The following is a 144,179-nucleotide window of genomic DNA, read 5'->3' as shown; positions in this document are numbered from 1 at the left end:
AGCTTTCTCCTGTTCATCCATATTCCCATGCTGATCTAGGCTCACATATGCAACAGATGCTATGTGTATGGATCCTGTGGCTGGATGTTTTAGGGCAGCAACAGTGGTTGCATGTGTGATTCCCAGCCATGGGTACCAAATGCAGGGTTCTCAATAACCAGCATAGATAAAATATGGATGCCAAATGTAGATGGGTATGCATCTTCCATATTGTCTGTTGATGTATGCAAATCAGGATACAAAATATACACATATCTAGCCTCACATAAACACACACATAACATGCATATGGGTAGCTAAAAATGTACTTCTATATGCAAAAGTCCTTGTAAAGAAAGGCAAAGAATGCAGTCCGTATTCTAATTAATATATTTGCTCTAAGCATATAGAACTAATGCAAATAAGGGGTGGATACTTTTAAAACTATTATAAGAAACACAATCTTCTGGTGCATTAGATGAACATGCCTACAGATCCATCTCTGCTCATATTTTATAGCTTATAGTAACATACTTATCTTGATACTTATTCTTGGGTATCCTTCATAAGATATCCCATTAGATTATTTAAAAGTGTTGTAGATCTAGTGAACTCAAGTGGTTAGTGAAGAACGTTTCTACAATCTCAGCCAGAAACCAATTCAACTTGAACTTAAATTAAATCACTGAAATTAAAGAGCCCACATGGCTTGTGAATTCAGCTGCTACTGAACACCTAGTTCAAATATGAGGAATGGAACTTGTGTGTAAGTCTGAAGGTAAATGTGTATATCTGAGAAAAACACAATGACACCATTCTCTAAATGTTTTCTTTGAAATGTTTCACCTATGATTTCGGTGCAAATCTCAAGTGTGCTTAGGATGAGGTACTATAAGAACCATGAAAGTCGTGTCATTCACATTGTCTTAAACACAAGTTTTGCACAACTTGTTTATGGATCAGGGTATTAATTAGACCGCTAGCTCCAGAAATAAGATATACGTTTGTAGCTTTATTTTTTCTTTCGTGCCTATGCTCACATAGCAGGCCTCCCGAACTAGATGAGTCTAGATGCTTAAGAAAAATTATTATAAAATCTAAACATTACAAAAATAGTAACAGCTGTAGCAAACTCACAATAGTAAAATAACAGATTATTGGTACCAGAGTAACAACTTTATTTTCTACTGTTTTCCGTGGGTTCTATCAGGGGGAAAGGCAGGGTATAAATAAAGATATAATACTATTTCAAAGGGCTAAAATCTAAGGATTGTAAATACAGTATGCCAGCTCTTTTATTTTATCCCTCAAGCCATCTGTGTCCAGTGGGGAAATGTTCCTCCTCTTCCTCCTACACCACCTTTAAAACAGTATTCTCCCTTTTGTCCCCAATGGAAATACAATAGTTGCCCTTATTTTCTCCCTTCACTTATGCCCCTTATTTGTCAATGGAATATATTAGGAGTCGGTTTCGGAGGAACCGTGGCCAGGCTGAAGGAAACAAGGCAGCGAAACTCCTTTGCGTTAAGAGCAATAATAAAATACCAGTGCGTAAAAACCAGTATTTTAGCCGGACAGCAGGGCAGACACGAGAGACGTCTGTATCCACACACAGACGCCTTCTTCCCCCCTCCTGGCAACTCCATCTTCGCCTTTAGGGCCTCCAGCCAGAGGCGTGGGCCCTCAGGCGGGTGGCGGAAGGACGCGGGGCCTGTTCAAGCGCTTTGCCCGGAGAACCACGCATCCTTCCCTCGGCGCTAACCGGCCTCTCTTTTCTCTGTCCTCCCCCCCTTCCCTCCTCGTGTCCTTTTCTTCCCCGCTGGCGACGACGGGCGACCAGGTGTGGTTCCAGAACCGGCGGGCCAAGTGGAAGAAGCGCAAGAAGACGACCAACGTGTTCCGCGCCCCCGGCACGCTGCTCCCCACGCCGGGCCTGCCCCAGTTCCCCTCTGCAGCCGCTGCTGCCGCCGCCGCCATGGGCGACAGCCTCTGCTCTTTCCACGCCAACGACACGCGCTGGGCCGCGGCAGGCATGCCGGGCGTGTCGCAGCTGCCCCTGCCGCCGGCGCTGGGCCGGCAGCAGGCCATGGCGCAGTCGCTGTCGCAGTGCAGCCTGGCGGGGGGGCCCCCGCCCAACTCCATGGGCCTGTCCAACAGCCTGGCGGGCTCCAACGGCGCCGGCCTGCAATCGCACCTCTACCAGCCCGCCTTCCCCGGGATGGTCCCCGCCTCCCTGCCCGGCCCCAGCAACGTGACGGGCTCGCCGCAGCTCTGCAGCTCCCCGGACAGCAGCGACGTGTGGCGGGGAACCAGCATCGCCTCCCTCCGCCGAAAGGCGCTAGAGCACACAGTCTCCATGAGCTTCACCTAATGGCGTCTCCTTCCCGCCTTCCCAGCCAGCCAGCAGCCTGCCCCCAGCCGCGCCTCCCGCTTTCCCGCCCTTTTTGCTTCTTCTAATTCCTCCTCCTCTTCTTCACCTCAGCCCTGCCCTCACTCCCCGCTCCCGTCATGTTTTTGTACTTAAAAGAGGGAGGGGAAAAAAAAAACAAAACACTTACCAGGGAGTCGACTCAGGATCAGAAGTGAGTGGACTGGTTTGCGGGCAGAGTTTAAGAGTCGGTCGTCCAAATAACACGACCAAGCAAGCGCACGCACACATAAAAACATACAGACAAGGAACACGCTCACCCCAACCGCCGCCTACTGTGCTCCAAGGGCGGAAACACAATCGACGTGTGTCTTAATAAGGATCTGAGAAATACCCAACCTGACAAAAGGACTCGTTGGATCTCCTTTAATTTACCCCCCGCCCCCAAGTTCCAAGCCCGCACAGCCAAATTCAGATCCAGGCATCTGTTGGGCTTTTATTTTTTATACAAAACACCAAAACAAAAACCCACCTCATGTAGAAAGACAGTATACAATGTGTGCATGTGCGTGTACAAATAAAGATGAAAGTTGGTTGCAGGGGTTTTGATAGAAAGGTTTTCTTAACGGGCAAGTTTGGCCTTTGGGTATCTGCGAGGCAAGAATAGTGGTCAGGACGTGAAGCGTGAAGGGGAAATTGAACCGATTTTGATAAAAAACATTTTTAAGCGATTTTTTTTGGGGGGGGGAGGGAGTCAAACATTATTATTTTTTGAAAGAACCCACTCCAAACACTTCCTATTACTCTCTTTTTGTGGGCGTTTTGATTTCTTTGTTTCGGTTGTTGCTGTCCCTCCAGTTTCTCTTGCTGCCCTCCCTCTCCGAGCAGCAGGCTGATAGATAGATGCCTGGCGCACGTGGACTTGAGACATCTCCAACCTGGCAAAGACTTTGTACAGATAAAGCAATCAGCTATTTTTTTCTCCCTTTCTGCATGTGCTGGTCCAATCCCAGAGAACAGAAGCTATTTCGAAGAATGAACAAACAACGTGAAATAGGATGTTTTGTGTAGATAAAGCATTCTTGTTACATACTGGTCGATTTGTGATATGTTAAAAGAAAAAAAGAAAAGAAAAGAAAACTTACTGTCTGTGCTTATTTATTATGGAATTTTGGGTTTCTTAATAAATGTTTGAGGCTATTATAAAGCATATGATTTGACTTTTGCCAACAAGTTTATATATCAAGTTAATGTAAATGGATAAATAAAATCATTTTCAATATGTGATAATGATTGAGAACGATGGTGTGGCTTGAGATAAGAGGTGTTTTAAACGAGAGAAGAAATAAGATACTTGCTACCTTATTTTTAAATTTAGGATCCAGCGAGGTGGGGGGGGAGGGTTGTTATACATTTGGAAATAGTTTGCTTGCCTGAACTTTGCGATGAAGCACTTCATTTATTACAATTTGGATACTTTATGTGAATAAACTTTTTAATTTCTCTGCGTAAATGACCTTTTAACTCTCACGAGCAAGGTTATGATGACAATAATAGCAGCAGCAGCAGCAGCAGCACGATGTGCGCGCGCACGCGCCTGTGCTCGTGCCCGCACATCGAAGGACAGGAGAGAGTTACAGAGAAGGAGCAAAAGTCTAGGGCCCTTTGTGTTGGCAACGTTTTGTAAGAAGTGACATCATTTAGTTGTTAAGCCAAAAGCAAAAAATTATTTGGCTAATTTCAAAGAAGCACTTTCAGTTTCACAGAGAGAAGAGGCATGCACGACTGACTGCAAGGAAAGTCCGCAGATTTCTGACGGTAAAAATCCTAGCATTTTTATTTTTTTTGCCGAATACGAAGGCTGTGAGCTCCAAAAAGAAAAGAAAGAAAAACACAGAAGCCCCAGTGTCGAACTGTATGAAGTCAAAAAGAATTTCTAACAAAAATCTGAAAGGGAGGGTTAAGATTAAAGCAGCGTCCGGGTGTTTTCTTTCATCTCAGTTGACTAAAGGTTGTAGGCAGGGCGAAATGAAATTGACATGTATTTGGAGAAAGCAGAAGGTGCATTTTGCAATCTATCTTTTCGCCGGCTTTCAAATGAGCCGCTGTTATTGTTGCTGTGACTCACTAGACATGATCTTAGGGCAGAGAAGACATTCGCTTCCCTTCCCTTCACTGTTTGCAAACTTGGGCTCTGCTAAAGGGCAGAAGGTTGTCAAGCACCAGGTAGAAAAGGATGCTTCGTTTTTTAATGCTTCACTCAGATCGTTTTTGTCTGCACATCAATTATAGATCTCTTAATTACACACAAGAGGGTGCCCAAGTCTGGAGTCTTTCACAAAAGGGCCCTTGGTTGCTCCCCAGTGAATTCTGCAGATGCTTCTTTAATTTAAAAAAATATATATAAAAAGAAGTCAATGATTACAGGTCCAGGATGAGAAGGAAATCACTTTGGTGTCCTGAAGAAGGAGCCCTTTGGATAACTTAGGCACCCCAAATGCCATTTAAATGAAGCTCTAATTTAAAAGTGGTCACTCTCCAGGGTTACACCACAATGGCAAGAGAAAGGTATAATTCTTTAATACCAGTTTTGAGATTCAGCATTCACACAGGAGGTAAACATAATCAAATATCATATACAGATTAACAGATGATAATGTGCAATCATATGGAGCCATTTTGAAAATAATTTTTGAAAGCTCCCTCTTCTTCAAGCAAAAATATTAATCCTTCCTCCTGATGACACTAGAGCTCCACTGGCCCAGGAAATGAATACTCTTGAAATTTTTATTATGCCCTTTTGTTTGCGTTTTTGTTAAACTAGACTAGAATCTAATTTTCCCCCAGACAGTGAGCTGAATGTATATTCAGTGACTTTAATTAAACATGCTGCATCACACCTATTTTGGTCTTGGGGATACATTTAGAGGCAAATTTTGATTCTCTCATTGACTTCTAAGGTCTGTAGAGTCAGTCCCCATCCACTGATGCACATGACCTCTTTTGTGTGTCTTCTATAATCTCAGTTGATATTAGAGATCTCAGATGGATCTATTTGATCCTTAATCTTAACATCCTTAATACCAGGGGCTTCAGAGAACATAACAGAGAGCCCTTATTTTAATACCCCCCAATTCGGTATCACTTTACATAGATGTCATCCTTCCATTCTGCCTTTTGTCTTTCAATTTATATCATAGTTTCCTTATGATGTGCTTCATGCCTTTAATTGAAATAGGTCTTTTATCTGCTTTATAATGTATTTTTCAAATAAAATACAATTCCCTCCCTCTCCATTTCTTTGTTTAATGTTACTGAGAGCAAGGAAGGCCCTACTTCTGAGAATTTTTCTTCTCTTACAGAACTTTGATTAATACTATTTTTTTAAAAAAAGAGGACACAGGGTGTATGTGTGTGGGGGGGGAGGGGAATGCTATGATCAGTTAGTTGCTGCAGAGCTGGCCTCACATAGTGGTTAAGAGCAAGGTAGGCTATGCCAACTCTAACCTCTGTCATAACTGCACCAGGGCTGACCTTAGGCACATTACTGTTCTATTTGGGCCCCTTCACACAGAGGCAGAATGGATCAATTCAACTGGGAACTGCAGCCAGCTACAGCTTTCTGACTAGCATATTTGTAAGAGTTCCCAAATGCAGCTGTGTGTTGTATTTTTAAGTGAGCAAATAAAACATTAGAGTACAGTATACCCAAAAAGTGACCCAAATCTGCAATATATATGGGGATAATAATGACATTAACATATATCTAATGTTTGGACAGCCCAACTTGAAAACCAGTTAAGTCACATGTGTTGGGTTGAGCTTTAGGCAAAGCAAATTGTCTTCATAAGCCAATAGCAGTAAGATGCATGTATTTCCATCCTAAGTACATTTGTTTAGGATTGAAATTTTTGTCCCACTGAAGTAAAAAGGTAAAGGGACCGACTCTGGGGTTGCGGTGCTCATCTCACGTTATTGGCTGAGGGAGCCGGCGTACAGCTTCTAGGTCATGTGGCCAGCATGACAAAGCTGCTTCTGGCGAACCAGAGCAGCACACGGAAATGCCGTTTACCTTCCTGCTGTAGCGGTACCTTTTTATCTACTTGCACTTTGACGTGCTTTTGAACTGCTAGGTTTGCAGGAGCTGGGACCGAGCAACGGGAGCTCACCCCGTCGCGGGGATTCGAACTGCCGACCTTCTGATCGGCAAGCCCTAGGCTCTGTGGTTTAACCCACAGTGCCACCCGCGTCCCCTGAAGTAAACACATCCAATATTGGTTTAATTTCTAATGCTCCAATGCATCTAGGTTTTTGATGGACTTATTGAACCCACAGGTGGCTTGCTCTAGTTGTAAAAGAGTACATGGACTGCCATCCTTAACTCGGGGGGTAGGTAGCATGGGGGTAGGAGGGTCATGGCCCCAGGTGCACAATTTGGAGGAGGTGTGTGAACCAGGTGCCCCCATGCAGGTGCAGGCTTTTGCAGGGATCCCTGTTCCACCCAAGCATATCCTGGCGGCCCCTGTCCCTGGCTTCGCATCCTTCCCTGCCTGTTGCTGGGGGTCTCAGGGTCCCGGAGCCCAGTCTGGCCTCACCACTGCATCCTCAACCCCCTTGTTGAATGGCCACCTGGCTCAGTGCACTCCTCGGACAGTGAGTGGGTGCAGACAGAGGGAGACAAGCAAGGGGCAACCCCAGTGTAGCCTAGCCTGGTGCTCCTCTACATGGGTGTCAGGGGGATTTGCCCACCAAGGGACTGGCTGGGCTCCCCCTGCTGCAAGCAGGCAGGCTCTGGTGTGTGTGTGTGTTACTCTGGCAGCATTGGCATCGAGGGCTGGGCTGGTGTGGTGGGCTCAGTTCACCCTCCGGACCCTGCCTGGCATGCCTGTGCACACCCCAGGCGCCAGCAAACCACGCTATGCCAATGCCTTAACCTGCTGGTTCAAGAGTGTGTCCTATTATCATCAACAGATACAATGTTAAGTAAGCTTAAAACTTAAGTGCTGGTCTTTTCATTCTTCTGAAATAAATCTGACTCCTCCATATCCTAAACCTTTCAAGGGTTGAGCCAATGGTCTCCTAGCACTGATAGTGTAGTAGAGAATGATAGAGAACTGAGCCACAGCAGAATACTGTAGAGGGTTCTTACGTAAACCGCTTTTGTCCTTCCATTTGTGCATAAGAGGCATGACTCACTTCACATTTAGGTGATCTCTGCAAATCTCCCACTGCTCCTTACCAAAGTGCAGCAAAGGTTGTTTACAAGCATGCTAATTTTACAGCCCTTTTATATAGCTTTAAGTGAGACAGGTTTATGATGTAGGCATGTAATAAAATATAGTCTACAAGAGGATTTTTTTAAAATAAAAAAACACAACAACTCCAACATTAACCATGTGTTTTAAAGTGTTAGGTGGAAATGGGCTCTTAGGCTGGGGGGGGGGGTTACCAATCCAAAAGGTCCAACTCCATTCACTAATGGAAATGTGGTAAAGCATTGCAAAGACTTCCACTTAATTATTCTTCCCAAAATATGCATCATGTTCTCGAGGGTTTAATGAAAAATGTCCTGGTTCTGAACAAAGCTGCTTGGCTTCACTTATCCTCAATGTAACATTTGTTTCCATGGCAATAGATGTTTGCCTTATATGAAGGCCTGGAAATTTGTGGAACCAGGTGGATCGGGGGTACCTGGAAAAAGCTCTGCATTTGCCTAGCATAGGGGAAGCGATGCACTTAGAACTGGAATGTGGTGAAAGAAAATAAGGTGAGTGCAACTTATGAGTAATAATTCCCAGAACAATTTTCCTTTGCAAAGTGTTTACAAACTACATCGTATATATTCACAACAACCTTGTAAGTCTCTTGTCTGACTGGTCATTAACTTCACTTTGCAGAGGAAAACTGAGGTTGCAATTCTCAACATGCTTACTAGGGTGTTGTTGGCATCTGTCTGTCTCAAGGGACAACTGAGTGAGCCTGCGGGGGTGAAGTCAAACCTCTGGAGATGCATTAGCAGTACTAAAGTGACTTCTCTGGGACGCAAGCCTGGGCAGTGTGTATGGAGGCACTGGGCTGTCGAGACAACAAGACCCCGTCTTAGTCTCAATGATGAAGTCCAAAGGCAAGCAGAGCAATACAAATGGCACCAGCCTGGTTGCTGGAACTGCCAGAAGTAGATGTACAAGATGCCATCCAACCATCTTAGCGACTCCACTCTGGATTTGTCTAGAGTTTACTCCTTAGTCTTTTCTTCTCCTGAATATATCCTGCAATGTAGTGGGTACAGATTTTTCCTCAGGGTTTACTCCCAAAGCCGTATTTCAAGAATGAGTATTGCCGCAAGGCAGAGGAGGTTTAGGATCAGAGTTTTCCTTCTTCTAGACGGGCTACTTTCCCATGTTAAAGAGCCCCATCTGTGCGTACTAGGGTATATGCCCTATTGATCATAATGAGGCTTGCTTCTGAGTAAACAGAAATGGACTAGAACTGCATATCACAGAATCTGAATCCAGATCAAACTTCAGCAGTACAAACATTGGACTATATGAAAGGTTACTTCACACTTGATAAAATCTTCACTCATAGTAAATTTGAATTCATTTAACTACTTGTGCTGTTTATTGTGATCGTTTTTCTTTTTTATTCATCTTGTTGGTTTTATGGTTGTAAAGGTAAAGGGACCCCTGACCATTAGGTCCAGTCGTGACCGACTCTGGGGTTGCGCGCTCATCTCGCATTATTGGCCAAGGGAGCCGGCGTATAGCTTCCAGGTCATGTGGCCAGCATAACAAAGCTGCTTCTGGCAAACCAGAGCAGCACATGGAAACGCCGTTTACCTTCCCGCTGTAGCAGTTCCTATTTATCTACTTGCATTTTGACGTGCTTTCGAACTGCTAGGTTGGCAGGAGCTGTGACCAAGCAACGGGAGCTCACCCCGTCACAGGAATTCGAACCGCCGACCTTCTGATCAGCAAGCCCTAGGTTCAGTGGTTTAACCACAGCGCCACCTGGGTCCATTTTTATGGTTGTATCACATGTTAATTAACCACTCTGAAAGGAAGGATGTAGATCATAGCTGCCAAGTTATCCCTTTTTTACAGGGATTTTCCCTTATGCTGAATAGGCTTCCTCGCGAGAAAAGTGAAAACTTGGCAGCTATGATGTAGATATTTTAAAAACACGGATAAAGGCATTTTCATGTTGGAATATCTGCAAAACATATGTGTAGGAGATCATTCTGTGTGATTACCTCACCTGTGGGTTTGTTTTGTTTTGCTTTTGTTTTGTTTATGATTAATTTCAGTAGTCCTGAGGTTAAAGGCCTCAAGCATATTTCCATAGGGTGATTTGCTCACAAATGAGTGTCCTTTTCAAATGGCTAACCATAAAAAAACATTCTGACAATTATCAAATCACCAAAATAAATATCAATAAGAGCCCACATATTAAGTGGAATCTTGGGAAGAACCCCGTGGGCTTACTGAGTAAAAATGGGCAGGCTGCTTTCAGAGCTGGCAGAACACATTTTGATGTCTGAAATGATGGGCAACATGATGTCCCCTGCTAGAAACTAACCATACTGCCTGGTGTATCTTCCTTCAGCATTGGTGATGGGGGATAGCATCTTCCATCATGCCTGAGGGCAGGAAGGAAAAAGGAACATGAAGCCCTGTTGTCCAACAGAAGAGCATCACTGGCTTCCAGTGCAATTCAGTTTCAAGGTGCTGGTTATTATCTATAAAGCCAAAAACAGTTTGGGACCAAGCTATTTAAAGGGAATCTCTTACGTGAATCCCCTTGCTTATGTTGTGCTTCTCTTGACCTGGTCCATTGGCCTTTTGAGACAAAGTTGGTGACAACACATGAGAAGGCATTTCCTGTGGTGGCATGCATCCCGCAGAAGCTCCACCTCCGTACCCCAAGAGCATGGGTAGGCAAACTAAGGCCTGAAGGCTGGATCCGGCACAATCGCCTTCTAAATCCGGCCCACGGACAGTGATAGGGACAGAGATAGGGACCGTGACAGGGAGCACAAGCGGGAGCAGGGAGGGGATAAACGGGAAGAGAGGGGGGCAGGACAATGGCATGGGAGAGGCAATCAGGACAATGGCATGGGAGAGGCAATCAGGACAATCAGCATGTTTTTACATGAGTAGAATGTGCCCTTTTATTTAAAATGCATCTCTGGTTTATTTGTGGGGCATAGGAATTCGTTAATTTTTTCTTCTTCAAAAAATAGTCAGGTCCCCCACAAGGTCTGAGAGACAGTGGACCAGCCCCCTGCTGAAAAAGTTTGCTGACCCCTGTCTCATTGGGTCTTTATTTTTGTTCTGTTGACATTTTAAAACTTTTCTTTTTAAGAAAGATTTTGATTCTGTTGCTAATTAGTGTATTGATGGTAATGCTCCTGGTGGGCTTTTCTGTGGGGGCTGTTGTTTTAATGGTTATTATTGTTTTCATGTTTACTACCTATGTGTATGCCACACACAATGTATTTGCATCAGCATACATGTGGCTCCCCCCGTTGGACTGGGCTGAAAGATTATAATGCAATAGATGATGATGATTACTTACTGTTATTATTACTGATTTCTATCCCGCTTTTTTGGATGGGGTATCTAACCTCACAAGACAACAAGAAGCCATTAACATTAAAAAAATATTGGGTGATATCTCCTTATTTCAAGAAGTCTATTCTAAGTATGACTAACACTGAATATCACTCATTAGCATCAGCAAATGAATATTTGATAAAACAGAGCTCCATTAAATACAGACTGGAATGAAAACATTTTTAAAGGATCTCCTAATAACAAGAAAGGAGACTATTCATAACTCCTTGGTAAAGGCTTGCCAAAGATGAATTCCTTCTATAAAACTGGAAAAATGCTATCAATTTCTATACATCAGCAAAAGTATTTTTTAAGCAAGGATCAGTTATTAGATTCCAGCCCTGTACAATACTTTATTTATAAATTTTTCAGGTGACAGTAGGCCAGTGTCACATTTCTGGCTACGTGCACAACTAAGGTGCCTGGGATATAGCCAACCTTGTTCATCTAATATTTTTCTGAAAGGCAGGAAAATGGAATAAACCGAATATGATTTCAACAACTGCAACAAATACTGAATTGAAACAGGAAAGAGGAAACATTTCTCTCTCTCTCTCTCTCTCTCTCTCTCTCTCTCTCTCTCTCACACACACACACACACACACACACACACACACACACACACACACACACACACAGAGGAAATTTATATTTAGCCTACATTAAGCTTTCTCAAAGCTTTCAGCATTAATATAATATTTTACTGTTTGTCAGGACTTGCATATGCTGGACATATTTGCCTTCCTTAGTTTTAATATTTATAGAGCTTTAATAAGATTCAGTTATTAGCAAGTAGATATTGATTTATTTCCATGCCAACAGGCTTGCGAACATGTTTATTCCCCTTTAAATATTTCTGCCCCTTATACCTACAGATGGCTGCGTAATTAGGAAGAAGCTTTTATTTACTTCTATTAAAATGGTTTATCACTTCCCTCTCATCTTCTTCCTCATGGGAATGCAAAATTCCATCACTTTGTAGACTGTAGCATTGGGCATGATTCATGTATAGCACTAGTATAATGCCTTGTGGATGAATCTTTTGCTCTCTACTTGGTGAATGGCAATCCAGAGAATCTGAACTAACTTGGTAAGGCAGGGAAGGATTACACTAGAAGATGAACTTTCATGCCACTTCCTGCTTTATGGTTCTGTAACTGCCTCTGGTGAGCAATAATTAACAGTTGCAGAAACTTTGGGAAAGGGATGCTACAGAATAGATTATGCTATTTTAGTATCACCAGCAATCATCCTTGCCACTGGCAACAAAAATGTGTATTAATTTGTGTTGTGCACTTTAAATTTTCATGTTCAGAATAAAAACCTCAGAACATGAAAATGTCTCTTGCGGTAATGGAGTGATGGCAGTTAACCTGTCAGATGAAAGTGCGTAACCTTCCTTTTCTCCTTTTCATGACAAAGATAATCTTATCTGAGGACATTTATGTGAAGAAATAGAACCATGGCATGGGGAGACCCCTGGATCATTAATCCTGGCATCTACTTCCTTCGCAGTTCTTTGATTAGTTAGATTCATTCATTCATTGGAGATTTCAGAGCAGGTTTTTCTTCCATTTGTCACTATTGGCTAGGTTCACTGAGTTCAGGCTGAGCTGAGGCAGAAGCAATGTTTACTAGTAATTTGGTAATACAGACTACCCTAATAATTCAGCATAAATATATCTTCCTGGGGGGTGGAAAGTAGCAGCCATTTGCTCCTACATACTAATACAGGTTGCACTCATGTTCAGAGAGAAATGAAGGAACACAACTTACTCGGAATGTGTTTTGTATTTTATATGAGGATTAATAACTAGGCCATCTTTGTATCTAAGAAAGAATATATGTAATTAATGGGCTGCCATAAAATAGTTGCCTTCAGTCTGGTATTAACACAGATCATGCCCATGTGGACCACTGCAGGAAATTATGCCTTTTTAGCATTTCATTATAAAAAAAACCCATAGAGGACAAAAGGCATAAGTCATTGAGCAGTTCCCTTGCACCAACCCATTCAAATGGGCCATGCAAGGAGACTTTAAATGGGGCTTCACAGGAGAACACCAATACTCTCTGAAAATCGTTCCAATCGGTATCAGGATGTAAGAGCAAATAGCTGGTGCTTTTTCAGATGAGATATTTGTGCAGAATAATTATTAGGATAGTCTATATTACCAAATTGCTAATAAAATTTTATTCTGACTCAGTTCAGCCCGAACCTAGCTAATAGTGACAAACAGAGAAGCAGGAAATTCTCTGCAATAGCCAATGAGTGAATCTAACTACCGGTAATTAAAAACAACCCTCTGTGAATTGTGCCCACAAAGAGGATTTTGGTTTTTTTCTAACAGAGAGTGAAAAATGTAAAACACATATGTCATTATATAGCAAATAATTACAGCACACCCATCTATACTTATTCACAGTCAACATTCTCTCACAGTATTGGATTTAGGGCCTATAATTCATACATTAGGCAGCTGACACATGCTGAGAATAATATTAAGTTCCAATTCTGCATTGCTCACACAATGTTTAATATATTCTCTGTTTCTTTTCATTTAAATAGCTAGCCTGGTACAATCAAGCAGTATATAAACTTTATTAAATAAATAAATAAGGTAGGAAACAATATAAACACACCCTTCCTTAACTTCCCTTACTCCATTCCCTGTCAACTTGTTTCAAATTCGCTGCTATCATTTCCCCACTTTACAAGTTGTTAAAGTTAAAGTTGTTATAGAGAGCTGTGATGTAAGGAAAGGACCTAACACATATTTTGTCTAGACCATGTGTCTAAATGCCCAGGGATGCCTCAGAGATCTGAACAAGTTTTAGATCAGGTTGGAAGTCAATGTTATTGTTATGGATTTTCCTGAAGGACTGTACAAATGACAGTTTTGTAGAGGTGCTGAGAATGTATGCCATGGCAGTCAAACAGGTTCATACTGATTCAAATTTGTATTGTAAATGTAGCCCTAGAATGTTCCAGGGGATATGAGTGATATCAGGCCTTTGACACAAATCATGTTGCAGGAATTTCATTCTGGTATCATGGACTTCATAGTGTGCCAAAGCTGCCACTAGTCTCTTGAGTGAAAATATAACATAAAGCTATATTGTACCGCCTCCTTTAGTATTTTTAAGGACCAAGTGAAAAATGGACTCCCAATATTTTTCATGTTATTTGTGGTTTGGTGGTGGGTTCACCAAATATTATTGGGGTCGAGGTAAAATTCTTCAACAGTCGTTATCAGAAAACACTTCTGATAAATTTCTGCTGACTTAATATTGAAGTAAACTTTATTGTTAGACCATATTGGTGGATAAAGGAAGCAACAGCCTAAGAGAAGAGGAAGTTAATTGAAGGAGTAGGGCTAGACCCATTACTTCCCTCCAGAATATTCATATAATATTGAAAGAATAATGATGCTGGATCTACGAATTCATAGATAACGAATGTGGGGATGCCATTTTCTAAATATTCTCCAGAGAAGGAACAAAATTTCCCCAACAGGTCAAAATAGAAAATGTTCAACAAAATTTCATAATGTTGTTTTCTGAGAAATTTCAGCTCAATATTTTCCCACACCATACAATGCTGCTGAATATTACCCTCATATTCACGATAGCAAAAGCTTCCAAGCTATTTGCTCCACAGCCATGTCCTCTCCTCACAAGGATCACAAATGACAACTAATCTATCGAGGAGAGGGCAAGAAAGAATGGAAGCATCTATCAAATATAGGAGGAGATAGCAGTGATTCAAATGAGACCCTTTCAGGTACTTTGCAGGTTTCAAGTTCCACCCAGGCCCCCTGTGAAACAGAAAACACTTAATGGTTGATCCAAGATCTCTTCAAACACAAAAAGCAACCATTGCCTCCATCCTCTGGTAAAAACTGATTTATGCTTTAGGTATTGTGCAACACCTAAAATTAATCTATGCCTCTGTTTCTATAAGGACTGCCTAGTACTCCACCTGCCAAAGGAACCTGTGTGTTTTGCATGAAACAGCAACACAGTTCTTTGGATTTTGGGCTATGGTTGGATGCAACCTGTATGTTTTGTTGGGGTGATATTTTTCCTTTGCTTATGGTGAAGCTTAAACATTTTAATTTTTTCCATGTTAAGAATTATTAACAAATAAGCAGTTCATCATCTTCACCTGAATTAGTCCTTTATTGTATTTGGAATAAGACTAAGGTTACAAATGCAGCTTGTTTGGGGGAGGCATTAAACTACAGGTGGATATTAAAGTTACAAAGTTCAGAAGCTGTTCTCTTACCCAGTGTTTGGTATGGTAATTGCACATTCTGAACAATCATACAACTTCTTTAATAAAATGAGGTAATATGAAATTGGCTAGTTTCCCCCCCTCTCTCCATACTTTCAAGTTCAGTGAAAATACAATAATTAAACTCTCGGTACAATGATTTTCAAGCCTCCATGTACCTTTGCACCCACACACCCTCCCTTCGCCTCTGCTCTTTGGATAATAAATCCTTATGAAAGCTGCCACCACAACTAAGATGGGTTGTGAAATTGTTTAATAATGTTGGCTCAGGTGGTGACATCACTTTGGAGTTCCTATTTATTTATTATCATGCGATGCTTAAAATATGTTGGTAGAAGCAAACCACGAGAGCAAAAAGGTACGATGTGGGGATCAGGAAGGGATCTTTATCCATGAGAAACTAACATCAGGGAGCAAACTAGCTGCATCTTATTCATCTCTAGGATAAAAAACCCATCCAAACTATAGTAGCTTTGTAAGTATCCATCTTTATGCCTCATGTCTACATGCCCGAACACACTAGCACCATTGATGCCTCAGAGATCTGAAGAAAATACAGTGGACGCTTGGGTTGTGAACGTGATCCGTGTGGGAGGCACGTTCGCAACACGCAGCGTTCGCAATCCGCGCCTGCGCAAGCGCGGGTCGCAATTCGGTGCTTCTGCGCATGTGCAAAGTGCGATTTAGTGCTTTTGCGCATGCGCACACGCCAAAACCCGGAAATAACCCATTCCGGTATTTGCGGGTTCGGCGCGGAGCACAACCCGAAAAGACGCAACCTGAAGCGGCTGTAACCCAAGGTATGACTGTAAAAAAATTCTTTCCAGTAGCACCTTAGAGACCAACTAAGTTTGTTATTGGTATGAGCTTTCGTGTGCATGCAAACTTAGTTGGTCTCTAAGGTGCTACTGGAAGGAATTTTTTTATTTTGTTTTGACTACGGCAGACCAGCCTACCTGTAATCAGATAATGTATCTGAGTTTAAGAACATGGGAATGTAAGTTGCCTCACCTCAAAAAGGATATTGGAGAGTTAGAAAAGGTTCAGAAAAGGGCAACCCAAGTGATCCAGGGGTTGAAGAAACTCGCCTATGAGGAAAGGTTGAAGCTTTTGGGGCTTTATAGTTTAGAGAAAAGCTGATTGAGATGTGACATCATAGAAGTTTATGGCATGGAGAAAGTAGATAGAGAAAAGTTTTTCTCCCTCTCTCGTAAGACTTGAACTTGTGGACAACCAATGAAGTTGAATGTTGGAAGATTCAGGTCAGATAAAGTACTTCTTCACACAATGCATAGTTAAACCATAGAGGTAGTGATAACCAAAAACCCAGGCTATGTACTATCAGACCTACTGAAATGAATGGACTTAAATCTAGTCATGTTAATTGCACTGTTCCTACTCTGAGTAAAACAGCTGAATACCACCCATGGTATCTAATATACAATAATTCTGAACACATTTGCTTGAAAGTAAGAGCTAAGTCATACATTACTTAGTGTGTGAAAACTGCTTCCCTTTGATTTCTTCCCATGCTGCTTTGCAGTAAACCTGTGGGCAGAATGGCATTTTAAATTCATTATTGTTTCCTGGCTGGGGTAGAGAACAGGTTTTCAGGGAACTTGTCTGGTTTGGGCACACTGGGTGCAGAGTCTTGACACAGCAACTATGAAGTAGAATGGAAAGTGAGAGGCGGGGGAGGTGAATTTTGGAATTGCACAGGGTGCCACTGAAATCTGAGACCCTTGTTGAAGATTCATTCCCCGTGTCTGCTGTCATGGGATTGTTGTTTATTACATGATGGTGTATGTTTTCATTCCACAGTGGGAAGTGACGAAGACAGGATGTTTGTGTTGCTGTGTTCCGTGAAGTGGGACTATTGTCCTTTGTCATTTCTCTTTGCTGTCTGATGCTAGAGAGAGAGGGAGCCTTGTTGCAGTACTCTGTGTGTGTTTATATGTAAATAAAAGTAGATTAGCCAAAATGCTGAGTTGCTGAGATCTGTTACACAACTGCGCAAACTCTGTGGATCCGTAAGTGTGCTGATGTTTCTTGGCATCAGTCGCTGTGATGTTTGGGCTGAAGAAAGCTTTTGAAGCTCCCGAACGATCGACCAGGAGGGAGCATAGCTGCCAAGTTTTCCCTTTTCTCGCGAGGAAGCCTATTCAGCATAAGGGAAAATCCCTGTAAAAAAGAGATAAATAGGCAGCTATGGGAGGGAGGGAACATGCCAGTCAGGCATGTGTCTCTGCCAGGGTCCTATTCGTGAGTAGGAGATCCTAACAACCCCAAGGTCTGCTATTGTTGTCATTTTAAAACTGATCACGCAAATCATTTTAAATCCATTGTTCCATTTGAGCTAAAGCGCTTTTAAATTTTGCAGTTACTGCACAATTGCATTTACAGTTTTTTAAAAAATGCAGTCTAAAATGTGTTTTAGAATAATAGAACGGTAGAGGTGGTAGGGGTTCCAAGGGTCATCTAGTCTAACCCCCTGAAATTCAGGAATCACAGCTAAAGAATCCCTGACAGATGGCCATCCATCCATTGTTTAGAAACCTCCAAAGATGGTCCACCACCTTCTGAGGAAGTCCATTCCACTGTCAAACAGCCCTTACCATCAGAAAGTTCTTCCTCATGCTTAGCATTAATAAAAATATTTGGCAGTCTGACAGTGCTAGAATGGCACCAACTGGAATGGTAGGAGATTTTAAAAATCAGTTTTGCAATTTACCGTACATGATAACACTTCGATGGAAGCACAGCTCAGAAGGTGCTGGGAAGGAGCTGTGCTTGAGACATGGACAGATGTTGCCAGTCAAAGTGGAAAATACAGGGCAAGATAGACCACAGTAGTATAAGGCAACATTGTCTGATTCTATGAATTATATTTGCTGTGGGTGTGTATAGACTTTTGAATTACACCTCTCTATCAAGCAGAATTCAAATAATTAAAGTGACACTATTGTTGAGAAGAAATCAAGATGTATGTTAAAAATTCTGCAAAGGAAGCTACTTTACAAAGGAACTCTTGTAATATACCAGGACCTAACACAGCATTATACCATTTCCTTAGGATAAAATTGTATTAAAAATAAATAAAGTATGAAACAAAAGTGGCACATGCCCTAGTTAAAACCTCATATTGAAGCCATATCACAAAAATTTACTCCTAATTCTGAGAACACTAGAAGGGGGGGGGGAGAGAATTACTACCACTAGTAACAGATGTGAAATTACATTAGATAAATATAATCATTAGTTTCAGTCTCACCCTGGTTAATTTGTTTGTGGAAATGTGCAACCCATTATTCATTAGGTAATTTTTCACACATTGATTAGAAAGCCATGTCGAATTGTGAACCCAGCACATTTGGGCCTACCTATCTCACAGTGAACTGTAGCGCTTACAATAGTCGAAATGGGGGACAAAATGTTTATCTCAGGCTGATTTTGTGCCAATAAATAAAGTAAATCAATAGCCAGTGAAGTGTGAACGACATTTCTCTGCTGTATAATATGGTTTTGGGGGCAATTTGACATGCTACAAGGGGAAACAAGGGTCTTGAACGGAAAGGTAATAAAAGCAAATCATGCTGGTAACTGTTATTGAAGTCCTGTGTTTTTCTATACTTGGACAGCTTTAGGATGTGAAAAATAATGCACATAAAATTATGAAAACAATGAGACAGTCCCAAAATTTATAAGCTTATTGGATCTTATTCAGACATTCCATATGCAGGTGCAATGAAGGGGATTTATGTCCACTGGGACCAATGTAGAATTCTTTTTTCAATGAATCTATTTCTTAAAAGAGTTATACTAAACCAATGATTTTTATCTCCATAAGGTTTCACTTACCATATCGCATAATTTTAAATCAGGTCCGAAAACAAATGCTTGCTAGTTTGATCTTCTATAAATTCTGAGAAGAGGCTGTTTTGACTTTTGAAATGTACCATGTACAAAACCAAAAAGACCTCCACCATCTATGCTCTATTGTCCATTCCATAGATGCAAACAAAGAACACTCCTACAACTTCATCCTAGAAGAGATTTGTGCTATTGATGAAACAATGAACTAATATTGACAAAGGGAGTGGTTCATGGTAGAATTTTTTGCCATGTTTCTTTTATGTGTTACATGCCAGGGACAAAAAGACACTGAAATATATTGTTAGGAAACTTATTTCTTCATAATCCCTAGAAAAGCTTTTCTGGATCAGACCAAAGGTCCATCTAGTCCAGAGTCCAGTGACAAACCAGATGCCAACGGGAAGCAAGATATGAACCACAACAGCACTCTCCCCACTTGTGATTCCTATCAACTAGTCTTCAGAGGCATCTTGCCTCCAGCAGAAGTTGAGCACCGCTAACATAGCTAGTAACCATTGCCCATCAAATGTTTTTCTCCACAGATAAGTTGCTCACATGCCGCTGCCAAAAGTAATTCCTACAGTACAGACCTCTCAAGTTTCCTCTTTGTGGTAATCTAGATGATGATGTGAATCCAGCCAAAAACAGAGTTTTTGTGTCAAAAATACAGAATTCTTTATTATAATAAAATAATTGTATGATCTATGATATAGAACTGGTATTCAGAGGAATACTGCTTCCCACTGTGGAAAGAGAACATAACCACCATGGCTAGTAGTCAAAGATAGCCAAGAAGAGCTCTACTGGATCAGGCCAGGCCAAAGGACCATCTAGTGCAGCATCCTGTTTTATCTATGAGAAACCTATAAGGAGGTCCATGGAGAATCCTGTCTGAATGCTGTTCCTCATAGCTCCACAAACAAAAGAGACTTAAATTTTTAAGTGTTGAAAATTCAGGGAAGTGGCCTGGAGCATCCTAGCTCTTTGGTTATAGCCCTGGACAAAGTAAATCCAAGTTGGGGTGGTGGTGGTCTAAAATCCCACTGAGAACGCTCAATCCTTGGATGTGCTTAAAGGAACCCCTTGGTATCCATCCCTTATGAACTGCTCTCAGTTGTTGCCTGAGGCCTCAGATGTTTTCTTTTTAATCCAGATTAAAATAATTCGAGCTTTCCACATAATGCAAGCTGCATTAAAGCAATTAACATTTAATTAAAAACAGGTTTTCCTCAGCAGGTCAGATTGTGAAGGGCTCAGAGCTTGTTGCTATAGAAAGGGGAAAGGAGGGGAGGGCCGAGCTGTTTGGTTTCCAGAGATGGAGCAGCTGCATTGTGGTTTTGACAGGTTGAAATCACTGTTGGAGGGACCTGTGGATGAGAGGTTGTCTGTGTCACAGAGACCATTTAATGCTGCAGAAGAATGTCATATTTTTCACAAATGCATTGTTGTTAGAGGGCTTTTAATTGGCCTGTAACTGTGTATATTTAAAATTCATTCGAACACACAGAGAATTAATTTAACTCATTGTTCTCTGCTGTCCCTTGAGATCTTAGATACCAAGGTGGTTTGGGGTTTGTTTGTTTTTAGGGTTGTGTGTGTGTGTTTTAGAGAATCTTCTTTTCATATTTTACTAGGTTTAAAAAGGACAATAACCAACCATACATTTTCTGTCCTTTCCTTGTCTCACAAGCTATGAATATGATGAAGAAAGGAGCGTCACCTTCAGTTGCTTATGCTACACACATTCATTCATTCATTATTATTATCTAGGCTGTTTTTTCTTCAAATTGCGCAGAATAGTATTATTTTACCTCACGAGAACCTCTGCTAGGGATAGGACATCAGGGCTTGCACTTGGAACCTCAGGAACTGTGGCTTTGTCAGAGGGGAGCCAGGGGTTGTAGCAGGAATCTGGAATGGAGATTTGAAGCATAGGGCTATAGGAAAGCCTTATACTGAGTCAGACCATTGGTCCATCTAACTTTGTAATGCCTTCAGTGACTGGCAGCAGGTCTCCAGTGTTTCAGGCAGGGGACTTTTCCAGCTCTACCTGGAAATGCCGGGGATTATTGAACCTGGGACCTTCTGCATGCAAAGCAGATGCTCTCACACAAAGCTACGTCTGGAGTCAGAGCTGAAGAACAAACCACAACATGTTAGAGGACTTCTGGAACGGATTCTGTTCAACTTCCAAGGTGAGACTTTAATACAAAAAAAATAAGCACAACCAGTAATACAGGTGAAACTCGGAAAATTAGAATATCGTCGAAAAGTGCATTTATTTCAGTAATGCAACTTATTATTTTTAATTTTTCTTTTAATTTTTACAAATGCTTTCTTTTGGAAATTCCACAGTAATCAAACAAATAGTTACAATAATACAAAAATAAACATTGCTATTACGTTTCATTAATTACATTCCATTTATAATTGATCCGCCTAACGACAAATAATTACAATTACAACAAACAAAGGCTTGACATATCTTGCTTTGCATGTCATGCATCTATCTCATATATTGGTTTCACCTTTTAAGTTGCGTTACTGAAATAATTGCACTTTTCGATGATATTCTGATTTTCCGGGTTTCACCTGTAAAACAGTATTCTTAAAAATCCAAGAAACTCTCGTTGATGCTAATAGCAGCAAGATAATACATGCTATAATCTGTTCAGCATAGCAGGGTGTCAAAGATCTCCTTAGAACAACATCAGTAGGATTTAATGAAGAGGTGTGTCCCAAGTAATCGACAAACCTCCTAAGACAGGGAGCTCCATAAAAAGGATTGTCCACAATGTCCAGGGAGATTCTCAGTACATCAGGTCTAGTAGCTTACCACCTAGACTGAGGAGTGTTAGCTCATGGATCTTGACAGGCATCATAAGCTACCATGAACTATGCATGCTCAGCCTTTAGTGTCCACTTCAGCAAGGAGAAAAGGAAGGCGTATGCAATACCATCTTCTGAGGTTGGCAGATAGTATGAAGCTGCTGGATTTGCCAGAACCAGTAGGAATATATTACAGGACTAACTTGGGTCCATTAATTTCAGTGGGTCTACTCTGAGTAGAACTTGGTTGGATACAACCCTAGAAATCTACTGGCTTTTGTGGCATGATGCTTCATGAGTTAAAGAGAGAATAGGAAGGAGAGGTGGAGTTCAAGAAAGGAGGGGCTATCTCCTCTGGGAGAGGCACTTCACAAAGTTTCTGTTTCAACACAATTGCAGACCCTCCAAGTGTCCTTATTTTCCAGGGAAATCCCTGGTTTAGAGAAGTTGCCCTCATTTCTGATTTGATCCCGGAATGTCCCACTTTTCCTTAGGGTGTCCCTATTTTCACTGGAGAAATGTTGGAGGGTATGGAGTTATCTGACCCCGAGCTGTCTGAAGACAATCCTGTATAGGGAAGTTTTTTTAAAAAAAACGTTTCATGTTTTTATATATGCGGGAAGCTGCCCAGAATGGCTGGGGCAACCCAGTAAAATGTGTAGGGTATAAATAGTAAAATTATCATTATGGAATGGGACGTCCCTATTTTCATCAGAGAAATGTTGGAGGGTATGCAATTGTTGGTCTTTCATACACACTAAAGCCTTTTTTGTACTTGCCTGTTGATCAGCAGAGCAGTACATCCTGCTTACTGTCCTTTAGGCCCCAGCTGCTCCTAATTCAAGTCAGAACATTGAGCTGGAAAGCCACCAAGCTTGACTCTGCTTACAGCTGCCCAGCGCCCTGTGGTCTTGCTCTGGCCTTGAAAAGCTGAGAGACAAGACTCACTCCAGCCCCGCCCCCGCCTCCCAAGGACTCTGAGCCAATTAATAAGTTGCATTTTGAATGGCAAAAGGGTAGACCAAAGAGTCTGTCAATTGTGAATGGTGTAATTGCATTTAAATGGTTGTGTTTCCTTGCAATGAACACGGAAACAAGGGTACAATTTCTATATGAGCTACATGGCTATTGGTCCTCAGGAATTCTTTAATCGCTGCTTCTTGTCAGCCCTGCTCAGGGAGACTTCAAACGTCTAGGACCAATTGACAGCCATCCATTAGATCGGAAGATGCTCAACTGCCACAACTCTTCTTTCACCACAAGGACAAGGAGATTAAAAGAAATATCATTGATGAGAGCTGATGAGTGAGGAGTCATTTGATGTCCTGCTTGTCAAGTGATGCCTGTGATCATCATGTGAAAAAACCATACCTGTGTGAATTTACCCACTGGCATAGAACAACATGTACAGTACTATATATTTGTCCTAGTGAGATCTATTTCAAAGACGTCAAGAGCGCCAGTACATTTAATGTTGCTTGTAAACTGACTATGCAAGGCCCATATGCTGTAAATTGGCTACCATAGCTTCCCATCCACACTTCCATTTTTCTTTTGTTTCAGCATTATTATAAAAAATTGGTAGACTGATAAGATTACAAGTCCAGGGCAAAACTAATCATACGTTTAGTGTAAGGACATTTAAATATTTAAACAGATGGTTCCCTGTGACCTTACACGTCTCCTTTATAAATGTATGTACTGCCTTATAGAACCATCTGCATCCTAATATGCGGGTCATATGTTTCCAAGTGTTTCCTCGTTAGCCAGCGGAAAACTCCAACTCCATCTCCTGCCTGCCACAGGTTTAAATATTACTCTCCATTATTTTGGTGTGACTTCGATTGACACCATGTGGAAATGGACACTGTAAATTATCGCAAAGTGTCATATAGCTCACACGTTTTATAGTGCTACTTACCCTTTATTTACCTGTGAGCTGGTGACTGGTAGACTTTCATGTGCATGGCTTTCTGAATTAAAGAGGGGGAAAGATTTAGCATGAGAATAGTTTTGAGAATTCTCATCCTGAATCTGAGGAGAAAAGACACATAATGCTGAGATATGCCTTGTTGCCCAAAAAATATTAAATTACATCAAACGCATGCGTATGCCTCTGTGTGCATGTGCATAAATGTATGTGGATGTTCCTGTGTGAATCTTATGCGGGGGGGGGGGAGGTAAAAGAGAAGAAAGAGAATGTGTCTGATGTGGTCCTGTCCACTTTTACATTGCCCTCACCTACTACTGGTATATGGGCTCCACATGATTAGCTATGAGGGAATGCAGCTTTCAGACTACCGGGTATCCCTGGTTTCTGTCAAAAGGCAGCACAGTCCCAACTCTTGGCTGAAAGGAAATATCCATCGGTAGTTCAGAACTTGCCTTTGCTAGTTTTCTGCTACTTCACATAATTCAGGGTCTTCTCTCTTAGAGTTCTTTCAACATATCAGTGATGTTGAGGGTGAATGACAATATGAAATTGCCATGAAGAACTGTCTATAAAATACATGCACCCTCTGCTCCCAGTAAGGAGCGGAGACTAGGTTGTATGGAAATTGGCACACCACTAATTTATATTTCAATTAGAAACAAAATGCCAGAAATGTTTCAGATGAGAAACTGCCAAGAGTGGTACAGAATATTGTGCTTTAAGAGTGACTGTAGATCTTTGCTGGTGTCTATGAGAGAGAGCATAATTAGCACCCATATTCTCAGTCATATCAGACTAAAGGTAATGGGGTGTAAGAAATGGTTCATTAGGCTTCCTCAAGTACTTTTACTGTGTCCATACTATTTATACCAGCAAAAGGGGGGGGGGTCAGTGCCTTTAAATATCAAGTCAAAGCATTTGCTTCTGGTTTCTTTTGGTCCAAGACATAGCACTGAGTAATGATCTCTTAAAGACAAATAAGAGAAAATGCACTGTTGAAAACTTAAAAGTGTTTTTTTAAAATAAATAAAAAATAGCACTACACACATAGCAAATATAAGCTTATGTCAGATTTCTCTTCTGTCTGTACGTTTCATATGCACACATGAATTGGTGGACATTATAGATAACCTGGTACATCAACAGTGCAACACTATTATTGTTGTTACTTCATTTTTTGGTGGGTTGTCTTTTATAGACAGCGATTCGGGGCGGGGGAGGGAATAAGAAAGTAAACTCTAGGTCTCTGTTGTACCACCTCATATGGTGGTGGGGTAGAGGAGGCAGGCTTGGGCACTTAAATAACTCAGAGCATAGTAGGCCTACCATGGCACATATGTGTATAAATTTACATATGTTGATGAATATGCATAGCTACCCCTGGCAAGTTAAGATGGCAGGTTAAAAATTGCAGGTGGGTAAGCTCTCACCAGCATTGGGTTTTGCAGGGTGCCCAGCTGCCCTATAATCCAGGGATGAGGAACTCACGGTGCTCCAGATGTTGCTAGACTCCAACTCTCATCATCTCTAGCCAGCATGACCAATGGTCAGGGATGATGGGACTTGTAGTCCAACAACTTGTGGAGCATCACAGGTTCCCCAGCGCAGGTATAAGCAAAGTTAAAAAAAACCTGGGGACATGGCACAAAATGCTCATGGTTTGGGTCTCTCCCATCAACAATACCCCTGGGGGCAGGGCTGCCCCTCACATTAGGTAGCATGAGATATTTGCAGGGATGGACCTGGGTAGTATGGCATCCTGTTGAAGGCCAACCATTGACACCCCCATCCCGCCTTCTCAAAGCTGGGTAACGGAGGTACTGGACTTTGGGAAGGAGGCAGAAGGCTCTGGTTTCCCATTTCCCCCCTGGTGCTCTGGTGTGAACCAACTGACTCGTGTCATAGGATGGGACGAAAACACACCCATCTTTTGGTCCCATGCAGAAGCTGGGGCTTCTGTCAATCTGGGATGTCTCGCTTGAAACAGGACAGTTGTGTGGTATGGTAACAGAGGAAGCAGTTTTGTGCCAGAGGAGCAGTATCAGGAAAGCACCATGTTGGCCACCCTTAGTCTAGGAGTGAGAATGTATTGCATCCGTGCACAAGATCTGGATTTTGCCACCTCTATTCTTCTTGGTAGTTTCTTATGCCACAGAAGTTTCCTGAATCCTGTGTGCAGCTTGCCATGCACTGGTTCTTGCCATTCTGTGGATTGGGCCCAACATGACTAGGGTTGAGATAAAGAACCATAGAATTGTAGAGCTGGAAATAACAATATAGGATGGACTATGATCTAAAGCTGAGTTAGGTCAAAATATTTGGATTTAATATGAATGATATGAATGGCATTTATTTAATTTCTAACACATTACTTGGGTGTAAGTTCTATGGGACCGAGGTTCCAGTAAAAATGTTTAGGACTTCAGCATGAACCAGTTTAAAAGAAGGTGGTGTGGAGGACTGAGGTATTTGAACATAGAATAGTTGTGGATCAAAGTGTACTCCTGGGGAAAAAAGGTCTAAGTAGGAGTAATGGCATAAAATTAAGAAAAGGAAAATTTAGGTTAAACATCATGAAAAGCTTCCTGACAGTCAAATCTATACAACTGTGGAGCCATCTCTCAAGGGAAGGTGTGAAGCCTCATCACATAAGACGTTTAAAATGAGACTGGACAAAGCAGCTGAGGAAAAAAGAAGAAAGAAGGGGGAAATACAGTGCAGGCATTAGCAGAAACTAGATGGCTTTGTGCAGTTTAATATGTTTGCCTTAGCTTTTTGAGATTCTGCTTCAGCGATGATTTCTGGACAAGTAAACAGTCAGGACAAGTAAGCAAAATAAAGAACCACAGCATAAGGTAATGGAGGCACAAAAATAGTGCATAATAATACCAGGCTTAATTTGAGACAGGGCTTAGCCCTCAAACTACCGTAACTGGCTTTCAGTGCTAGGGTTCAGCCTGGAAATTATGCAAAGTTATAATTATTTAAGGATTTATTTTAATATGTGAAGAGAATGTACGAACACTGAGAAAGCAAATAATTCTAGTGACCCAAACTCTCTGATGTATAATGCAGTAAAAACTCAGATTTCACAGTCAAAATGCCCAATTCTAAAAATAAAATAAAATATTTTTAAAAATTGAGAATCCTGTGATATATATTGGACACGCACTGACTGACAAAGAAAGAAAGAAAGAAAGAAAGAAAGAAAGAAAAGAAAGAAAGAAAGATATGTGTGTATGCTTCTGTAGCTATATGATCCCATATTTGCAGAAGTACTTTTGTGAAGCTCCATCACCTGAGACTTCAATTTCCACCTATGAACATTTTTACCCTGATATAGGTCTCTCAGGAGAAAGCAAAAAAGGATACACCTGCCATTCATTATGTGATGTACCAAGTCAAGTGTACAAGGACAGGGAATATAGTACTGTACAGTACAATGTTATGCTATGAAAGGCAGAACTTCAGAAGTGTGATTTTTTGGGGTCAAGGGAGGGACCTACATAAATAATTCAAATCTCCTCTAGGATAACCTGTTTTTCAATTGATCTGTCAAAGAGATTGGCCTGGTGGCCATACTCTATAAGGACAGGTAGGACAACTGGTTATTTAGCATACCGACAATGAATATCCGCAAGCAAAATGAATACACAATTAAGGCATCCTGATTAATTTTATATTTCAGGTAATTGAAAATATGCATCTTCTAAAAGAAGCATGGTATGATTATCTAGTGAGACACAATATCTAAATCAAGTACGTCGCAATGCTCTTTTCAAAGTTACTCAGCAATTAGCTATTAAAATGATCTTTAGGGTGCCCAGGGTTGCCAACTTTTAACTGATTCCTACTCACTTGCCTTTTACAGCAGATTCATCTGCAAACATTAGCAAAGGGAAATACTAATATCTGTACCATTTGCCCCACTGAGCTTCAAGTCTCTTGTTATGTTGCTTTTAGCTGTACACACCAGAGTGGGGATGTCTTCACCCAAATCCAAACTCTTCTACCTGATTTGTTTCTCTGTGCCAAATTCCTATTCAATGAAGCTGCCAACTGTGCATGCACTGTCATCTGCACATGTGCAATGGCTGTTTAAAATGTACACACCTCAGCTTAACTGTGGCTTATGTTTTCAAATGGGATGTAAGCTGGTTTGAAAGAAAATGCATCTAGCAGCAGATACATATGGATTGTGGCTAACATTATGTAGAGTCGGAATGAAGGGTAATGTGTACTCAGCCATGTTCTTGCACCAGAATGTATAATACGATTGCTGGACTGTCCCAATAGGAAAAGTGTGCAATTGTACTAACACTGTAAACCAAAAGCTATGTGTGTCAGGCACACTGGTGTGCTGTGCACATGTGCATTATGTAACACAGAAATGGAGTAATGGGACGTACGACAGGAGTAGACCTTCTACTGAGGCAGACTTTTGGTCCATCAAGCTCCTTATTGCTGAGCTCTGACTGGCAGCATCTCTCCAGGATATCAAATGGATTTTCTCTCAGTCCAACCTGGAGATGACATGGATTGAACTGAGGACCTTCTTCATATAAATTGGATGCTCCACTATGGAGCTACAACCCTTTGCTTTAAGGTAAACTGGTGCTGGAAAGAGGAAATATCACTCCAGTACTTGCCTGATAGTAAGGTACCAGAAAGAAAATACTCCTGGAAGCGACTGAGCATGTTGGAGTTGGGAGCCAGACCCTGTTTTCACAACAACTGCACATGCTATTGTTTGTAGGTTAATAGGCTTGTCCTGTCAAATGGCTAGGATTTTCAGGGTGGGGAAATCTGGGGTACCTTCTGGCTTACGTCCTATGATTTCTGGGTGCAGTCCTACTCACTGACTGATGCCTAATTCTATTTCAGATTATACCCCTTGCCTGCTTTTCAATGAGTACATTGCTATAGAGGAGCTATTCCAATTGCAAACCTTCTGATCACTTGACAAAACATCCTAACAATTTTATGCAGTGCAGCTTGTGAATAAAGATCAATTTTACAAACTACTTCATAGCTGTCTCTAGCTATACTTTCATCTCTCTTTTCATTCAAAATTCAGGGGAATTCCAACACATTTTGCAATTAGTTAAGGATTATATTTCCTTATTTTTATTAATTTTATGTAAAGTGGGATTTATCAGTGGAGCATTCATTGACACTGACTTCAATTTATTCTGATGAAACTGACTGACATCTGTGTGTGCTGTTCATCAGTCATAATTTAAACCATTCTTAATTGCATTAAATGTAAATTAAGACATTCAATTTCAGCCATTATTTTTCATAAAACACTGTGAACTGAATTTTAGTGGGTCATGAGATCTTGCGTTCAAGATAAATAGGGTAAATTCAAAACTTACCATTGATGTTCATATTTCACCCTTTGTCGACTGTATTTCTTTCGTAGCTTACTAGATTGGAACAATTAATTTTAGCTGTGATGGGAACATTATTGGATGAGAATGATGTAGCTGATTTTTTAAAAAAACAACAACAAATGACTTTCTCATTCTTAGACAGTGCTTGTTACTGAATGGTATTAAATATTTTAAGAGCCAACAAAAGTATTCTTTAGTTTAAAGAAAATATAGATTGAGTAGAAAGCAAGAATCTTGTTTGGAAAGCCTAAAAACAGACTTTCCAGGTATAAACCTGTGTTACTGGGATAACTTGGTCAGGATAATGTTATATTTTAAAGTAACGGGTAAATATGGGTAGGATCCAGAGAGGCTCAGATGATTTTCTCCTCTTTTTTTTTTGAACGATGAGAGCAAAGCAAGTTTATGTGCTGCATAGATATCTTCTCTACTCCTGCAGAAGAGTTCTGTGTAATCTGTAAGCCCTTTCCCACACTTTAACATCAGTTCACTAAGCATGCTGTGGCTTGTGGCCATTTCTAGTATCACTGATGAATTGGGCAGGATGGGGAGAAACGCTTCCAAAATCATATGGGAAGATGGATTTCTCCAGGACTCCAAAATTCAATTTTCTTGAACAGAAGCATGGGTGTAGCAATCAAGTCTCCTGAAAATGCAAAGGAAGAACTAGGTGCACAGAAGAGTGGTCTCAAGTAAAATGGAAGAACAATTTTAAAAGCTATGCAAAATGGGTTATTAAAATAGGAGACTGCGGATGAATATTAGTTCAGCATTTACAGTAATTTAGCCTGGCTGTGGGCCAAATATTCTAATGCGTCATTCACCAGGTCAATTTTTTTCACAGAAAATTTGACCTGAGAAAGGACCCACAGTCCAATGTTCCATACCATAAAGAAAGTAAGCAGTATGCATAAGAACCGAGTCTTTCATGAAAACCCATGTTTGACATGTTCATACCTATAACATGTAGAATCATAGAATCATAGAGTTGGAAAGGACCACAAGGGCCATCCAGTCCAACCCCATGCCAAGCTATAATGTAGTTCATTATAGTACAGCTATTAGAGCAGATTGCAATGAAAGCCAGGGAAAAGCCACAAACTATAATACAAACAGGAACAGAAATTTATAGAACAACGTGGTACCCGAGCTTTCACCATTATTTCTCATCATAAGCTCAAAGGGAGGTGTACAAAACGAAAGACCAACATAGATTTCATAACCTGCTGGTAGGCTACGGTATAGCGATACAAAAGTATTTGAGGACACTAGTCAAATATTATACAGTACTAGGGAAATCTCTCTCACCCCCTTAATCAAGCTAAAACATGGTACTGTTTCTCACCGCAGGTACCAGCTACCCCTTCCCCCAGCTACCTTCTTCCCCCAGCCAATTTCACCTATTATACCATCTCTTGTCTCTCTGCAAGAGTTGCTAGATAATAACTACAAGATTTCCATAGGTTGGCTAGCTTTTTAACATTTGTTTATTTATCATATACATTGCCATTCTGTTGTCCCTTTGTGTCTCATCTTCTTGATAACATCCTTCTTGACTCTGGTTTTGGAGCTTTGTTCCTAGACCAGGCACGTCCAACAGATCAATGGACGTCTGTGATAGACCACTGGCTCCCCTCAAAGAAGCTCAACAAGTTTGGCTCCCCTAAAAGAAGCTCATCAATTTTTCCCTGCACCCCTAAAAAACGTGGGTTTTCCCCTCCCTAAAAAAAGTTCAACAACTTTGACCTGAACCCCTAAAAAGAGGGAAGATCACTGCCAGTTTTTAACTCTGTGAGTAGATCGCAGTCTCTTGGGAGTTGGACACCCCTGTCCTAGACTAACTGGTTTCATAATAACTAAGTGTGCCTAGGATGAAAGCAAGTCCCCTGGTGACAACAAGGGGCCAGCTAGACGCAGTTAGTGGCTCATAGCTCTGGAATTCTTACCTGGCCAGAGCTAGAGGAAATATGGGGAGGTGGTGGCACACCTCAGAACTCTGCTGATTCAACTGGCCTCTGCTGGTACAAGTGGTGGTGTGGGTCAGGCAGGTATTACAACACCAACTAAGGGTAGTTAAGCAGATTCAACCCCTACACAGACTCTAAATAAGCCCTCGGAGACAGATAATTGTTGGATGCCAATTAACTCTTCGTTTTCATAGTATATTTTCTGTGCATTCCATGCAGGGGCATCCAAGGACACTCTGGGTGGCAACCCCTGTCACGTACTTGGAAGTGAGTTCCATAGAACGCAATAGAGCTTACTTCTGAGTAATCACGAGACACGTCACACATCACAAAATTCCATTGCAGAAGGTAGATGGCTCTATTTAACGATCACACACCATATATTAGCTCCACATTTGCACCGCGTACATACAGTCTTCATGTGCTGGGAAGAGCCACAGAAAATCACCATGCATGGGAAGAAAAGCCATATACTCCCTGTTTTCATGTGTAAATGTTGTATATGCAGGCATTTTGAAATGTGTGAAGCGGCCCTTATTCCCGTATAAGTGTGTGCAAGACGTGAGGGAGCCTTTGGGCTGAGATTAAATTGGGCCCCAAAGTGATGGAAATGGTGCTTCTTGGCTCCTTTCCTCTCTGTAGTAAAATTTTTATCTGACTATTATATACGACATTTACATTCCCATGTCAGTTGAACTGATGGAGAATGAAGTGTTGCAATAAGTCTGGAGATGGGTAGTGATGCAATCATCCTCCCCGTTTCTTGCTATTAATATATGTCTCTTACTCATTTTTAAAGATAGCCTAAATGAGAGTACTGAATATAAATGGCTTTTGTAAGTCATTCAGGTCAGTGAAGCATGTCATTGTTTGCATCTAGAGTTCCACGAAGGCCTCGGCTGGATGATAGGCACACTATATATTTTTCTCATAGATAAAAAAAACCAACATAAACAATATTCAGTGTACTTAATGAAAATTAGAAGAGAATATTGTCTACAGTGAGTTTCCAAAGACAGAACTAGTTGCAAATGTTTTCATGGTGTGACCTTACTAGATCATCTTTTGAAGAGGACGTGATGCCTATATGCCAGCAACGTATAAATTATTTCTCTGCCTATGCATTAGCAAATGTTTGATTATGATTTATTTTGGGGTTCCCTGAAAGATGAAGGAAGTTCTTTCTGATATTAGTATTACTAATGATTTTAATGAGCCATTAAAATGTTGCAGGATTCCAGGAACATTTTTCTTTTTAAATATTATTTCATTAATAGTTTACACGATCGTTTGTGCAGAATTGATTAAGAAACCTGAAAGAACGATCCACAAATTGCCAGTGCCCTTAATATAGTAGTCATCAAAATAGTAGTTGCATTATTATTATTATTATTATTATTATTATTATTATTATTAATATTTATAGAGGGATAGGTGCCTCAGTCTGTTACAGAAAGAGCAAAGGGTTCTGCCCATGGCATATTATAGACTTAACAGTCCAATCTTGTGCCTTTCTGTCATGCTAAATTCAAGGAAGCTGACTCAGTGTGGACAGGATTACAGGGCTTGTGAGGAATGTGGCCTATGGAGGACATAGGGAGAATACCAAGGTCCTGATAGCAGCCTGGGAGGCCTTACCCCCAGCTCCCATCCAACTTCATGGGCTAGAGGTTTCCATACCTTGTCAGCTATGGTAGTTACAACATGCAGCCCCAACCTCTGTATGTTTATTGAGAAGTAGGTCTTACTGAGTTCAATGGGAATTACTCCCAAGTAAGTATACCTAGGCTTGTGCCTTGCATAAAGGCCTGGCTGCTCATGCAAATACAGTCATCCTCGGGTTACGAACGCTGCAGGTTGCGCATTTTCGGGTTGCAGACTGCGCCAAACCCGGAAGTACCGGAACGGGTTACTTCTGGGTTTCGGCTCTCGTGCATGCGCAGAACCACAAAATGACATCACGCGCATGCGCCGAAGCGCCAAATCGCATCACACACGTGCACAGACGCAGCACTTCATGCTGCGAACACTGCGGGTTGTGAACGTGCCTCCCGCACGGATCACGTTCGCAACCCAAGGTATGACTGTAGTGGATTCCTGTGAACAGTGCCAGCAAGATGCGACAAGTTCCTCTGTGGGACATACATACATACATACATACATACATACATACATACATACATACATACATGTGTGTGTGTGTGTGTGTGTGTGTGTGTGTGTGTATATATATATATATATATATATATATATATATATATATATATATATATATATATATACCCAGAGAAGGAGATGGTTATGCAAAAATGAGTTGGCTTTTGAGATATCACTGAATCTGAAGAGTGGAAATTTGCACCACTGCAGAAATTATACACTGTCCCACACTGTTCCAAGGGGATTTATTCATTCATTGTAAGTACTTTCCATGTTTCATGGGGAATTGTTATTATTATTATTATTATTATTATTATTATTATTATTAGCAGCAGCGGGGTGTAGGTGTAACCAACTACCACCACCTCTAAAAGGCTGATTGAAACATTTCCCCTTTACTGATGTTAAATGGGTATTTTAAGCTATCAGGTTGCATTATTGCATGTAGGACTGCGGAGGGAAGCCACAGGGAGATATGCAATGTGGAAAGTTTGAAAGAGGAGTGCAATGACAGACAGGCGGAAGAGGAGCTGACACAAATTTGCCCCGAGGTTCTACACCAATTCACAAATTTGAAAGGTGGAAATGTTTTCAGATACTTTGTCCCACAGCAGCTTTAACTTAAGCAACCGGCACTTATGTAGCAGATGAACCAAGGTCTGCCTGACCTTGGTGGCATTATGGAGGAGAAGTTAATGGGGAATAAATGAAATGCTCCTGAACACTTTCACCAACGTGCGTGAGGCAAGACAAGTCTTGCGCTGTAAGCTTTGTGCATTCCTCACTTTTCTAATGAGAGCCCTTGGTAGGTAATGTTAGTAATCAAGCCCCCATTCTGCTGCCACCTCTCCATATGCTATTAGATGCTTAGGGACATTGGGAGCTGCCTTATACTGAATCAGGCCATTCAGCACTAGCTCAGTACTGTCTACAGGCAGCAACTCTTCAGGGTTTCAAACAGTGGTCTCTTCCACCATCCCTGACTGCGGGGGCTGATGGGAGATGGTTTAGAGGGCCACAGCTTCCCCACCCCCAAATTAAATGGATGTCTGTACTAGCCAAGCATAGCCCAAATCTCGTTGCTTAAAGGGGGGGTTGGTTTTTCACCTATTGCTAAAGCTACTGTGGTGTATAAATACTGTTATGAGGGCTGAAAAGCAGAGATTTACTCCTCACGGTGATTCTTTCCTGACTGAACTCTCCAGCCAAATTCTGAAATGGAACCTATAGTCTTAATTTATTCCCTTTGAAGCCAGGAAGGAGTCCAAGCCAACTTTTGTTGATGTTAGGGGTCAAGCACAAGCTACACTTCCGGGTTCCCTCTCTTGACTTCACATAAGTCAAACTAGATTGATTTATCCAACAATGAAATCATATACAGTAAATGTCGAGTTAGAAGTAGCTCCCATTGAGTTAAATATCAATACCCTGAGCCAGTATCAAACATTAGGTTTTGTTATTTTATTTTTTAAATGAAGTTTCTATACCTTGATTCATCCGAGGATCACAGGGCGCTTTGCAACATAAAACCACAAAAATATATAATATAGTAACAAACAAAAACAATAAACAGACTGTTTAAAATGCCATAGATGGTTTAATTAGCCAAAGTCCTATGTATAAATCTATAGAACATATTCAAATTCTTTTAAATGGTGCAAATTAAACAAAAAAAATGGTGGGTTTTTTTTTTGCATATTATTCTTTCTCTCTGCAATTGGGTTAAAAATGCTGCATTTATGGGAAAGTATCCATTGACTGCCATGGGAATAGAATCTTTGTAAATAGCAATGCATTGATCATATTGCACATGAAATTTCACAGCTAAGGAAAGACAAGAAACATACTACCCTTCCTAATTTTGGCTTGGGGCAGCATGCAAAATATTCTGATGATTTCTTACAAGGCAAAATTTCTGGCTGAATTCATTCCCACCCCCAGCTGAATATATCATTAAGGAACAAAATTTATTAGCAACTTTAGATGCATCGCTGGACACATAAGCACAAACCCATCCCCAGTGAGATTCCCTTCACTTGAATGGTGTTTAATACAGCGTCTTGAATGTACACTGTTATCCCTCTTGTATTAAATGAAGATATATTATCAGTATTTGTCTTAAGCATTCGGTTTTAACACTCTGCATATATATTCATTAGCACCTGGAACAAGAGCAGGTTTGCACTTTTACAATTGCAGTTATTTATTTTCCAGCAGCGATCTGGGTGCAAGAGCTCTGTGTTCCTTTCCATATGCAATTTCAGTGTCTGTCATTCACATGTAGAAAACTCAGCTCTCTATTTAACACATTGCTGGTGTGAGATAGACATTTACAGGGCCCCTCTGCCCTTGAGCTGTTCCATTAGTGCATGGAAAGCACCTTGCAGCCTGTGACAAGCGCAGCAGATCGGCACTAAATCAAAAATCAGTGCCAGCCAGGGATCTAAGCCACCATGAAGGTCACAGCCATCAACTGCATGCCATCTCAATCCAAACAAAACACATTGGATACAGGGGGATTTTCGCAACTCACAATAGGAGGCAAACATGTCATGTTAGAATAATCCCTGATAGCGGCAAAAGGGGTAAACTGACCCCTTTTTAAAGCACTTTGGAGTATTTAATCAAACTTTGAAGAAGGGTAGTTTGTAATTTTGGGGTAATTTTTATACTGCAGCTGAAGCTCCGACTTTCAGCTACTCCAAGCCACACTTTGAACAAAGGATTTCCATTTTTATAATAATTGAGAGCTAATGTTATTGTTGATGTATAGAACTCCAACTAAAACCACAAGTATAGCAGGGTAGAAAAATAATAATGCACGCATATTCTGTTCTTTATTAAGTAACAAAGCTAAGCATTACAATGATTTTTTTAAAAGGGGGTATGCCTTGATTGTGTTAAGATATGCAGCCTAATCCATAATCCATTTAGGCGAGGTTATTTAGGCATACGTTTATTTACTATTGCATGGCTGTGGTGGAGGTATATGTGCATTGTGGAGGTAGGTACACATTGTTCAAGCACAGGATATTTTGCTTGAAGGCAGGGGATTGAACTACATGACCCCACTGGCTTTCTTTCAGTTGTATGATTTTACACACCTGTCTCCAAATCTGTAAGCCTGGAAACCTTAGATATGTCCTAGGGATTGCTCTGCAGCTCCTTTGTAAAAATGGGTATACACTTCCCCCATGAAACAAGCAGAGCCTGCATTGCCATGCAGCACAGTGAAGCAATTGGCTTCAGTCATGGGGTGGGAGGAAGTGCTGAAGGTGCAGAAAAGTCACCCAGCCCCCAACAGGCCCACAAGTGTCGGTAGGGATGGGGAGAATTTTTGTTCACTTTGCATTTTAATGAGAACCTATTTAATTTGCACCAAATGAAACAACATGCATCCTGAAACGATGCTCTGCTTTGCAATTCACACTTCTCTCCAAAGTCTGCAGTTCCAGGGAAAATTGCTTGCAAAAATGTGTATGTTAGGGAAAACTGCATACCTAAATATCTGTATTCGGAGAATTGTGAAAGAAAATGGGCCTGATGGGCAGCTGGGGCAGCCTTGTGCAGACACAACGTGTGGAATTCAAAAACATTTCTGAGATGGAAATGAGAAACGGAGAGAACCCAAAACTGACATATTTGTCCATTCCTAAGTGTTACCTGCTAGCAGGAGTGACATATTGGGACTCCGCTACGGACAGTAAGATGTCTTGGGCTGGTACTGCAAATACCAGCATAGACCTATAGGTTGTGGACGGCTAGGGTAAAGGAGAGCACTTTGGATCCAGCATCCTCAAAGTGATGGTTGTCTCTGCCTCATCATAATCTCTGACCAAGAGGGCTCTTCTAACTAGAGCTGCAGTGCCACATGTCTGGCTAACCAGGAGGTACACAAAGACATGATTGCATCACCATAATGGTGATGCTCATCTTTAATTGGAGACCTATCAAAGCTCCAGCCTGAGAAAGTTTTAGAAATGTAGTTAAGCATATCTGTTTGGGCTGCTGTTGTAGGTATAAATAGTACCACCTAGGGGTATATTCACAGGATTTCTGAACAATGGGATGCTGCACGTGCTTCTGATGCTGTTCTAATTGAGATAGGTACCATAATCTCAATTGGCAGCTGATAATTGGGGCTTCTCTTAAATAGTTCTGACATTCTGGAGGTGGACTGAGGAACCTGTGGATCGCTTGCTGTTGCCAGATTAAAACTTCCTGGCCACTTGCCAAGCTTGATGGGGCTAAGGAAAGTTGCAGTTCAGTAACATCTAGAATAGGACTGGGGGACCTTTTCTGGTTGGTGGGCCAGGTAAACAACCTCCTCACCCCCGGTGGGCCAAATTTAACAGGTGGGTAGGGGGTCATCCACCTGTTAGTCACAGAACGTCATAGCGACACCAGGTGATGCTGCCCTTCTAACCCCCAGTTGCTTAGAAAGTCTTGCACTGTAAGCTTTGTGCATTCCTCACTTTTCTAACGAAAGCCCTTGGTAGGTAATGTTAGTACAGTAATAAAGCCCCCATTCTGCTGCCACCTCTCCATATACTATTAGCTGCTCAGGGACACTGGGAGCTGCCTTATACTGAATCAGGCCATTGGCGAATCCAGCTCAGTACTGTCTACAGGCAGCAACTCTTCGGAGTTTCAAACAGTGGTCTCCTTCATCTTCATCATCCATGACTGCAGGGGCTGATGGGATAGGTGTGCAGTGCAGGGATGCTTTAAAGCTCTTTGCAGTCTTGCTGCTCCTTTAGAAACATTTTCATTTGTGCAGGATTTTTAAAAGTGCAGGATTCCCACCAGTGGCAGTGGGGAGGAAATAAGCCAGCCTGAGATCATCCGGATCCCAAGTTAGACCTGCTGCCATTGCTCACCAGCATCAGGCCTGATTCTTGCTACACCAGCACCAGGGGGGTGTAGCTCAAAGCAGTTTTACCTGTCTTCTGCCTGACCATTAACATTGCCGTGTCATTCCTAGTCCTGAGATTTTGAGATGGAATAAGCTACACCTGTGGCCCTCCAGTTGTTGTTGGACTCCATCCCCCACCATCCCAGATCATTGGCCATGCTGCTGCAGCTGATGAGAGGGCTGCAACATCTGGAGGGCCACAATTTCCCCATCCTTCCATAGTGCCTGGATAGTGCATAAATGGATCCACTCTGGCCCTGCCTACCCACATCGGGTGCCATGACATGGGTTTGCTCAGAGTTGGCTGTTAGGCGTGTGGTAATATCAATGATCCACAGAATCGCCATAATGATATGACTGGTTGCAATGGCAACAAAGCACAAATTACGATGCTGTAATGGCATGGTGACTGGCTCATGCCCCATTCTGACCAGTAATTTTCTCAAGGAATTACTTAGAGGATAAATCTAATTAAATCCAAGCACACCAGATTAATTAGTTTGTGGGTCTCTGTGTAGTTCAGCTGTTCTGCAAAAGTATAAGCCTGTTGGTTTGTACTCTTGTGTGTTTTACACACAGCTTCAATGTGATGAATGGCTGTCTCTCATATCGGTATATACAAGTGCAATAAAGAGCAACAGCATTAAAATGGAAAAATGGCAGAGGGATGATGTGATAAAGGTGTTCAGGAGAGCAATTTTTTAACCGAAGTTTAAAATGAGATGGGCGAGAGATAAAAATAGAAGCCTTTAATTTCATAGAGATGCATGGTTGTTGGCTTTTGGTAGATATGTTGAGGAAGACTGTATATATTACTCTGCTATTGTATAGTTAATATTCTGAAAGGGTAGGCCTAAATTTGGTGGGAGAGAACAGAGTCCTGTTTAGGAAGATCCCCCTTTAGCAGACGACTCCGACCTATGCAGTCTTCTTGAGCTCTCTGAGCAAAGAAGACTATGACCAACTAGCAAAAATAAAACATGTCTTGTTCTTCTTAGATGCCAGCAGTAAATCTGCCAATAAATTCAACTTTTATATTAATTTGGCTAAATGTCTGCTAGACCTGTTGTTGGAACAAGTGGTGTACTGTACTTGCTTAATAAAAAAATTCCTTCAGTAGCACCTTAAAGACCAACTAAGTTTTTATTTTGGTATGAGCTTTCGTGTGCATGCACACTTCTTCAGATATCTGAAGAAGAAGATATCTGAAGATATCTGAAGAAGTGTGCATGCACACGAAAGCTCATACCAAAATAAAAACTTAGTTGGTCTTTAAGGTGCTACTGAAGGAATTTTTTTATTTTACTTCGACCCAGACCAACATGGCTACCTACCTGTAACCTGTACTTGCTTAGTTACTCCATTTCCTCAACCCTTTTGGGCTCAGGCACACATTGGGAAATCTAAGATACTTGTGGCCGCTGCCAAACACCCATTTCACAGAAGGAAAACGTGATAATGCTAGGAATTCAGAACAATCCAAACACCTACATGTCCACAAATAAAACACAGACAAAAAGAAGAAGCAGGCAACCCCCCCCAAAAGCAACCCCCCCAAACTGGTTTTACAAAAGTTCATCATTTTACTACCGTACATATATACCGGTAAATGGAAGGTGCAATGCAGTGCTGTTTTTCTAGAAAAAGAGGGGAGGGGAGGGTCTGAGATTCCCCACCTCTGCGCTAAGGCTTGACAACATAGTCATAATTCAGTAGGAGAGCACATGAGGAATCAGATTCTGTTTACCCATACCATCAATTGGGGTGTACCAGGGGATGGTAGTACCTCTGGTGGGAAACATTTCATGCTTCTTCTGGTAGTTTGTCCACCTTTGGTCCCCACCCTGCACTCAGCTCTCACCTGTGGCTCCTAGAAGCTGTCAGCATATGACTGCAGCCACACCCTGAGAGATTGAGCGGATGAGACCAATAGTGGATCCAATGCTCAAGAAGGTGGTTCCTGCATGTGCTGTAGAGGGAAATAATGGGCTCATCAACCTGGCACCTGGAACGATAGCCCATCGAAAAGAAGGAAAACTCTGATCCTAAACCACTGCTGCCTTGCAGGATATCTTTTCTTTGGGAGAAGAAAAGGCCACTTAGGAGTCCCTAAGACGCCTGGATGGCGGCTTGTATGGATCCTTTCAACAACTCCTGCAGCCAAGCTGGTGCCAAGCATATAGCTCTGCTTTACTTTGGACCACATCAGCAAGGCTGAGAGGGGGGTCTTGTCAGCTGGGCAGCTCAGGATCCCCATAGACACTCGAGGAGGTCACTTTGGTGCTGCAAACACAGAGGTTTGACTTTACCACTGGAGATGCACTCATAGAATCATAGATTCATAGAGTTGGAAGAGACCACAAGGGCCATCCAGTCCAACCCCCTGCCAAGCAGGAAACACCATCAAAGCATTCTTGACATATGCCTGTCAAGCCTCCGCTTAAAGACCTCCAAAGAAGGAGACTCCACCACACTCCTTGGTAACAAATTCCACTGCCGAACAGCTCTTACTGTCAGGAAGTTCTTCCTAACGTTTAGGTGGAATCTTCTTTCTTGTAGTTTGAATCCATTGCTCCATGTCCACTTCTCTGGAGCAGCAGAAAACAATCTTTCACCCTCCTCCATATGACATCCTTTCATATATTTGAACATGGCTATCATATCACCCCTTAACCTTCTCTCCTCCAGGCTAAACGTACCCAGCTCCCTAAGCCGTTCCTCATAAGGCATCGTTTCCAGGCCTTTGACCATTTTGGTTGCCCTCTTCTGGACACGTTCCAGCTTGTCAGTATCCTTCTTGAACTGTGGTGCCCAGAACTGGACACAGTACTCCAGGTGAGGTCTGACCAGAGCAGAATACAGTGGTACTATTACTTCCCTAGATCTCTTGAGACAGAAGGAGGCCAGCAACAATATTAGTTAAAGTAGCCTTCTCCAACCTGGTGAATGGTGGCTGGGATCTGTAGTCCAGAATATCTAGAGGGCACCAGATTGGGGAAGCCTGCATTAAAGGACCTCTGGTTCCAGGAACCTAGAGTTTCCTCAGCTCCGTCTCCTGGAAATCTAGATGAGAAACCTGTCGCTGTCAATCAGGTCTGACAGTAGCAAGCTAGGTAGGACTATTAGCGTGGGTTTGGTGTAACTTGGCTGCTTATAAACTTGCTTATCCCTCGTGTAAGATCTGCTGCCTGAAAGAAGTCATCCAGGTCACTTTATGAGTTTTGATCGTCTTGAATACCTGCAGAAAACAAATGGGTGCTGCACATATATGTGAAGAATGTGAGCTTTCAATAGGCATCTGGTAGGCCTCCATGAGAAGGAGATGCTGAACTAGATGGGCCTTTTGTTCTGATCCAGCAAGACTCCTATTATGTTCTTATAACAAAAGCTTTAACTGCTGGCTGCATCCGTTTGAAATCAGTGCATCCCTGTTCTGATTGGCCTGTGAAAGGTTCCCCAAAAGTTGGCAAGGTGACAATCTTGGTTGGTGATGAAGAACCAGCTCTACAGATTTGGGAAGGAAGTGGGTGAAGATAGTGTATCTTATAGTACAGTGCCATCTAGTGGTAGGCCTGTATACCACTACAAGGCAAAAGACCAGCGAAATCGCATTGGAAAGAGGAGTAAGAAGTTTGTCAGATTTATCCCTCCCTCCCTTCCTCTCTCCCTCCCACCCACCTACACTCCTCGGTTCTTAGACTGCGATCTGCTTCTGCTGTCAGGATTTTGTCGTTTATCTGTGCTACAGCTTTCATTAAAGTGAAGCACACCTTTGAGCTACATTATTCATTTTAAATTAACTTTATTACCAGCTTCATGGAACCATTAGCAAGGAAAGCACTTGAAAAAGAAAGCAGTGCTCCAAAGGCCTTTCCCCTCCTACTCCCCCTGTCAATTAACAAACTTTTTGTATTCATCAGTCATCAGTCGTCAGCCAGTGAGTCTGTTCTATTTAAATGTGCTGGCTTTTTTTCTTCTTCACTTAATGCATCCCATCTGTTTCTGAAATAAATTGCAATAATCCGTGTTTAATGTTAATCAATGTATTACTAAATATGCAAATTATATTAAAAGACGTGGTTTGGAAAAGCTTTCATTTGTAAATATGGTAGCTCAAAAGAAGAAGCATATCTAAAAGCCATTTAGCTACAGTAGCCTAACTCTAACACTGTGGCGGATTTACAAAGCGGTTCGCAAGTTGATCTTTCTCCCACAAGGGGATATGTAAAACTGTTGCATATCAGATGTTGTTAACATCTGATGGGCTAGTGCTAACAGTGTAAGAGCTTAATTTTCATTGGCATGTCTTTTATATTTAAATTAATCTTATTCCAGCTTTCTGGTTTTTTAAATTTTATTTAAAGAGAACATTTTGGTGCTCATTCTGACATCAGAATATACATGGGGAGATTATGAGTCACTGTGACAGCTACCTTGGGTTAAGTGTTTAAGATATATGTGTGTGTGTCAGAGAGAGACAGAGACAGAGACAAAGACAGAGGTTCTGATCAATCCCCAATGGACACTTCTTATCGACTCCTCCTATATGGATGATCATTCACCCATATAGGTATGCAGGATCAGAGTACTCTTGCGAAAGTGTTCATGCCAGAAAGTGGTGCTTCAAAGATGATTTAGAATAGCATTCCCCTTCTCGATAGTGGCACCCGCCCTGTGGAACGCCCTCCCAGCAGATGTCAAGGCAATAAGCAATTATTTTACTTTTAAAAAACAACTGAAGGCAGCCCTGTTTAGGGAAGTTTTTAATGTTTGATGCTGTATTGTTTTTAATATTTGGTTGGAAGCTGCCCAGAGTGGCTGGGGAAACCCAGCCAGATGGACGGGGTATAAATAATAAATTATTATTATTATTATTACTACTACTACTACTACTACTACTACAATGGTTTCAAATTCTGTTAATAGGCCAAGCACAATATAGCTCACATTTTCAAAGTGTATGTGAACTTGCTACATTTAGTTCTGTGGTTTTAGGCAGAATAAAGGGACTAGATGAGTAATGAGGCAGGCTTTACATCTGTACCTCAAAGGATTTGCTGGTAGAGAGCCGGAGAAACTAGACATGAATTTGAGCTCAAAGCATTAGGGTGAAGAGTTAGAACTATATTGCTTGTGCTACTTAAAAATACATTTGAACTACTCTTTTGCTGTTTGTGGGCATGTGGGAAAGACAGGAATACAGTTTTAAGCAATGATGCACAAGTCCTAGGTCTTTTGTGTTGGACAATCCTAGATCTCATGCCCCTTCCCCCTGCCATTTAAAAACTTGCTTTTTTTCTTAAATGATGGTTTGTGGCTCAGATTGTATTTCTCTGTGGTTGCTGGATACCATGAGCAGCTGAGCAGTTAATGCATAACAACCAACCATTGTGCACATTCACCTGGCCTTATGGAGAATGTGCACATGTGCATAATTCCCTCTTCATGAATAGCTTATTTCCTGGTCAATATACATAATCTGCAACAGGCCTTGGGAAATGTGCATATATTGGCTACATTTTGTACATTCTCCAGTCATTGTGCATAATCTCTAATAGGCCTGGAGTACTCTGATTGCTTGGATGGTGATGATAATGTGAATAGTTGCCACCAGTTGCTACACAGACAGTTCATAGAATGAGGATGAGGAATTTAGATACTGGCATGAGGCTCCTATAACTGGCTGGCACCCATCTGTCTCAGGAGATAATGTAGGAGTACACCTTTGGGGGTGAAGTCAAACTGTTGGGAGAGTTATAGCACCTGCTGTGGCTGTAGAGACTGATACGGGAGAGACATGTTTTGTTGCAGCTGGGGCAGATGAAGGCACCCAGTTGTGCTGCTGCAGATTCACCATGGTGTTTCTTTTCTCTTTGCTTCTCCAAGTGGTCATTCCTTCCCTGGTCCCTGCTACGGTTGAACGACCACATACAGTATCTACGTCATGAAAAGATTCTGGCAGGCTTCATCCATAACAACCATGTTCCATCTGGTTATATCCTCAGCTCACAAGATACTGGATCCACTCCTGATTCACTGAATGCTCAAGGGGTCATTGTTTTGAAATAGGAGTAGATAACATTTTTTTTTTCAGCTGGAGGGCTGTATTCCTTCATGGGCAACCTTCTGGGAGCAACAGATCAATGTTGTGCAGGGCCAGAGGCAAAAAGTAGCAGAGCTTCCAATGTGACTCTTACATGAGTATAGTAGACTTCATTTCAGCCACACAAAAGCCAGAGATTTCTATACACACACCCATCCATCCTGAATCCAGGCAATCAAGAGGCATTATCATAGTTCAAAGACACGTTCAAGTCAGGCAAAAGCACTCAAGGATGAAATGGAGCAGAGTTGTTGAGCAGCATGACCTGGGGATAGGTTTTGTGACCTGTGGAGAGAGATCCATGAGAGCCAGAAAGACAGAGGTTCCCGGAGATTCCCCACCTCTGCTTAAATTTTTTTAAACCTGCCAGTCCTAAGCTGTAGCGGTGATGCCAACTTCGGATAGTGAGCTTTTCTGACTGCGTTGCTGTCATGCCATCTCCGTTTGCCTTATTCGAATAATGGAGGATGAAAGCTCTTCAGGCTTACCTGCTTCTCAAGTACTACTACGGTAACAGCCGCATACCCAGGGTTGTTTGAGAATCTCAAGAAACAAACAAAAAAGGTTGGTGCGGTTTTGAAATCAGTGGTTAAAATCAGTGCAGTTTTTGAAAGTTTCAGTCTGCCATCTTGATTTGGATCCATACATAAGTGAAAAACCTGCTCCTTGATCTCACGAACCACAATGCAAAATTGTGTTACGATATCATAAGAGGCCTCCAAACTGCATAGAGAACAATCAACCTTCGACAATGAATAGCAGAAGAGTTATACAATATATTTTTCATCTGTGACTTCATTAAACATCTTGGGGGGGGTGCTAAACAATAACATAACAGTGCCTTTAGGCTCCTTCTCTCTCCCTGAACTGTTGGCTACAGCAAAGAGAGAGATGGGGCACAAAGGCCTACCTCATTGGCTAGGCAGAACTTGCTGACATTTGGATCCCGCTGTACCATCTCCATTCAAGCTGATTGTCATAAGAACAATTACATAACTTTAAGGATTCAGTGCTTAAGTCTGCCTGTTACCTCTCCACCTCTCTCCTTTTGTGTTATGTTTGTTATACAGTACTGTAACCCTACAGTAGCCTTCGCCAACCTGGTGCCATTATTGAAATGTTTTGGGCTACAACTCACATCAGCCTCAGCTAGTCCTGGTAACGTTTTCTTTCTCCTATTCACACCACAGAATTCAAGCATCTATAACGCTGTGATCACTAAAAGTCAGCATGGGTTTCTGAAAAATAAGTCATGTCTGATCTGATCTGATCTCATTTTTTGACAGAATTACAAGCCTGGTAGATGAAGGGAATGCTGTGGATGTAGCCTATCTTGATTTCAGCAAGGCCTTTGACAAGGTGCCCCATGATATTCTTGTAAAGAAGCTGGTAAAATGCGGGCCAGACAATGCTACCATTCAGTGGATTTGTAACTGGCTGACTGACCGAACCCAAACGGCTCCTCCTCATCCTGGAGAGAAGTGACTAGTGGGGTGCCACAGGGTTCTGTCCTGGGCCCAGTCTTATTCAATATCTTTAACAATGACTTGGATGATGGGCTTGAGGGCATCCTGAGCAAGTTTGCAGATGACACCAAATTGGGAGGGGTGGCTAATACCCCAGAGGCAGGATCACACGTCAAAATGACCTTAACAGATTAGACAACTGGGCCAAAGCAAACAAGATGAATTTTAACAAGGAGAAATGTAAAGTACTACACTTGGGCAAAAAAAATGAAAGACACAAATACAGGATAGGAGACACCTGGCTTGAGAGCAGTACATGTAAAATGGATCTAGGAATCTTGGTAGACCACAAACTTGACATGAGTCAACAGTGTGATGCAGCAGCTAAAAAAGCCAATGCAATTCTCGGCTGCATCAATAGGAGTATAGCATCTAGATCAGTCATCCCCAAACTGCGGCCCTCCAGATGTTTTGGCCTACAACTCCCATGATCCCTAGCTAAGAGAACCAGTGGTCAGGGATTATGGGAATTGTAGTCCAAAACATCTGGGGGGCCGAAGTTTGGGGATGCCTGATCTAGATCAAGGGAAGTAATAGTACCACTGTATTCTGCTCTGGTCAGACCTCACCTGGAGTACTGTGTCCAGTTCTGGGCACCACAGTTCAAGAAGGATACCGACAAGCTAGAATGTGTCCAGAAGAGGGCAACCAAAATGGTCAAAGGCCTGGAAACGATGTCTTATGAGGAACAACTTAGGGAGCTGGGTATGTTTAGCCTGGAGAAGAGAAGATTAAGGGGTGAAATGATAGCCATGTTCAAATATATAAAAGGATGTCATATAGAGGAGGGAGAAAGGTTGTTTTCTGCTGCTCCAGAGAAGTGGACACGGAGCAATAGATTCAAACTACAAGAAAGAAGATTCCACCTAAACATTAGGAAGAACTTCTTGACAGTAAGAGCTGTTTGGCAGTGGAATTTGCTACCATGGAGTGTGGTGGAGTCTCCTTCTTTGGAGGTCTTTAAGCAGAGGCTTGACAGGCGTATGTCAAGAATGCTTTGATGGTGTTTCCTGCTTGGCAGGGGGTTGGACTGGATGGCCCTCGTGGTCTCTTCCAACTCTATGATTCTATGATTCTATAAGGAAACTGATAGACTAGCTTTGGCAGCAAATCTTCAGAGTCTCAGGTGGAGTTCTCCCATGAGCTATCTCTTCTCCCCAAGAACCCATCTTCTCTGAGTGTAGGCAGCATACATTGAACCCAAGGATCTTCTAAGTGAAAACCACCCACTCTGCCATAATTCAGAAAGCAGACTACAAATAGCAGCAAAAAGGGAAAGCGGTTTTGATTTTAAAACAATTGACATGTGTTCCATGACAACATGCCCTCCTCCCCCCGCCCCTTCAGTGTCCAACTGCCCACTGCCTACAAGAATCCTATATAGATTCTGTTATAATGTGGCATCAGTTTAATAGCCATGTGTAATAAAACCTTAGTCATAATTGAATTCACACTTTTCACATAAAGCTGTTGGAATGTAACTAATTTGGCTATAGTTATGATCTTTAAAATCTGAATGGTGCTTTTTACTGAAGAGTTGCTGCAGGACCTCGTTATCCCGTGGACTTTAATATGCTGAGCACAGTTAACGGACATGATTTCATCTCTCATGGATGAGTTCACAGCCATTGCACTCGAGTACCTGGATGTGTACAAACTGGATTCTTTAAAAATAAACAGAAGAGAGTGTGGCTGTGATTCCTTTGTTCAAATCCACCATAGGGATGAGGAAAAATTGGGGGTAAATTGAAGATTGCAACTCCTCCATTATGAAAACAAACACATTAGAAAAACAAGGCTATAATGCCATCTGGGGGTTCATGGAAATATCACACTACTCTGCTTTGGAAATTTCTCGCTTAGAACCCTGATCCGACAGCCTGTCTGACAGCCAAACTAACCTGCTCTGAACTCCATTAATCAAATTGCAGATGAATATGTGAACAGCGTCATATTATTAATCATTGTTTTCCAAATAACATGGTGGGAAAATAAAATGCAACACTCAGGAATAAACAGTGAACCTTTTTATGGTTCATTGTTGACTGTGTGCAGTTGATGCCTACAAGCCATTAGCTAAAAAGCCTGCATCAGAATGAGGCAATGGATAATATATGGTATATTTCTGTCATCACCAAAACAGTCATTAGAAATACTGTAATTATGAATGAAAAGCTATTAGGGATGCTGTGGGAGAGATCAGTTGAATTTTATTCTACACCACGTCTCTTGGCTCCCATTAAGCAATCTACAAGTTCTTCCTTGAATACAAAAATGACAAAAAGAAGGGCTCAATTAAGTCACCAAGTCATATGCCAGCAAAAGCTCCTTTTAGCTCATTTGCATTAAGAGCTCTCCCATCAATAGCAATTTTCTTTAAACACAGGGGATGGAACTGAGGCTTTGCCTGCCAGCCTACCTTCCTTATTCTGCTTTTTTATTTTGCACTAAAGTGGGCCATGGTCCTTTGGGATGTAGGTTGAGAACTGGGCTTGTCAATTTTAATATTTTAAAAATCAGGGCAGAGTGACTCTGAGCATATGATAAATTCCAATACAAATATCTGAAGGGGGTCTGTGGGCAGAAGGTGGACCTGGATGATCTATTGGTAAGTCCCCCAATGATTTGCAAAATCATTTGCCCCACTTGCAAATTATATTCCTGAAATGAATAAATCTTGGGGTAGCCAGGAATGGGATTTTATGTGTAAAATGACTATGAGCTTCTTTCAGTTCTGGTACTCATGAACTCAGAATTACAGTATTTAATTCTAAGTCTCAAACAAAGATGTGCTCTCCCAAGCCCACATTCCCAGTACGCTTCCACTCCTGTCTCAGCAACATCTACATTGGCTTGGTCATGTTCACAGAGTGGAAGATGGCAGGATCCCCAAGGACATGCTGTACACAGGCACCCGGCCCATTGACAGACCATCTCTACATTTCAAAGATGTCTGCAAATGTGACATGAAGGCTGACAATATTAACCCTGCTGTGTGAGAATCCCTTGCAGACAACTGCAGCAGATGGAGACAATCAGGTCATTTATTCACAGCAGCGACCAGAGGAGAAATGACTGCTGGGAGGAGCACAAAAACAAGAAACGGCTTGGTACACCTGCACCAGCAAATGATCTGGATGCCTTCATCTGCCCTACGGTACCTGCAACAAAACATGTCTCTCCTGTATCAATCTCTACAGTCACAGCAGGACCATTTACTATCCAAGGGTTTGACATCACCCCCAAAGGCACACTCTTCCATTGACTCCCAAGATGGACAGATGCCAAAACATCAGTATTTCTTTTACACCAGGCTCTGGTTGGTGGATCTTGAAATTCTAATAACCCAACCAAGTAGATCTTGCAAGTCTTCCCTCTCTAGATCACATAGGAAAATAGGAAACTGCCTTATACTGAGCCTGGCCACACACACACCCCCAATATGCACTGACCCCCCAATATGCACTGACTAGCAGTGAACGGTTTCAAGAGAATTTACCTGTACATTGGCTGACACAGAGTAGAAGGGGCTTTTGTCCCATACAGCCCTCCAGGTGTTGGGATACAGGGCTTCCCCCAAATCTGTTTTTCATGGTGTGTTTTTTTAGACCATTAAAATTATCCGTGGTGGGACTGGGCAAAAATTATCAAGCAGGGATTTAGTCCCAGTTTTGGACCAAAATCTGTAACAGCCAGGTGTGTACAAAAGTAGTCTCAAAGAGCAAACTGTGACACCCTTCCTGATTATTTTTTAATCCTCCTGAGATGTATTAATGAAGGAAAAATTATAAATTGTAAAATATGTTAACACAAAACTATGTAAAGGGTGGGGGGGGGGTGAACAGAAAACCAATAAAAAAGATATATTTTTTAAAAAAGAGATGGTAATACCATGTAGTATCCATTGTTTATGGCTCTCCATACAAAGGTATACGAAGAAGTGTGCATGCACACGAAAGCTTATACCTAAAACTACTCAGTTGGTCTCTAAGGTGCTACATTATAATTTTTAAATTATTTTGGAAGGATTCTTTTAAAGACTTTCTTAGATCATATAACTTTTTTGAAGACTTGATTCTTTTAAGGGAGTTTTTAGGTTTTTAGGAAGAGTCTTTTTAACTATCCCTTTTGTTGTGACGTGGGGTTTGTGATTTCAGCTCTCTTGACAAAACATGCTGGAGACAGTTCTCTAGTAACAGCTCTTTATTAAAGTGAACAAGACTGAAGACTGAGGAGAGGAAAGCTACATTTATAGGGACAGGGGACTAGCTAGGAAGGGATACATTTTGGAGGGAACAATATCAAGCAATCACAGTGCTGCCTTTTGGAGGAAACCAATAAGACAGAGGATCCAAATACAGCAGCTTAAATGAACCAATAGTAGCTGTACCCTCTGGAACCAAAAGGCAGTTACTTTATCCTAATGCAAATACAGACAATAATAATACAGATATAAAATCCTTTGACTCAATACACAACACCCCTCCCCCCCTAGTGAGCACAGCAGACGTAATCCCTCAGGTACTGTGGGGTCCTACAACTTCTACCTGATCTCCTGACAACAGGTGTTGCAGGTTCTGGATTGGGTGTTACCTGTGGTGGAGGGGCTGCTATAGGGGTTTCATCAGGAACAGATGGAGTCCCAGACATCTCAGGGTCCCCGACCTGTACCTCGTCATCATGAGGACTAGCAGACCCTGGTTCATTTGCTGAAGCCCCTGGTGACTGTACCTCTGGACCATTTTCACTCTGGTCTTGCAGCTGTGCGTCATTAGCCAGGGATGAATTATCTGACTCCTCCCTGCTGAGCGCCCGGCGCCTCAGCTGATCTATATGTCTCTTCCAAACTTGCCCATTTTCCAAGGTCACATAATAGGACACAGGTCCACTAGCCCGGGTGATCACACCGGCCACCCACCGCGGACCTCGTGAATAGTTCCTCACCCAGACCAGATCTTCAGGGGCGAGATACCTTGTTGTGTCAGTCTCAGCCTGGGGGGTTGCTCTTGAATTACGGTTTGGCATTTTATCTGGGTGGACATAATCCAGCACCGTTACCAGTCTTCTACCTAAGAGCAGCTCGGCTGGCGACTTGCCCGTCGCAGTACACGGCGTCGCATGCTGCAAAAATAACATTCGCGCAATGCGAGCCGACCAGTTACCCTCCATTAAGCGCGCAATGGATTCTTTGGCTGTTCTTACCATGCGCTCAGCCTGCCCATTGGAGGATGGGTGAAAGGGCGCGGATGTGACCCCTCTTATAAAGTTATCAGCCAAGAATGCCCTGAATTCTTGGGATACAAAAGCTGCCCCATTATCTGATACAATGGTCTCAGGTAACCCGTGGGTAGCAAACAGCTGCCTCAACACCTTGATTACGGCAGCTGATGCCATGCTAGGGACCATCGCCACTTCTAACCATTTGGAATATGCATCAACGATAACCAAAAAGACCTTCCCTTGGAATGGCCCAGCAAAATCTATGTGCAGCCGGCTCCAGGGAGTCCTGGACTGCTCCCACCAGTGGACTGGTGCTCTGGCCACTTCTGGCCGCACCTCTTGGCATGCCTTGCATGTTCGTACCCATTGTTCTATGTTCTGGTCCATTCCAGGCCACCACACATAACATCGGGCTAGCGACTTCATCCTGACCATTCCCGGGTGTCCCATGTGAAGCGTCTCAAGAACCCTGTTTCTCAGTGGTGCTGGGATTATCACCCTATCTCCCCATAGGAGACAACCCTTATGCATGGACAATTCGTGCTGCCTTGTCGCATAAGGCCTGAATTTTTCTTCATGCGGACCACCTGGCCACCCCCTCCCCACCCAAGTGAGCACACGGGAGAGAACAGCATCTTTCCTAGTTTTCTCAGCTATATCCGTAGCTGTTACAGGAGCCCCCGGAAGTGTTTCTAGCATCATAATGTGCTCCGCCGGAGCAGGATCCTCATTGCTCCCGCCAGGAAGGGGCAATCGACTCAGCGCATCAGCATGGCACAACTGTTTTCCCGGCACATGGGTCAAGGTGTACTGGAACCCATTCAGGAATATTGACCAACGCAACATTCTGGGGGAGAGAATTTGTGGCGTTTGTTTGTTTGGGTTGAACAACCCTAACAGTGGTTTGTGGTCCGTTTCAATGGAGAAATGGCGACCGTACAAATAATCATAGAACCTTTTGATTCCGGACACAATAGCCAGTGCCTCTTTATCAATTTGAGCATAGTTGCGCTCTGTGGGCGACAACGTACGGGAATAGAAAGAGATGGGCTTTTCCGACCCATCCGGTTCCCTATGACTCAGCACAGCCCCCAGACCGTATTGAGAGGCATCACATGCCAGGACCAGCGGCTTTGACTCATCATAATGAGCAAGGACGCTCCTGCTACTCAGCATTCCTCGCAAGGAGTCAAAAGCCTTCTGCTGCTCCCGCCCCCATCGCCACACATTCTTTTTCTGCAATAGTCTATGTAATGGTTCAGCTACCGAAGCTTTCTGGGGTAAGAACGAATGATAAAAGTTAATAAGTCCCAGGAATGACTGCAACTCCGTCTTGTTCTGTGGTCGTGGTGCCTCGATGATGGCCTTAATCTTAGCATCTGTGGGGTGGATGCCTGATGCATCAATTTTAAACCCCAAGAAATCCACAGTTGGCACCCCAAAACTGCATTTTTCTTTTTTCAGTTGCAACCCCACCTCCTTGAACTTGAGCAACACTGCACGGACACGCGCAACCAGTTCCTGTGGGTCTTTTCCAGCAATCAAAACATCATCAAAAAATGGCAAGACCCCCGGCAGACCTCTTAACAGGCGTTCCATGAGCCCTTGAAAAATCCCTGGGGCCACACAAACTCCGAACTGTAATCTGTTAACTCTGAACGCCCCTTTATGTGTGACAATAGTCTGTGCTTCCGCTGATTGTGGGGTTACTGGCAGCTGTTGGTAAGCTTGTGCCAGGTCAATTTTGGCGAACACCTTGCCCCCAGCCAGTTTAGCCAACAGATGTGATACGACTGGAATGGGGTATGAGTTTCCCCTGAGTGCCTTATTGATAGTACATTTGTAATCTGCACATATCCTGACTTCCCCATTTGCTTTAAGGGGTGTGACGATTGGAGTCTCCCACTTAGCAGAGTCCACGGGTGAGAGAACTCCCTGCTTGACCAATTTATCCAGCTCTGCCTCGATCTTGGGTTGCAGTGCAAATGGCACTCGCCTTGGTTTGAGTCGGATTGGAGCCACCCCGGGGTCCAACTCGAAGTCAACTGGGGGCCCTTTATAACAACCCAGTTTTCCATTAAAGAGACCAGCAAATTCCTTGCATAATACCTCACTCATCTCAGGGCAGGTTTGGATTGAATTAAGCCCTGAGATACTCAGTCCCAGGGCAGGGAACCAGTCAGTGCCCAGGAGACTGGGGCGACTGCCCTTCGCAATCACCAGTTTGAGTACAGCCTGTTTGTCCCGGAACTGTACTCTCATGGCACACATTCCCATAACATGGATGCGGCCTGCTGAGTACGACTGCAAGGTTGCCGGAAAGGGCTCCAGAGGGGGCAACTTACCCCTGGGGAAGAATGTCTTCGCGGTCTGGTCCGACACGATGGTGAATGCGGATCCGGAGTCCACCTCCATGTCGCACTGCTGACCCTCAATCTTCACCTTGACGTGTGCCTTGCCTTGCGCTGGAAACTGCACGGCCCTCCCGTTGATCTCCGTTACGTAGTGGCAGTCCTTTAGAAAACGAGTTGCTGTGGGCGGTCTGCGATGCTCCAGTCTAGGTGCTCCTGTCGCTCCCGACGCCGCCGATCTACAGACCCTGGCGATGTGACCCGTCTTTCCGCACGTCCGGCAGATAGCATCCCTGAAACGACAACTCTTCCTTTCATGGTTTCCGCCACAACCTGGGCAACTGCCTCGGTGATCTCTGTGCACTGTGCAGGCCTGACGCACCGACTCGACCCCACGGACTGGGCTCTGGCTCGGAGTAGCCTCTAGCTCGTCCATGGCATGCGCAACTTCTATCTGTGGCTTAGTGGCCTTGCGACTGGCATCAAGCTCCTCTCTTTCATAATTCTCCGTGGCGGTGGCCTCTTTCAAGGCTGAAGCAAGGGTAACCTCTTCTTTAGCCACGATGCGTCTTCTGGCTTTCTTGCTGCTCAGACCACCAATAAACCGATCCAGGAGAGTCTCTTCCAGATTTTGGAAGCCGCAGTGCTGAGCGAGCTTCCGGAGTTCAGCCAGAAATGTGGATACAGACTCCCCAGCATGCTGCTGCCTCTTATGGAACTCCATCCGCCGGGCCATCTTGGTCTCAGTAGGCGCCAAGTGGCTTGTTAGGCAGGCAAGAATATCTTTGAGAGATGTCTCACTCAGCTTCGCTGGAGCAAGTAATGCCTTGGCCAGCTTGAAGGTCTCGGGCCCACAGTAGCTCAGGAATGTGGCCCTTCTTTTGCTGGCATCGGTGATCCCTTGAGCCACTGCAAAGAACTCGAAGCGTTCGACGTAGTCTTCCCAGGTGTGGGGCTCTGATGGCTGGAAGGGCTCCAATACCCTTGGACTCTCCATTGTCCTAGCGGGCAGGGTCGTCTTCTCAGCTGGCCAGTGAGTCTTGTTCTCAGCTGCAATCCGGACTCTGAGGCAGGGTTGTGTTTAACCGCTCCTCAGCATTCCGGATCCCACCTTCGTCGCCAGTTGTTGTGACGTGGGGTTTGTGATTTCAGCTCTCTTGACAAAACATGCTGGAGACAGTTCTCTAGTAACAGCTCTTTATTAAAGTGAACAAGACTGAAGACTGAGGAGAGGAAAGCTACATTTATAGGGACAGGGGACTAGCTAGGAAGGGATACATTTTGGAGGGAACAATATCAAGCAATCACAGTGCTGCCTTTTGGAGGAAACCAATAAGACAGAGGATCCAAATACAGCAGCTTAAATGAACCAATAGTAGCTGTACCCTCTGGAACCAAAAGGCAGTTACTTTATCCTAATGCAAATACAGACAATAATAATACAGATATAAAATCCTTTGACTCAATACACAACACCTTTAAAGAATTGTTTTAATTTAAATAAAAAATAAAAAATCCTTCCAGTAGCACCTTAGAGACCAACTAAGTTTGTCATAGGTATGAGCTTTCGTGTGCATGCACACTTCTTCAGATACCTGCGACAAACTTAGTTGGTCTCTAAGGTGCTACTGGAAGGATTTTTTATTTTTATTTTGACTGCGTCAGACCAACACGGCTACCTACCTGAAACCTGCTTTAATTTATTTTGACTATGGCAGACCAACACGGCTACCTACTATTTGCTATGGAGAAGTCTGTTTGGACTTATTTCAGTATTCAGTACATGCACAGCCCTATAGTTTCCTGCTAAAATCTGGTAAATTTTCATACCACCCATGTTCTGCACTGGTTGGTTGGGTTTTTTTGTCCCACTTTTGTTGCGCTATAGCTCAGGTGTGCCCCTCCAGATAGCAAACTCTGGGAGCAGCGCAGAACTAATAAAGCGGAACGAGGTGTGGACAGTCCAATATCCCCCCCCCCGCTCATGTATTACTATTCCACCAATGACATCTTGCAGAAGACTCCCGCAAAAAAACCCAGCACTCTGGAGAGGACTGCTCCACGTGAGGGCATAAACCATTCTGCTATAAACATACAGTACAGCATACACAAATAAACCGAAATTTATTACAGCTGTATGGCACCAACGTAAGGCTGGCCGCTGAACCCGGGACTCCCACCTATTAAACGAGTCTTTTACAGCCTTTAACAGCTGTATGTCAGGCAGAAAGCCAACACAAGCTTCTCCGGGCACCGACGATCTTCGTGAGCGTGTTTAAAAGCATGCGCGCCGCAGGGGGGGGGGGATCGATGATTCGGTACTCGCACCCATTCGCCTAGCTCGCGAGCGCGCGGCAGTCAATCCTAAAGGCGGAAAGCGGCGGAAGACGCGTCCCTGCTTCGTTTTGAAGATTCGGGGATCGATTAAGTCGCCGACGCTTTGCCTTAGATTAAGCTCGCGCTAGCGAGTCCCTTTTCGAAGAAAAACAGCCCCGCGTCCTATTCGGCCGGCGGCGCGCGCAGTCCAACGGCGGCTACGTCGTGCGGGGCAGGGCGGACGGAAGCGAGGGACGAGTCCGCAGCAAGAGCGTCAGCTGACTGACTCGATCCGCGCGCGCCGGGGCGAGGGCTGCGGCTCCAACCCGAGGCAAGGAGGGCGCGTCGGCGAGGGCCGCCCGGACCCCACCTCTCGCGATGCTGCGGTGGCTCATAGGAGGGGGACGCGAGCCGCAGGGATTGGCCGAGGTAAAAGGAGTGTTTGGTGTGGGCGTTTGTGAGGGACGCTCGAGTCTCATTGCGGAGCCCTGGGCGCCGCGAAGGCAGCAACCAGCTCTGCTCAATGTAATCCTGGGTGGAGAAAGGGCCGCTTCCTCAAATGACGAATTCAAAACACGAAGGCTTGATATACTGCGTGGGCTCTTGTTGCAGTGATGATAATAATAATAATTATTTTGGTGATGGCTATATTATTAGTGTGCATAGATTAAGGCCAGTCTTGATGGGTTCAGATTACCAACAGTATATCAGAATTTATGCTATTATAAAAGAATTGCTTCCAGTATTGCCTCCCACAGTGGCCAGTCAGAGATGCCTGTGATGTTCACAAGTAGCACACATGGTAAATATAGTCATTTAGTGTTTGCTCTCTGGCAATCAGGCATACTGTCTCTAGACGTGGGATTTTCCTTTTAGCTATGATAGATAAGTCATTTGTAGAGTAATTCTCCATGAAGTGAAGCCTGATCCTTAAAAGAATCCATCTGTGCTCATTTGCATCACAACATTCTGAGGTAATGTTCCTTAACTAAAGTCAGCCTTGTAAAATGAAATCAAAGCATTTACTAGCTGCCTCCACCCCACCCCAATGTATTAGTCTGCTGAGGACTAGCAGAGGAGGGATTTTGCTGGCAGCCCGTTTGGTTTCTATACTGATCAGAGGAGGGATGGAGCACTTCATTCCTTTCTTACTGCGCAGAATTCTAGGTACTCATCCGCATAAAGGTACAGGGACCCCTGACCATTAGGTCCAGTTGTGACCGACTCTGGGGTTGCGGCGCTCATCTTGCGTTATTGGCTGAGGGACCTGGCGTACAGCTTCCGGGTTATGTGGCCAGCATGACTAAGCCGCTTCTGGTGAACTAGAGCAGCACACGAAACGCCGTTTACCTTCCCGCTGTAGCGGTACCTATTTATCTACTTGCACTTTGACGTGCTTTCAAACTGCTAGGTTGGCAGGAGCTGGGACCAAGTAATGGGAGCTCACTCCGTTGCAGGGATTCGAACCACAATGCCCTAGGCTTTGTGGTTTAACCCACAGCGTCACCCACGTCCATCCGCATACAGTGCCTTATTGCTTATGACTGGTGTTTAAATACAAGATTGAGTTAAGTATGTGTTCCGTTGGGGGCACTTGGTTTTGTTTAGAACCTATCACTAATCAAATGAATTGATGGCCTGAGCTCTATTGGAAAAAATACAGAAAGTAAAGACATATTTATATATTGATACCATTTCTAATAAATATTTATGTATTTCTGAAGAAATTATGTTATGTTCATTCTTTGTCCTTCGCCAACTAAAAACCACTGATTTGTTAGACTTTTCTTCCCAAAGAAGATGCTTCTCATCCCTTGATCATTTTAGTTATCATGTTCTATAATTTATCTAATTGTGATAACCTTTCTGAGATTGAGCAACCAGAACTGCATTCCAAATGTGGGTATATAGGTATTGTAGAGTTGGATGGGACCCCCAAGGGTCATCTAGTCCAACCCCCTGCAATGTACGAATCTCAGTTAAAGCGTCCATGACAGATGGCCATCCAACCTCTGTTTAAAACCTCAATGGAATCATTATATTTATATATAATTATTGCATTCATATGTAATGGCAAACCATGGCTTGGCATCATGAGCATAACGTGTGAGAGAAGATCAGAAACTCTTGATTTCAGTTTGCAGCAAACCATAGTTTGCAGTTATGTCTAAACCTGGCAAACACGGATCTCAAAGCCAGGTTTGAGTTATTTACAGCTTTCTGGGTTTGGCCAAAATGACAACTGATTTGCTACAGAGCAAGGGTAAAGGGTCAGTGAAAGTCTGATGCTGCTTGTGATTATAATGTCAAACCACGGTATCAAGATATTGGCTGCATTTGGATTGGTATTAAGTTATTGAGCTGGTTTGCATGTAAAGCGGAGCCAAACTTAGTGTGAACAGATGTGCTCATGGAGAGGAGACTGACTGTTTTGCTCCTTTTCCATACTTGCTGCTGCAACACTGCTGTGAGCAAATACATGGTTTGGTTTAGTGTGTTGTCTGAATTCAGGCTTGTGGTTTATCACAACAGTTGTGATCTCTCAGAACCATCATGCTCATGCATTCATGCTAAGCTATGGTTTGGCTGGCATTATGTGAAAACCAGTTCAATGGCTACGTTTGGGTGATCAGATATATGAAAATTGAACAAGTTTCATGTGCCTGCATTCAGCTACTTTGTATGGTAAGTGAACAGAACTATTAAGTTTGCTGAGTCCCCCCTACCAGTTCCCCTTTTACCTCATCCAGCAGTAACACGTGGCATATTGGTTCCTTCCTCCAGGATAAAATGCTGGAGGGATAGCTGCTTTATAGTTAGCACCATAGTTAGAATTTTAAAGCTATCACACTGTGGAGGATTATTGAGGAATAAATCATCTTGCAAAAAAGAAAACAAGTAACAAGAAACTTCTGTTGATTAGAGGGAGTGATTAAGATAACAAATTTGGTGATTTACATTTATTTTTCTGACTTTGCGGATTTCTAGAAATCTGTACAGACCATTGGCGAAGAACAAACACAAAATCCCTACACTGAACTGCTTGTGCTGAAAGGTCATCATGATATAGTGCGGTTTCTAGTGCCAATAGATGATTACAGGTAATACATTACTTTCATAACCTCATTTTGCACCATAGGGATGATTTCGATGAAAGTCTTAAAAATTTAATCTGCTGTTTCTTTTCCCCAGAACTAAAGAATATATGACAGGTAGCTTAGATCTAAAGTGTACATTGGGAAGGGAAATCTTTGCTAACCTTTTAGGTGAAATCTAATTAAAATATGCCCCCCACTGATTTTGACTTAAATAGAATTCTTTGCCAAAGTATTGGCCGTTTAAATACCAAAGCTTAATGTGAGCCATTTATTACATCCGAAGAAGTGTGCATGCACACGAAAGCTCATACCAATGACAAACTTAGTTGGTCTCTAAGGTGCTACTGGAAGAAATTTTTTTATTTTGTTTTCCCATTTATTACAGAAATTACATTACATATTTTCTCTCGGTGCAGTACTGAGCCCGTTTTTAGGTGCTCAATCATCAGTGATCTTCCTACCTTTGGCTGCAACTTCTTTATACTTCATATGATACAGTAATGTCAGAAAAAAATATCCCATAACCGCCACAAACATTCTTGGAGTTTGGTGCTTTTTAGTGCATTCCCTTTAATATAAAGTTTTACACTGAGAAAACTATCTTCATTATTATTATTTTTATTAATATACTGCTTGTATGCCAAAACGACTACTAAGTAGTTACATCTTTGCATTCAGATGTAAAGCTACACGCACAAGCAAACATGAGAAGAGCTGAGCGTTAGGCTTGTGCATTTTTCTCTCCCTTTCCCACTTCCTTCTCCTTGCACTTCATGGCTTCTCAGCTGACTTCCTGTTGTCACCAAGGCAGCTTGAAATATATCTAAAAATATGGGGGAAATGCAAAGCTGGTTGAAAATACTGGGTGTTTTATAGTCGGATTACCAAAATGCTGTGTATGTACTAGGGGAAAATAATGCATTTATCTACATATAAGCAGTAAAATAATGCTTATTCTTTGACTAGTTTAATTTGGTAGGTATTCCAACTTTTTAAATCTTTTGCATGCATATAGTCATTAAGAGCATTGTTTTAACCAGGCACCACCACCTTGTTTGATTCTTTCCAATAGCATTAGCATTGTTACTTGGTTTCTGAAATGGTTTTATTTAGTTTTCATAGTTTTTTCATTGCATTTTTGTCGACTGTTGTAAGCCAGGTTTCACGCTTCAGCTCTTTAGATAATATCATCTTATTGAGAATTTTGCCGAAGGATTTTCTTGTTTTCTCGGTGGCTCAGCTAAAACCAGTGAGTGGAAAATTTTCTCAGATTGGTTTCTGAAGATACTAAATAAATCCTGTATCAACCTAACCGACAGCTGCTTTTCACTTCTTTTCTTTTGTGTTTTTGAACATGAAGAGAGGGTCATATTGATTGCAAGATCACTAAAGAAGGCTAAGCCTCAGCAAGAGTCTTCCAAAAAATGGAATGAGATAAAATTGCAAGTAATACTCTAGCATTTGACACATTAAACTAGACTGAATTCATAACACACTTTAAGAATAGCTTTTTCTGTTGCTCGTTTGACCATTTCTTGCTCCTCCAGGAAGCAGACAAGGTTATAGAGGATGGTGATCATGACTGGAAAAGAATCAGGTGACCCATGAAACACCAGCTTGGTGAAAAGAATCCATTTGTTGGATTGGTAGTTCAGCTATGAACCCTTCATGTGAAATTCTGGGCTTCATATATCAGACTATTTTAAAGACTATGTGGTGCATTTTTGAATTGAGATATAAATACCTTCTTTCCATAAGATTGAAAAAAGAATATTGGACTATGATATAACACACTATTGCTAATGAAATATAAAGTTTCAGATTTAATTTCAGCTTGCAACAGGGTGCTCAGATAATTTAGTAATTTTTTTCATTTGGCCTGGATTTCATGCCACTTTACCCATTACATTTTTTAGATAAAGTGACAAACACATATTTCCAAACATGTATAATAAAAGTACATTCATGTGGGACCTGTACTTGGCTGCAATTCCCTGCTCGGCAAACCTGCTCTAGTTCGCACATAATGCTAGGCCATGGTTTATTAAAGTATGGCTTACCAAAGTATCGTTTGTTTGATTGTGCAAACCCTGGAAAGTGGTTTGTTGGCAGTAAACAACCTGTAATTTGATGCCCTTTTTTGTCAGTTTGTAGCCCTTGTTTGCTATAACTGTAACCTGGTGTTGCACACTTCCTAAGCAATATTTATTTGCCCACCTGACCCCACACTCTCACCAAGCTGGAAAGGCACAAGGCAAGCTTTAAAGAAGCAAGCCATATTTTTAAAATCATCTGTGGGGCAGCTTGTAGCTAATTCATTATTAGTTAAACTAATCATGGTTTAATATTGTTTATGAACCAGACCAGTGTGTGAAGTGGCCTTTGAGCTATATGTTGTATTGTACTTTTGGCCAATTCATGTTACAATCAATCATTTATTTGCAATTTTATCAAGTCTGTATGGTCTGCTTGCATGAACAGTATTATGCGTGGGGCAAGTGACCTCTTATGAGCAGAGGCCCTTGAAACTATACTTCTCTGTTTGCTTAGGTTGCTGCTGTCTTGGTCTGTGAGCTTTGACCTCCCAGATTACATTGAGCAGCAAGGAACTGACTCTCTGAGTTTGTAAAAGTGAAAATAATTTGAGTAGCACCATAGCTGATGTTTTCTCAAGCCCTTTGAGGGCTTGAGGGGGAGTAATGGGACATCCTAATTGAGAGCTAATGGCTTTTTTAAAGGACCAGGCTTTGAAACAGTAAGAACTTATTCCCGTGGCAAATTTATAGTTGTTCTCTGGAGTTTTAATCTGAAAAGAGTTTAGTGGAGAAAAAGTCTCTAACCTCTTAGGACTTCAATAAGATTATGGTTTTTAATTTGGGAGGGATTGCTTTTTAATATATAATGTTTTATGATTGTGCATATTGTATTCAAGTTTAAACTTGTATTCAAGTTTACATGCAAAGTAATTAAAAACTGTTTTTAATTTTTGAAGATTTAGACATTTTTAGGAACAGCTTCCACTAAAATCAAGTTTTCATGTGTTTTTACCCTGTGCTTGTCTGTGAGGTATGGTAATTAAAAGAATGGTTACATTTTCTATTCTTTTTGTTTCTATATAAATGTAGCATTTCCTTTTTATATGTGTATCTAATTTTTGATTTGTTGTTTCCCAGGTTTGCATCTGCTGGTGATGATGGGATTGTATGTTTGTGGAATGCTCAGGTTTGTTTATGTTCAGAAATACATGAAAATTAGGTGAAGTTTAAATTGGAGCTATTCCATTACATATGAGCTTTCTAAATATAAAGTTAGTTATTAAAGATAATTGGATAATAAAAATGGTCACAGAAGCAGTTGTTCAGAAATAAAAACTGCATTTTGTAAATCATCTTGAATGACCCTACTGAGTTTTCGATCTAACTCTCATTAGAAAAGTTGGAGACAAATTTGACTTGCAAATTTTCAGTTTATATTTTGACATATCTGCCTGTGAAACTAAGGTAATGTCCCTGCAATAATGATGTAATTGCATGTTTTGTGACATTATCCTGAAATAGAATTGAGTATATTATGTGCTAAGCATTTATTTCCTGACTTAGCAGTTATTTAGGTTGCGCTATAACTGTCTGAAAGATAAAGGATAAAATAAATGTGTGTGTAAGAGAGAGAGAAAGAAATGTTTTAAAGCTTTTAGTACTTGTGATATGTTTCCTTAATATTGGACTGTTAACACAGAAAATGTTTAGAAGGATGCTGAATTTTATAAAAAATGAGATTTTGAATTATGCACATGCTAGGTCTTGGCGATATATCGATATATCATCCAAAACTGGTTTGAAGTTCACATCGTGATAATTGTTTCATAATATTTGAGCTGGCAATATATGGTGAATCACAATGTGTGCAATGGTAGCGGCACAAACAGTGGCGGCCTGCAAGGCCTTGTGGTGGTGATAGTGATGGCAGTAGCAGCAGCGACCTGCGAGGACTAAACAGGAGGCAGTGGCAGCAGCAGTGGCGGCCTTTGAGGCCTTGCAGCTGCGACAGAAGAAGGTGGCAGTAGTAGAGGCAGCCTGCGAGGCCTTGTGGCAGCACAAGCAGTGGAGCTTGCAAAACCTTGCCGTGGTGGAAAGAAGTGGCAGCAGCCTGCAAGTCTTCCTGGTGGTAGTGGGAGGCAGTGGCAGAAGCTGTGGCAGTCTGCCTCAGCAAGGCCTTGCAGGCCACCTCTTCTTCTGCTACCATCTCCTGCTGCCACTGCTACTGCCACCACCGCGACAAGGCCTTGCAGGCTGACGCCGCTTCTGCCGCCTAGCAGGCCTGCTGGCAATCTGGCAGTCCCAAATTATTTGTATTCACTGTGATTCATCACTGTACTTTGGATTGTCCTGAATACCACCATTAGGTAGCCAAGCCCCGAACCAAAAGTCTTATTTGGATGCACTTTGGCTTGCCTGCTGCTGAAAGTGACCATGAGGTGATTGATAATATCATCATTTATCAGTTTTAGATCCTTAAGTAGTAGCAGTTGCCAGGACATTGTTCTGTTCGCCTCTGCATAGTTTCTTTATATACCGATATAACACAGTGTTTAGCTGGTGATACATCGTGATATTGAAAACCAGTTATTGCCCAGCCCTAGTACATGCTTCAGTCCATAGTTCCATGCCATGTTCTTGACCTTGTTTCAATGCAGAAGTTTTAGTGTCAGTTCGGACTGTTGCCTTCTTGAAATCGTACTTGGATGTTGTTTTATTTATTTATTTAAAATGTTTATAAGCCACTTAATACTTTAAAAATCTCTAAGCGGCCTGCAACATAAAAACAGTAAGTGGTACAAAAATGGAAAAAAAATACAACATAAAACCAGTAAAAGCAGTATTCCTAGTTCCACATTGCTTCCCTAAATCACATCCCAATGGATTATGCTGTTATGTGCATTGGTCTATAACATTTTATTTCTTTCAGATCATTAAGATGTCTTTTTTTTGTTTTGTTTTCCAGACTGGAGAAAAGCTATTTGAGCTACATGCACATACACAAAAGATTACTGCTCTTGCATCTTTTCCTCTATCAGATACTTGTGAAGAAAAATGTCACTTGATCTTGACAGCAGGTGCTGATAGAACTGTCATTGTATCCTTTAATCTGACTCAGACCCCAACGCTTTGTGGGAGGGAGATATGCTGCTGGTACTCCTTTCCCCCCATCATTTGTGTGGCGGGTGACAGTGGTGGACTTGGGGCCTCAAATTTTCAGTGGCACCCTATGTGACGACAAAATTCAGCATCCTCCCGCCTCTCGCCTTCCATTCTACATAATAGTTGTGGCGCCCGCAAGTGTGACTGAACTGTTTGTCCTCCCCTAAATTCACCTTTGTGGGTGAAGGCTTTGCAAACTACTATACCAGGGATGTCTGAGTCAGGATTAGGAATGAGCTCAAATGGTAGCTTGCTGTGACTTGCTTGCAAAGCAATTTGAGGATAAAATTGCTTGCATCCTCTGCTGTAATAGCAGATTAATCTCATGGATTCCAGAGTACTGTCTAGTCCTGTTATGTTGGATGAGTTTCAGCTGGTAAGGCTCGTGGATGTGGGCAAGGTGCTCAGATCACTCAGGGCGACCACTTGTCCTCTAGACCCTTGCTCCTCTTGGCTGATAAAAAACCAACAGGGAGGGAACTGGATGAGAGCCAAGAAACTGAAGCTCAATCCAGTTAAGATTAAGGCACTGTTAGTGGGTGGTTCCCTAGGCCAGATGGGTGGAAGGTTGCCTGCTCTTGATGAGGTTACACTTTCTAGCTTGGGGTACTCCTGGATCCTTTGCTGTCGTTTGAGGCTCAAGTGGCCTCAGTGGCCTGGAGTGCCTTCCATCAGCTTTGGCTGGTGGCCCAGCTATGTCCCTATCTGAACAGGGATAGCCTAACTACTGTTTATGCTCTGGTAACCTTAAAGTTAGATTCCTGAAATGTGTTCTACATAGGGCTGCCTCTGAAAATGGTCCGGAAACTTCAGCTAGTGCAGAATTCAGCAGTCAGGTTGCTCACCGGAGCAAGACAGTTTGAGCATATTACACTGATCCTAGGTCAACTGCAATGGCTACCAATTAGTTTCCGGGCCCAATTCAAAGTGCTGGTTTTGACCTATAAAGCTCAGGACCACAATACCTCAAGAACCACCTCTTTCCATATGACCCTGAGATCATCTTCCGAGGCCCTTCTTCATGTGCTTCCTCCTCAAGAGGTCTGGAGGGTGGCAACAGGAGAACGGGTCTTCTCTGCAGCAGCTCCCCCTCTATGGAATGCTCTCCCCAGGGAAGTTTGTCTGGCGCCTTGATTATACACCTTTTTAACCAGGACTTTGGTTGATCTGATTGACATCCTATGCCCTTTTTAAAATGTGGCTCTTTTGTGGCGGCGTGTTATTGGGTTGTTGTTTTTATTTTGAATACAGTATATATATTGTGGTTTTTATGTTGATCCGCCCTGAGACTTCCAGGTATAGGGCGGTATATTAATAATAACAATAATAAATAATAATACACTTGTGCTTGTGCATATCCATTTCTATAGTTCTGCCTTTTAATATGGATACATGCCTTAAACTTCTGGTAGTCTTGAGATCCTTAATGAATGAAACCAGGTTTGGGATTGTGACAATGGTAGGCAAGTTCATAAAGTATCCTGCTTTCATTCCACAGTAAAGGTAAGAAAAATGGAACTGGCTTTGATTTGTGTGTACTGATTGTGGCAGTTAAGGGGCAATTCATGTGATTTGCAAATCTGAGGTATTTTTATTTATTTAAATGCATGCACCCTGCTAGGGCTGAGCAATGTCAGGTTTTCAACATTGTGATATGTCACCAGCTTAACATTGCAATATATCATGATGTCTGAAATAAGGATGGAACTACCGTATGTAGAGGTAATACCCTGGCAACTGCTACTACTTAGGGTTCTAAAACTAAAACATTTTGCTTACCTTTAACATATGGTTACAACTGTTATAGTACAGAGCAACAGGGGTGGCATGAATCATGAGAGAAGCTATGACTGACTTCACAGTTTTCCCCACATTACATTGTGTGTACTATGTAAAAAAAATTGTAATTTCCCATGTCAAGTATTATGAAACCATTACCACAACGTGGACTTAACAGATTTCGGATGATGTATCAATACATCACCCAGCCCTACACTGTGCTTGACTTCGTAAAATAAACTCCAAGTAGCTTACAAGAAAAATCTAAAATAAAATGAGTTGTATCCAGTGATGTAGCTCAGCTGACAGTAAAGCTTCCATTGGTGGAAAAGGTAGGGAATTTTTTGTTGTTCCATCTGCCCTCTTCTTGTCTTCATGTCACAGAGCTATGTTCAAGTATTGTGGCCTTTAAGACAAGCTACTTCTGCAAATCGTGAAAAGTTAATTTTATACCTCTGAAAAGCAGGAGAATATCATTGGTCTTTGAATTCACACTAATAGAGACCTGCTATTGATATAACATGTATCTTTTAAACAAAATATCTCATGGGATATGATATGGGTATGATATGGGGGTGGGGAAAAGCTTGTTGTATTTACAGTATTTGACATAAAAATATTTTAAAAGACTTGAACAAAAGTTTAGTAAGAAGATGACAGGTTTTGTGTCTGCCTCATATCCTCCTTTGTATGATCCTGCAGTATCAACTTTTCTTTGTACTTCATAAGCACAAGAAATGTTGCTGGGAAATAGAATTTCAAGTTGATTCTGTAATAACCAAACCCTTACTGAAAAAGCTGGTGGCAATTTTACTGAATTTTTTTCCTAAAGAGCTTTGTTATGAGATATGATTATTTGACTTGGTTCTACAGTGTTTGACAGTTCTTCAAAGGCTGGATGTATGGCTGTCTGGAGGGAGTGATCTGTGTGTTTGGAACCGAAAATTAGATCTCTTGTGTAAGACAAGTCATCTTATTGATGCAGGTAAAAATGTAAATGACTCATTATAGCAGCTAAAGTTAAGTAAAATGGATCTATATAATGACACAAAATCAAATTGGCAAAGTCCCTTTAATTCTAAAGATAACATACAGTATATTGAAGCTGACCTCTATTTTTAAAATGTCAGTGTAATCATTTTTGAATTAAGAGCACTTGGAGCCTCATGTGTCCTATGAATTGTAAAATATGTCAAACTTCAGTAACTCTATGTTAACTTAACTTAACTGAGCTGGGTCAGTATATATAAATCACTAAATTAATATATATTCCTTTAGAAATTAAATTAGGTTCTTCCAGTGCCATCTACTGTAGGCATTAGATAAATGCTGTAAGATTCCACCCAACCCTATCAGCAAAATACAGATAAATAACTGGAATATAATAAAGAAATGTGATGCTTATAATGATGTAGGAATGTGCTGCAAAATGTATTTGGTTTGCAGGTGTACAAAGGTGTTTTAAAAGTTTGCACACCATAATCTGCTCTGTAGTTTTCAATGACGACATACTTGCTGAATTGCATGTCCTAAAAGCAGAGGCAAAAGGCTTTTATGAAAATATAAGGGAGATTTGTATAGTTTATCCCCTTCCCTCCATTTTTTCTTAGGAAGAACATTATGGAAATTCATGATTTGAGTAACCTTCCTGTGAGAAGTCATATAGTGTTTTATAATTTTGTGAAATAATTATAATAATCTATTATAATTATAATAGTGTGCACTCACTGTTCACTTATAATAAAATATATTGCTGTCTACCCCCCCCTCCATCTTCTTAATAAAGATATCAGTGCTATGATAGAATTGCCTAAAAATTGTGTGGCAGCCGCAGTTGGCAAAGAACTGAGTGAGTATTGCTATATACTTGTATAATAAATATTTGAATGTTGTTATTAGCTGTGTGTTCTGTATGTTTTAAAATGTGGAGGAACATGCATTATGTCTACCGGGGTTAAGATCCAAGCTCCTGTGCACTAATTCCACTTATTCCTGGACCCTTTGTGTTTGTATTACTGTCCCTTGATATAACGTTGTATGTTTTAATGATTTCATGCAATGTTTGAAATTAAGGAGGGCAATCAATATTTATTTGGTATGTTGGTACAGCAGTACATTGCACATGGAAAGCAGCAGTCCTTGAGGGAGCATAGCTGCCAAGTTTTCCCTTTTCTCACGAGGAAGCCTATTCAGCATAAGGGAATTTCCCTTTAAAAAAGGGATAACTTGGCAGCTATGTGAGGGAGCTGCAACAAGAAGGCAGAGTAGGTTTTTTTAAAAAAATATTTATTTCTTTATTTCATTTTCTTCGTACACAAAACCAAATAAAATATTGAGATCTTAAAGTCTGCCAACAGCTTTGGTCTTAGATTTCCAAACACTTGTCTCTTAAATATCTATCCTGTAATACCTCTTCGTGTTTGAAAGGACTTAAATCTTGCAGGAGCAAGCAGTGTACCACCTGCCCCATTAGTCAGGTGACCAGTGCTTTCAGAAGTGACAGGGCTGCTAATCTGTTCAGCACACAAGGATCTCCCTATCAGAATTGTAGTTGCCTCTGCTTGTAGAGAAATCATTCCTTCTGAGGAAAACTGAGGCTGTGAGTGTTGACGGAAGTGGAGCCAAATTGGCAGGACCACAGAGAACCCAGAAATATTATGCTCAGGGGAACCCTAAAGTTGGCAGTCGTTTTTTTGGGAATTTTTTTTTTAAACACACAAGTCCTCCCAAAACAGCTCAAACAGCATGCTCAATAGCAACAGAATGTTGAGTGTCCTTAGAAAAGAAAAATAGAAAATGGTGTGTGTGGGCAATAGAGTATTCTGGAGGAGAATGTGCCAGCCTGCCTGGAACTCTGAAAAGTAACATTCCCGTTAGGTGAGGCTACACTGCAACATTTTATTGCAGGTCCTAATTATATGTATTCTCATAAATGTCAAGATGTTGCCTACCTTTCTCTTTGAAGTCATTCTTAGACTGAAAGCTTCCAGAGATGGAACTGAATGGGATGTCTTCGAAGTGAAGCGCCTTCTTGACCATGAGGACAATATTGTATCATTGGTCAGTGTCAGTGGTAAGACTGTTACTAATTTAATTGCTACCGTAGTAATTCATGACACATTTTTAAATTACGAAGTTTCTTATGTTGCTTCCCAAATGTAACTACAGTCATACCTCGGTTTAAGTATGCTTCGGTTTGAGTACTTTCAGTTTTAAGTACTCCATGGAACGGATTAATCCACTTTCGATTACTTTCAATGGGAAAGTTCGCTTCAGGTTAAGTATGCTTCAGGTTAAGTACGGACTTTCAGAACCAATTACACTCATACTTCGGGTTAAGTATGCTTCAGGTTGAGTACTCCGAGGACCTGTCTGGAACGGATTAATTCACTTTCCATTACTTTCAATGGGAAAGTTCACAGAGAGCCAGTGTGGTGTAGTGGTTAAGAGCGGTAGACTCGTAATCTGGGGAACCGGGTTCGCGTCTCCTCTCCTCTACATGCAGCTGCTGGGTAACCTTGGGCTAGTCACACTTCTTTGAAGTCTCTTAGCCCCACCCACCTCACAAGGTGTCTGTTGTGGGGGAGGAGGGGAAAAGAGATTGTTAGCCGCTTTGAGACTCCTTCGGGTAGTGATAAAGTGGGATCTCAAATCCAAACTCCTCTTCTTCTGGAACCAATTGTGTACTTAAACCAAGGTACCACTGTACATATTTATCTGAAGTTTTTATTATTTTATTTGAGATGCAGCTGTGTTGATTTGTGTTTAAACTTTTTCTTTTTTTCAAACATCTCTGCACAATAGATTTGCCTGTACCTAAATCAGCATGAAGTTGCTTGTCTGTTTATTAAGATAGCAATCAAAATAAAGTTAAGCTTAAACTGATTTCAATTAAACTTACATGTACAGTGACTTCTTATTTATTTGGAATGAAATGCATAATGTTTTCATTGGTCTTAAAATAAGTGTGTGGTTATATTTTGGTCACATCCTTCTTCTGGATAGGGTGCAAAGCTTTCCCATGCCCATTTTATCTTCGAAATAAGCATGAGGTGGGTTTGGCTGAGAGATGGTGACTGGCTCAAGGTCACTAAGTAAGCTGCATGTCTGAGTAAGGATTAGAACCTGGGTTTCATCAGTTCTAATCTAACCGCTACAGCATATTGGCTCTTTTTGTGTTAGTCTTTACAGTACTGTACAATTAATAATCTTAATCCAGAAGAGTCAATTAAAATGTGAAAGCAGTGTCTTGTGTCTAGCTTCATCTCCAGTGTGAAACATTGCTGTGGGATCAACAGCATTCACCATTCAGTGGTACCTGTATTTATCCAGTGTATATATGAGAAGTCCCTGCAAAACTGTAACTGTTCTGATATTCTCAGGGTGGGGGTGCGGGGCTGGTGGATTAAAAACAAAACAAAAACCACTTCTGGACTCAGAGTTTTCTCTCCCCCCCCCTCCCCATCAACTCTCTGCAATGCAAAAGTGAGTGTGCAGCCTTCTGCTGCACTTGAATTTTGTGCAATTGCTTGTTAGACATTATGAGAGTAGTTTTACTATTTTTGTTTAGATTGTATTTTTCTCTTTCATTTTTATTGCATTTCTTATTTTATGTACAAAGGGTGCTTCCACGTTTGGCTTTCTCCTCAAGCTACCAGCTGGAGTTTTACTTAGGCTTGCAAATAGTTGTCCCATGTGGTCAGTGAAATTTACCTCCAGGTGACCAGGCATTACATCCACTAATGTCTAAAGCAGGCTGGTAAACATTTTGGTAGGCTAGTAACCTTGGCAGGCTTTGTTGCTGTCCTCCTGAGCCACTTGGAAATGGGCCAGGCAGAGCCCGATTTGCATTGACTTTGCTTGTTATCTGATTAGCTTGTGAACCTCTGTGTAAATAGGTGTTTATTTATGCAAACTCTAATATTTTTGGTGCCTAGATCTGACTTTTGCAACTGGCTCTCATGTTGGTGAGCTGATAGTCTGGGATGCATTGGACTGGACCATGCATGCATATGAACGCAGATGGGATGCTTCTCTTCATGTTGACCCACAACAAGAAATAAAATTATCGCACAGTCAAAATGAAGTTTCAATTCAACATTTAGCTTCTGATGAGGAGGTGAACATTTTGTTGTTGTTTAGTCGTTTAGTCGTGTCCAACTCTTCGTGACCCCATGCACCAGAGCACACCAGGCACTCCTGTCTTCCACTGCCTCCCGCAGTTTGGTCAGACTCATGTTGGTAGCTTCGAGAACACTGTCCAACCTTCTCGTCCTCTGTTGTCCCCTTCTCCTTGTGCCTTCCATCTTTCCCAGCATCAGGGTCTTTTCCAGGGATTTTAAACAATATTTAAAAAATGAGACTTACAGTTGTTTCTTCTGTCTCTTGTTTAAAAAAAATGCTAATTTAATAGGTACTTATGCTTTATTTATTTTCACATCGCAACAAGAAATGCAGGTTGAGCAGTCCTGAGCAAAAGGTTAATTTTAGAACTTATCTTAGCTTTGTAAATTTCAGTGAACTCCTACAGGCTCAATCCAATGAAATGTACTCCTGTGAGAATCCCATTAAATGATTGCAGAATTTCAGTCATTTCAGACTTGAAATGGAGTGTGTTTTGGGGTTTGGGCACTGAGTAGAATAGGACAAGGAACACAGCATGGCTGCCAGATTTGCAATGTGTGCTGTATTCTTCACAAAAATAATGTGCATTTTCATTAAGTGAGCAATTATTAGATTAGTAGAAGTCAAGTAGATACCTTCTTTTGGATGCAATTTTATCAAATGGCATTTCTGAGCATGATAATTTTTTCCTTGTTGTCCTTCTTAGCCCCACAGTGCCAATATCAGAAGTGAGAAATGCTGTCAAAGACCTATATCTGGTCTTTGTGCTGTGGTGTTCCCCCTTAACTCCAATCTTAACCCTTACTGCTTAGTCTGGAAATAACAGATCTCTGCACCTGATAGCGTATGACAGGGGTCCCCAAACTTACCCGGCTTTGGGCCGGATGCCCGCCGCGCCAATTGCATGGTGGGCCAGAGGGTGGGGGAGCGCATGCGGGGGCGCGCAACTGTGCGCGCCCATGCGCAAACACTATTTCTGGCACACTCCCGACCTGGAAAGCACCGGAAATAGCTTGTGCGTATGTGCAGAAGCCTCCTCCGACCCGGAAGTACACCGGAAATGACGCGTGTGCGTGCGCACAAGCTATTTCCGTCGCATTTCCGGGTCAGAAGTCGGCAGCCGCGCCGCACCGCGCCAGTAAGAGCGGGCGGCGGCAGCAGGTGGCGGGGGTCCCCGGGGCCGCATAAAAAAGCCTCGGGGGCCGTATGTGGCCCCCGGGCCGTAGTCTGGGGACCCCTGGCGTATGACATCAGCTGACTGATGGGTGGGTGTGGTTTGCCCAAAGTGGCCCAGCAGGCCTAATTAGGATTGTGGGATTCCCTACCCCCGTTAGCGGCTGGGACAATACAGCAATGTTTTGTTGCAGGTCTTACTAACTTACTTTAGAGCACATTGTGTTAGGCATTTTTTAATGCTTGTAGGTTGTGGTTCTGCCATAAAAACAATAGCATAAAATATACACATTATACTGTCATAAAAACCAAAGGAACACAGTGACCCTGTTCAAATGATTAAATCTCATTTTAAAATGCTGAGATTTGAACAAGCATAATGTACCCATGGCAGCCACTTTGCTGCTCCCTTGTTTGAGCAGGGAAACAAGCCACTTAACTACCGGTACCTTTTTGTTTAACTGCATTTAGCTTTTTATTTGAATTGTTATGTTTTTAAGTTTTTATTGGTTTTAATATAAGTCACTTTGAGAAACACAATAAGAAAAGCAACTAACAAATACAGTACTGTAAATATATAATAATAATAATAATGATAATAATGGTGATAATGATAATTAATAATGAATTAATCAGAGTTTCCTGATAATTTCCAAACAGAGAAACTGTGGTTAATGGCTTCCAAACAAGTCATAATGCAAAGTTATGGTTTAACAGTTATGGTTTAACATTGGCTTTTAATTTCCTTTCTTACTTGAAAGCCATAAATCATAGCTACTGGTTCAGTTGTAATGGCAAGCTATGGCTAAGTGAGACTTCCTCGTTTGTTTTCCTGCTTGCACAAAGGGAGGAACAAAGTGGTCATGTGTGGTGCATGGGGCTTCTTCATATCTCAGCTTATTAAGCTGAGATTTCTTTGACCAAATGCACCCAGTCAGTAGTAAATCTGTTAAATTGTAGTCAGCAGCAGGGGGCTAGAATGAAACTGAACACATAGGCCAGCAAAGGTCTGGCAGAACAAGGTTTTTACAAACCTACGGGCCTTGAAAAGGGTTGTGGATGGAAATAGCTGGCTGTGCTTTATAGTTTATTAGATGCCACCGACAGCAATAGGATTGTAGTATTTATATGAATTGAGGCATAATGCAAAAACTATTTTAGTAATTATAGTGGTAATTACAGTTTAAGGAGCTATGCCCCTCTTGCCTTCTGAGCCATTTGGTTTAGATTGAAAGGTAACAGTGTCACAGTCCTCCTGGAAATCCATTACACAAAGTAATATGTCTGCTTTGTTAAGATGTTCTATTGAATTTTCTTTCCAGTGTGTGTTCGCTGCTGTTGGAAAGGGCATATATGTGTATAACCTTCAAATGAAGCGTGTGATTGCCTTCCAGAAGACTGCTCATGACTCCACTGTCCTGCACATTACAAAAGTTCCAAACAGGTGCAAGTTACACTAATTTTTTCATACGCTGAAAATGTAAGCATCAGAAAGATGAATAGGGCCACACTTGATGTTTGTTCATTTCACCTAACCTTTCATGATAAAATATTTGAGCAACCATTGACCTGTCATATTTTGCTTCCTTGGCTGCATGATAATCCTGTTCTTTAGCCTGAATTGCTCACTTATTTATTTTTAAATTGCATTACTGTTAGGTTAGAGCCGATAACTAATGAGGCTCAGCTGTCGGACTTGGCTGATAGCCCGGAACTGGAAGGGAGGCTTGCTTTGATAAAGGAACTGGCTGGGAGGGGTGAGCAAATGGCAGAAATAACTCAAACCTCAGAAGAGAGTTTGTCCGAGTCTGTTCCTAGTTCTTTAAAGTTACAGGAACGTAGGAGGGGAGGGTTACAGGATAAGAGGAAATGGCAATTACAGAGAGAGAGGCAGAGGGCGTTGTTCGAGCGTAGGAATAAAAGGAGGTGGACTCACGCTAGAGAGCTAGATGAGTCATCATCTGATTAACTAGTGGTCTTGAGCAGGAAGTTGCAGTCTTTCTTGTGGTTACTTGCCTTTGTTTTGTCTATTTGGAATAAAACTCAATATTTACACACAGACTGTGTGCTAGCCATTGCTGTTGCTCACAGCATGACTCATCTAACTTGCTGCTGAAGGGGAAGCATGTGGATTTAAGCAAGAATGGAAGAAAAGGGGAAGCAGCAACCGGCTGGGGATTTATCAGTCGGCGCAACAGCAATGGAGATGAAGTTAGAAGATAATACTGAAGCTCTCTGGGCAGAGAACCAAGAGTTGAAGGCAAGATTAGCACGGCTGGAAGGAGTGACCTCAGAACAAGCAAGACAACTCTCTGACTTATCTGGCAGGCAAGTGGCAAAGAATTTTGTTCCCCTTCCCCCACGTTTTAGTGGGAGCGGTGCAGAGTATGATTCATTTCGGGCTTCCTGCTTGTATTATTTAAGGCTTAAGGGAGAAGAATACAGAGATGATGATGCCAGAGTGGCCTTGGTGGTGGGGCTTTTGGAAGGGAAGGCGCGGCAGTGTATTGCCCCTTACCTAATGTCTAATGACCGAGTGCTCACCAACTTATCAGCCTTCTTGAAGCTTCTGGATAGCATGTTCAGGAATCCTGCACAAGAAGCAGAGTGGGAACGGGAGTTCTTGAGCCTTAAGCAAGGAAAGGGAACTGTAGCACAGTTCTGGTACTCTTTTGTGAGACTTGCTAGACAACTAGGCTGGGAAGGAAAAGCCTTGGTTGGATTGTTTAAGGCGGGACTCAGTGAAGAGATTCGGGTGGAGTTGGCAAAAAATCCTGGGTTGAAGACCTTGGAAGAGGTGGCACAAGTCGCATTGCAACTAGACCTGAGGTTCCAATCGCTGGACAGGTTGCGTAGGGGCCAAGGAAGGTCAGAGAGCCGCAGGACATTTGTGCCCTTAGAGCTGCCGGATTCACGAAGGGTGGAGGAAGAAGCACCCATGCAACGTAGTTCTATCAGAAGGGGTACAACACCTAGTATTACACACGCTGAGAGAGAGAGAAGGTGGAGAGATCGGTTGTGCCTTATCTGCGGCTCCCCCAATCACATGGCTCGTCAGTGTACTGTAGGAAGAAACCGAGGTGCGCTGTCTGGCACAAATGTAACAACACCTGGAGAGGGCATAGTGGAGCAGTCGGGAAACGAGATGACCCAGCCCGTTCTGGAGGCCTCGGGTTGGGGGAAAAGAGACCCAAAGGGCTTCCACCTGGACCGATCTTACCAGTAATTACAGCATTCGCAATGCTACGACTCCCAGATGGAAGGGGCGAGCGTGTGGAAGTTCTTATTGATTCTGGAGCCTCGACTGATTTTATAGACATGGACTTGGTGAGCAGGTTGGGAATAGAGACACAGTCATTGGAAGAACCTTTAGAAGTTAGAACAATTGATGGTAGAGTGTTGCTGTCTGGCTGTGTGTCAGAGGCCACAATGCCAATTGGTCTAGAACTGCCGGGACACCGAGAGGTCATTGCATTCCATATCACCAGGTTGAACTCCTACCCCGTGGTTTTGGGGATGAGTTGGCTATCCCGTCATGATCCGATGATCTCCTGGGGCCAGAGATCGATGACCTTTTCGTCAGTGTATTGCCGACTACATTGTTTGGGAATCAGGGCGGAGAAGAATGGTGAGGCCAATGGTACGCCAGACTGTGGTCCGCTCACTGGGGAAGAGAGACAAATACCCCCACAGTATAAGTCTTTTAGAGACGTATTCTGCGAGAAGGAGGCAGATCGGTTACCACCGCATCGCCAGTACGATTGCAAAATAGATCTGGTGCCAGGGGCTGAGATACCCGCCAGCCGTATCTACGCTATGTCAGAAGTGGAGTTGGCAGAACTGAGGGAGTTCCTGCGAAAAAATTTGGAACGGGGTTTCATACGGCCTACCAAGACTCCGGGAGGAGCTCCAATTTTCTTGTGGATAAGAAGAACACTTCTGAGAAAAGACTTGTAGTTGATTACAGGAAGATCAACCAGCGCATGATTCCCAGTCGTTACCCGTTGCCACGAATTGGGGATTTGCTGGAAAGATTACGGTCGGCTAAAATTTTTACAAAACTGGACTTGAGGGGGGCATATAATTTGATACGAGTAAGAGAGGGAGATGAATGGAAGACGGCCTTTAACACCAGGTACGGCACATTTGAATATCTTGTCATGCCGTTTGGACTACAGTCGGGCACGGCCACCTTTCAGGCATTTATTAATTACGTGTTGTCCGACTTGTTGGATCGTTCGGTCCTTGCTTATTTAGATGACCTATTAATCTACTCGGAGAGTCTGGAAGAACACGTACAACATGTGAAGGAAGTGTTAGAGCGTCTAAGAGAACATCGATTGTACGCTAAGTTGGAGAAATGCCACTTTCACGTAACAGAAGTGGAGTTCTTAGGCTATAGAATCACCCCAGAGGGGGTGCACATGGATCCAGCAAAGGTTCAGGCAGTAGTGTCATGGCAAAGACCCAAGACTCGAAAAGATGTACAAAGATTCTTGGGGTTTGCCAATTACTATCGGAAGTTTATACCAAGGTACTCAGGCCTTACAGCACCGATAACAGATTGTTTGAAAGGCAAAAAGGCGTTTAAATGGACTGAGGAAGCCCAAAGGGCGTTTGAGAGACTTAAGAACTTGTTTGTGGAGGAAAGATACTTGGCTCATCCAGACCCGTACAAGCCGATGGTCGTGGAAACCGATGCTTCGGACAAAGCCATTGGGGCGGTGCTTCTCCAGGAAGATGACAAAGGGGAACTGAGACCATGTGCCTTTCACTCAAGGAAATTAAACTCGTCAGAACAAAATTATACTATATGGGAGAGAGAGTTGTTGGCAATAAAGGATGCTCTACAAACTTGGCGGCATTTCTTGGAAGGGGCGCAGCATCAGGTGGAGGTACGCACTGATCATAAAAACCTAGAGTACTGGCAGACGGCTCGTCAATTGAACCAACGACAGATTAGGTGGGCGCAATTCTTTGCCAGGTTCAATTTCCAGATTAAGTATGTGTCTAGTGCTCAGAACCAGCGGGCGGACGCATTGTCCCGAAAACCGGAGTATTCCGAAATAGAGACCGGGTTAGAACGGAGATTGATCCTGAGCCCCGAACAACTGCAGCTAGCAACAATGACGGCATTAGAACGGTCAGACTTTCTCCAACAAACGCAGAAGGATGGGTTCGCTCAAGAGAAGAGGAAGGCAATACGTAAGGGGGAAGTCCAAGGGAAGGAGTTTACTGAGAGAGGAGGGCTGCTGTACAAGGGGGAAGCTCTCTATGTGCCAGAGGGAGAGCTTCGTGCGAGGGTGCTGAGACAATGCCATGACAGTCCAACAGCAGGACATTTTGGGCAGTGGAAGACGGAACGTCTGGTATCAAGGGATTTTTGGTGGCCACGGATGCAGGAGGAGGTCAAGGAGTATGTCCGGGCATGTGAAGTGTGCCAACGGTCCAAAAGACCTCGCGAAACACCAGCCGGGCTACTTCAACCACTGCCCACACCACAAGCACCGTGGGAAGGCATTGCTATGGACTTTATCACTGATTTGCCCGAGTCGCAGAAACAGACAGTGGTTTGGGTGGTAGTAGATCTGTTCTCCAAGATGGCACACTTTGTTCCTTGCAAGAAATTACCGTCGGCACAGGAGACCGCGCAACTCTTCATAGAACATGTGTTCAAATTGCATGGATTGCCGCAGAAGATTGTGTCTGATAGGGGAACGCAGTTTACCTCCCAGTTTTGGAGGAGACTGATGCAATTGCTGAAGGTGGAGGTGTGCCTCTCATCGGCTCGGCATCCTCAGACAAACGGAGAGGCCGAACGGACGAACGCGACGTTGCAACAGTACCTACGTTGTTACGTGAATTATCAACAGGATGACTGGGTTGGGAAACTAGCGTTGGCTGAGTTTGCTTATAATAATGCTGTGCATGCTTCTACACAGCAGACGCCATTTTTTGCCTGCCATGGGCGACATCCACGGGTGTTTCCAGGTCAGGGAGATGGACTGGCAGTGCCTGCAGCTGAACAGTTCGCAGAAGAAATGGAAGCGTTGCACAGTATTCTGCGAGAACAGCTAGAAAAAGCGAAGGCTCTGTATAAGGCAGAAGCTGATAAACACCGGCAAGTGGGCAAGGAGATAAGGGTAGGGGACCAAGTTTGGCTATCCACTAAAGATTGGCCGAGCAAGGGACGTTGTAAGAAGTTACTGCCGCAACGGGTAGGGCCATTCGAAGTGTTGGAACAAATAAATCCTGTTTCATATAAGTTACGTTTACCGACTTCAATGAAGATGTATCCGGTGTTCCATCGGTCACTCTTATCGCCAGTAACGCCAAGACACCGGTATCAGAAGAGGAAGGAGCCACCACCTTTGCCCATCTGGGTGGAGGGTGAACCGGAATATGAAGTGGTTCAGCTATTGGACTCTCGTAGAAGGGGCAGGGGGGTACAGTATTTGGTGGCTTGGAAAGGGTACGGACCAGAGGAGAACTCATGGGTGAATGCGAGTGATATACATGCATCTAGGCTGCAGAGAGAGTTTCACCATAGGTACCCTAATAAACCCAAACCCCGGGGTTGGGTAGAGGAGCAGGCAGAACAGGCAGACTGGGAAGCTGAAGTGAATGGTGGGTTTGAAGAGGAGGAAGAAGTAGAAGAGTCGCAACCGGGTTGCAGTTATTGGGGAAGTGAAGAGGGAGAATGGTGGGAGGTATCTCATAACGCCCCAAGTAAGGAAGTGCGGAGGCGGGAGGAAGGAGAGGAGGCCCCTAGAGGGGGGGATGATGTTAGGTTAGAGCCGATAACTAATGAGGCTCAGCTGTCGGACTTGGCTGATAGCCCGGAACTGGAAGGGAGGCTTGCTTTGATAAAGGAACTGGCTGGGAGGGGTGAGCAAATGGCAGAAATAACTCAAACCTCAGAAGAGAGTTTGTCCGAGTCTGTTCCTAGTTCTTTAAAGTTACAGGAACGTAGGAGGGGAGGGTTACAGGATAAGAGGAAATGGCAATTACAGAGAGAGAGGCAGAGGGCGTTGTTCGAGCGTAGGAATAAAAGGAGGTGGACTCACGCTAGAGAGCTAGATGAGTCATCATCTGATTAACTAGTGGTCTTGAGCAGGAAGTTGCAGTCTTTCTTGTGGTTACTTGCCTTTGTTTTGTCTATTTGGAATAAAACTCAATATTTACACACAGACTGTGTGCTAGCCATTGCTGTTGCTCACAATTACTGAAATTCTGATGTACAATTAACAAAAAGAAACCCATTCATGCTCATTAAACACATTATCGCTAACATTAGGTGCCGTGGTGCAGGGGGTGCCACAACAATGCCGTAGAATGGAGGTTGGGAGGTGGGGGTGGGAGGGATTTTAGAGTTGCACAGGGCACCACTGAGATTTGAGAGCCCAGAGTCCAGCACTGACCAAAGAGCTCTCTAGCAGCATGTAGTTATTAAACACCGGGACAAGAGGGGTCTTTGTGGCAATGGATTTACTCCACACTCAAGACAGGCAATATCTCCTGCCTTCCTCCTTTGACAGGGACTGCCAGAATCACCTCTGTTGTCAAACTGGGCTGATGTTCAGCAAGGTATCCTTCAGAAAGCAGGCCCAGTGGGAACATTAATTCTAAACATTATCTCACAATTACAGAGTCTTGGTTTTGTGAAATTCTGCTAATGTGGTTCTGCATGACACCCCAGTAATTAGTAAGTCACATTTGGTTTACAGGCGAATAATCTCCTGTTCAGAAGATGGCAGTGTTCGCATATGGGAATTACGAGAAAAACAGCAGCTTACAGCTGAACCCGTTCCTTCAGGTCTGTATCCAGAATGAGGATTGTTTACATAACATCTGAGATAGAACGCCAGTAGAGTGACCTGGGCTGCAGAAAATTAAAATGCTATTTAGTTACACTGCTAAATTTGTGTGAAAGTTGCTCAGAAAGCAAGAGAGACATTTTAATGTGAATGTACATGTAGCCATTTCTATACAGCTGTTCTCATATAGAAGCTTGTAAGATAATGACCATTGAGTTCCTAAAATATGTTCCCCAAAGATATTTAGGTAAACAGCACCCCATTTTATACGCCTTGGTTAGCTTAAGGGCCATCATTTGACAACCACGAGCTTGTAACAAAACATCCCATGGCCCTTTTGATAAGTTCATGGAGTTTGGTCGACTGCTTGGTTTGAATGCCTGGATTTTGGCAGGAAGCAAATGAATGAAGAAAAAGAAACCTGATGAAGAAAAAAAAACCTGCAGGAAACTCATTTACTTCAACCAACTGTCTATTTTCCAGGTTTTTTCAGTATGTGGGGATTTGGAAGGACAAGTAAACAAGCCAGTCATACAGCTAAAAAGCCACCAGAGAGCACCACTGTCTTCTCCTTGGATCTCATTGGGGATTTGATTGGGCACTCTTTAGCTGTTCAGGTTTGTTGGAATTATTGATGCCATTGTTCCTGTAACTTTAAGCGTTATTTCTCTTAAACATCTACATAGGGACTAGATTTATTTGAGACTGTATAAGGAGTCAGAGCTTCTTCCCTAATTGGATCTTGAGACGTGCAAGTACAGTAGTCTGTGAGAATTGAAGTCTAAGCCTAGAAGGCATTTATTGTGTTCTTTTTGTGTTCTATTATGACACAAACCAGGGAAGAAAACTTACCTTGACTCTCAGGTGCCTCATACTTTGAGTGGTATGTGTTAGTTAATAGTTCTAATAAACTAGAGGAACTAGAAATAGCAAACTACCTTCATTCAACATTGTCCTTCCTACATATGAAAATACTTCCTGAAGTCAGTCCCACTTAATTCTATGAGGCTTATCCCTGGGTAAGTGTGTATAGAACTGCAACTATAGTCATGTATTTGTCCTGTTTGCACCAGTATTTTGGCATGTAATATGAATCATGCATCTTGCTCAACATGCCCCAAAGTTGGGCTTGTTCATAAAAACTGCTTCTAATTGAGGTAACTTTCAGAAGCAAGCATAATGTTATTCTGTTTTGTTTTTTAAAGAGTTTAAAACTGCTAGGTGTGCCCGGCCCTTGAACATTCCTAAAATAGTTCATTGGGTCCTGGTTTTAAACTCTCACTTCTTTAATTTGTTTTAGGGAGCACAAAATTGGCTCCATACTTCCTGCTGCTCTAGTTCTGTTTGGCTTATTTTATGATTATATCTTTTGATGTCTCCCAGATACTTGAGCCTAACCAGGTTGCTTTTATTTTCTTGAGGCATTACCATTTTGGGCAAGTGTGTTACTTTATTTGACTTTATTTTGTGAATGTTGATGAAAAATGCTTATAGTTGAGTATATTGTATTGATGATACAGTTTTTGTTGCAGATGTTCCTGTACTTCAGTGAACATGGCCTGGCAACATGCTCTGCTGATCACCTCGTTATTTTGTGGAAAGATGGAGAACGAGAGTCGAGACTGCGCAGCTTACTGTTATTTCACAAGTTAGAACAAAGTGAAGATTTGCAGCTTAGGATCTAAAAGGACGTAAATATATGGGATAAAGGTATGGAATATGAATAATGGAAATAAGCTATTTAAAGTTAAGTATTTTTTTTTAAAAAAAACATCTTTTGTGTATTTTTTTCTAGAACCTTTTTAAAAACACTTTAATCAGCATTGAGGAACTATTAACCCACAAGACTGCCATGTTTTCCTCTATGACACCGCCAAAGTTGGTGGACTGTGAGGTGTAGACAGAGCTAACCTTACCCTCATAGAAACCACTCCTTTATATCAACAGCTAACTTACATAGCATCTTGTAGGATTGAACTAAAGTGGACTGATAACTTTGGGAGAGGCCCCTCTTACCAGTGGATTCTGAAAGGGTTGTCTAGAACTGTAGGGATAGTTTGTCAAATGTAAGTTGACTCATGTATTAACAGAAAACATGCAATCAATAGGGGCATGCCCAAACAAAAAGGTACTAAAACTGCTTTGAGGGAGGCATTGAATGAGATGAGCTTCTTCGATAATGTAGTCTTACACTGGTGCATTTTGTCTATTTGTAAGTTATATACCTTGAACCCCAGGATTTTTGTTGCATATGTCTCAATTACTGTGTATTCTGCTGATGATGAAAAAATTGGATTGAATGAGAATACGAAGGGAAGGCACACACATTTAACTGTAACAGAACTGCAGCTAAGGCTGCGTGAATAAAATTGAATTAAAATTTAATCAGATATAGGCTTCGCTATTAGTACATAATGGAACTTATGAATACTGCAGTGAACACACCATTCTTTAAACAACACAATGTAGCATTATTATACATAGCAACAGAAGTTAGGTGCTGTTAGAGTTCTAACAAAAATATAGCTTCTATACATTTCTCTGCATGGAAAGTATATGAATGTTTTACAGTATTTTACATAACTTGATACAAAACATTGAAAAAATGTTGGCACATTATGTAAGCTACAATCATTTTTCATCAGTAGTAACACTATTGTTTACTTCACCTGGTTTTCCTCCTTGGACTCGGCACAAAAATATGGAGATGGCCAAAGTTTTTTGTTTCCCTTTTGGGAGGGCAGTGTAATACTTTATATCAGATCATATGCATTTCAGCATTAGAAGAGTCTCTTGTAATGTGCAGTGTTAAGTAATAGTTGACTAATTTGAAGGACTTTGTGTCACTGATAGCCAATTCGATGATTGTCTAAGTCAGTACACAAACTACTGGTCAAAAACTATAAATCATATTATTTCTTTTGATAAGATTTTATTAAGGCTTTTCATACTACAGTACAAAAACAGAAAAAGAGGAGGAAAAATGTGAATTCCTCTCTCAAAGGCAGATCTCAATCCTTGTCTCACCTGAAAGCTTCCTGATTTTCTCCCACCCTGGGAGATCTTCCCTGCCTGTCACACAGGGACTTTCACCTGCCATCCTCCACCTTCATCCGCACATAATCCCCTCACTGACCCAGACTAGAGGACATAAAATAAAAACAAAGCAGGAGTAAAGCAGAAAAGGGAAATAAAAAGTAACAGAAAGATAAAAATAATAAATGAAAGGAGAGAAAATAATAAGGAAAGAGAAATAAATAAAAAGAGCATCCAATTCTCTGCCTGTCAGTTGTATACTTAAAAATTATTTAAAGTGTTCACTCCAGAGGGGTATCCTGAAACTTGAAACCATTTTCCATAGTACTCTGGAAAATAGCAGAACTCACTAGGATTCACTCCTACAGCAGCCCTAGTGAAATGAATGGTAGGTAGGTAAGAATGCAACTTCCATCCATTTTTATGGGGCTTGCCCAAGAAGACCTCCCTATCCAAAATTTAAAAATGAATCTTATTAGGTCTATATACTTTTTTATTTTTTAAAAAATACATCATTCTTAACTGGGGCTCTTGAAGCAGCTTTCATCAAATAGCAATACAACCTGAACCTTGTGTTTTTGTTCTGTTCTTAACGTTATAGACTATATTTAGCGTATACATCGCCTTGGGTCCTTGATATTAAGGTCGCTGTCTTAAGAGTAACTACTATGGCTGCAATCCAGGACGCTATAAAGGCACAGGGGCTTTCCTGTCCTCTATGAGGGAAATACAGTGTACGAGCAGCCATTTCCCTTCTCATAGAAAGATAATAGGATGCCTCTGCACAAGTGTAGATTCTGGAGACCTTTTTGAATATGGCTTGTGGGTGTGCATATCTATCTAAGCAGGGTTTCTTTTCCTTATGGCTCATGTAAATAAGCATCTGACACACTCTGCTCCCTATTCTAGCAGGCAGATGTAAAACTGGAACTGTACAACATCACAAAGCATGATTGTGCTATTGAAGCAACAGATGCAACAAGTGCCAGTCCCTGACTTTAGTTGCTTGTATGGACTTTCACAATATGGCTCACTGTCACCTGTTTAGAAGGCAGAGAAGACTGCAGATTGGCTCAAATTCCTGGGCTTAATTACTGCCTACTAAAATTTTATACAAAATTGGTTTAATAAGTAAAGCAGCTCCCAGGTCTCCTTGTGTATCTAGAAACCACAGTGTGTAGAGTCCCCACATTACTGTGCAACTTTAGTAATGGAGCTTTTTCTGTGGCTGCATTCCTATTGTGCATGCAAATGGCCTCCTAACATTTAAGTCCGCAGGGAAGCCAGCTTAAGGAGGGAAGCAGTATGCACAGACAGGTTTAGATCACAGAAATTGTACCATATACAAAAGAGAACAATGTTGATAGTGAGTTAACTGAAGTTAATTTAATAACTTTGCTATTAAAATAATTATTTTCCCTAAGAAAGGACAGTTGAATTTGCTGTCAAATTTCTTTCTCCAATTTCTTTTTGTTTTTGGGTTCTTGGGTTACGTTTCACATAAAGGATCTTTGCTGTAAACCAGGCTTTCCCAAAATGGTTATGTCTATCAAATGTTATTGATAGTTATTCCAGAGAAGCTAGCTTTTTGTAGAATTCTGCCCTCTTACATGGAGTTCATGTGTATAATTGATCCTGGCCTGCAAACAACTTACACCAATCATATAATTTGACAAATTATAACAATTTTTTATATAAAATTACATTTAAAAGGATCCATTGTGCCACAAAAAGAGAATAGCTCTATAAAGCATATATTGGTTTCTCGATTACCATTTTTATATATAAAAAAACTAAGTTGTGTAGAATTTAGAACAATTTAAAATTGAGAAACAATAGTCTTCTCCATGCTGCCCAGTTGGTTACTTCATTGTGAAGGAAATTGCCCCCTCTTGGGTTCATACCAGTAAGTGGTTCACAGTGTGAGTGGTAGGCTATGATGTTCCATATCCTCCCTTCAGCTTCCATTATTGTTCTCTGAAGGAAGCCGGAGGCTCCTACACTTCAGCTCATCTAGTGTTTTCCAGTGTTTGTAGTTATTTGCCAAGTGTTGCATCAGAACAGGTAGATGTGCAAATGCTGAGAGAGGAAGAGACAAGAAATGCTTTACTGTCAAAGCCCAACAACAACTGAAAAAACATAGTGTCAACTTCAGGGAAGCGTTCTCATAGTGAATAGTCTTCAGCCTTTGTACTGAATAATTTGGTTAACTACTGGTACTAAACAAAGAATAGTATATACAAAAAATGATACCTAATTTTATTAGTGGCTAACTTTCTCCAAAATCACAAATAGAACCTGCAACAAAATGCTGCAGCATGGAATATGCTCCTGTTTAGGGTGCCAGTCAATCAGGCATGCTGTTTTCCAGGTTACTCAGCATGCACACACCCCTCAAGTTTCCATTTCTGCATCATCATCATCTGCAGCAGCTGAGCATGTTCAGTTTTCATTGGGCTGTTTCCTGCAAACGGATTTTCCCATGACAGTGTCATTTGGGCTACATAATTAGATCATTAGTTAGGAAACTGGAAAATAAAATTGTGCTCTGCGCTCAAACAGTTGCTGTAGAACAGGCATCCCCAAATTTCGGCCCTCCAGATGTTTTGGACTACAATTCCAATCATCCCTGACCACTGGTCCTGTTAGCTAGGGATCATGGGAGTTGTAGACCAAAACATTTGGAGGGCCGCAGTTTGGGGATGCCTACTGTAGAATATAGTTTCTATTTATTTCAGAACAGCAACCATTTAAAAATTACTGAAAAATAATCCAAAGCAATATTATTGTCCTTACTGAGCTACCATAAAACATAGTAATCCCTAAAATCAGTACATTAGAGGAGGCTCTTTTTCACCTGCATTCACCATTAAGAAGTACACATTTACCAGCAGTGTGCAATTTCCAAGCACCCCAGCCTGAGAGGTTGTGCTGTTTGCACTAGCACAGATTCCCCATGGGTGCTGGGTAACCCAGATCTTGGGCTTATTCTGTGATGCACAGTCCCTGGCCATATGGATTTAGATTTTTATATCCTACCACCTTTGGGGTGAAACAGTAAGAAAATTGTTCTTCCACAGAGAAAAAAGAAAATGCAACTTCTCACCATCCCAAGCATCAAACATGTCCATTATGAAGTAATCAATGAAGGATATCTGAGACTTGGGGATGCTACATGTTTTTCGATCAAAAACTGGCATAACAACTGGCAGACCCTGTCTCTTTTCTTCATCTGTCTGTAGAAAACAAAATAATTGTAGTCAAATTGTGCAGCCAAAGCAAAGATTATAAAAATTTGGGAGGGGGGAATGTGTGTATATTATATATGATCTTAACAACAGTACAGAGCAATAGCTCAGGAAAACAAACCATACTTGCAGTTGCAATTAAAAATATTCTACCTGGAGCAGGAGCAAAGAACTGCTATCCCCAAATTTATGAGAGAGAGAAAAATCCATGGGACCTGTAGATTAGTTTCTGCTTCAAACTATCCCAGAAAATGAACAGGCATTTTGCACATCATGTGCACATGAGTTGCTGTGGGCACATGTGTGTAGAAAAGGAGGGTACAAATCGAAATAATAATATCTCGATAAGTCCAATTTAGAATTTTGCTGCTGCTGTTCCCATACAGGAAAATGAGCCAGAGGAAAAGAATGAACACCCAGCCTCAACTGCTAAAGCCAGTTGGACAGGGCAAGGTGAGCAGATGCAGTTCCAGAATGATTTGCTTCAAAGGTGGCTGATTGAAGCACTGGACTAGGGAATAGCTGTACACCAGGAAGCAGCTTTGATGTTGTAGAGGCATGGAGAACTTCACTCTCACTCAAAAATATTTACATCCTGTTGCATCAGTGCCGCCTTATCCAGGCTATAAAGTCTCATGTACACTGCTTAGAAATGATAATGATTAAGTGGTATGTAAATGCCTTCAATAAAAAATAAGTAAAGTATCAATTCACAAATTGGTTCCTTCCGTTTTCTCTACTTGTCAGTGCACTGCATTGCTTTTCCTGGCTGTTCAAATAATTTACCCAGGCCACCCCCACCCCCACCCCACAATAGCACTTCACATAACAGATTTTGCAATTCAAGATTCTTTGACTGCATCAGTCATCCAAGTCTGATTTCATTATTTTCATGCATTTTTTTCCAGTTGCATAACACATTCTAATCAAAGATTGAGTTTCAGCAGAATTTTCAAATATTTGCCCTTTTTTTTGCTGCAATGTTCAAAGTGCTTCTGAATCACTCCAGTATAATTTTTAAGAGAGTGTGCACTTGCTTAGCATCTGCTAGCTTAAACAGTTTGATCAATTGTACTTAATGAATTCTATCATGGCATATGAAGCTATTATTGATGGTAGAAGCTGAGGTGGGAAATACAGATAGCATGTGCTTTCTAGTCATCTGAAAACACACGAGCATTTTAGAAGTAAAATTATTTTTCTCATGCTATAAGATAAGTTTTAAAAATTATAAAGCCATACCTGTGCAAAATACTCTTCTGAAATCCTCCCAGCCCATTCAATACACAGTTCTAGAGGGCGACATGGATTTGCAACATCTGCACATTTGATCATCATGCGCTTAATCAACGTCTGGTTATCTGGAATGTTCTTGAGATTGGTTGTACATTCACAGTCACTACCCTCATTCTGAAATGCAGATACATAGTTAAAAGTGGGGGTTAGCATAACTGCTCACAACTGCTATGAAAACACTATCATAACGCTTTAAAGCTACACCTTAATATAAGTAACAACCCTGCACAAATCAGATAGTTTTAGGAAGCAGTACAAGAGAGCCTACTGTGTTATATGTCCCTTTTATTATATCGTACAGATGTGGATTTATTGTATGACAGTGCGGTGCATTATGTGACATTTGGTTTGTGCAATCCAATTAGTATAAATAAAAATTTGGTATGATGCAAAGTCATACTTTGGGCTCTGAAATTTTGAGAGTGTCATGGGCGTCATTACACAAGATAACTGCCATTATAAATTTCTCTTGTGCACAGTCTCTTGTACAGTGTGGATTTTCAAAAAGATATTTAGGTATTGAAAGGCACACTGGAGCCCATAGGAGCCATGTTGGCTGTTTTATTCATTAGGACATTTCCTTAAATTATGGGCAATATCCCCTTTACTTCCCCTCTACTGATGAATGACTTATGTCAAATGAACAGAGGAAGGGAGAAAAATTCCGTGATTCATATCCCCCCTGCACACATCACTCAACCTCATAGCTGCCAAGTTTTCCCTTTTCTCACGAGGAAGCCTATTCAGCATAAGGGAATTTCCCTTTAAAAAAGGGATAACTTGGCAGCTATGCTCAACCTCTGTCTGCCCCACCCACAGAACTCCAGAACACATATTAAGAGGGCATGAGAGAGAGGAGGGGGAGGAAGAATCACCAAAAATTGCCTCCTCCCTGTTTTGCTGAGAGGTGCTTTCCATCAGCGGAAGAGAAAAAAAATGCACACTGCCGAATATGAGATTGAGCACCCTGGATATTGTTTGCACCTAGTAGCATAAAATACAGATCCTGGTTGTGGATGTATGAATTCTGGTAGTATGAAAAGAAAGTGCCACAGAAATGCACATAATATACATCTACTTAAAATACCTGTGCTTCTTCTGAGGACATGGGCTTGGTGATGCTGTTCACAAACTTGTTCACATGCTCAAAATGCTTTGTCATTTCTGTTGCCAATACCATGTCGATAATTGCCTGACGAAGCGTTCGATAATGATTTCTGGAAAAAGGGGAAAGAGGAGTGTTTAAGAACTCCGAACATTTGGATCCCCACAGGAAGCAGGAAAGTTTAAGAGAAAGGATTATAAAAGGAAACAGAGCAGGAGTGGGTTAAAATTGCTCTAAAGAAAGTTATCAAATACTTTTAAAAAAGAGGAATCTCAGCAAAGCAGTAGTGTGGCTCACCATCTGCAGACATTCACTGTTTCCCAGGTATGATATCACGCCTGCAAATTCACATTTAACAATACAGCCACAGAATCCACATTATGAATACGTCCCTTGTAATCACTTTCACATATTCATACAAAGTGAGTAAGTATCCATCTATGTAATCCCAAAGTACAGGCCCTACTATTTTCCCTAAAAAATACCAAATACCCAAATTTCTGGAGAAGAAATACATTTTCATAACACTTCAACTTGAAATATAATTGGTACACACTGCACACATATGGAGGATAGAGGTGCTTGGGTTGTGTTGTGTTTTTTTAAAAACTATATGTATGTTACAATAAATGTCCAAAATTTGGAGAAAGGCAACATTCCCATGAGAAGGCTGACTATAGCAGATAAATGTTGTTAATGTGTGTAAAAGAAAAGAAAAACCCAAGTTTTGGAAATATGCTGATGAATGCTAGCAATCTCATATACACCAACCCTCTGCATTTTGGAGCACTGATGTGATTGTTGACACAAAATTTCAGACATCCATCTATAAACAGATTTTTTTTGGGGGGGGGGAGGCAAATCTCGCACACAACCACAAGAAAATGTATCTTCATGTACTCAAAACAGAGAACTGTGAGGAAGCTAACCTATTGAGACTTTTGAAAATGTTGCACTTGTTGTCTTTTACTGTGAGCTGGAACGCCAGAGCTGTGTGATGGCTTTCCAACACAGCCGTGTCATTGTAGAGTACAGCGAGCTCACTGCTTGCATTGCACAGGAAAGAATTGGTCCGTCCTGGGTGGTCCACATCATGAACTGTTGCAGCTATTAATGCAGCCACTTCATCTAAATGATCAAGGCTCGCCTACAAGAAAGAATTAAGTCATGTTCACCTATACAGTATTTATCAAACTAAAAATGTAACAATAATCACCAGTAGAGTCACTGAGATGCAAGTCTGGGTGAGTTTGTAGAATCTAGAGCAGGCATCCCCAAACTTTGGCCCTCCAGATGTTTTGGACTACAATTCATATCATCCCTGACCACTGGTCCTGTTAGCTAGGGATCATGGGAGTTGCAGGCCAAAACATCTGGAGGGCCAAAGTTTGGGGATGCCTGATCTAGAGGCAGGAATTTCTTGTAATTTTCCCGATGGGAAATTTACCCATCCAGTGTAATCCACCCATAACTATGGGGAATGCAGCATTAGTTTCAATGGCTACATAGATGTAGCTCATTTTCATCTTCTGAAGATCCATTTACAACAGAGCTGGGGGTTGGGATCTGGCCAGCAGACCAGATCCTTATTCCTTCCACCTGTCAAATCACCTGACATCACAACAATGTCAAGTAATCTGTTTTTGTATAGCGTTATGAATAAAGCTATGTAAGCACTGACCATTAGTTGATTGTCAATGCTTTGTGTGCCCCGTGTCCCTGATTATCAGCTGCAAACTCGCTTTTGCTCCAGCCCCCTCATTACATGCCCCACACCTCATATATGACATCAAGTGTAGGACATGGCTTGGCCAAAATGGGGAAGTCCGGTGTGTCTAATTAGGCTCATGGCCAGAGGTTCCCCACTGCTGATTTATAAGTATTAATAACCATAGAAAAATGATTGGGTGATGCCACCACATAGTGACATTTTTCCATATAAAAAAGATTGTATAACTGTACTCTCAGTAAGCAACTCAGTGAGGGACTTCAAATAAAACTATGGAAACACATGGTCATAACTTGTTGAACTTGAGTATAGGAAATCTCAGCAGAAATTGTACCTTAACTCTCTCTTTCCCCAGAAAGAAAGCTGTGGCATGCAAGACATCGGCTGCATGAGTGGAGTTATGATAGGAATTGGAGGAGTGGTAGTTGGCTTCTATCACCTGGAACCAGGCTCGCAGTGTGGCTTCGGGACAGTTTAAAAACTCGCAGACACCAAAGCGGGCAAAAGTTTTCAGACCCAGGTAAACCAGCGGCCTGGAACATAATTGGAAAGGGAGATGGTAAAACAAGGCAGGAAAGGCACTCGTTATCAGTCTTCTTGCTCTTGCAGACTTTGGTTAGCAGCAGCTTCCATTTACTGCATACATTTCCCCACTATCCCTGTGTGTGCTTGCTTGCCATGTGAAGTTGACAATCAGCATTTTGACAGTGGGGAGACTTATATAAAAGGAAGGAATGGAAGGAAGGAAGAGCCAAATTACATGACGTGAAATGCACGGCTTGGCATTGTGCAGTTCTTTTTAAAAAAAACAGCAGCCACATGGGGGCAATTAGGAACAGGACCATGGTGCAAAGGCATGAAGGGTTAACACTATCTTCCAGTGCTGTAGTTCTAATGAAGAGCTCCCTCTCTCAGCTGCTGTTTGGCACAGGTGAGAAGCTGTCATCGATGTCAATGGCAGTTTCTTTTCTGTGCCAAACAGCAGCTGAGGGGCATTTTAGGAGGGCTGAGGGGAAAAGGTTAAACACTGCAAACTATATTTAATGTATTCTGGCTTGGAGAGGCAAGGGGTCATAGGGGCATAAAAGATTTAACATGCAGTTGCATGTTCTTAAGCTTAATTCCAATGGGAAGTGAAGAGGGAGAGGGAGAGAGAAAGAGAGAAAGAGAGAAAGAGAGAAAGAGAGAAAGAAAGAAAGAAAGAAAGAAAGAAAGAAAGAAAGAAAGAAAGAATTGGTGGCACTATGTAGTAGCTCTTGAAGGGAGTCCCAAGACAGAAAGGATGGAGCTGCATATAGTTCTGTCCTGCTCTTGCTAAACTAACCATAACACATGTAACAAAAAATAAAAAGGGTATTATTCTGGCAGCTTTGGGAATCATGCCCACTCCACACATCCACCAGGAAGCACAGAAAGGGGAAGCACAAGTTACTCCTGGCTTCCTGTATCAACATCTGCCTCTGCCAGAGACAGGCAGATACAACTAAGTAAGTCATAGATGACACAAGCTTAATTTGTGCCACAGCTTGTTTAGCAACACCCTTCACCTTCCACTTCTATACCTCTATCTAACACATGCAGAGAGAAGGCTTGCCTTTTATTTGTAACAGCTTCCAGTTCAAAAATGTTGAAGTCCCAGCTCTCTTCGTTATCCAGTAAGCGTGCAATACAGGGTGGAACGTCATTGATAGTAATTGGCACAGAGAGGTGACCATGGCTCTGGTTGGTGGTAGCTGTCCAAATGATAAATTTATTTATTTATTTCAATTACATTTTGTCTTTTCCTCTAAGGAGCTCAAGGTGGGGCACATAGTTCTCCTCTTCCTCCTCAGTTAATCCACATAACAACCATATAGGTTAGGCAGAGGGGCAGCGATTGGCCCACGGCTACCCAATGAGTTTCATGCCCAAGTGGGGATTTGAACTCTGGTCTCCCACATCCTAGTCCACCACTCTGACCACTACCCCACACTGAAGAATCCTTAGTAGAAATTAAGTATTTGGACCAAGGTAGACACGACGGGATGAATCCAGGCTTAGTAATTGAAATCAGTGGGACTTGTTAGTTGTGTTTCTTTGATTTCAATGGGTCTAATCTAAGCATAACTATATCAGGATCCAATCCAGAGGCTACAATCTCATGTGTGTGTAAATGGAACTGCCCTGAGGTGGAGTGGGGAGGTGCGTATGCAAAGGTGGCATGCATGGTGGTAGGCCACTCCCCTCACCTGTAGTTTACCTCCCCTCAGTTTTTTTGCCCAGGCACCCTCTTTCTATGTGACTGGGGCAATTCTGTGTTTTAACACACTGCTATTGCCCATATTGTGTTTTCCACCACTGTCTTCTTTGGTCCTGATACACCTGTAGTTGCAAGCAGCAAATCACATGTAACAACTGGTGACCCTGAGTGGGGATGTACAGTGGTGCCTCGCTAGACGAATTTAATTCGTTCCACGGGTCTTTTCTTATAACGAAAAATTCGTCTAGTGAATCCCATAGGAATGCATTGAATTTTTTTTTGAAATTGTTTTTTGCCCATAGGAACGCATTAATTGAATTTCAATGCATTCCTATGGGAAACCGCGATTCGCTAGACGAATTTTTCATAAAACGAATTCGTCTAGCGAGGCAACCTCCGCCGAAAAATCCTTTCGTTAAGCGGAAATTTAGTTAAGCAGGGCATTCGTTAAGTGAGGCACCACTGTATAAGCCCATCAAGAAGATGCAATGAGCCAGTTCAATGGGGTCAAGTTGAACATATGACACAGCTGGATATACCCACCAAGATAAGCCTCAACATCTTCCATACATAGATATTCCTTACTGAATCAAGGTTACTCCGTGAGAATTAATTTACCAACAAACTAAAATTAAACTGAAGACTGTTCTATGTAAATATAAGGTCTGAAATGGTCTTGTGTGTGATTACAGACAAACCAGTTTAAGGTCATTTCCCATATTACAGCAAAAAAGTGTGTTTTCACTGTCTTTATTGTCAATAATGAGTTCTGATGGTAAGGAAGGGTAAATGATTGTCTTAACTCCTGTGTAAGAACTGGACCTTTTATTGTGTGTTTGAAGGATTCTCTGCACCAGTGATTTTCAGCAAGACTTAATTGCTTTGCAACAATAGCAACAAATAAAACAGGCATGCGTTAAAGAGAGTTGGACATGGGAACTTACTTTTGGTAAATACATACTCATTTCCTGACAGCCTTCTCAAGCCATCCTGAAATAAAACAAAAAAAAATATTTGCACACTGTCGGATTCCACAAACAAAGGGAAAAAGAAGGGTGCGCTCTTAAAAGATCAAGCCACAAAAGGTTAGAGAAGATTAGGATTAGGGTATCATTAAGTTTATGCACTAAACAATATAAATTATGCTCCAAATAATTAGAAAAGCACATATAATGAATGTGTGAATGCTTGCTTAAATAAATACACTATAAAACCTGCAACACCACTGAGAATTCAATCTGACATTAAAGCTGCATGCTATCCTCCTTCATGGCTGCTTATCTGGAGCAGTTTACAGAGGCAATTTTCTGTATCCACAAAGATCCGCTTTGGTGAACCAGGGCAAAGTTCAATATATTCCTCCTACTGTCCGTTCCATATGCTGCTTACATAAATCTTAACAGTGTTTCCCACAACAAGCACCAGCAACAGAAGACTGGAATGTTATGGTTTGTAGTACTATCAATGTAATGAGGCAATTGAGAAACCACGGGAATTTTGCTTAGAACATCAGCTCAGCTGAAACATCCCACAACAGTGAGTGGAATTGGTTGCTAGATATGTGTCTTCTTACTCACAGTCATCAGACCTCCAACAAGATCACTAGTGTGAGGATCCTCATCTTTGGTACCTAACTGAGGAGAGTAAAGTTCTGTTGTCCGTAAGATTTCCAAAACCCGATCCAAGGCCTCTGCTACAGTTACAGGGCTGTTTTCTTGAGCGGAATTGATTATATTAATGACCTACGGGGTTACAAACAGAAAGGAAAAACATAACAGAGCTATTGCTCATTTTTAGTCTACATGAAACCATTAAGGAATTAGGATGTAAAAGGAACAGCAGATGAATAAAGCCGTTGATTAATAAGCTTATTTAAATGATTAACTAATTACCATTTAGATTAATGTACAGCTGTATATTGCTAAAAATTCAATATACGGTGGGCGCCTTTTTGAGAATATTAAAAGTAGTATCATAATTTAAAACTTACAAGCAAAAGCTATCACTTACTGTTAAAGGGACAGACTGTATTTTATATTTTCAAGCTGTTACAATGAGTGCAAAATAGATACTAAACAGTAACAAATCTACCATTAACAACTGATTACAATTTGCCTACATCAGAGGTTTTCAATCTTTTTGAGTCCACGGCTCCCTTAACTACATTCTTTCTGCGGCACCACTATGGGACTCAGGAACCCAGTTATGTCACTCCTTGCCTGCAGAGCTGGCAGCTTCTCACCCTTTTTTGAACACCTTCCCTTGTGGAGTGTTCCCTCAGCTTCTCTCCCCTCTCCTTGTGAGTCCTCCAGGGAGTGCCCCCCCCCTGGCCCCAAAGAGAGGTGCCTGCCAGAGGCACCATTTGCCTGCGAAGCTTATATCCTGGGCTGCTGCAATAAACAGCTATACGTACAAGCCTTTGGGAGGCAGAGACATAAGAGGGCATCAGAGGAGGGGAGAAAAAAGGGACAGAGGCCAGTGTTGCCCATGGCACCCCTGACCATTTGGACTACTGCAATGCACTCTACGTGGGGCTACCTTTGAAGGTGACCCAGAAACTACAATTAATCCAGAATGCAGCAGGTAGACTGGTGACTAGTATGTTTCCGAGCACAATTCAAAGTGTTGGTGAGGTTATGGGGAACTAGGCAGAGGGCCTTCTCAGTAGTGGCACCCGCCCTGTGGAATGCCCTCTCACCAGATGTCAAAGAAATAAACAATTATCTGACTTTTAGAAGACATCTAAAGAGCCCTGTTTAGGGAAGTTTTTAATGTTTGATGTTTTATTGTGTTTTTAATATTCTGTTGGAAGCTGCCCGGAGTGGATGGGGAGGCCTGGCCAGATGGGCAGGGTATAAGTAATAAATTATAACATTATTATCTTTCAAGGCACCGGAGGGTGCCACGGCACACTGGTTGAAAACATCTTGCCTACATGATTAAAATTGGCATCACTCAGTAAGCAATTAAAGTTTGTGCCTGTAATCCAATTCCTACTTTCCTGGGAGAAAACCCTACTGAACTCAATGGTACTTGCTTCTAAGTAAACATGTACAGGAGTGCACACTTAGCTGATTACGGATTCAAGTTGGGCAGTTCTATTATGTAATAATAGTTCATAAAGATAAAGTATTAGTTACTATTTGAGAAAAAAAGATGCTTGGTCCATTTCTTATGAGTTTACAAGGACATGTTTACAATAAGTTATTGGAGGCATCTGAATGAATAAATAGCACGATCTCCATTCATGTGTTTGATAAGCAACATCTTAAAATTAGCTTGGCTTTAATTTGCCGCACCTTTTATTTATCTGCTACAGTAGAAACTACATAGTTATTGGTCCAGAATGCATGTAGTGTTATGTCCGAACTCATGCTCCTGGTTTGTGTATCCAATACAAACCATGAGTAGTAAGCGAAGAACAAATAGTGGCTACAACTCATAGTTTGCCTACAGCAATATAATGCCAGGCCAAACCATGACATAATTCCAGGTAGCGTAAAAGCTGGATAACTGGAGGGGGAGTGAAGCAGTTATGATTTTAACTGAGAGTACATGCACACAGGTGGCGCTGTGGGTTAAACCACAGATCCTAGGGCTTGCTGATCAGAAGGTCGGCGATTTGAATCCCCGCGACAGGGTGAGCTCCCATTGCTCGGTCCCAGCTCCTGCCAACCTAGCAGTTTGAAAGCACGTCAAAGTGCAAGTAGATAAATAGGTACCGCTACAGCGGGAAGATAAACAGCGTTTCCGTGTGCTGCTCTGGTTTGCCAGAAGCGGCTTTGTCATGCTGGCCACATGACCTGGAAGCTGTATGCTGGCTACCTCAGCCAAAAACGTGAGATGAGCGCCGCAACCCCAGAGTCGGTCACGACTGGACCCAATGGTCAGGGGTCCCTTTACCTTTACTTACATGCACATTTTCATGCTCACATTTAGCCATGGTTTGGCTTAGTGTTATATGCAAACCAGGTCATTGGGGTGATGTGAAACGTACTGTGTCAGCTGAGCACATCATAAGTTATCTGAATGCCTTGACAAGCCTTGCTGTATCCGTCCGGATTGTTGATGTGTGTGAAATTTTAACAGAAAGTTGTTGACTCTTACCTTTGTGATTGGGGCTTCTATCGTCATGGAGTGGATTCTTGCCATTGATGAATACCGACGATTCTGTAAACTTGGGGCTGCCATTAAACAGAAAACAAACAAAAGTAAAAATCTACATCCTCATACATTGCATTATTTTAGACGTGTGGGTCTATGTAGAGTTCCATGATGAAAGAAAGGCAGGATATAAATGTAATAAAATAAAGAAGCTACAGTCCCATCATATGTTCTTAGAGAGTAATAAATTATTTGTCAGTAAGAGATGGAGATACCTTGGCCCCTAAATACTTCCCATTGTTCTAAATTTTCCTGCTTTCTATTATTTTTGCTCAATAGCCCAGACAATAGGGAGCTACTTTTAACAAAAACCTTGAAGACAAATGAAGTGCCTCTCTCTCAAATCTTCAAAAATGAACAGTGGCAGTAGCAGCAGCAGCAATCTAATCCAGGATCCTGAACTGCTAGAAATATTCTCCACACATTGGTGTCCTTACCATCACTGCTTCGAGAAGTTATTGATTTGACATCAATAGATTCTTTTCTCCTGTTCTTGCATCTGAAGGAGTGAGAGTCTAGAAATATTACAGGAAGGTATTTTAAAAGTGGCCAGAATTTATTTTCACACACACACACTTGTTTTAACTAATTTCTCATTTACGGATAAAGATATTTAAGAAAAAATATTTTCTTGATCAGAGCAGGTTGTTATGCTAGCCAAAAGGTTTCTCAATAATTTTGCCCTTGGACCATCATGTAAAGCATATTTCAATCCATAATGGATTACATTCTCTACCTGCAAATCTGTTGAGAGATAGGCATCTCTTTGCATCTACCATCCAACATGGCAGAAGGCATAATCTGCAGGCATAATTCTAGGAAAGCCCTCAGGGGGGAAAGTACCAGTTGTGCTAGATACCTGATGGTATGTACTTAAATATATATACATACACACCACTGAGAGAATTTAGATGGTTATAAAACAATGCCATTTGAAGAAAGATTATTCTCTAACCTGACTGAAACTGGTCTCCTGCACACTTTTCATCACGATGGGTCTTGTAGGTCTGGTGTCATGTGAAAAAAGAAAGAAAAGCAAATAGACACATAAACTTCTGATTTTGGCTAAACCTTAGCTGCACAGACAACCTTGTAGTATGCAAGTGTGTGCTTCCTTTTCCTCTGACAACTCTATTTACACCTGTAAACAATTAAGCTTTCCCTAGGACCAAATTCTGCTACATGATATTCTGTGTACCTTGAAAGACTGCATAATTCTCTCCCCAAAATCTTGCCCAGTCATTTTGCTTGGTCAAATAAACTTGCATGCTACCTGGTGTAGTCTTCCAGATAGTATGTTTTGGCACTCGTATTTTAAATATTACATAATGTACTGGCTGTGTGAAGAGAAACAGTTATTACTATGGGATGATATCAAGCAATGAGGTTGTATACTACAAAGAAAACACAGTACCTGTTTGTTGCTGTCATTGGTGCAACATAGCTTCTTGATAGATACAAAATGACGGATTTTCCTACCGATATTAACAAAAACAACAAAAGCACTGTTACTAGTTAAAATAGTTTTGGCACAACTGGTGATTAAATTGTTACCATTTACTTTAAATCAAAAATTCAGATCTGATTAATTAAAAGAAACCTGTTAATTAACTACTCCATCACTGTCAGAAAGGTTTGAGAAAATCTAATGTCTAAATTAACATATTGCAGAAGAGCAAATGATGAATAACGGAAACATTTTTAGAGTGATTTTTTTAATCTGTGATGTTTTGGAATGATAAGTACCAGGACAATATTCAGTCATACGATGCTGTTGACTAATTATAATTATACAGATTGCATAAAATTACTTTGTTTTCAATCATTTTGTTTTGAAAATGTAAAAAATATCCTATAATTATTATTGTCACTTGTTTATTGATCTCATCCTACAGAATAGGTCAATTATGTTCGCTTTTTAAAGTATGAGACTGAGAGATGAGACCTTATTTAAGGACAACTATGAGTCTAACTATGTGCAACATGGGAATTCCATGACTAGCAGTGGAATCCTATGTGAGTAGCTCTCCTAAATTCAGGGGAACTTACTCTTTAGTAAAGGTGCACAAGATTGCAGCCTGAAACTCCTCACAGCTTTTTCTATGAAAACGTATGGAGAGTAGTTTGAATCAGAGATGCATGGGGGAATTCAACTATTTGCCCCTATTTCAACTATTTGCTCCTAACCCCAAGGCTGTTTTTCATAACAGAAAAAGAAAATGGGTGTTCCAGTCATGGAATTTCCACATCACATGTAGCTTGACTCTCAGGTAATCCAGGTAATACAAGGCTTGTGCCTTGGCAATGGCACAAGCATTTGGTAAGAGTCACAGGTGAAGTACAGTTGAGGATTAGCAGCTGGTGGGAGGGAGACAGGGACTTTATTTTATCTGAAAGCATTTATACAAGCGGTGTACAATTATTATTTTAATATTGTTAAAAGACACATCCTAAAACAAGCAAACAAAAAACCCAGCATATAGAACAGAGATTCAGGGGAATCAAACACATAAAACTAGGTCCAATCCGCAGAAAACCTAATTGCCATTTACTCTGATTTGGCGGTGAAACGCAGGTTTTCCTAGGGAAAGCACTGAGAGAGAAGAAATACACACTCAGACACAGAGCTTTAAAGCCCAGACCTGTGCTAAGAAACATGGGACTATTATATGGAATTATTATATTTTATAGAAATATAATTATGCATGTATGTGTATATATTCACAGTCATACATAACCTGATTCCATCTACTGTATTTATATACGTATGTATAACAGAGAAAACCATTACAACAGAGTGCACTTTTAATTAACAAACTTACCCTCCTTGGCCAGTTACAGGGGTTATCTTCACATGCTGTTGGATACTGTCTCCTGATTTCCTCCGTGCATAATAAACTCCTTGCCATTCCTAAACAAGTTGAGTGAAAACAACATTCTAGGAAGCTCTGATCACAAACCCATTTCTTAAAATAAACATTTCTAAGCTGGTAGCATTTTGTGACACCACACTCTCAGACACCTTTTACGTGAGAGAATCATAGATGCACTGACAGCAAGCTACAAGCAAGAGAATCCATCATCCCAGAATCTCCATATGGCAATAAACTCTGCACAAAAGCATATTTTATGCATGCGCGCACACAATTCTTTCCCTCTTACATTTTTGTTACAGGGTTACCCTCTCCAAAAAAGTTAGGTGTCCTAGATTTGTAATTTACAAACAGAGGAAAATGATCTCAAAGGACTGTTCAGTTTAAGGAGGCAGGAGGTAGAATTTAGCTAGTCACCTACCTTTCCTTTTTTTATACAAGTGTTGATCGTGTCCAGCAGGTCCACACGGTTTTTGTCACTTTTTGGAAGCTCAGTGAGTTCCTTTCCTATTAGCTCTCCCTTTTGATAGCCCATCATCCGTTCAAAGGCTGGATTGACATACTGTAAAAAAAGGAAATCATGTGAGCAACCAAGGAAAGCGTGAACTTAAAGATGGATTCATCATGCCTACGCTATATTCAGTTCCCAGTACGAATACTGTTAGATACGTTTCCATTGTAGAACCCCCTCCCCCAACAGATATTTAAGAAGGAAAGGAGGGATATAGCACAAACTTCTACATACAACCACAGAAGCCAGTGGTGTTCAATCGACTGATATATCGATACACAGGTTTCTGAAGAGGAAGAAAAACGTGCCTTTTCCATACCTGAATTACATGATCTTCGCTAGTTATTTCTATGGCTTCATGACAGTGTTCCAGTGCTGTGAACACTGAATTGCAAGCCCTGCAATTAACAAGTTATTATACACTATTAATATCTGCAAGTGTAACAGGTCAGAATTACATCAGCGCACGAACTGAACACACACAAAAAAAGATTTTATAAACATTGCAAGATCTATTGCATTTGTATGTTTTCATTTCTAACAGGATTTTCAATGTATTTTTCTACAATACATCCATGGAGAGTAATGTAAGGTAATATGTAATGTATTCACAGTGTAGATATTGCAAAGAAAATGCCAGTTGCCTGCATTTCTCCTGCCTTTTATTCTCTCTGTGTAAATGCTCCAGAGTAATGAATAAGCTTAAGTGAGGGGAAATGGGAAGAGGGGAAGATTTTCAAGTGAAGGAGGGGATAAGCAATACTCCTCTGTAAGTCACCCCCATGACTCCCTCATTCCCGTTACAATGGGGAATGTGTGCTTGCTGAGAGGATGTCTAGTATCACAAAGGGATCAAATTTATTTTGATTTATTGGGTAGGCCCTTGACTTTTCTGGACCCAGTACACTTTCCTCATTTATGCAGGGGTTATGTTCTGAGGCAATGTATGTTGAAGTGAAATCACATTTGAAACACCATTGGAAAACCTTGTAAACACTCTGCCCCACCCATTTTTGTGACATTTTTTGGTCACTTCCAGGTTCGGCATAGTACGTGCACATGCAACCACACACATATTGGACGTGCCTTAAATGGTCACTGCCTATATGTAGATTGGAACCTCAGCTCCACTTGCAAAAGAGGGTACACATTTGTATACACTTCGGGTGGGATTGACATAATGAATCGTGTTAGTGGAAGCCCTGCACAAGTTCTTCTGCTTAGGCAACAGGACTTTCCCTCCTCTCTTCCCACTGTGTGCCCCCCCCTCCAGAATTGACTCTGAGGTGGGGAGCGGCAGACACCCCCCCCCAGGACAAAATGCAGAGGAAGAAGAGTGGGAATTGTTCCATCTGGTCAACACCTTAAAACTCAGATAGTGGGTGGGTATAAGTTCCCTGAAGCCATGTGGAAGAACAGAAGATGGGGGGGGGAACCCGAAAGGAGAAAAATGAAAGAAATGTTTGCTTCTTATAGTGATACCAACTATATACAAAATGCTCTACTTAGGTGAACATATTCTGATTGCGAAAAACTACAGCCCAATGGAAGACAGCAGGAGATGAATACTTGGAATTTAAGAAATAAGGAGTCTGACTGAGGCAAGTGACTAGGAGCTGAGTCCCTGTGCAAGCCCCAAACAGCACTTACTCCTGATGGATGGTTCATTATTTGGTCTGCACTTCCCAATTCCTGGAACTACCATATTTTTTCCATGTATAAGACAAAGTTATTTGCTTTTTTAAAAAAGATAAAAAAGTAAAAAAATGGGGGTCATCTTATACACGGAACATGGGCATCCAGGGGAATTTTTTTAATATTTAAGCATATGTCCAGGATTTTGGCTTGGGCAGGCTGAGGCGGACCCTCCTGCTGCCGTCCTCCCTTTCTCCTCCCCCTCCGGGCTGCATGCTGGCGACTGGCTCGCCTCCTGAAGCCCCTGCTGGCTCGACCACAGGAGCAAAAGCAGCTGCCACCACTGCTGCCGAGAGCTGCCTCAGCTACCTCTCCCTGCCCTTCTTTCCCTTTCCCCCTCTTCCCCTCTCAAACTCCCACCCTGCTCCCAGCCCGCTCACCACCTTCCTCAGCTCAGTTTGCTTGATGGCATGGCCCGGCGCAGAGTTGGCGCTGCCTTCCCTGAGTTCTTCCTCAGTATCCTGCTTGGGAGCCTCCTTCCCCTTGCTTCCCCGCAGCAGCAGCCACCGAGAAATGCCACCGAGGGGGAGCATGTGGTGCCCCAGCTGCTGCCTTTGCTTCTGCACCACGGTGCAATGCATGCACCTCATGCTGAAAACTTTGAAGGCAATTGCCCCCCAAAAGATAAACTTGCCACCGCAGATCATCCAGATTTTCACTTCTATTTTAGGGTTTAGTTTTCTTAATTTTGGGTTCAAAAAAATAACGGTAGTCTTATACATGGGGGCATCTTATTCTTATACATGGAAAAATACAGTATGTGCAGGAGGACAATGATAGTTCTACAGTTCTAGCTTTGAGTACGTGAAAAACTACTGTGTGCGTGTGTATGGGCCTGAAAGTGTTTTTTTTCTGGGGGAGATGCAGGGGTACACAACCCCTAAACATTTTGTTAATCCAATGAGAGAAGAAACTAAAAAGGTTAAAATTTTTAGTTTCTTCTCTAGCATGGTGAATCATCAGTTCCGTTGCTACCCCCCGATGGCGGCCTCATTTCCTGTCACGGTGTTTCCTGAATCTCAGATGGAATGAGAGTACCCCTAAACATTTTTTAAGGAAAAAAAGCACTGGGCCTGAAAGTCAATGTCTTTACCACAGATCAAAGCATATGTGCGACATCATAATAATCCCACCACATAACGGGATTATGAGACTGGAGAGGAACACTTTCTGTCAAGGACATGAACCATTTCCGCACATATTTTTACGTACCGTAGTTTGAACTGTGATCGCACCTCGCTATGTTCTATTTGAATCAGTTCATTGTAACAAGCAGTGATGCTACTATTCTCCAAAAATCTCTAGGGGATAGGAAAAAAAGCCTTAGATGCAATTAAGATACCATATATTTATAATCAACACAGGAAAGATATGAAGCTGTCAGACCACTGGTCCAGTACTCTGCTTTGTTTATTCCAGGGTACCCCCAAAAATGGTGCCTTTCGGGTGTTGTTGAACTGTGACTTCCATCAGTTCCACACAGAATGAGCCAAAAGTGAAATTGCTATTCTTTTGTACTAGTTGTATTGCACTTTTTAATGTCTGCATCCTGCCAAGTTTTGTCCACACCAGTGGGCATAAATAATGTCTCCATGAGTCTCTTTTCCCAGCCCCGTACACAGTTTCTATGAGCTTTTTGCAAGCATATTGCATTGTGATATGGAGAATGGATTTTTTTTCATGCCTGAAGGAGGCAATCACAAAACTAGAGAAAAGAGATATGGCCATTTAGTGCTGAAAGCATGAATGCTACCCCACAAAAGAGAATGTGTATTCACCCTAAAATTGTTCAGCATGATGAAGCATTCAGTCATGAAATCATAAGAATCGTGAAGTCATAAGAGGTGCTATTTAAAAGATGGAAGGGTGCGGAGGCTCTAACATTTTACCCTATCCCCCAGTAACGCAGGTACTGTGTGACAGCAACTGCTCAAGGTTAAGGTGCTTGAAAGGTCACTGGCAATGCTAAGTAAAAACAGGAGGAGAAAAATAATTTGTGCCATACAGGAGCCACAACATTTGTAGTTGCCTGGTGTCTCATTTCTGTTCCCACTGACGATTCTAGTTTTTTGCCAGTGAAACTGGTAGCTGTATTGCATTGGAAGACTGGTTGTTAACTGAAGATTTGGGGGGGGGGGCTTTTTTAAGAGCACATTGAGACTTTGATGGCTATCTCAGCAGATGATACTTTTGATGTTACTTGCCCTATAAATGAACATACGTTTCTATGGCCAGCAAACAAACCTTTGAAGAAACTTCAAAGGCTCTTGCTGAAAGAATTATAGCGGTAAGAATTTGCCACACAAGTCTCCACTTCCCCTCCCCACCAAAAAAGCAGCAATGTTTCTATCACTATTGTAGGCTCAAAATCACTTTCACAAATTTTAATGTATTGGTTATTGTTGTGGTGCTACATTTTCTTGCATAAGGAAAACATGACCCATAATATCCTGTCCCCACTTTTCTAAAATCACAAGTGTTGACCCAGTAGGGGATTCATTAATGAGTCTTAAAGCAGGCTTTGCTTCAGTTTGTTTTTATTAATACAAAATCTGCCCTGGCCAAATAACATCCATGTTACAATTGCATCTCTTTGGCCTTCTCTTTCACATGAATCAGATGTCAACATAAATAATTTCTAAAAGGCAATTTAAACCTCATGTGTGCAAATGCCCGTAGTTTAGATTTTTACTTTCTCCCTATGAAGGAAAAGAAGGGGAGCACCTTATGAACACATTTGGTTTGTGCCTTGTAAATTGCAGTATGTAAGGGAACAGTTTGGTTTTTGCTTCCGGATGCTTATCTTAATGTTTTCCATGTTCTGAATTCAGTTTTTATTGGGTTGAATCCAACAGGGTTCCACTTACTAAGTTTGGGCATTCCCCTCTCCTACTATAGCCTCCACAAGACAGACACATTGTTTAGGCGGCCCCATATGCTTTGGGAAAGCTTTCGGGGGCAAAAGGGGAAAAATGAATTTTGCAAGCAGTGCCTGCCCTAATCCTAATTTTGCTTTTGTGAGCAATGTGGGCTGGTCGATGAGGGGCAAAGCTTCTGCATACTGCAGAGACCGCATGCACTACATAGTATGCATATTGAACCCGTAAAATGCATATGTGCTTGTAAATTAAAGTGGTACTAACAGACAGGAGAACAGAATGGATGTGGCTTTTGCAACTACAACTGCACTGTACAGCAGGGTAAGTAAATCCCTGAACAGAAGGACTAGAGATGAAATGGACCTTTGAGAAGTTGGTTGTCATTTTAATAGCACAGAATGGTATAGAGCAGAGGTAGCCAATGTGTTGCCTTCCAGATGTTGTACTACAAGTTCTACAATCCCTGATGCTGGCTGGGGCTGATGGGAATTGGAGTCCCAGAATATCTGGAAAGCTTCACATTGGCTGTTCCTGGTATAGAGTAAGTCCCTCTCACATAATTAAGGCTACATATATGAAAAGGCAGATCTGGCAAATGCAAATAGCAGCAAAAGTATAATGTCAACAAACAGTTTTCTACTGAGATGAGGAATGGCAGAGATGGGGGGGTGGGGACTTGAAGAACAAATGGCAGCATCTAATATGTTGTAGTTCCCTATTATGTTCGTTTACATTTTCCTTATTCTTTGATCAGTTACTTTGAAGTCCTAATGAAAAAAGCAGGCTACTATGAATAATATACATTTATTCTTATTGCACACACAAACCCCAAACCTCTGAAATGGCTACAGCAATCCTAACCCCTGATCCATGCTGCTGGAGCGAGTTAGGATATAGCGGAGATTTCTTTCTGCTCAACTCTGCTGGTGAAAATGCAGAGTTCACTGCCCCTGGTGTGGACTCTGGACAGGGTACTGTCAGTGAAGTTCCCACTAGTAGTACCTGCTGTAAGGCCTGAAACTGGATCCTAAACCATTGTAGCTGCCAGAGAGGGATGAGAGCTGGCCTCTTTGCTGTGCGAGCTTGGAGTTGGCTCAACAAAAAATTGTTCACTGGTGGTAGCTTTGGATGTGGTGGTGGCTCTGCTGCTCCTTTCAACCCCACTGGGAGTTAGGATTGCTCCCTTGGCCTCATCAATACTAATGAAGTTGCTTCCAGGTGACTATGCTTTGAATCAGAGGCTCAGCCTCTGGCTGTTATTCCTGTGAAGCCCAGGAGCCCAGAAGGCAACCAGTGAAGCAGAGAAAGTGTCTGTCCACCCACTCAGTATTATTTTAAAGCCTAATCTTTGGTATGTTAATCCTTTTTCTGTCACTTGAGAACAAGGGCAACAAGAATGAGCTATAATACACAACCTAATGATGGCATGGAGATATTCAATGGGATCCTGTCTGAACAAGTTTGTTGTAATTATTGCTGCAAATGCATGAGAGAGAGAAAGATAAGAAAGACAATAGAATTCGCACTGAGAGATTATTAGACTGGGTCATTCATGCTGATTCACAAGACCAAACTGATCGGTCCATAAGGGAGCTGATGGGCCAGTGGCAGGTTCAGAATGAGCCCAGCTTAAAACCAAGCTGCATTTACAGCTTCATGACACAGCTTACAAATGTGGGTTGGTGATGTTTGATCATTTTCCATCTGGATGCATGCTAATGTCACCAGATTCGTGAGATGGCCAGCTATAACGCAGATCAATTCAGCCTGCAAATGAGCATGCTATTTTTGTGACTCAATGCTAAATTGCAACATAAGAGCATTAAGCGCATATCCATTGAAATAATTCAGAAACAAATGCTGAACTTTGGGTTTAGCATCACGTGGAAGAACCTGCATCAGACTCAGGTCTTCACACACACACACACACCCCTCCTTTGACATGGTCATGAGGATATAGGAAGTATCTACATCTGCTTTTAAACTAACCAGGGTCCTCATTATGTGTGAGCTTGGATAACCCTTAAAAGCAGGAGTCAAGTCTAATTTCATGTGACCCTTGGCTTAATTTCATGTGGTTGTCAAAGTGGGGAGGAAGAAAAAAGGAGGTGGCCAAAAAACAAACAAAAAAACAAAAAACAAAAAAACAGAAAAGGGGATGCCCCACACACTGCTGGCTCTGAACAAATCAGCACCATAAGTCATTTCTGATCCTGGCTTCTCTGAAATGACAATAGCTTTCAGAATTCAGAACCAGAATTCAGAAATAACACAGAAGCCTGATTGGTTTAAAAGTAGAACTTTTAAATCTTTCATTGCGGCTGCACCAAAGAAACACACACAACTCTATGCTTAGACTGAGCTCACAAAGACAAGAATTATGATGTTGAAGGTGGAATTTTGAATAAGTTAGATAGTAAGTATAAACACAATAGTACTATTAGTAAATAGAATTAAAGAAGCCATGCATGGGAGGTGGGGAGGGGAGTCACAAGGGTGGTTAAATAGTTGGTTAAACATGGATATACAACTGCAATGCTAAAGGCGAAGAATACATGACGTGTTTTATTTACAGTATTTGAATAATCAAAGTTATGTGGCTTACCTATATAATTTGAATATGTAAATAAATAAGGAAAGGAAAGGGGGGAGAAATGAAACACACACAACACACACAAAACAGTTGGTCCCTCTTTGTTTTTTAAAAAATCCATCTTTGTTTTTTTTTAAAAAAAATCCATCCATCCTCCAGTGTAACCAGGTCTTTATTGGGAAGTTCAGGTGGTTGCTTGTGGAGTCCGACCTTACACCCAGACTCATTTTGTGTTTACATAATGATCTTAAATGCAAAGAAATCAGCAGCCAGCTTTCCAGTCCTCTCCTGCTCAGTGCTGACCACAGAGGACCAGGTATAGCTGCCAAGTTTTCCCTTTTCTCGCAAGGAAGCCTATTCAGCATAAGGGAAAATCCCTTAAAAAAAGGGATAACTTGGCAGCTATGGGACCAGGCAGTTACAGGTGCTTAGTAAGATACCCTTAGAGAACCCTGATTAATTTTTTTTTAAACAGTTTTACCTTAATGTCTCTGCTTTTCAGACATTTTCAGTTAAAATGTAAAGGTCAGGGGCTCTCAAAGCCAACATACAACAAAAGTATTATTTTTCATTTTTATGAGAATTTCTACCTCATCATTCTGATGCGTATGCACCAGCACTCAGGGGGGGCTGATGAACAGGTGTTTGACAACATCTCCATCAAATCATTTAGAGAAAATAACTGGAGACTGAAAAATTAGTTATCACTTAAAGAAAGTGAAAATAACTTCTACATACCCTGTTAAATCCTGCATGGAGAAGGGGTAGGACAGACATTTCTTCTTGGTTACCAGACCTACAGAATTGAAAAATACGTTGTCAGCCAAGAGATCTGAAAAATTCTGATAATTCCCTCAAGTATGTGTATTTATGTATGTGTAAGCTTATGCCACAATCAATTTGTTAATCTTTAAAGTGCCTGTTGTTTTTGCTGCAACACAGATTACCATAGATACCCCTTTGGGAATTAGTGCAATGAAATTATTCATACATATAGAAGTCATAAAGCACAAAATATATATTTACTCTAGCACATTCAGTTTTCCTCTTAATATCAGTTTTGCAGATATTGCCTTTCCTTATTTGTTATTTGGTGCCAGCACGAGCTTGGTACGAGTCAGAAATCTAAATTGCACAATGTATGTTGGCTAAGTAGCTAAACTCATCACAATACCCCCACAAGGCAAATAGCTTTGGTGCGCTATCAGTCACAAAGTGTTTTAATTGCATTTTGGCCTGAGTACAAAACTCCTGCAAGTATTAAATCCTGAAGGAGCCTCAAAACACCATATTCTCCTCTTGCATATTTGTGAGAGGAAATCCCATGGAGCCAGCTGATGACTTTCTGTATGTATTATTTATAATTTTATTATTCTTGTGTAACCCCCTTTGAGGGTTTTTGTACAATCAAGCAGTGTATAAATTTTATGGTGGCGGCAGCAGAGGTGGGAATCCCTTTTTCAATGGCAGCACCACCATATCCTAAGTGCAGGAGTTTTGGGAAAATGTATGAATTTTCAAAAATGTGCCAAAGCACATTCTGAAGTGAATAGACATTCTTGTCTGAATAAATAGTTTGATCTAAGATTTTAATGAAAGACTTGTACTGTCCTTCTCTGAGTAAAGAGTCAATTAAAACACTTATCATTAGCATATTTATGGATGTGAAGTCCAACCACTGGTTCATTAGTTAAACTTACCCATTAAAGAAGTGTCATTTTGAAAACATTCTTGCCAAAATATACTTACATTTGTGGAACAACAGCTAGTATTACAGTATGTTCAGCAGGCTTTGTAGCGCGGATTGATCTGAAATTAGGAAAGTCAATGTCATAATCATTGAAACCATCTTTAACAACAAAAATCAATAGACCAAACACCATATTTCAACCTATGAGTGGATTCTTATTTATGCAGGCAAATTGCACACAAAACCAAAGTTTAATTTGTTTCCTCTGAAGCAGTTAATATTACTGAAGAGATAAGCTATTTTATACGCAAAGCAGTGTTTTGTTTCTTCAGCAGCAAGAACATCTTCAGAGGAAACAATTTAAAAAGCTGTGGCTACATGTGGTTTCTCCAGGGTTGTGTGTGTGTCTGTGTCTGTGTGTCTCTGTGTGTGTAAAATCTGCAACTTTTAGAAGCTGAGATAAAGAAACTGTCAGTTTCATTCATCTTTCAACATATACCCGATTTTACATATTTCTCAGACCTGGGTAAGGTTAGAGCATGGTGTCGATAACACCAAGGTTCCAGGTTCAATTCCCATATGAGGCAGCTACATATTACTGAATTGCAGGGGGTTGGACTAGATGATTCTCAGGGTCCCTTCCAACTCTAAAGTTCTATGATTCTATGGATGGACTTTTAGAGGAGAAGGTCATTTGATTGTTCCAGCATGCAACCATGGCTCTGCAACACCCACACAACCCTAAATTAGCTCAAGCACAAGGTTACTAAGTCAGCTCTGAGTTTAGTTGCATACAACCTTTTTATTTTCAGAAGTGAAAACAAAATACTGCTTTTGGCTTGATTTGCAAAGAACTATCTTGCAATATTCAACCCCACATTTATGCCTTTTATTCCTGGTGTTGAGGATCTAGTTTGATGTTGAGGTGGTAAACCTCAATGTATGTCACATCAGACTGCAGGTAGGGGCTCACCTGACTGAATGCTCCTCAAACAAAAAAATACTCTATATATACTGTATATATTGTCTGCTCAAACCTTGGTGAGATGCTGCCAGTCAGTGCAGACAACACAGAGCTAGATGGACCAACAGTCTGTTCAATATTAGGCAGCTTCCTATGTTCCTATTCTCTTTGACATTCAACTTTCTGTTCAGTTCTTCCATGGAATCATAGAATAATCATAAGAACAAAAGCATATATGTGCTTATCTAGTCCTTTATAGTGCATTTTCAAGGCCTTTCTAGTTTAGCATGCATAGTTGTCAACCAAATGCTTATATAAGCCCATAATCTCCCATAATGCTTTTATAAACCCATAATCCTCCATAGCACACATGTGATCTTCAGTAACTGCTAACACATACTGCCTTTGGATTCTGGAGGAAACACCTTGCCATCTCAGCTAACAGCCATTGGCAGTCTTCTCCTCCAGAAACAGTCCAAATTGGTAGCTATCACCACATCTTGTGGTAGCAAATAGTTTTAACTATGCTCTGTGATCTCCCCTACTATGCAGTCTGAAGTGGCACGGTCCAGGCACTGATTTGCCTTATAAATAAAGTAGAATTCCCATATTTCAAAAGGTGAAAATCCAGACACAAAAGTTGTTGAGTGTTTCTTTTAGTATTGCCCAGAGTTTGAGCTTTTTTGTGTGTTTTTTGCAAAGTCTCAAAAAAGAAGTTTTTGAACTATTTTTAAGGAAAAATCACAAAAAATGACACTGTCAACATGGGTTGCCATACATCTGGATTTTTGCAGACATTTCAGCAATTTCCACCTGGACACTGATTCCGTTGGCCGAATCCCAGCTTTGTCCAGGAAATTCTGGATGTATGGCAACACTAAATAAAGTGACCATAGTACTATTGTGGAACAGTTAACTCATACTCCAAGTTTCATATGAAAAACAAGGACAATTTATTACCTACAGATGGCTTCTGCATCAAAGTATCTGGCGTTTCTATGATCTATGACAATTATTTCATGGTGTTTATCAAGAAAGCATTCAAGGGCTGACTCAGGCGTCCGAGCTATGTTACATCTATATCCAGCTCTGTCACAAGCCCACCAAAATCCATCACTCTGTTTATCTTCTTTCGCAAAGATCAGCAACACCTACAAAATATAGAAGGCAAGTTACTATCGTCACACTTAAAACACCTTCCTATACTGTGGATTTAAACCTAATAATGTTTGCAGTTAAAATTACACTATTTGTTTTTAAAATTACTGGAACACTGCTCCCGCTCACTTTCCAAAAGTTCGCAGCATTAAAAAACATACTTTTGAATGATGATTGCCATAAAAGCCAATAAAAAACACTGTTAAATGATGAGAATAGTAACTGAAATCAGAAGCGCTATTTCCTAAATTTGGAAAGAGACTCACATAGCTGACCAACTGGCCTATTAGTAATGAAAGTGCAAAAAATCAGACCCACAATACAAGTCTAATTAATTCACAACTAGGTATGGAAACATATCATGTTATAAAATCCTGCCTTCAATATTAGCAAAAAGTCTTAATATAATGAGGGAATTATTTTTTAAGCAAACTGAGAAGCATGGTTAGTAATGCTGAGACTGCTGCTCATATTATAGAGACCATGCAAACATTTTGAAGTTTCCAGCAGCGTTACTATTCTGGAATGCAGCCAAAGCCTTTGATCGTATGGAATGGTTTTCTTTACTAGAAGTATTTAACACCTTCAATGTTCAGCTCAGAAATTGGTTGGGCAATATATTCATCCATGGTAGCTACAGTTTCGTTCAATTAATAATTGATAAACACTTCTTCTTCTTTGGTGATCACTCATAGCCGAGTAAGATTGTCTTCCATAAACATGGTTTTAACAATGGGTCCGTAAGTGACTGTGGAGACCAATTCTGGATCCACATGTCCTTCCACAGTGGGGACATTGGTTTCCAGGCGGGAGTTGATCACAGTGTGGATTTGCCAAGCGTGCCTTCCTCTTAGCACGTTTCTCCCTTGCGTCCTGAGATTGAGTGTCTTCAAAACCCATGACACCTTTGGTAAAGGCTGTTCTCCAACTGGAGCGCTCGCAGGTAAGTGTTCAAGAGACAAAGGGAATGAGTCAGGGGCTAATAAAGTATATGGAGGGGAAGACCTAGGCTTCACCCTAACCTCTCTCATTATACTTTTAATAATGTCCTCATCATTCTAGGAGGTAATACTCCATATCATGTCACCACATCTCCCATTCAGAACTGTATATACAGTGCTCAAATGGCCATAATATAGATATTTTTGTGGATTTTCTGCTTCCAAGGGTTGTCACTCATGCGTCTTTAAAGAATTATGTGCGCTCAAGTGTCTGTACATTTCTGTAGTGTCTCTGTGGTAGATCTGCCAATCCCAAGGCAGTGACAAGATGAGAACTGCTTTCTGATGTGCTGAGTGAGAAAGCAACACTGTAAATAATTCATGATTTTTCACAAGAGCGCTTTAAGAAGGAAATATGTTGTCATCTTTGTGACATTCACTAGTCGTTTTCAAATTTACCGTATGTTTCCATGTATAAGACTAGGTTTTTTTTTAATCAAAAGAATTAGGTTTAAAATTGGGGCTCGTCTTATACACGGGTAGTGCTGAGGGGTGTTTTCTTAATCTGGAGTCCCCCCAAAATAGGGGGCATCTTATACATGGAAAAATATGGTATACAGCCAGCAACATAGGAAATTGAACTGCTGTTTTGAAATATACACAAACTATTAAATCACAGCAATCACCAGGGCCGGTACAGCCGTTAGGTGGGGTTAGACCATCATCTCAGGCAGTGGGAGCCCCTGATGCGGTGTTCCTGCGGCTACCCCCCCCTCCACCATTGGCACTAATTTCAGACATCTCACCAAAATTGCATAAGATCTCACTTGAAAGATCTGTGCCTGAAACTAGTGCCAATGCTGGTACTGATGCTACAGCAGTGGCAGATATAGTGGGTCGCACAGCATGTTTGCTTTAGAATAAATATAATACAAGAAAGAAAAGATGCGTTGTTTATCAAAAATTGACAAGAACTGTTCAAAGTACCCAGCTAGAACTCTTTTAGCATAAAATGTACATAAAAAGTTCAGTTTATTTCATATGAATAGACTGTCCTGTTAGTATTCTTGGGATACCCTGTGTATAGGTTAAGGAAAGAAAGTTTTGTTCTCTTTAGCTGGTTTCTGTCTGTGGTTTCTGACGACTGTGTTTTGCCATGGCGTCACCATGTGAAAGCCAATGCATTTAATCTGCAGGTTGGCAAGGTGACCTTGATTTTGTGTTATCTAAAGCTATCTGAAGTGCTGACTTCCCAACAATAAGTGATATGATGATTAATACTACTGTTGCACCACCACAAACGTCAGTGTATGACTAATCTGCTAAGAAAGCTGAGTGCTTGTGGCTGTGGACTATTAATGTACAGTACTTCAAAAAGTTCTAAGACAAGCCACTGTGGCATGTGAAACTTAACTAGGCAGAAAAGTTCTATTTTTTTTTAACTTTGCTTAACTGGATCTTTCTCTACAGACCAGTGACACCTAGTAAATAGCTCTTGAATCTGTGGAACTAAGGAATTCCTCTAGAAAGCATTAGAACCATGTGCAATTCAATGTCTTGGTACCAAATGCTCAGGCTTCAGGGCCAAAACCTGCTCTAGCCTTCTTATCCCACCCCCTTCCATGCTACCCTCTCATAGGGAGTGGGCGGTCGGGGAGATATCCAAACATGCCACTTGCCACCTGCATTCTGAAATTGAATTGTCCCAGACAGACTCTCCCCTTCCCTGATCTCACTTTGTGGATTGGCTCTCAGGAAGATTAATTAAAGCAGAAATCTGGCAGCTCTGCGTGAAAGATGGCAAGCAAGTAAAAAAGTTAATTCCTTCTCTCAGAATACAAAACTTCAGCACTCACCATTAAAATTGAAAGCCAGAGGTTTTAAGTACTTTTCTATACCCAGTGAAATTTGTTGCTGCACAACAATAATGTTGCTGCACAACAATAATGTTGCTGGCCTATAATGAAAAAGATGCTTGATAGGTCAGTCTTTGGCTACTTGTCCTGACAGCCAGAAGTACAACTTCCACATTTTGAGAGAGAGCCTGACTCTGGGATGATGCTGGAGACTAAGAACTGAAGACGGAAAGTACAAATTTGCAGTTGTTTCAATGCTAATGCTAGAGGTGGTATCCACTAAAGTAGTTCCGTTTCCACAAAATCTGTGCCACAAAACTTCCTTCTCGGGATAATATCCAATCCACGCAGAGCAGATTTGGGGAGGGCATAGAGGCATCATTGCACTAGCAGAACCTCATTGGATACCATTCAATATTCCCAGAAAATGATACCATCAGATATTACTTTTTTATTTATAATTCTCAAGTAAGGCAAGCTGGTCCAGAATTTGAATATCACACAATTTATTGAATCTTTGTAACTGGTTTCAAATGATCTATTAGCTCCACAATCATCCTAAGAATAAAGTTTAAAATGTATAGGTCTTTTTTTTACATATACAGAATGTGTATGGTTTAACTTGTGTATTTTCCTGAGCTGAAGGATTGTAGCAGTTAGTTGAACCTTAATACTGAACTTAATAGTTATTACTAAAATGAAAAAATGTCCTACCTGAATAGGATCTTGTGTCAGCCTCATGGGCCCAATTTCTGTCTCGGTTGCTGAAGCCTGCTAAATGAAAACAGTGTTTAAGATTTCTGCCCCAGTGTCAGACCACGTTAATAGCATTTATCTGAATATATTACACAAAAATAAAAAGGGAATATAATACAAAATTATATTAATTAATACATTTAATTAATACAAAACAAACATTAACATGACAAGTTTTACACGAGGGCTTGGTTCACACATGGCCTGGGTGATCAGGTAATGTGGCAGCGGACCAGAATGACCCTTGGGATTCTGCACATTTATCCCACATGTGCAGACTCCAATGCTTATTACAGTGATGGAGCAGGAATTCAAGCTCAAAGTTCACAGCAAAGGACTGTAAACCTAGTCCCCAATGTCAGTCTGAACGAGGCTACAAAGGCATATGATCCCAACAAATGACTAACTTTTAATGCCCCCCTAGCCAGCTGCGCCTTCTTGAAAAGCCTAAATTTCCAATCTACAGTAGTTTCATTATGACCCTAAATGCCTTTTAGAATGAATTAATATTTAATTGTGAGTGACATAGCCACATGGCAGACTAGCATTGTCCTGTAAGTAAGGAGTAAGTCCAATTGACATCAGTGAGACTTATTTCCTAAGAAAAATGCATAAAATGGAGTTGTGTATAAGGTATATTTATTCCAAGCTGGGATGTATTTCTGTTCCAACCCATGTTCTTCCCATACACCACTGTTTCTCTTCTGATGCAGTTTGGTGTCCAATAAAAACTACACTATTTCTCTCACTGTCCACTGTGGTGGAATTTTACATAATTATGTAATTAAGTGCATTATCCACACTATTCATTTCAATGCAAAGGTAATTCATTTCAGTGCAAAGAAAACACAATACAAATGGGGGGGGAGTAATCAACAACATATCATTGGCAGGCTGAAAACAGCAGCAGCAGCAGCAGCAGCAGCAAATACTGATTGTATTCTCTTGTTTGATTTCTGCTCTGGACATAGGGCAAATAAGCAAACAGCAATTTCTTACCTTCATTTTCCTTTGGAAAATGAATTTAATATTGTAGCTTTCAGTGAACTGCACCTGTGTCTATATACCAGTAGTTTATTATTTTTAGTATGCATACCTGAGCCACTACTGCAATGTGGTTCACGTTGGCCTACGTAGTGAACGATGGCTGTGAAAATGATGCCCAACCTTCAGTGAATGGAAATTAATATTAAAAATGTTTGTGAAAGTTATGAATGTGGGTATCTGTGAGAGTCAAACTTCTCCAGCTTTTGCTCAGAGACAGGGATGCTCACTACTTCAGTTTCCAAAAGGGGAAGTAAAGTGCTTCATAATCCTAGCACAATATATCCTTCCCGAAACAGCTCTCAAGCAAATCTAGTATGAATGCTCAATATTTGACTTATAACCTGACCCATGATCTGCCTTCAGCTCTGCTCTCTGAGTGGAATCCAGATGCAAGTTACATTCTTTATTTATTCTAATATTAATAATACCGTCCCTGATTAGCTCAGCTCTGGCTCTCAAAGTGAGTTACAGAAAAAGCACAATACTGCCGCACCCCACCCCAGTTATGGAGCGCTGCGAGATTCCAGGCACTTACCTAGGGTTCGTGTTTCCTTTTGGGAATGAGGCACAGTGGAGACTGTGGAGTCTTCATGAAATAAGGTTCATGTACACATACATACCACCTGAGCCTACTATGAAGGGGCTCACAGCATTAACACCTCAAAAGTGTCTTATTTCTCCCATAGCCGCAGCCTTGGATCGAACAGAAACCAAACATTGCTCTCGCTCTCTTTCTCCTGCTTGCTGCTTTCCTTCCTAGGTCCCATCACTGCTACCTCTGCTCCAAACTCTGGCTTTATCTCCTGAGGGAGAGGGGCCTGCCCATTTGCTGCCTCACATCCAGCACCTTAATCCCCTTTAATGGCTCATCACCCAAGCGATCACCTCACCAGGAGGCTAGCTTGGCTTTCCCAAGAATTAGAAGCCTTGATTACATTCCAACACTTGCCGGATCCAGGGATTAGAGGAGTTCTGGCACCCAGTTTACCACCCTAAACTCATAAAAAACACAGCTAATTTCCATGGGAATTAGATGCACTTCACTGATATTGTCAACAGTACCCAGAAAAGTATTTACAATCACTACTGAACAGTACAGTGGTACCTCTGGTTAAGAACTTAATTCGTTCCAGAGGTCTGTTCTTAACCTGAAACCATTCTTAACCTGAGGTACCACTTTAGCTAATGGGGCCTCCCTCTGTGCCGCCGACGCGCAATTTCTGTTCTGATTATGAGGTAAAGTTCTTAACCCGAGGTACTGCTTCCGGGTTAGCGGAGTCTGTAACCTGAAGTGTTTGTAACCTGAAGCGTTTGTAACCCGAGGTACCACTGTACTTCAAAGGGCTGTGGCTGTACAACACACAGCAATAATACAAAATTATCACACTGCAAAATTTCTGTTGACTTTTGCCCAGCCTTTTAAATTAATATTACTGAGAGATAAACTGTACCAAGCTTTTCTCACAATGGCAGACTTTACTTACCTGTTGCTTCCTGAGTGGAACACAGAAAGCTGCCTTATGCAAAGTCAAATGAATGGTCCTTCTAACTCAGGAATGCCTATACTAACTGGCAGCAGCTCCTCAGGGGTCTCCCCCAGCACTAGTTGGAGGTGTCAAAGATTCAGCCTGGGACTTTTTACATGCAAAGTATATGCTCTATCATTTGAGCTACAATCTTTGTGTTGGTCATTCTGAAAGCTTCCCTTACTTCTCTGTTTGGTTCTTCCCAGTCATTTCTCTTTGAAATCTGTAGACATGGTTTGAGCACCTAAAGCCTTTGGTTTGCTGTGATCACACACGCAGTTCCATCATAATATATGGCTGGGAATCTCCCTATGCATAGGGCAAGAGGAAGGAAGGAGGCCGTATCTGGGTTTGGCCCTGGAAGATTACACCAGGGTCCTTCCTGCTGCCTGCTCTTGTGGCTGTGTGTTTTGTTCTGTGTGTTTTGTTCTTTGACTTAGTGGCTGGAAGAGCCCAGTCTATGTGAGCCTGGAATGGGCTTTAGCCTTCAGGCATTCCTCTGTACCTTTCAGTTCCTTATGCTCCTCTGCACCTTTTGCTGTAACCCAGCTCTATTTCATTTGAAGCCACAGCTGTGTGGCAACTCCCAGGACAGCTCAATGGACTGGCTCCCATGTTGCTTCAGCAATGTGTGAAGGAGGCTCAGATGTTACCTCTTACCGCCTGGCAGCTCACACTGGTGTGGGAAGCAACAAAATTATTAGAGCAACTTCTAATCTAATCCTTATCTCCACTTAAAATGACTGCCAGTCAAAGCAGGCAATACTAGCCTATATGGACAAATTGTTACTTGCCTTACTTCATGTCCCCACTGAACCACTTTGAACTGCAGAACTGGCGCTGTTACAGGTACCACATGATATTCACTCTGCACCTGTAGGAAGTTGATATTTTCGTGTGGCAGTATCCACACTTTGGAACTCCCTGCCTATTGACATCAGGCAGGCACCTTTGCTGTACTCTTTTTGGCACTTTTGTTTAGGCAAGCTTATCCAGATATGTAGAACGTTATACATGTTTTAATCACTCTTTAGCTTAGTGCTGATTTCAATTATCTTTTGATAATTCCCACTGCCTTTTCTTAATAAATGTAATGGTGGGTTGTTGTTGTTTTGGTAAAACATTTATAGGTTTGCATCACATGGCAGGATGGAGTCTCAAACAAAGATGTGCTTTCCCAATCCCACATTCCCAGCATGTTTGCACTCCTGTCTCAGGGACATCTATGCTTGCTTCATCATGTCCACAAAATGGAGGGTGGCAGGATCCCCAAGGATGTGCTGTATGGGGAACTGCCTTCAGGCACCAGGCCCATTGGCAGACCAACTCAGCGTTACAAAGATGTGACAAGACATGCAGACTGAAAACATCAACCCCATCATCTGGGGACCCCCTGCAGACGACCTCAGTGCTTAGAAACAAACAGCCAGGTCATGTATCCACATCAGTGACCAGAGCAGGAATGATTAAGGGGAGGAGAACAGAGAAAATAAATGGTGCATCTGCAGCAACACAACCGGATGCCCTCATCTGCCCCAGCTGCAACAAAACATGTCTCTCCTGTACCTGTCTCTACAGACACAGTAGGCACTGTAACTCTGCAACTGTAACTCTCCCCCAAAGACTCACTCCTTCACTGTCTCCCGAGACAGACAGATGCCAACAACTTACAGGTTTCATTACAATCAAGTGGCACATAAATTTTGTGAAATAAAATAAGCTTCTACACATTACTAACATCAAACCAGGCCATGGAGATTTTACTTCTTTAAAAAGTGCAAAAGAGAAGCAAGCCCCTGTACCTATCCCTCCACTATTTCATGAATATTTTATTCTCCATTTTTTCTTTCTTTTTATTCCATGGTGTGCTCATCCTCCCCTCTGCTCAAGTATGCATCCACCCACCCACATTTTAAAACCCTGTCTAAAATAAAAAGGAATTTAGAGCAGGCAAGGAACATAGACACTAAATTGCTAGCAATTTAAGGCAAAACCCTAAAATAGCAAGCTAATATCTGTAAGACAGCGTTAATGGAATTGATGTGCTCCTTTTCTACATCTGGCATGGAATGACAGAAGAGCACAGAGCCTTGCATTAAGGGCTAATTATTAAACAGGAGGTAAAACATACTAGAAGTGCATTATCATAATAATAGTGTCTTGACATCTCACAATGAAAAAGTGCTCGTGTGATTGAGATTTGTTTTTCTGTCTTACGTAGGAATGGGCAAAAATTCTGAACAGAATCTGACTACTACTTTGGCTGAAACAAGAGGCCATTATATATATTTTTTAAAAACTACTTTCTCCACAGAGAGAGATTTAATCCATTAATAATTACTTATCAAATCTAAATGCATAAGAACCCAAATCTGATCACTGCCCATAACTGAGACTGAATCTAAATAAAATGAAGAGGGGAAACCAAAAAAGCAAATTTCACATTTGTCATGCTCATCATCTTAATCTTAAAATTTAATTTAGGAACAACCCCACCAAATGTGTTCATAAGTTCCCTTTTTTGGCATTGCATTGCATTCTTTCCAATAATTGCTTTGATCTATATTTGTATTTTTTTATAAAAAAAAAGTCAATCAAACCCCAAGGCATATGGTATCATCTACCAGTTTATAATAAAGGGCAAATTATACATTTTTATCTTCATAACAACTCTCTGAGCTGGTAGGGTGACACATGTTATGAGTGCATGACTGTGTCCAAGGTTATCCAGTAGGCTTCATAGTCGAATGGGAAATTGATCTGTGGTTTCTCAAGTCAAAGTCCAACCCCCAGCCACACTGTGGGTTGCTTTACTTTAAATTTACAACTACTCTGAAAGTAGATGAGACTAAGAGAGTACAAGTGGCCCAAGTTCACCTGTTCAATTTGCATTCTCAATGTATCTTTCTAAAGTCATCAGCCTACAGGTACTATTTATATGGTTAATTTAACAAAAGTCACACATCAATCTTAGGGATTATCCGCACCTCCATTTGCCCTGCCACTTTCTCCCGGGGAAGCCCAGTATTTCGCGCTGGATGGCAATCAGCTTTTCCACAGATTGACATTTGTTCCGACTTGGCGCTAGAGGGGTTTTCTGCGGGAAGTGTTGGGGCAAAGGCAAAACCACTCGGATCCATGCTTTCTAGGCATGGGACAAGAAGTATTGTGGACAAGTCCTTAGTCTTAAAATTCTAAGCTATTCTGCTACTCTGCATTGCTTATCTCTGTCATGGTTCGGTCGGCGGGCACTTGAAGCCCTGACTGAGGACGTCAGGACCAGAGGCAAGATGGTGAAGTAGAAGCAGGAGCAGGTGCAGGGCTGAGGGTCCAGCAGCAGGCAGTCGCAGGGTCAAGGAGCAAGGCAGAGGCGAAGGTCTGGGAGTCAAGGAGCAAGGCAAAGGTCCAAGGGTCGAGGATCAAGGCGTCGGCAAGGCAAGGGTCCAAGGAGCGAGAGGCCAGAGGCAACCAGTGTTGCTGTGGGGTAGTGTTGCTGTGGCCAAGAGCTGAATGGAAATACTGAGCTTTTATCCCTCCCAGCTCCTGCCACCAGGTGCAGTGAAGTATCAAGTGGCCTCACCTGAGTGACCACTCCTTGCCTCTCCAGCACAAGCTGAGGTCTTCACCTGAGTGGCCACTCCTTGCTTCTCCAGCACAAGCTGAGGCAGGCCCCAGTCCTGCAAAGCCCTACAGGCCCCAGAGCCTGACTCCTGCCCATACTCCAGACAACCTCACTGTGACACCAGAATACCCAAGTCAATGCCAGTGGTGCCATGAGCCCACTGCCTTCACCCCAGCTCCGTTCTAACACCTGAAGAGTTCAGCCAATTGCGAGCAGCACCCACTATACCTATGTATTGTGTGAACAAGCAAGGGTAGAATACAATTAGCCAGCAGGAAGAGAAAAACAGATTTCTCAAGGGTTGGACTAGGTGACTCTCAGGAATCCCTTCCAACTCTACAGTTGTATAATTCTGTTTCTTGATTCATTTTATACCTTCTCTTTGATGAAATCCTTGCCTGGGTAGAATGCCTACTGAAAGGATATTTGTCTTTTCTATTCCTGTTAATTTTGAATTGCTTTATCAAATCTCACTGCAGCACAGACCATGTGCTATTTGTTTTTAAAGACCTTTTATAATTGGATGTGCCACACAGAGCCAGTTTTCGCAGAAGCCAAGAAATATTTCCTAATACTAATAATAAATTTTAATAGTGCTTATTGGCTGGTTTGTGCCCTTATAATGCAACTCTTGTTTTCATTCATATGGAAATCTTATAGTACTTTCATTGGGCTGATGCGGTTAACTGGTAGTATTTATATATGCTACTATTTCCTATAAAAAATTTTTTTGGGGGTATTGTATGCATTGTGTCAGGAAACTACAAAATGGGCTGTTATTTAAGGCATACATTAGGAATTATTGATAACTATTTCTGCAGTACAAATGCACTCATTAGCTAAACAATGATCAAAACTAATATAACTATTTGAATTACAACCTGTTAATAATGTACCAAACTTCACATTTTTCAGCATTCACCCTTGCACTGGGTTTCTGTGCCCTAAAATGTTGCCTTACACACTACATGACCTTGCATTCTGCAGTGTCCTGAGCCAACAGCTTCGAGTAGCTAAATTTTTTTTAATTATTTTCAGCTGTCTCTTGAAAATAGGTTTCTGGTCCTCCTCATCATTAAAAAAAAAAAGCTAGACTTGATATATTTTTTAGATTTCCAAAGTCTGGAATATAAACCAGCATTATGAAGCATTTAAAGTAGCTTTCTTAATACAGAAATCTCTCAGTTCTGTGCTGCCCCTGTTGTAGCACAGCATGGCAAATAGGTGTTGTTATTGATTCCTTCTAGCTCTTCCTATGTTATAATATTGCATGGTGAATTTTCAGACTTTATTATAAAAGAAGAGAGGTGAACGCATCTTTCTACTTCTCAAGAATACGAAAAATGTTATAACAGAGTTATATAACTGGTTCATAATGAAGATAACTGCTGCCAGCACTTCATCATTTAACTAGCACCCCTATTTATAGAAATCCTACACAAAGCCTTCTAAGCTATCTGCAAAGCAAATTGGCATAATTAAAAAGAAGGGGTTAAAAAAACGGTGTTCAGGAAAATGTCTTACCACATTTTGTTAAAGTGGCTTGAGAACTTACTTTCACTTCTGAGTTCAAAACCCATTCAACATACCTGCTTTAATCTGCCCTGACTATAAAAGATGGGGTTGTAATTAAACTTTATCTGAACAGGAAAAACAAATCACCATAATGTATATATGCTGCTAAGGTTGCTGACACACCACTGTGTTTTATAAGATTGCACCCGAATGGGACTATTTTTCCAGGTAGTTATGATTTACTTGCAGCATGAGAGCCAGATGGCATTGCAGCTGTAAGCCTGCCTATCCCACTGAAGGATAAACAATCCAGTGAAATTCCTGGCAGAGTGGCACATTTTCTCTCCACATGAATTGAAGGTAAGAGGAGAATGGTGTCACTGAAGGGTCTTTCTGTTCTTTATCATTCCTTTTAAATGAGGTGCTAAGACGTGGGTGCCACTGTGGATTAAACCACTGTGCTGCTTGGGCTTGCCAATCGAAAGGTCGGCCACATGACCCAGAAGCTGTCTGCGGACAAACACTGGCTCCCTCGGCCTATAGAGCGAGATGAGCGCCGCAACCCCAGAGTCGGACACGACTGGACCTGATGGTCAGGGGCCCCTTTACCTTACAAGTGAACCAGGACACTGTCTAGTTCAGGGTCCCCAGACTACGGCCCGGGGGCCACATACGGCCCCCAAGGCTCTTTTATGCGGCCCCGGGGACCCCGGCCACCTGCTGCCGCCGCCCGCTCTTGATGGCGCGGTGCGGCGCGGCGCGGCTGCCGACTTCTGACCCGAAAAAGCGATGAAAATAGCTTGTGCGCACGCACACGCATCATTTCCGGTGTACTTCCGGGTCAGAGGAGGCTTCTGCACATGCGCACAAGCTATTTCCGGCGCTTTCCAGGTCAAGAGTGTGCCAGAAATAGTGTTTGCGCATGGGCGCGCACAGCTGTGCGCCCCCGCACGTGCTCCCCCACCCGCCGGCCCACACGCAATTGGTGCAGCGGGCATCCGGCCCAAAGCCGGGTAAGTTTGGGGACCCCTGGTCTAATTGGTGCTGATCTTTCATTTTGGCCATTAGTCTCTACCTCTTTCCTATCCTTTTTTCCCCGAATTCTATTTTTAAATGTTGATGTTAGCCTTGATTTCATGAATCTGAGATACAGTAGCTAGAAACTCAATATCCCTTGCCCATTGTGACTGGTTCTAGCCTTATTTATTCCTCACCATTCTATCCCATCTTTCCTCCAAAGAGTTCAGGGTAACATGCATTTATCCCATTTTATTTTCAGAATTCTATGTGCTACATTGGGGTGAGGGATGATAACTAGCTCCAAGTTTGCCTACTGAACTTCACTGCAAACACTGATATGACTCTGGTCTCCCTTTTATAAGCTGAATGCCCTAATCATTACACCACCCTGTCTGTGTATATGTTTGATCTTGCTAAATTCTATGGGCTCCCAGTCCCAGGAACTCGGAATACTTCTGGCTGCTAACAGCCTAGTCGCCCATTACTGTAAACAAAAATCAATCAGGTTCCCAGAAACAGTCTAAGTTTTACATATTGTTTATCCAGAATATTTAAAAGCTGTGGGGCGGGGCGGATAGACACACAGTATCACCCACCCTTCATCCCCCACTCCTATTACAAAGTCTTGCGGCATCTTACCGTAAAGACTAACATTTATTATGGCATAAGCATTTATAACCTATAGTCCACTCCATCAGTTGTAGTTCATGAATATGGCATAATAAATCTGTTGAACATTTAAGGTCCCATAGCTTGTTTTTACTGCAACAGACAAATTAACATGGCTACCGCCCTGGAAACTGTCACATTTAAATTAATTCATGCTTCTGTCCTTTTGGGATACGAGTGTGCATGCACATGAAAGCTCATACCTATGACAAACTTAGTTGGTCTCTAAGGTGCTACTGGAAGGATTTTTTATTTTTATCTTTGCATTAACCCATCTTTCTGCTGCAACATCTTAGAATACTATATTCAAATAAATGCAGGCACACCTGAGGTGCATTTTCATGAGTAAGGCAAATGGCCTGACAAAACTAAATGCACAGAAGCCTTCAGGATGTGCTGTACCTTTGACCCTGAGCTTCAGCATTGTAGCTGCTTGCCAATACTGTACGTGAGTGTGGTCACCTATGTGCATGTACCAGAACGTAGCCAGAATGGGAGGGACATGTAGCAGGAGTGAGTCACTGGGGTGCCATGGCAACAGCTCCTTTCAGCTGCATCCCATGTGCATCCGCAGCAGCATCTCTGCCCAGCACAAGCCGCAGCTTTTCAGCACCATGCTCCCTTCTCTTCTGTTCAGAGCATGAGAGGCTTTTTGCCACTGCCAGAGAAAACAGCACCATGTAGGAGACAAAAACATTAGAGCGCACTATCGATGCTGCCATTTCCTTAGCCCTCCTCTCTTTGTGGCTCTTGCTGCTCATCTCCTGGGAAACAAGTGAAGAGACACCCATCAGCTGCTAAAAGTCCCTTTTGGGGGGGGGGGAGTCACCCTCCCCAAGTTGCCGTTTAGGAGTCAGACAGTCGGTCAGAGAGGGAGTAAGGTGGTAAACTTGGCACGGGCTAAAGTTTCAAAAGCACACACCCACACCCCAGTGGGACACCTCCCATAGCCCGAGGCCCTCCTTGGGTGGCCACCTCAAATTAATAGCCAACATGCATTGAGGGTGTCCCACTGGGGGAAAGGTTTGCCAGTCGAAAGTTTCTGCCTTCCAGTGCATAGGCCCCACTGGGGTGGATTTTTAAACTGACCATATTCGTCCAAGTCTGCTTAGGGTAGTTCCTTCAAGCGGTCGTCTTGACCCCTGGTGAGGCAACGGGACACACACACGGTCCCTTTTCTTCACCTCATGCCCCCCCCCCCAGCTGAGTCTCCCACCTTCTCGCCCCCAAAGGCTGTCCTGCGCGGTGCTGGCACCAACCCGCCCCTCGCCTCATTTACCTTGACGTCGGTCTGGCTGGTCTGAGTCTCTGCCTCGACGCCACAGCAGTGGTGCACCCCGCTCCTGCCTTCTCGGCCGGCGGGCTTCCTGCGCCTGTGGGCCGGGCAGTTTGGCGGCGGCGGCGGCGGCTGCCGGCTCTGGTAGGCGAGGACCGACGGGATGGAGTCGGCCGCGTCGGTCTTGACGAAGAGGCCGTGCAAGGTGGCGGCGGTGCCCTGCGAGATGGTGGTGGTCTGGTGCGGGGAGTTGGACTCGTCCGAGTCCCGGCAGTAAATCACGCCGCTCTGCGAGACGTGGATGCTGGGAGCGCAGCCCATCCCTCCGCAGCCGCCTCGCCGCCCCTCGCGCCAAGCAAGCCGGCGGGGCCCGCGAAGCTCCCCGCGAGGAGCTGCCCAGGCGGCAAAGAGAGGCTCCCTCAGAGCTTCCAGCGCTGCTCAGCCCAGCCTAGGGAGCCGCCGGCGCCGGCCTGGTGCTGCTGAACATCGCCTCGCCTCTCACTCGGCACAAGCGGCGCGCGCCGCCCGCCTCAGGGCGCCAAGAGGTGTTTGCTTCGCGGTCTCTCTACGGCGCCCCATCGGCTCCCCGCGACGCTGCTGCCTGCTTGGCGAGGCGGGAGTCCCCGGCCACCTCCTGCCGCCGACCGCAGAGGGGCAGCTGGAGCCCGCCGCTGCGCTCCATCAGGGCATCCTTTCATACCCCGCTCCGGGAGGCGGGAAAGGAACCCGGAAGGCTGCCCTCCTGGGGGAACTTTGCGCGCTGCTGCCCGGAGCAGAGCCTGCCTGCAGCTGCCCTGCCGCCTCGCTCACCTTTCGCGGCTGCCGCAATCCCGGCTGCTCCGGTCTCTAGTGGCAGCCTCATCTCTCTTCGCTCTCATCTCTCTCTCTCTCAGCACCCGCACGCAGCCCTGCGCGCCTCTCGCGCCTACGTCTGAAGTCTGGCCACAGGCAGAGCGCCGGGCTGTTTGGCTCTGGCAACCTGTTGTTTTTTGGACTCTAGCTCCCATCATCCCTGATGGGACGGGGCTGATGGGAATTGGAGTCCCATCTTCATCCGGAGGGCCACAATTTGCCCCAGCTCAATGGGTCGGCAAAAGGAAATGACGAGCTGGTAAACAGGGATATGTGAGGAGCGCTGCTGCTTCACTTTCTCCATAGGAATTAATGGGAACCATTTCCTTATTGTACGGGAAAACACTAAGGTGCAATCCAGGGAATGGAATTTCTCTGGATACTATTGACCCCCTTAGCCATTCATTTTAGGTAAAAGAAATGCCCTTGGGGCAGAGTGGTAGCAGGTTCTGTCTGGGCAGGGTGCATTTACAGTATTATAATGGGTAGAGTGCCCCCACACCTATAGCTGTACATGCAAAGGGTAAGGCTCTCTTTGTGCAGGGTTCCTAATCATGAAGAACGATTTACACAGTGAATCAGGGGCTGAGTCTTCTGTTGTTGTGGTGCTGCCTCCTCCTTTACCCTGAGATCTACGGGTATAGGGCAGGATAATAATTATTCCTCCTGATTGAATGCCTATCTGAAGAAGGCTGCTGGTGGGGTGGGGGAAAGCTGCCTCATCCCCACCTTTTGCATAGCTATCCATGTTTGGGTCAGTAGAAAGAAAAGTTGATCTTTCTACATAGCAGGATTCGAGATCTCAGGTAAACAAATCTGCTGTGTTTGCTCCATACCACTAAATGTAGAGAGGCAATGCTGGGACAAATAATCCACAGGAGACCACATGGTGGGTGTGATGTGCATCCGAGTGCATGCACACCCAGACACAGCCTCTCACCAGTGATTCCTGTGAGTGCGATTGATGGCATAAAATGATGCCAATCTGGCAACAACACTTTCCGGTGCCCTTTTTCATGGTTCCTTTCACTTAGCTCTGCATAAGAGGCACATCTTAGTTCTTACTTATACACACGTTTTAAAAGCACTTAGCTAAAAGTGCTACAAAAGTACAGTGTGTTCCTAATAAATGATTTAAGAAGATTCCAGACATACAATACAAATCTAATAATGATGGTATGTCAACAGCTATTCCGAGAAAGACGTAGGTGTCATAATTTCCAGAAAAGTACAGTAGTCATATTCGGCTGTTGTAGCAGAAGCAACAAGGAACCTTGTAGAAGCTTAAAAGCCAAGGTAATGTATAAGTTTTCATAGACCACAGTCCACTTCATCAGATGCATAAACTGGAACATTGAATTGTGTCTGTATGCTTGCTAATTCAGGATTATGTTTTATGCATCTAATGAAGTGGACCACAAGCCACAAAAGCTTATGCTATGTTAGGCTTTCAGGTGCCACAAGAATTTATGTTGAATGTACTATATTGAATAACAAATTGAAGATGACGCAAACAAGTATCAACCATATTACACCCTATGATTGGCAGGGGAGACCTTGTCAGTAGTGCTACCGCTGGGAGATGCCTGGTTGATGATCAGGGTCTTTTCAGTGGTGGTTCTCTATTTGTGGAATGCTGTCCCTGGTGAGGTGTGTCTGTCTCCAATATTGCTAACTTTCAGGGCGATTTTTAAAATGTTTCTGTTTACCCAGGCGTTTGATGGCTAAAATATACTGTTTGTGACATCCAGAATCACTGGTTGAGATGATGTTTTTATAACTGTATTTAAAATGTTTTTTATTGTTGATGTGTTTTTGCCATGCTGTATTCCTTTGAGAAGAAGAGGGGAACATAAACTGGATAAACAAACAAAGTGAAATGTTTATAGCAGTGGTCTGCTATTGTCTTCCAAGTATTGGGAAATAACTGTAGCAATCTTATTAACACAGACTAAGATGGGAGATGGAGTTGTTTCATCTTAGTCTGTGTTAATTGCTACAGTTATTTCCCAATACTTGGAAGACAATAGCAGAGCACTGCTGTATCACAACTGGAGTTTTGTGATCTGTTTAAGATGTATATTGACAAGATGGAAATAATGCAGAAGGAAGCTACTGAGATAATAATGCAGATAGAATGTGTGATTTATGAGGAAGTATTGAAAGAATTTTCAAGGTGTGGAATAGAGAAAGGACAAGTGGGATTTGTGGATGGTTTCAGATATTTAAAAGATGGGAGCAATTGTCTACACTATCAACAGCACGGGTGTCAAACACAAGGCCCGGGGGCCAAATCCGGCCCGCCAGACCTCGTCATGTGGCCCGCCGAGCGCCCCAGCCAGTGGGACCCAGCAGTGGGACCTTGCTGCTGAAGCGCCGCGCCAACAAAGCGCCAACAAACAGCTGGGGCCGGGGAAATGCTTTTTGCCCCTGGGTCCCTTCGCGCTCTTTTCTGGCGCTGAATCAAGGCGGCGACCCCCCCTCCCTTTCTTTCTTCCTCTCTCTCGTTCTTATTCTTTCTTTCCCTCTCCTTCCTTCTTTATCTCTGTCTTCTCTCCCTCTTTCTTTTTCTTTCCTTCTTTATTCCTTCTTTTCTACTCTTCTTTCTCTCACCTCTTTCCTTCCTCTCTCCCTCCTGCTCCCTCTTTTCTTTCTTTCTTTCTTTCTTTCTTTCTTTCTTTCTTTCTTTCTTTCTTTCTTTCTTTCTTTCTTTTTCTTCCTTCCTTCCTTCCTTCCTTCCTTCCTTCCTTCCGTCCTTCCAACTTTCTTCCTCTCCCTCTCCCTCATTCTTATTCTTTCTTTCCCTCTACTTCCTTCCTTCTTTCTCCCTTTCCATCTTCTCTCCCTCTTTCTTTCCCCCCTTCTTTATTCCCTTCCTTATTTCCTACTCTTCTTTCTCTCCCCTCTTTCCTTCCTTCCTTCCTTCCTCTCTCCCTCCCACTCCCTCCCTCCCTCCCTCCCTCCTTCCTTCCTTCCTTCCTTCCTTCCTTCCTTCCTTCCTTCCTTCCTTCCTTCCTTCCTTCCTTCCTCCCCTCCCCCTCCTCAGAAACATAGGATGCTGCTTTATACTTCTGGCCCTTAAACCCTGGAACCAGGAGAGCAGCTTCAGTGAGTCAACCTCAGCCAGTCCCTTTGGTGAAGGGTGGTGGCTCACTGGCAGAACATCTGTCCTGCATGCAGAAGGACCCCAGCATCTCCAGGTACTAGTAGCTCTGCAAAGGTCCTGCATGAAACCCTAGCGAGCCTCCACCACCCAGTGCAGTTACCAAAAATCATTTTTCAATAAATTGTACAATAATTGTACATTTGAATATCTACTTGCCATTATTCTGACTATGTTTCTGCTTTCAGAGCTAGTTATTACTTACATTATTACAAAAAACAGTAATAATTGAATGCAGTGACAATAATTTATGAGAATAAAGAGTGGACACATAGTCCTACAGATACAACCGGCCCTTTGAGGGTGACCAAACTGCTGATGCGGCCCCCGATGAATTTGAGTTTGACACCCCTGATCAACAGAGAGTTCAAAGAAAACAGACATGGCCCCAACTGTCAACCAGGAGAGCTCAGTTGGTTAGTGTGTGGTGCTGACAATGCCAAGGTTGCAGGTTTGATCCTCGTAAGGGACACCTCCCTATTCCTGCATTGCAGGGGGGTTGGACTAGATGATCCTCAGGGTCCTTTCCAGCTCTATGAGTCTATATGGCCCTTCACCAGCCCAGCCCATATGTGCCACCATTCTATGCTCTCCCTGCTGGAGTCCCAAATCCTTTTCAATGGTGGGCAGTAGTGCCAATTTTGAACAGTAGCCGAGCTCAGCTCCTGTCCGCAGTGGCTGTCTGCTATTTAAGTTACCCAAAATGTGAGTTGAGACTGCTGTGATTTGGCTGAAGGCAAAGCACCTAGGACTGCAGGAGGTCCCTATCTGGGGATCTGATGCAGAATAGTGGATCTGCTACCTTCTAGGGAGAGTCTCTATGCATCCACTTATGCTCTGCTTGCCTATTTGTCAACAAAGCATATCTTGCTAGGATGCTGTAAGTTTCCTTGCTCTCTTGCTCCCTAGAAAACAAAATCTGGTAATACTGCCCCTGGATTTGCCCATCATTCAGGGGAGTGAGGAGCATTTAACAATAGTTTCTGGGAGGATTTCCCTTACAGTGGTGAGATTAAAAGCATGTCTGTACAGAAACAGAAGGACAGCAATCAGTTAAAGGATCTGCATGGGCAAAATCCCAACACTGTGCAGTAAACAAAGCTCTCAGCAAGAGAAGCTTTAAAACAGTGTCTTTGTTGTTTTTAAGAGGTTATGTTGAATATTAGCTTTGCAATACAGAAGCTGTAAGTGCACCACACAGAATAGATTAAATGGCAGTCGCAAAATAATAATTAGAAGGGTTATACAACAATGGGTTATATGCCATAGTGGATTTGCACTAGCAGAAAAGTGAATTCACTTATACAATGTAGGGGATCCAATTTCCCCTATCTATGGCAGTCTTATCTAGGCCATGTCTCCTACTGTTACACAGGGTCCCCCAAGCCACAGGAGCAGCTTTTGAGGGGTGTGGATAGAGCACAAAGGAACCATAATCTATGTCACCATCATAGCAAGTAACACAAATATATCAGATTCACACGCAACACTTAATGCTATTTATTGAGAGGTGGGGAAATCCACCAACTCTTGGGCAATGCTATTGCTAGGCATATTCTTGTTGACAACTGTCAGATTTTAACAGCCCAAGGAGGCAGATACCGTAATAGTTACCCATGTTAGCTTTCCTAGGACATAAAATGCATAATGCCACCTTATATTTGAGCAACAGATAAAACAAACCCTGAATCCAGCACCTGCGGGCCATTGATAACACTATACATTTGTCCCTTCTGCTCAGCTATTTAGGAAAAAAACCCATTAGTATTAATATATTTACCATCAGAACTCTGGATTTAAAGGTGTTCTATGTTAGATCTCTTTGCCAACATTCCCAATCGTCTGTCACTTTAGTTTTCCTTGCTCCTTAGCAAATCTCTAGCAGCTCTGTGCCATTTTCTCGTTACCTTCCTCTGAGGCAAGTCTGTCTCCTGGTGTCTACTTCCATTCATATTAGAAGGGATTCCTATGGCAAAGTAGCACTCCAAGCAAAATCAGAAGACTGATGGAAATGGTTTCGCACTAGCTTTTCTTTCAATGCCTATTTAATTTAGAGTTGGTTTGAGCAACCCGATATAACAGCTTTTCATCTTAGGTGACTGAAGATAACCTTCTATTATATGCTTCCAGTCATGGTCAGTTATCTCTGCCCCTCCTACTCCCACCCTCCCTAACAGTCCTCCCCTCCAATGGAACGACTGGCTCTCAAAGCATCTGCCATTTATGCTTGAGCTATAGTCAGAGGAACCAGTGGCCTTTCACATGGTCACTGTTTCCTAGAGATACAACGGCACACAGCAACATTTTATCCAACAATAGTACAGGCCAGTTCCAGATTACTATCTTCATGAATTAAAAACCAAGCAGGAAAAGCAGTCCATTCTGGGTCATGCCTCGCAAAGATACCCATATAAGGAGTTTGTGAGAATACGTGTTACGATTTAGGGTACTCCAACTATGGCATGGTGGCTGCTTTTCTACAACTGCATCCTAAGTTGTTCTGGTAACGTGAAATAGCAATATCACGTAGGAAAAGCAGATTTCATAGGATTTGATTCGTAGCTGGACCCATCCCAAAGACTCCTGGTGGTTAATTATTGCCCACTTTTGAATGTAATGCAGCTAAATATGAACAGGACAAGACCCTGGCATGAATGATCTTCTCTCTGTCTCACTTAGTATGGAAACTTTTACTCCTGGGTTAGGTTAACCATAGCTTCTTGTGCTGTCCAAACCCAACAATCTGTGGGTTAAATATTATTTTTTTGAAACAAGTCAGCTTCAGACATGGGTTATGAAGCTGGCATGCTTAAATGATAGGTACTGTAAAGGTAAAGGGACCCCTGACCATTAGGTCCAGTTGTGACTGACTCTGGGGTTGCGGCTCTCATCTTGCATTATTGGCCGAGGGAGCCGGCGTACAGCTTCCAGGTCATGTGGCCAGCATGACAAAGCCGCTTCTGGCGAACCAGAGCAGCACACGGAAACACCGTTTACCTTCCAGCTGTAGCGGTTCCTATTTATCTACTTGCACTTTGACATGCTTTCGAACTGCTAGGTTGGCAGGAGCTGGGACCAAGCAACGGGAGCTCACCCCGTCGCAGGGATTCGAACCGCCGACCATCTGATCAGCAAGCCCTAGGCTCTGTGGTTTAACCCACAGCGCCACCTGCGTCCCTTTTAAACAAATGATAGATAACATTAATCACAGTTTAGGGTTGGGACAACATGCTAAACTTTGGTTAATGGAAATTGAAATTGAATGCTTCCGAACCCCTCCTTGGCACCATGCTGGGGTGCAGTTCCTTGTCATCACACTAAAAAATGGTTTAATATAACATCTGAGCACAACCTATATGTGTAAGGCAAAAAACCCCAACACCTTACATATATTAAAACTTTACGCTCCTGCAAAATAAAGGATTTATTCTGCCCGCTGCAAGTGTTAAGATGACTTGGTTTTTATTGAGTGTTTCGGATGTATAATGAAGTTAGTTACGTTCAACTGAATGCAGTGTCAACATTGTAAGAGTCCTTTTGCATCAGGACAAGCATCCTTCTAGTCCAGAATCTTGATTCACACACCATTTTGCCAGATGCTCCTGGGAAGTTTACAAGCACCCCTCTCCGTTCATCCCCAGCATCTGGCAGGGCCATCCCAAACAATCTTGCTGCTTGAGATGAAGAATAAGGTTGTGTTCCCCTACCCTCCCATTCCATGCTGACTGGACTGACTTTTACTTCAACATAGGTGATGAGACATCATCCTCCATCACATCTACAGGCAGCAGACTAACATAGAGGCACACAGACAGAAACCAAAAGTGAACAAAGGCATTCTTAGCCACCATAAAGGCCTCCAGGAGCAAGCCTGGGGTGAAGAACACTCCCTGAAACTTCAACCAGAATGCAACCCAATCCACTCAAACAGCAACCCCTTCCAAACCATTTTAGTCTCTAAGGCGCCACTATGAGACTGTCTGCTGCAACACACTAACAGGTTATTCCCCTAGCGGTTGTTTCAGGTAATGGATTTTGTTTACCTACCAGTACTTGAGAACTTATCCAATACAAACATTTGGGAGGTTTGCTTTTCACATTTGGAACTAACTTAGGGTTGTTGTTTTTCTCTGTTTTGAACTTCAGTTTCCAGCTTGCCCAGTGCCCAAAGTAGTATTTACGTGTGGACATGCAAAAAGTTTCTATGGGAGGCCATGCGTAACCTATTAATCTGCTTTTGTTAAACAATAGCATTTGTATCCTGATTCTGTAACCATGCATGGAAAAAAATGTACCTAGGTCAACACAGAGCAATCAAGAGAAACGGTATGTGTAATAAGTCATCAATATTAATAAAACTCAGATCACGGAAGTGTGGGGAGAGCACAACACAACTGCCAGGGATTGTTGTTAACGAAACCTGCAACTGAAATTTTGTGTGTTGGAAAAGTCAATAAATCAAAGTTGTTTGCATTCAGTGGTGGCGTTTTAAAAATCTGACCATTCCTGTAATCCTGACAGACAAATATGCATCTCCACCTGTGTGCTTGTGTGTGTGTAGTTTGGGAAGCGTTTTGCAAAAGTCCATCAAATCAAGTGAAGTGTGCAGAATGTCAGGAACACCCACAGAGCAGCCCCTTTTGCAGAACAAGCCCCACAATCCAGGCCACACCTTCTTGGTGCTTGTGCAATGGAGATCCAAGGTGGAATCTAGACGTACTGTATATAAAAAAATCATGAAATGCTTTTTTAAAAAAATGTTTTGAAAAAATATATTGAATTTGCCATAGCTCACCATTGCCATCTAGTGTAACATTTGTATAATGAACTTTACACTTAAAACTCAAGCAAGCAAGCCAAGCCACATATTACATGGAAAGGCAACCAGCCTTACTCCCGAAGTCACCAGCAAATCTAACCGGGGGGGGGGGATCTGTCACATGGCACTGAACATACCCATACACTGGGGGAGGCCCTGTATCCACTCACCTTTAATGCTCTTAAAATTCTTCCCAGTGAGAGGAGGCAAACAAGACTTCAGAGGCCAGAAAAACAAGTGGAAGCTGGTAAGAGACAATACTTGGCCATGAAGCAATGCAAGTAGTTAGTCATTGTGCTCTGAAACAAAGATGAGGTCATTTGAGAAGTGCCAGTTGGTGACAAAAGGGCCTAACTGCCTCCAGATGTAAATGTCAACAAGCAACAACCATGGGTGCGTCTAGTAAAAATCAAAGTCTGGTTACAAACAAAGTGCAATTATTTCCGGGTACCTGGGGTGGGGGTGGGGAGGGGGGGTTGTGGTTCACAAATAGCAGCAAGCCCCTTTTTAACATCACAGATGGCTTTGGAAACTGAGGAGATTCTCAAATGGAGTTTTTGATGTGACATGGAAGTCTGCTCCCTAATTAAAAGCAAAACAATTAGGTGTGTGCCAGTGCAAATCAGCCTATTTACTTTATCTTCATATTTTCTCAGGTGACTTCAGTTGTCTGGAATTAAACCCTCTGTATTGTTACAGCAAGCTTTTGCTATTGTTGGTCATGTTCTTTAGATTGTTCATGTTCACTTGAGATCTGCAAGAGAGGAGCATGATATGAAGGGAAAGTGTGAAGGTATTACTCTTAGAGGGCAATGACAAACCTAGACAGCATCTTAAAAAGCAGAGACATCACCTTGCCGACAAAGGTCTGTATAGTTAAAGCTATGGTTTCCCCAGTAGTGATGTATGGAAGTGAGAGCTGGACCATAAAGAAGGCTGGTCGCTGAAAAATTGATGCTTTTGAATTATGGTGCTGGAGGAGACTCTTGAGAGTTCCATGGACTGCAAGAAAATCAAACCTATCCATTTACAGGTAGGCAGCCGTGTTGGTCTGACGTAGTTGAAATAAAATAAAAAAATTCCTTCCAGTAGCACCTTAGAGACCAACTAAGTTTGTCATTGGTATGAGCTTTCGTGTGCATGCACACTTCTTCATATACTGTGCATGCACACTTCTCCAAACCTATCCATTCTTAAGGAAATCAGCCCTGAGTGCTCACTGGAAGGACAGATCCTGAAGCTGAGGCTCCAATACTTTGGCTACCTCATGAGAAGAGAAGACTCCCTGGAAAAGACCCTGATGTTGGGAAAGATTGAGGGCACAAGGAGAAGGGGACGACAGAGGACGAGATGGTTGGACAGTGTTCTCAAAGCTACCAACATGAGTCTGACCAAACTGAGTTGAAGAAGTGGCAGTGATGTGACCTAGAAGTGAAGTAGCAAGCAGAGAGAGAGAGAGAGAGAGAGAGAGAGAGAGAGAGAGAGAGAGAGAGAGAGAGAGAGAGAGAGAGATGTCATATCTCTGTTTGAATCCAAGCCTGCAGCTATGGGAGAAACAAGGCCCTTTTGGGGTTTTAATGCTGTGAACGCCTCCATCGTAGGATCAGGTTGTATATTTGTGTTAAATAAACCATATATCATAAAGACACCACAGTCTCCGTTGTGCTTCATTCCCAAAGGAAACACAAACCCTGGGAAAGGACCCAGAACCCCTGGAATCTTGCACCGCTCAGAGATTGGGGTGGCGTGCAACAATATATATACTGGGACTTGCTTAATGTGATTCTGCTAACATTGCAGTCCAGGCACCCTCTAGTGGGAAGATGCATCAATGAACTCATCCACACTACAGTATTACTCCAGAGTGTTTGTCAGCTGAATGTAACAATTGTCACAGTACTTTTATGAGGAACAGTCAATATTCACAATCCCGGCTTCATTGCATGCTTCCTTGGGGTGAGGAAGCAAGAGAGAAAAAAGTGGTGAGATTCCAGACTTAGTTCTATGCCAGTGCCCTTAGGTTGTTTTTGCAAATAAACATTCAGTTTTCAATACTGAATTAAAGCCAAGCCATGGCAGGAGAAATTTCCTCCCCATTAACTTCAGTGGGAGGGAAGGAATTAGGACTGGTCATCCTGTCAATGACCTTCACACCCACATTATCCTGACAGAGCATGGGATATGGTGTAACTCAGCATACCACTATCACCGGGACATAAAGCCCACATATGTAGACCACAACTCAGATGACAGGACATGGCTCAGGGCTGTATCTCTTCTGCGCTTAAGGGGAAATGTTGGTAACTGGGAAACAGGGAGAAAAGGCACTTCAAGAACAAAAAGGGTATGTGAGGTGTGCAGAAACTTGTCTACTGTGCGAAGGTGACATTCATGGCTCTCTCAATTTTTGCTCCTGGCATGTGGCGCCTGGAAAGTTCCCTAGAAGGGAATGTGGCCCTCACCTCTGGTGTAGAACAAGCTGTCACCACATACACAGAGTTCCACTGAAACCCCGAAGAGGCAAGGACCATGCCTCTTCCTCCCCCATGAAGGAGAAGTCTGTGGTATGTGGCACTCCCTCACAAACACCTGCTGAGCATCCAGGTTTAGGGCCTATGTGCCCTACCTGCTGGCTATTGCTCTATATATCTTCCCTTGAATCTAACAAGTCAGTCTCCCAAAGAACAGGATTGTTCCCACACCCTCTCCTTGCAGGCTAGGAGGCAGGGGTGCCAACTTGAATAAAATATTGTGGTGGCCCAGGTAAGCCCCGCCACCATAATCAATCACATGACACAGTGCATACACACCATTTGAATGGGAATGCCCATCAACTTTGTGGGGACCCAGCCCCCTCAAACAGAGGCATAGCTAGGGGGTGGGGGGACACTGCGTGCCACACCACAGGGGGCGGCACTTACCGTGCCCAACCCACACGTATTTCCTGTGCCTGCAGGCTCCACGCTGCCTGGAAAAAACAATGCGGTCCTGCAGGGTGCTGGAGTGGAACGGGGCTCGGCACTGGGATTCTGGCGCACCCTGCCCTGTCCCACCTCAAGGGCACATCCCCCCACTGCAGGGCACACACAACGCCCCAGGCACCCATGCGGTTAGCTACGCTGCTGCCCTCAAATATTTTTTGTGGTGGCTGAAGCACTCACGGCCTCTAGGAGTTGGCTCCTATGCTAGAAGGGAAGCCTACCTCTTGACCATTAGCAGTGACTGGGATGCTCCCAGCAGTGAGTGCTTTTGTGGGATTGTTAGCCCCCCAACTTTACAAGACACCACACCTGCTACCTGTCAAGCCAGTGCCAATTCATTGGCTGCCTCTGTGTCTGGGTAGTATACGGCCATTGTTGCCTGATCCCTGATCAATGGGCTGTGGCCATTCTTCCGGTGCTATAGCTTCTAGGCCAACTTTAATGGCAGCACAGAGTGCATTGCACCCCATTCGATACAGAGGACTGCCTTTGCCCACCAGGCCTGATATTCCTCGTTTGTGATATAGGCAAAGAAATAGGCCTAAGGATGACTTATAGAGAAGATGGCTATAAGAAACCCCAACAAGAAATAATTTGATATAGCTGCAGGTTACAGGTAGGTAGCCGTGTTGGTCTGGATCGAAGTAAAATAAAAAAAATTCCTTCAGTAGCACCTTAAAGACCAACTAAGTTTTTATTTTGGTATGAGCTTTCGTGTGAAGAAGTGTGCATGCACACGAAAGCTCATACCAAAATAAAAACTTAGTTGGTCTTTAAGGTGCTACTGAAGGAATTTTTTTTATTTTACTTTGATATAGCTGCAGTTTAGCATCAAAACCGAACCAAGCTAAATTAAAAACAGCTTCACACTGTCATTCTTCCCAGCTATAAATTAGCCATTCTGTGTTTGTGCAAGAATTATAAGCGAAACAAGACAAAACCCAGGGAGCATTTAACAGCTGTTCCCTAATGAAAATGTGATGAGCGAGGCTGGGAACAAAGGGGGAAATTGATGAATGCACAGATGTGGTGGCCTATCCCCACCCCCACCCCAAGTATTTTGGAAATCAAACGATAAGTTGTGTAGGCACGGCTAGCTGCTAAAGACAAAACATCTCTCTCTCTCTTAACAAAACATAGACAACCAACTGCTTGCTTGCCTAGACTCAGCAAGTATCCTGTAACCTGGGAGCACCTGTCTTTTCAGAGAGGCAGAAGAAGCACAAAAGAAGCACCCACACTCCATACCAAACATAAAAGGACATTCAACATACATTTAAATCACATAACTCCCCTGCCAAAGAATCCTTGGTTAAGTTTGGTGGGAATAGTAGCTCAGTGAAGTGCAACGTACAGTTCCCAGGATACTTTGGGGGAATGCCACATGCTTTCAAGGTATTGTGTGGCTGTGAAGGCAGCAGGGGCAGGCTTAGGGCTGTGTGAGCAGTGCCTATGCTCTAGGTGCTGTGCCGGGGGGGGGGCTTCTCAAAGCAAGGCACTGGGTTTGGGGAAGGAGGCAGGAGGCTCTGACAGGCTCTTCAAATCCCCCCACCTCCTTCTCAAAGCCTAGTTAACACTTTCCAAGCTTTGGGAAAGAGATGGAAGGGTTCTAGGACCCTGCCAGAGCCTCCCACCTCCTTCCCCAAACCCCACACCTCTCTTGGTCTATGAAGTTTAATGCTATCTAGCCTGTCTCCTCCAGCACTGCTACCTGCTTGAGACCTTGGTGCTGGAGAAGACTTCTGTCTACAGCCAAGCTAGAAAAATACTGAGCTACATAAACCAATGGTCTGATGAGTTATAAAGCAGTATCTGAAGATGTTGGGGCTTGACCTCTAATACATTAATAAATACAAAGCAAGTGCTGTAGAAGATGCTAGAGCATCTTCTAATCATGTTTAGTTCCATTAAGAATTAGTTGCCCTAGTTCCTGATGATGATGATGATGATGATTTTACAATGTGAAGAAGGGCAGATGTAGTTATGTTGAATTTTACAATTATCTATGAGGCTTTCAGATTCCGTGAGGGTGCTTAGAATCCTTCCTGGATCTCTATTTAATGATCAAATAAATTTTGTGTAGTGTGAACTGCAGGGATGGTTTCATCAGGTGGAAGGTAACAGTGTTAATATACGTAGCTCTAGCAACCCAGGCAGATAGGAATACAAAACATTTCTATTGTACCTTGACTGTGATAAAATGATTTACAATTCTGCACATCCTGATTCCGTAAGGCTGAGCAGCAAATATCCGCACGCTACAAATGGGAAACAGAGTCCTAGGCAGAACAGCCAGTGATTTCATGAGTGAAGAAGTTTTTGTATGCCAAGGTCTAAAAGCCATTTTGTGTGCACGTTATGCAAATCGTGTTGTTACAGCCAGAACAGTTTTTTTCTGCAGTAAACAGATAAGTCTGTATATATCCATTTCTAAAGACTTGAGGGGACTTACGAGAGAGATCTGGTTGGCCATGGTTCCCTAACATGTGCATGTTCAGGGACATTCTCTTGAAGTAATTGATTAAAATATTTATAAACCACATTTTCATAAAATATCAGAACGCTGTAGACTAAAATACAAAAAAATAAAAATAAAAAGTCAACCGAATCAGTTTAAGCTAGCTGACAAAGAAGCTCAGGTTTGAAAGCCTGTCTGAATAATACAGTCTTTAGATGACATCTTAAAACGATGAATGATGGCTCCTATTGGCAAGGAGAACTTCTATTGGCAAGGAGTTTCACAGAGCAGGGCCTGCCATACTAGAGGTTTGGTGTCATGAACTGGAAGGATGACGGGGAGGAGGAAGAGAATCCCAGCAAGGGGTTTAGCTGGGACTGGGACACACTGGGACAAGCAGGGGATGGGGAAGTACGTACTCACAGGGTGCCAGAGGATGGTGAGGGGATGGAAGTCAATGCACAGGAATCAGAACAGCAGGACCCATCACCAGAGCCAGAGGGGTCCCTGTCCTCACGAAGATGGTGGCTCTGAGGCCTAGGGAGCAGCAGCAGGAGATACACTCTAGGAGGCTGAGGGAGGCAAGGGCCCACAGCCCACATCCCTCGCTGGCCAGGTGGGGCTCACTAGCTCTGGGAGGAGGGATGTGATTCCTCAGCTGGAGCAGGCTCATAACAGGTGAGAGTCACAAGCCTCATCAAGCCCAGATGCTGCAACCAGCATGCAAGGTATAAAAGGGAAGCATGGACTTCAGACTTGGCTACTTGGATTGACTCTGGACTGCAATTCCTGAGCTTTGGACTTTGCTTACGTGACTTGACCCCCAGACTTTACATACTGACTTGCTGCCAGGTAGACCAGGGTTTCAAGGCACTCAGACCCTCGTAAAGGCCATCTGAACCTTAGGTGCATGCAGCATACAAGTCTGCCCTTCACCTATTCAATCCCCAGGTTCAATTCCTGACATCTGGTAGAAGAGCTGCTGCCAGTCAGTGTTGACAATACTAAGCTAGGTTCGACACAGTATCTGGCAGCTTCTGTTGGAGTGGTGGTGCAGGAGAGAGGATCATAGCTCAGTGGTAGGGTATCTGCCTTGCATGCCAATGGTTTCAGGTTCAATCCCTGATACCTCCAGACAGGGCTGGAAAGCTATGAGACTTTGCAGAGCCATTAATGATATATGGGTTTGAAGACTGCAAAAAGGTTGGTTTGTGGAAAGCAAGAGAGTTGGCTGTTATTCGGGAGCATACCGGTAAGTCTGTTTTGCATAAGTCTATAAATAGACGAAAGAAAATCGGAAGTCTTTCTCTTTTCTTTATTTTTTCTTTTTCAGTTTTTGTTTAATAAAATGCTTGGTATATTTGATGTTAACTTTTCATTTTTCTTTGTTTTTCAAGCTTCAATAAAAAAACTTTCATATTACAAAAGAGGTTAGAAGGACCTAGCCAGAGTTTAGAGTGAGGTTGCAGAGATGTGAGCTGGAGGAAAAGCAGCAAGCTGGAGAGAGAGTTGTCGGAGTACAGTTTGATTTCTGTTTGAATCCAAGGTTGCGGCTATAGGAGAAGCAAGACCTTTTGGGGGTGTTAATGCTGTGAATCCCTCCATCATAAGTGCTTGGAACCCCTGGAATCTCACACTGCTCAGAGATGGAGGTGGCATGCAACAGTATGCTTGTCATTATTGCTGTTGCTCCAGGAGAAGCATACTGGCATGCAGCAGTTAGCAGCACTCGGTGGGGGGGAAAAGTGGAAATCAAGAGCATGGAGGGATGTGAAATTGAAAAGGAATTGGAAAACATGATCAGAGAAGCTAAATTAGAATAAATCATTCTTTTTTAAAGATTCAATTTCATAGCAAGTTGTCTTTAGTTTCGCAGAATGCACCAAAGTGCATGGAAAATAAGGAGCCTGAATCAATCTATAGGCAAGTACGACATTGTATGGAAGTCGCTGAAATTGGACTAACTTATTTAATTACAAAATGCTGAGTTCTTCCCAACTATCTGAGAGTGTCAGGGATGACAGCGAGATTCCAAAACAATGGGAGCAGTGAAGGGGAAATGAAAATATAATTTATTTATGCATCCTGCTTTTGGCTGCGCCATGATACCAACCAAGAAGCAGAGGATTCTCTGCAAAATTTGCTATGTATGAATTAGCCTAGGAAGATTGAAACTTTTGCCCCTTGTTGACAAAGGTTTACTGCAGGGATGAAAGTAATGCAGTACAAACTCGCCATACAAATTATGGCCCTTGTCTGCTGGATGTAGCAATGTAAAACTATTTTATTCAGTATGTGGTAGGCTTTGTGAAAGACTTGTCATTTTTAACATGTGCAGTTTTTCACTCTGATTGTAGCCTAAGTCTTTCTGAACCAGCAGAACCAACATGTTATTGTATTGTATTGCTTCTTAATTGTGAATTGGAAAATTACGGCAATTTGGAATTGGAAAATAGTCTGAAGTCCTAGAGCAGGCACCCCCAAACTGTGGCCCTCCAGATGTTTTGGCCTACAACTCCCATGATCCCTAACTAACAGGCACAGTGGTCAGGAATGATGGGAATTGTAGTCCAAAACATCTGAAGGGCCGAAGTTTGGGGATGCCTGTCCTAGAGAGTAATCTCTTTTCGCATGTTCATTTCACTTGTATTTAGCAAACAAAGCTAGAAACTTCGAAACTGGCAAGTTTAATCATTATTAATAATAATATTATTTATACCCTGCCCATGTTGAATTATGGTGCTGGAGGAGACTCTTGAGAGTACCATGGACTGCAAGAAGATCAAATGTATCCATTCTTAAGGAAATCAGCCCTGAGTGCTCACTGGAAGGACAGATCCTGAAGCTGGGGCTCCAATACTTTGGCCACCTCGTGAGAAAGAAGACTCCCTGGAAAAGACCCTGATGTTGGGAAAGATTGAGGGCACTAGGAGAAGGGGACGACAGAGGATGAGATGGATGGACAGTGTTCTCAAAGCTACCAACATGAGTCTGACCAAACTGTGGGAGGCAGTGGAAGACAGGAGTGCCTGGCATCCTCTGGTCCATGGGGTCATGAAGAATCGGACACGACTAAACAACAACAATAACATGTTGCTAAAGATTGTTAAAAGGGTGGGGGGGGGGGGTGAAATCAGACCATTCTCACAAGTGATAGATAACTAACTGGAGTAATACATCAGCTGCCCATTGCTTGACTTTAATTGTCTGGGAGCAGCAGGAAAGGAAGAGAATTTTCATTGGGCGAGTGAAAGCAGGGGTGTACCCAGGATCAAAACTAGGGGGGCAAGGGGTGGGGCCAAGGCATGGGAGGGGCCACAAAGTGGGAACGTGGGCGGGGTACGGAGCCTAGGTGAAACGGACTCTGGTCTCACCTAGGCGCCGCAAAGCTTTTTGCAGTCGGAGGTGCTGGGGCTCCGCTGACAGCACGCAGCCAGGGCGCTCGCTCTGGCCCGCCGGGCTGCCCCCTGTGCACTATGGCCAGGACCCTGGCGGAGCACGTAGCTGTGGGCAAGAGCGGGGTGCCAGTGGGGCTGGTGGGCAGAGGCGGAGGCAGAGCACAGCCCAGCAGAGTGCGATTTTGGTGTTCCCACCCACCGCGCCCTCCAGCTTCCCGTCATGCTCTCTGGTTCCCCGCCACGCTTGGCCTTGCCGGAGGGTGCGACGGGGAGCTGGAGGGAGGGCGCGGCGCGGGAACGCCAAACTTGCGCTCCGCTGGGCTGTGCTCCGCCTCCACCTCTGCCCACCAGCCCTGCCGGCAGCGCCGCTCTTGCCCACAGCTGCGCCGGCCCTGCTTCTAGGGGGGGAAGCTGCCCCCCGCTGGGTACGCCCATGAGTGGAAGTCTGCTGGTTTGACACTGGATTTCACCATCCAGTTTTAAACAAGGATGCTGAACACGGATATTGAAGAAAGAGCAGCACAGTCCCAAAGTAAACAATGCCCGCCACAACCAAGCTACTCTGTCCCTGTCAGTATAAGGTGATTATGCCTACTGATATCATAGTTGCATCTAATGTTCTAGCTCCAAAGAGCCAACAAACTGGCAAATGTTCCTGTAATATACACAAACATTTCATGGTCTTTTAAACACATCAGAACAGAATGTTCTTCCACAGGTAATTAATGTAATGTAGACAATTAAAGGATACACTGTTGGAAACCGAAGATTTGGTTTTGATTTGTAGCTTGACGCCATGCTCCTTACAACATGAAATAGAAGCATAATTTCCTCATGTGTAGGAAACTGTCCAGCAACTGGTTCCAGCCCTCCCTCCTGGATAACAGAGAACAGTCTGCTTCATCTCCTGCCTATCAGCTTTTCAAATATTTGAAGGCCACTATCATGTTTCTCTTTAATCTTCTCTTCTCCAGGCTATATGATCCCGCGGCCAGACCATACTTTAAGACAGTGTTTCTCAACCAGTGTGCCTCCAGATGTTTTGGGACTACAACTCCCATCATCC

General features: G+C 42.4%; 3 protein-coding genes across 7 annotated transcripts in view; 2 read left to right on the top strand and 1 right to left on the bottom strand.

Annotated features, from left to right (window-relative positions):
- OTP (orthopedia homeobox) overlaps window positions 1-2,350 on the top strand; it is a 9,340-nt gene extending 6,990 nt beyond the window's left edge. The window contains exon 3 of the mRNA XM_035099507.2: window positions 1,820-2,350. Within this exon, the coding sequence (XP_034955398.2) occupies window positions 1,820-2,350 (531 nt within the window). The remainder of the gene's footprint in view (window positions 1-1,819) is intronic.
- A 53,541-nt stretch (window positions 2,351-55,891) lies between these two features.
- WDR41 (WD repeat domain 41) lies at window positions 55,892-87,565 on the top strand. Its single transcript, XM_035099865.2, has 14 exons — window positions 55,892-56,274; window positions 58,834-58,946; window positions 62,117-62,165; window positions 63,945-64,076; window positions 65,582-65,644; window positions 66,794-66,905; window positions 67,707-67,769; window positions 68,886-68,993; window positions 70,858-71,039; window positions 73,540-73,661; window positions 79,945-80,033; window positions 80,518-80,651; window positions 81,567-81,744; window positions 86,705-87,565. The coding sequence occupies exons 1-13, from the start codon at window positions 56,224-56,226 to the stop codon at window positions 81,717-81,719; spliced, it is 1,371 nt and encodes a 456-aa protein (XP_034955756.1). The 5' UTR covers window positions 55,892-56,223; the 3' UTR covers window positions 81,720-81,744; window positions 86,705-87,565.
- PDE8B (phosphodiesterase 8B) lies at window positions 82,399-131,581 on the bottom strand. 5 transcript variants are annotated; one of them, XM_060280245.1, is made up of 22 exons: window positions 131,238-131,581; window positions 114,726-114,782; window positions 111,017-111,207; window positions 109,152-109,211; window positions 108,141-108,198; window positions 103,143-103,231; window positions 100,555-100,633; window positions 100,146-100,286; window positions 99,674-99,762; window positions 98,266-98,326; window positions 97,807-97,858; window positions 97,289-97,366; window positions 96,795-96,871; window positions 94,265-94,429; window positions 93,632-93,677; window positions 92,043-92,181; window positions 90,783-90,981; window positions 89,649-89,866; window positions 88,702-88,831; window positions 87,561-87,728; window positions 86,177-86,306; window positions 82,399-85,149 (listed from the first exon to the last, which is right to left on the bottom strand). In XM_060280245.1, the coding sequence occupies exons 1-22, from the start codon at window positions 131,238-131,240 to the stop codon at window positions 85,028-85,030; spliced, it is 2,352 nt and encodes a 783-aa protein (XP_060136228.1). In that variant the 5' UTR covers window positions 131,241-131,581; the 3' UTR covers window positions 82,399-85,027. The 5 variants fall into 5 exon arrangements, with proteins under 5 accessions (XP_060136228.1, XP_060136224.1, XP_060136226.1 ...); XM_060280241.1 differs by having other exon boundaries at window positions 114,726-114,785; window positions 131,365-131,581; XM_060280243.1 differs by having other exon boundaries at window positions 131,365-131,581.
- Window positions 131,582-144,179: the final 12,598 nt, after the last annotated feature.

This window comes from Zootoca vivipara, chromosome 11 (genome assembly GCF_963506605.1).
Source record: "Zootoca vivipara chromosome 11, rZooViv1.1, whole genome shotgun sequence".
Classification (NCBI taxonomy): domain Eukaryota; kingdom Metazoa; phylum Chordata; class Lepidosauria; order Squamata; family Lacertidae; genus Zootoca; species Zootoca vivipara.
This window is presented reverse-complemented; position numbering and strand designations above follow the sequence as displayed.

What these genes read in the sequence shown, in the direction of transcription:
- WDR41 (XM_035099865.2), top strand. Translation starts at nt 56,224, where the DNA reads ATGCTGCGGTGGCTCATAGGAGGGGGACGCGAGCCGCAGGGATTGGCC. An exon ending in GTGCTGATAGAACTGTCATT is followed by an intron (nt 64,077 to 65,581) that starts GTATCCTTTAAT and finishes GAATGAAACCAG; the next exon opens with GTTTGGGATTGTGACAATGG. An exon ending in CGCAGTTGGCAAAGAACTGA is followed by an intron (nt 67,770 to 68,885) that starts GTGAGTATTGCT and finishes TTCTCTTTGAAG; the next exon opens with TCATTCTTAGACTGAAAGCT.
- PDE8B (XM_035099870.2), bottom strand. Translation starts at nt 125,763, where the DNA reads ATGGGCTGCGCTCCCAGCATCCACGTCTCGCAGAGCGGCGTGATTTAC. An exon ending in TGACACAAGATCCTATTCAG is followed by an intron (nt 111,208 to 114,725) that starts GTAGGACATTTT and finishes TATATTTTGTAG; the next exon opens with GTGTTGCTGATCTTTGCGAA. An exon ending in CATGTTTGATGCTTGGGATG is followed by an intron (nt 85,150 to 86,176) that starts GTGAGAAGTTGC and finishes TTCCTCTCTCAG; the next exon opens with CATTTGCACATCTACCTGTT.